A 134,278-nucleotide genomic window follows, 5' to 3' on the forward strand; every position below is an offset into this window, starting at 1 on the left:
AAAAATAAATAAAATATCTTCCTATATTTATTTTCTGTGCTTTACCTTATGAGATCCCCTCAGTCAGAATCTCTTCCTGTTCACTATCTTTTTTTTTATTACTTAGCCTAAATATTGCTCATCTCAAAAACAAATAGATAAACAAAACCCCAAAGCCAGAGCCTCTTATCTGTATGCCCTTTGTAACTTGCTTACACCTTTCCCTAATAATAAGGGATAGGGATTATTTTTTCACCTGCATGACCTAAGATTTTGCCAGGCACATTTAACAAATATTTGTTGAATCAATGAATGAAAGAACACTAGCTGGGGGCTGGAGTTGTGGCTCAGTGGTAGAGCACTTGCCTAGCATGTGTGAGGCCCTAGGTTGGATTCTTAGCACTGTATATAAATAAATAAGTAAAATAAAGGTCCATCAATATCTTAACACTTTTTTAAAAAAGAACACAGGCTGGGGCTGGGGCTGGGGCTCAGCAGTAGCATTCTTGCCTGGCACGTGTGAGGCACTGGGTTCGATTTTTAGCACAACAAATAAATAAATAAAGGTCTATCAACAACTAAAAAAAAAAAAAAAGAACACCAGCTGTACCATTCAATTTCTATGTTTTCTTGGATCTTAACATTCCATGATCCTTTGAAATTCCAACTCCAAAAAATAACTTACTTGGTGATGTTTGTTGATGTTATTGTTGTTGTTTTTGCTGAGCTGGGGCCTGAATCCAGGGCCTCATGCATGCTAGTCAAGTGGTTTACTGAATAGCAACACCCCCCGCCAGAACCAGTAAGTTTTTATGACCTCTGGCAAATGTTTGGTAGATGAACAAATGGCTATCAGGGAAAATTTTAGGAGAAATATCAAGAACTGAATAAATGGCTGATCACACTTTTAGTATGCTCTTTCTTCTCCTTCTTCTTTTCCCAGGGGCCTGGGATCAAATCCATCCAGGACCTTGCACATGCTATGCCAATTCTGCCACTGAGCTAAATCCCCAAGCCCAGCATGCTTTTTCTTTTTTATTTTGTACTGAGGATCAAACTCAGGGGTGCTTTAACCCTGAGTCATATCTCCAGCCCTCTTTACTTTTTGTTTTGAGAAAGTGGCTTTGCTAAATGCTGAAGCTGGCCTCGAACTTGCAATCTTGCTGCCTCAGCTTCTAGAGTCTCTGGGATTACAAGCAACCACCACCACACCTTGTAGCATGTTCTTTCTCAAAGAACAACTACCCACTTAAGTAATATTTTTTGCCAAAAATGCTTAACTTTTAAATATAAAGAAATAATTTGGGGCTGAGGTTGTGGCTAAGTGGTAGAGCACTCGCCTTGCACGTGCGAGGCCCTGGGTTTGATCCTCAGCACCACATAAAAATAAAATAAGTGTATTGTGTCCAACTACAACTAAAAAATAAATATTAAAAAAAGAAATAATTTAATTAATCCAAATTAAAGGTAGGATGTTGGGAAATTGCTCTAGAATAAAGGAAACTAAAAGAGAGGTAAGGAATAAATGCGAACCAATTTAAAAAAAAAGCTATAAAGTACATTATGAGAATATGTGGGAACATTTGACAAACGCTCACATATTAGGTAATAAAATTGCATCTGCATTGTATAATTGCGGACTGAACCCAGGGGTACTCTACCACTGGGCTCTATCCCAGATCATTTTATTATTTTATTTTGAGATAGGGCTCGCTTAATTGCCCAGGCTGGCTTTGAACTTATGCTTCTTACGTCTCAGACTACTAAGTAGCTGGGATTACAGGCACGTACCACTAGGCCCGGCTACATTATGTTTCTCAATGATGACAATTGTATCATGGTTAGGTAGATGTATTGGACTGAATGGTGGCCCTGCAAAAGACATGTTCATGTCCTAATTAATCCCCAGAACCTGTGAATGTTATTTGGAAAAGGGGAATTAATGGATGTAAGGAATTTTGAGATGAAGAGATTATCCAGGGCTATCTAGGTGGTCCCTAATTCCAATGAAAAGTATCCTTACTTGACACAGAGGCAGAAAATAGGAGGTAATGTAAATGAAGAGGCAGAGATTGGAGTGAGCAGGCTGTAAATCAAAGAATGCCAATAGCCACCAGAATCTGGAAGCAGCAAAGAAATCATTCTCCCCTAGAGCCTCAGTACCAAAAAACAAACAAACAAAACAAAAAATGTGCCATGATGTCTACTTTTAAAGGGATCATAAAATAATATATCTATATCTGTATTTACATCTATCTATCTGGAGCCAGGGATTGAACTCAGTGGTGCTTAACCACTGAGCCATGTCCACATCCTAAGCCTTCTTTAATATTTTATTTAGAGACAGGGTCTCACTGTGTTGCTTTAGGACCTCATTAAGTTGCTAAGCCTGGCTTTGAACTCTCAATCCTCCTGCCTCAGCCAACTGAGCCAATGGAATTACAGGCAGGCACCACTATGCCTAGCCAAAAATAATATTTTTAAAAGCTATATAGGATTAGGGTAATAGCTCAATGGCAGAGCATTTGCCTAGCATGCATGAGACATGAGACCCTTGAGTTCAATCCCTAGTACCACCAAAAAAAAAAAAAAAAGGAAGGAAGGGTTATAGTTTGGATATGAGATGTCCCCCAAAAGCTCTGGGGTTAACACAGAAACATTCAAAGGTGAAATGAGTAGATTATGAGAGCAGTAACCTAATCAGTTCATCCTAATTTGAATGGACTAACAGTGTAACTGTAGGCAGGTGGTGTGTGGCTGGAGGAGGTGGGTCACTGAGGGCGTGCCCTAGAAGGGTTCACCTTTCCTGCAGCCCCTTCCCTTTGCTCTCTCTGCTTCCTGGCTGCCATGAATGGAACAGTGTCCCTCCACCAGGCCCTTCTGTCATAATGTTCTGCCTCAGAGCAATAGGGTCAGCCCACCATGGACTAAATCTCTGAAACTGTGAGCTCAAAATGAACTTTCCTCCTCTAAATTGTTCTTGTCAGGTATTTTGGTCACATCGATGAAAAACTAACACAGGAAGGAGTGAACAAAGGAAATAAAGGCATATTTGTGTGTGTTTAAATTAAATATATATATATGTGTGTGTGTGTGTGTGTGTGTGTAAATGTATATGTACACACACATATATGGATGTATATATGTGTTTCTGCATGTGTATATATATATAAATAATATGCATATGCATCCATAGTAAATAAGGTAAAATGTTGATATTAACAATTGATAAATTAAGGTGAAGAGTATATGGAATGGTCATTGCACTATTTTTCTATTGTTATATAAAATTGGAATTTGTAAAAAAGAAAAGAGGAGTTCTTGAGCTTTAAAAAAAAATGACTTGTGGGGCTGGAGATATAGCTCAGTTGGTAGAGTGCTTGTCTTGCATGCACAAGACCCTGGGTTCAATCCCCAGCACCACAAAAAAAAAAAAAAATTACTTGCAGGCTGGAGTTGTGGCTCAGTGGTAGAGTGCTTGCCTAGCATATATGAGGCACTGGGTTCGATTCTCAGCACCACATATAAATAAATGAATAAAATAAAGGTTCATCAACGTCTAAAATTTTTTTAATTACTCACCATATCAAGGCTGTCTATCAATGATTAAAGACAGCATCCATATAATTTCATATGAGGACAGTTATTTCAAAAACTTTTTGGAAACCTCAAGAACGAGTCAAAACTAGCAAGATCTGCTGCCCTACACCCCCTACCCAGTCCTCCTGATGGAAGGGCTATGAAAAGTATGAAATGCTTTTGAATGGCAGAGCTGAGCAAGCTCTTTATCTTACTTACAAATAAGGGTAGCATGGGAAAGGAGAAGGGGTAAGTTTAAATAAAACTAGAAAGAACTACTTAGGAGATGTACAGGTTTTCCCCTTCATCAGACTCATTATTATTTGCATCACTGACAATTTCACATGCACATATAAGTTCCTCCACATTCTACCTTTATGGAACTAAGTACAGAGACCATATTATTAAAAATCTGGGGAGAAAACACAAATTCAAAGTAATGGTGGTTTAAAATAACATAAATATTGTATAAGCAGTTATCAGATGAAAGAAATTCAAAGCCCAGTTAAGCTCTTTGCTCTCAAAGTTGAAAATGAAATGAAAGCAATTTTTACAAGTATGTTAGTAAAATAAATACAGTGGAAATGAGGAAAACATGAACTAACAAGCTCACTTCTGTAATGATATAAAGATAAATGATATCTACAAAAGTGACATAGTCCCAAAATAAACCAACCAAAGTAAAGAATAATCTTTGAAGCTAGGAATGGGAACATGAACCTGTAGCCTGCTAGCTACTCAGGAGGTTTATGTAGGAGGATTACAAGATAGCAAGGCCCTGCTTTGGAAAAAAAGAAAAATAAAAAAAAATATATAAGAAAAATTTAAAAAAGCAATAATCTTTGCGTAAATTTAGACTTTTTCTTTTTTGGTACTAGAGACTGAACCCAGGGACGCTTAACCATTGTTAACCACTGAACCACATCCCAGCTCCTTTTTTTGAGAGAGCATCTTGCTAAGTTGTATAGGGCTTTCCCTTAGTTACTGAGGCTGGAGTCAAACTTATGATGCTCCTGCCTCAGCCTCCTGAATCGCTGGGATTACAGTCATGCACCACCATGCCCAGCTAAATTTATATTTTTTGTTAGGCAGACTGCACTCATATGCATTGCTAATTTAAAAAAGAATTAATGCCTACAGAGTTACGAAAAATGGTGTTGTGAATGGATAATTATGATTGTAATGCATTCCACTATTGCCATGTATGTAAGAAATTTTTAAAAAATAAAAAAAAATAAAAATGGGCAAAAAAAAAAAAAAAAAAAAAAAAACAAAAAACTAATGTCTGGCATGGTGGCCCACACCAGCAACTCAGGAAGCTAAGATAGGAGGATAGAAAATTGGAGGACAGTCTCAGCAACTTAGTGAGTCTATAAGCAACTTAGTGAGACCCTGTCTCAAAATAAAATAAAATAAAAAAGGACTAGGGTTGTGTCTCAGTGGTTAAGTGCCCCTGGGTTAAATCCCCGCTGCCATAAGTAAATAAATAAGATAAAATGCAGAAAGACAGTTACCTGGGGCTGGGGATGTGGCTCAAGCGGTAGCGCGCTCGCCTGGCATGCGTGCGGCCGGGGTTCGATCCTCAGCACCACATACAGGGAAGGATGTTGTGTCCGCCGAGAACTAAAAAATAAATATTAAAAAAAAATTTCTCTCTCTCTCTCTCTCTCTCTCTCTCTCTCTCTCCCTCCCTCTCTCACTCTAAAAAAAAAAAAAAAAAAAAGACAGTTACCTACTTAGTGTCTCTGTCTCTCTTTGTCTCTCTCTCTCTCTCTCTCCACCCTGGGTTTGATCCCATCACCAAAATAATAAATAAATAAACAGGAAAGAGAGAACTAGGTAGGTAACCATTTTTTTCTGCATTTTATTTTACTTATTTATTTATTTATTAGCACCTGGGATTTAACCAAGGCATGCCATATCCCCAGCCCTTTTTTAATTTTTTTTTTTTTTAATTTTGAGACAGGGTCTTGCTAAGTTGCTTAGGTCCTCATTAAATTGCTGAGGCTGGATTTAAACTTGCAATCTTCCTGTCTCAGCCTCCCAAACCACTGGCATTACAGGCATACATTACCAAGCTCGATTTATGTTTTTGAATTTCAATGATAAAAATATAATAAATTATTTTAATTTAATTTTCCACTCAAACATTCAAGTATTTATTGAACACCTGCCATATATAAATTACCATGGAGCAGGTTCTTGTGGGAGGGGTGGGTTTGAGGAAAAAATATACATATATTCTCTATGTGCACACATGTGTCTCACTTATATGTATGAACCCATTTTGGGCAGGGGGTAGTACCAGGGATTGAACTCAGGGGCACCCAACCACTGAGCTACCTCCCCAGTCCTGTTTTGTATTTTATTTAGAAACAGCATCCCACTCAGTTGCTTAGCACCTTGCTGTTGCTGAGTCTGGCTTTGAACTCACCATCCTCCTGTCTCAGCCTCACAATCTGCTGGGATTACAGGCATGTGCCACTGCACCCAGCTATGAATTCATTTATTAAGCATCTGCTATATGAATTCACACATTATAAAAGATACCCTTTGCCTGGTGCTGTGGCATAGGCCTATAATTCCAGAGACTTGGGAGGCAAAGGCAGAAGGATTGTGAGTTCAAGACCAGCCTTGGCAATTTAGAAAGACTCTGTCTCAAAATAATAGATTAGGGGCTGGGATTGTGGCTCATCAGTAGAGCGCTTGCCTAGCATGTGCAAGGCTCTGGGCTCAATCCTCAACACCACATAAAAACAAATAAATAAAATAAAGGTATAAAAAAATATAGTGTACAGCCTAGTGAGTTTGAGCATATTCATTCACAAGGTTGTACAAGCAACACCACTTTTTACCATTTTCATCATTTCCTAAGAAAACCTTGTACCCATAAGTAATCATGACCAAAATCTCCTCCCTGGTCTCTGTGACCATTAATCTACTTTCTATCTCTGGATTTTCTCAATCTGGATTTCATGTAACAAAATCACATAATATGTGACCTGTTGTGACTGATTTCTTTCACTTAAAATAGTGTTTTGAAGTTTTATCCATGTTGTAGCTGTTTCATTCATTTTTATTGCTGGATAATATTCCATTTTATAGATATATCACATTTTGTTTACATATTCATCAGTTGATGGACCCTTGAGGTGTTTCTATTTTTTTACTATAATGGTGATATAGTGATGCTATGATATTCATGTACAAGTTTTTGTGTGAATAAGGTAATCATTAATATGAATAATTAATATTCATTAATGCACTAATTTTTTTTATGGTACCAAAGATTGAACCCAGGGGCACTTAACAACTGAGCCACATCTTCAGCCTTCTTTTTTTTTTTTTTTAATTTTATTTTGAGACAGGTTTTCCTTAAATTGCTAAGGCTGGTCTAGAATTTACAATCCTCCTGCCTCAGCCTCCCTAGCCATTGGGAATACAGACGTGGACCACCTCACCTTGCTCCCAGCCTTTTTTTTTTTTTAAGTCAATTTACTTTTTATTTTATTTTCTTAGTTGTTGTTTGGATACATGCCTTTATTTTATTTATTTTTATGTGGTGCTGAGGACCGAACTCATTGCCTCCTATGTGCTAGGCAGCACTCTACCGCTGAGCCACAATCCCAGCCCCTTGCCCTTTTATTTTATATTTATTTTTTAGGTATAGTTAGACACAATACCTTATTTTATTTACTTATTTTTAGTGGTGCTGAGGATCAATCCCAGGGCACTGCACATGCTAGGCAAGTGCTCTACTGCTGAACTACAACCCCAACCCCTTCCAGTCCTTTTTTAATATTTTATTTTGAGACACGGTCTTGCTAAATTTCTGAAGCCGGCAAAATATATATATATTTGGTACCAGGGATTGAACCCAATGGTGCTTTTTCCACTGAGCCACATCTCCAGCCCTTTTTATTTTATTTAGAGACAGGGTCTTGCTGAGTTGCTTAGGGACTCACTAAGTTGTTGAAGCTGGCTTTGAACTTGTGATCCTCCTGACTCAGCCTCCAGAGCTACTGGTATTACAGGTGTGTGCCCCATGCCCCGTAATTATGTTTTTTATTGCTTTTTTATTTATTTTTATTAATTGTATATTAATGTATCAATGTAAAATCTACAAAAGTAGCTGATTGTGGTGAGCATCATGTAGTGGATTTTTGTTGGTTAGGGCTGCCTAGCATCCACCTCTGCTGCCCCATAGTAATAGTACCCATAATCCCTTGTGTGTGACCACATAAAATGCTTCCAAGGAAGCTGACTACCCCTATATCCGAGATATACCAAATTTGGCTTAAGCCTAGCCCATGCTAACTCCATGGACATCCATGAGCTCACTGATGACAGGTGATCTTAATTCAGGTAGATTGAGATATGAAAGGCCTTTGCTGGATCTTCTGGGGAAGATGTTTCCTTGATATGATGAAGTAACTTCCTAGAGAGATGTTTCTACTAGAGGTGAGGGAAAGACAGATAACTTTCCTAGAAGCAGCTAGCTGTAACCATATGGACTTCATGCAGAAATAAATTTAGAAATGTCAAATATTTTAGAAGCAGAAATGGAAAGAAACCCAGTCTTTGTTATCATCGTTGAGGACAAAGCTTAACCTGAATTTCCAGTTGATGACTAAATTCCCTTATTGTTTGAGATTAATTTTCTGTTGCTTGCAATCAACATAGTACATCTCAGTATTAGCAGAAACTAAGATTTTTATAATACTTATAAAACTTTGACCTACATGAGATACAATGGATTCTGTCCAAGGAAATGATGAAAGGTTTCATGTGGAAAGTAATATCTGAATTATAACCTTCCAATTATAAAGTTTTGACTAAATACTGTGAGCTAACCAAAACTAAGCAGATTTCTTTTATTGTAGACCTTCTGAGAGCCTTTAGCATACTAACGTGAATTCTGAATATATCCAAAAGAGGGACATAATATGCAGTGTTTACTAAATTTACTTCACCCTAAACACACAATAATATTTCAAGGAATCCAGATGGCACAGGAAACACGGGTATTTATAACGTTAATGCATGGCCAGGAAAAAAAAAAAAAGAACAAGATCATCCTGGCCAAGTTATTCGAAAGCTTTTACGAAGATGAAGGCATTTGAAACTACTACTACTACTACTACTATTATTATTATTATTATTATTATTATTTTAGATGGGATCTTGGTATGTTTCCGAGGTTGGCCTCAAACTCCTGGATTCAAGCAATCTTCCTGCCTCAGCTGCCTGAGGAGCTGAAATAAAAAACACATGCCACCATGCACAGCAAAATAATTTTTAATAGATTCTAACAAGTAGAATGGATCTAGGTAGCTTCTTTTTGTTGTGGTGGTTCAAAGTATTTATTTGAAAGAAATGTCAGAACACCATGACACAGATCTGTAATTCCAGTGACTCAGAAAAGTAGGAAGATAACAAGTTCAAGAACAGCCTCCACAAAATTTAGTGAGACCCTGTCTCAAAATACAAAATTTAAAAAGACTAGGGGATGTAGCTTGGTGGGTTCAATCCTCAGTAGCAAAAAAAAAAAAAAAAAAGAAAAAAAAATCAGGATGGCTGGGGATATAGCTCAGTTGGTAGAGTGCTTGTCTTGCATGCACAAGGCCCTGGGTTCAATCCCCAGCACCACAAGAAGAAACAGAAAAAGAAACCAAATAAACAAAATGGAGGCACATGCCTATAATCCCAGTGACTCAGGAGGCTAAGGCAGCAAGATGGCAAATTTGAGGCCAGTGTCAGCAACTTAGCAAGACTCTGACTCAAAATAAAAAGTAAAAAGAGCTGGGGATGAATATGTAGCTCAGTGGTAAAAGCAACCCTAGTTCAATCCCCCAGAACCAAAAAACAAACAAAATATTAGCAACTATATCTAGTTGCACATTTAAATCAGTTTCTTTCTTTTTCAGGGGTACTTAACCGCTTAGATATATCCCCAGCCCTTTTTTGTATTTTATTTTGAGATAAGATTGCATTGAGTCGCTTAGGGGCCTCGCTAATTTCTAAGGCTGGCTTTGAACTCACCATCCTCCTGCTACTGGATTACAGGCATGTGCCACCATGCCTGGTTCACATCAGTTTGTTGACTAAAATTCATCAGCTAAATTTTTCAGTCAAGAAGAAACCTTAGCTGGTCATTGTAGCAAACAATAATCCCAGTTACTCAGGAGGCTGAGGCAGAGGGATTGCAAGTTCAAGGCTGGCCTGGGCAATTTGGTGAGACCTTTTAAAAAAAATTTTTTTAAGAAGATTTAGTCTTTTTTTTTTTTAATATCTTTATTTTTATTTATTTATTTTTATGTGGTGCTGGGAACTGAACCCAGGGCCTCACGCATGTGAGGCAAGCTACAACCCCAGCCCGAGACCTTTTAAATATTAAATAAGAGCAATGGGGATGTAACTCAGTGATGGAGCACTTGCCCAGAAAGAAAAGAAAGATACTTGCAAGGGTAATCAATAGTGAGTTATTCTTTAAAGTTATTAGTAAGGCTCTTTTTCTGGAGCCCTAAAGCAAGCTCAACAAATAAAAGATAACTATTAGTAAAATATGCTAAAGTGAAAATGTATTGCACATTGTATTTATAGGGACACCTACAAATAGAGTCAAGAGTGATGATGATTCCTTTATATTTGATAAGGCACCTGGCAATGCATTTGTTACATATCAGCATCACTGTAAACTCTATAAATATATCCTGAAATAAACACTACATCTTTTCAACTCTGGCCATCCAATGGGAACAGCTGACAGTTGGAAAGAACCCTGCAAGTTTGTAGGTGATAAAATTAGAGAATTAAGCATTGTTACTTTATTAAGATAGAATCATTAAGTCTCTAAAACCTACTTACAATTATTTATGGTAGCTCCATTTACTCGAGAAGAAGAAATAGTTCTCTTCTATTTTTTCCAAATTAGTTCTGTGAATAAGGGTGATTAAAGCTTGAAAAGAAAAAGAGCGGGGTGCATGCCTGTAATCCCAGTGGCTTGGGAGCCTGAGGCAGGAGGATCATGAGTTCAAAGCCAGCCTCAGCAAAAGGGAGGCACTAAGCAACTCAGTGAGACCCTGTCTCTAAATAACAAACAACAGTAGGGCTGAGGATGTGGCTCAGTGGTCGAGTGCCCCTGGGGACTGTATCAACCAATCAATGAATAAATAAATATTCAGTAAGCATAATACATAAATATACAAAGATGTCTGGTTGTTGTTGTTGTTTTTGTTGTTGTTATTATTATTATTATTTTGGTACTAGGGATTGAACTCAGGGGCACTCAACCACTGAACCATATTCCCCAGCCCGGTTTTGTATTTTATTTAGAGACAGGGTCTTACTGAGTTGCTTAGCACCTCACTAAGTTGCTGAGGCTGGCTTTGAACTTGTGATCCTCCTGTCTCAGCCACCAAAGCCACTGGGATTACAGGAATGTGCCACCACTCCAACTGGTTATATTATTAATTTTTTACTTTTAATTTTATTTTTGGTACTGGGGGTTAATTCAGGGGCACTTAACCACTGAGCCACTCATGCAGCGCTTTGTTTAAAAAAAAAAAATTTTGAGACAGATCTTAAGTTGCTTAGGGCCCAGCTAAGTTGCTGAGGCTGGTTTTGAGCTTTTGATACTCCTGCCTCAGCCTCCCAAGTTGCTAGGATTACGATCATGCACCACCATGTCTGGCTATTACTATTTTTGATGGTGGGTGTTGAATCAATGGCCCTGAGCATGCTGACTGTGAGTTCTACCACTAAGCTACAACCAACTTGGTTTTTTGTTTTGTTTTGTTTTATATGATTTTGGAAATAAAACCCAGAGCCTCACATATGCTAGGCAAGTACTCTACCATAGAGCTACATGTCTAGCCCTTACCCTTATTATTTTAAAAATAAAATTATCCCAGCTACTCTCCCATCATATCATCCCCAAAGTAAAAATCTAGGAATACAATTATTTCTTCACTTTTCATCAATGGCAAAATTAGAAAGAGAAAGAATGCAAAAGTTAAGGTTCCTCTTCCCCACCCCAGTATTGGGGATTGAACCTATCTAGGGGTGCTTTAGCACTGAGCTACATCTCCAGACCTTTTATCTTTTTATTTTGAGACAGGGTCTCTCTAAGTTGCCAAGTTGTAATCCTCCTGCCTCAGCCTACCAGGTTGCTGGGATCACAAGGGTGTACCACCACACCTGGGAAGTCCCTTTTTCAGTAGTGAAATAAAAGTGAGGAAATAAAGAAAATTCAGATGACTAGTGAGAACTGAGAACTAAGAAAAAGATAAAAGTAAAGAGAGAGAGATTGACAGACATAAGTCCATATAATTGGGCTGTAGAAAATAAAAAATCCCAATAGAATGTGGGTGCTGAGATAGATCACTAAACTGAGAGAATATTGCATTCATGTCACTCCTCTGAGATATCAGCTTGGTGATGCTATGTAGGTCATTTTATCTTTCTAAGCCTCTGTTTCCTCATCTGACATACAAGGAGATTGAACAAACTTTCTCTGATATCCTATCTCTAACTTTCTATGAATCCCTAGAAGGCTCTCAAGTGGTGGAAGCTAATACAAGCTAAGATGGAAATTTGGAGGAATCTGAAGCCTAGCAAGAATCTAGCAGAGATTGTCAGTCAGATAGAGGAACAGCCAGGGTAGGAAAAGAAAACTGAGAAGTTGAAGAGTCAAGAGCAGTTGCCACGTGAACCATCTGCAAGTGCTCTCCCAACAATGCAGTGGAAGAAGAGACACCACTACCTCCTCATATAATTACTGCTATTGGAAGAACCATATGAAATTGGTTGATATTCAATTATTATGAAAATGGCTATTTCAACTTAATATTTTTAGATTATCTCATTTGGAGACAACGAGTCTTCACAGTACTGACAATTAGCAATTAACTGATTTACATGAAAAACAGTAGATTGATTTTCTTAATTTTTTTTCAAAGTTGATGGTATATAGTAAACTAGAAAAACTATTACTATTACAAGGATCCTACCATTCATAATTGTGGTTAGATTAATCTCTCTCTCTCTCTCTCTCTCTTTTTTTTTTTTTTTAGTACTGGGGATTGAGCCACATCCCCAGAACTTTTTAGTATTTTATTTAGAGAAAGGGTCTCATTGAGTTAGGGACACACTAAGTTGCTAAGGCTAGCTTTGAACTCCGGATCCTCCTGCCTCAGCCTCTGGAGCCTCTGGGATTCCAGGCATGCGCCACCACCACAGTGCCCTGCAATTCTCATATTTTTAAAATACAATTCTGAGGGCAGGAGTTGGAATTCAATGGTAGAGTGAACCCAGGGCCTCATGCCTACCCTGCATGAGGCCCTGGGTTCAATCCTGAACACTGTGGAAAACAAAAAAGAACGTTAAACCTAGAAGAGGAAAGGAATATCCCAACCATACAGTTTAAAAGCATACAGTTTAAAAGCTTGAAGCCAATCCTTGCCTAATCACAGAGGAACTGAAAGAAGTATTTAGTTACATTACTCTGGCTTTCTGGTAGAAGGAACTAGCTCTAAGGAACTAAGAAACTAAAAAAGAGAAGCAAAAATGGGTGGCTCAACTTTTGCCATCCAAATACAAACAGCAAAGGATTCTAGTTGGGTCTTGTTAAAAAAGGAAAAAAAGAATGACATCTGGAGATTTGGGGTTTGGCCCTAACTCTGACACTAACTCGTTTGACCCTGAGCAAGTCTTCACTTTTCAAAATCTGAAGTTTCACATGCTAGAAGCCCCGGGTCCAATCTCCAGCAGTGGGATTTAAAAAAAAAAAAAGAAAAGAAAAAAAAAAAAGGCAAACATTGAAGTTTCATGTCTTCAAAATGAGGGAGAGGAACAAATGATCTAAAGGAAAACAATTTCAAATTTAGAGAAAAATTTCAAGAATAGTTCAAGGAACTCCCACAAATTCTTTAACAAAATCAAAAATCATTTTTTTTCATTATTTCCTCTTTATATTTGTAGTTATAAACATATGCCAATTATTTTCTGAACCGTTTTAGATGAAGAAACATCTTTTTCTTTTTTTTTTTCAGTGCTGGAGATTGAACCCAAAGCCTTGTGCATAGGGCAAATGCTCTACCACTGAGCTATATCCCCAGCTCTAAGGGAAAGATATTGTTGGTAAGAAATACAGGAGCAAGAGAGGTCTGTGGATGTAGTTCAGTGGTAAAGAACTTGCATAGTGTGTGTTTGGTACTGGGGCATCAAAACAAAAAACTAAATAAAATAAAACTTTCTCTCATGTAATCACAGTAGGGATATGAAAATCAAGACATTTAACATTGATAAAATACCACTATCTAATTCACAGTCCATACTAAATTTGGTCAGTTGTCCTAAAAATGTCATTTAAGACTGTTTTTTTCTTTTCTTTTTTTTTTTTTTTTAAATAAAGTGAGAGTGAGAGACGGAGAATTTTTAAATATTTATTTATTTTTTTTAGTTTTCTTTGTTTGTATGTGGTGCTGAGGATCGAACTCGGGCCCACGCATGCCAGGCGAGCGTGCTACCGCTTGAGCCACATCCCCAGCCAAAGACTGTTTTTTTCTTAGTCCAAAATAAAATTCAAGATCACATATTGCATTTGGTTGTCATGACTCTTTTGTCTTCTTTAATTTGAACCAGTGCCTTAGCCTTTTCTCTTTCTTGACCTTGACATTTTTGAACAGAACAGGTCAGTTATTTTATAAAAATGTTCCTCAATTTGGGTTTATCTAATTCCTCGTGATAGATTCAGTATGTGCATTCTGGGTAGGATTACCACTGAAGCAATGCTATGTCCCCACTGCTTCTTATTTGAAGGTACATAAGGTCAGCATGTCCCAATATTGATATTAGACCCGATGACTTGGTTCAGGTGGTGTGAATGAAGTTTCTCAATTATTTCATCCTTGAAACTATGAGGCAATTTATGGAGAGACATGTTGCCATGTAAATATACCCATCAAACTTTCACCCACCAGTTTTAGTGTTAGTGTCCATGAATGAGTCTCTTCATCATTCTGTACTCACTTCTTATAAAGAAAAGCTTTCCTGTCTACATTTATATACTAATTCACTTATATATATTAGCATGGGGTCCATGCCAATATATTTATATATATATATATATATATATATATATATATATATATATATATATATAATTTTATTTTATTCCATGGTGGTTTATAATCCATTACTAATATTATTTGAGTAAAGCAGGGGTTACTTTTCTTTGTACCCTGGCAGTGTAATGAAGAGGTACAGACCTCTTCTTAGAATAATGATTTTATTAAGCACACAAAATGGTTACAGAGAATATTACATATGTTCACAAAGGAAATGATATACTAAAATAAAATAGTAAAAGTTTGTGATAAGTGTTTATTAACACATTAAAATACAATCCAGAAATGATGTGTGCAGAATATATCGATGTGTCTGCAACCAACTGCAATATGAAATTATCTGTAATGGTGACAATCATTAAGTATTAGACTGCTAATACTACTGTGGTTTGTTGCCTACATTCACAATGAAAGGAAATACTAGATGTCAATTACAAATTAGTGAAAATAAATCTGTAATTTTTTCCCCACCCATATTCATGGACCAAATGAATTTTTTTCCTGGAGGCCAGGTTAAGAGCCAATGATATGGTCTAGGGATATAGCTCAGTTGGTAGAGTGCTTGCCTCACATGCACAAGGCCCTGGGTTTAATTCCTAGCAATCATACACACAAACACACACATACACACACACACTCACACAGAGAGAACCAATGATATAGTCTTTTTATGCCTTTATCTCTCTAAAGCCCTTACTGAACAAAAAACAAGAGTCTTAATAGCACTAAGGAAAAGAAAACACACCTCTGTCCTAGAAACCTTCAAATAGCAAGATCAACCAAAAGGATCTGGTTGTGGGTCCAGCAAGACAAGGGAAATTGAGGGGCAAATGAGAGAAATGACTTATCCTAGATCCTACAAAGAATGGAGTCAGAGGCAATGGCCAGAAGCCTTTAGAAGGATTGGTGATAAAAAGGCTTAATTAATGAGCATCTACTAAAACCGAAGCTTCTGAAAATGACTGGAAATTGAAGCCTTAGGAATTTCAGTTTTGCCAGGTTTGGTGGTACATGCCTACAAACCCAGAGGCTTGGGAGACTGAGGCAGGAAGATCACAAGTTCAAAGCCAGCCTCAGCAATTTAGTGTGGCGCTTTCACAATTTTTTTTTTTTTTAAAGTAAAAAAAGGGCTGGGGATGTAGCTCAGTGGTAGTGCACCCCCTAGGTTCAATTCCCTAGTTACCTACCCCCCAAATTTCAATTTAGGGATGTAGCTCAGTGGTAGAGCTATATCTGGCCTAAGTTCAAGTCCTAGCACCACAAACAAACACAAAATTCCAGGTTGGATGCAAGATCAACCCAAAGGATCTTGGGGATATTGCTCAGTGGTTAAGCGCCCCTGGTTCAACTTCTGGTACAAAAAATAAAATTCCAAACTGAAAGAATCTCCTGTATGACTATAAGATACAGGCTGATGATAAAGGAAAGGTCTGGATTCCATTACGATAAAGCTGATGATGTATGTCACGTTTTCTATAGGTCTGCAATGTGATTTTCCTTCGAGAAATCAGATAGTGTCACTGTTCTCCCAGTTAGTGATAAACCACAGCAGTTTGACTCTAATGTCTCTGGGACATTGTTGTAGGTTATATCAATATAGTAATGCATAAGAATTCAGAAAAGTGGGCTGGGGATGTGGCTCAAGCGGTAGCGCGCTCGCCTGGCATGCTTGCGGCCCAGGTTCAATCCTCAGCACCACATACAGCAAAGATGTTGTGTCCGCCGAAAACTAAAAAATAAATATTAAAAAAAAAAAAAAAAAAGAATTCAGAAAAGTATCCCTAGATTTAATAAGAAGTCATATATTTTCTCTCTTCTTCCCTAGAGAGCAAACCAGGGCCTCCCACATGCTAGGCAGGTACTCTACCACTGAGCTGCACCCTCAGACCCCAAAGTAATACAGTTTCATATGCAATTTTTTCATTTTACTTAAGAAAAACAATGTTCTTGGGGTTCTTCCAATTTAATTTACGGATTTAAATGTTAGACATAAAATAAGATTGAGCTAAACTCCTAGTTACATTATCTTACAGTACCAACCCCAAGAGAAGTATCAGTTTGAAGACCAGGACATACCAGCCAGTTTGAAGTTGCAGTGAACTATGGAGGCAGAGGTTGGAGCCCAGTAGGAACATTGACAGGAACTTAATGAAGCTGAAGCTAAAATGGTCACATTAGAAGGGAAAATGTGAGGGGCTGGGGATATGGCTCAAGTGGTAGTGCGCTCGCCTGGCATGCGTGGGGCCCGGGTTCGATCCTCAGCACCACATACAAACAAAGACGCTGTGTCCGCCGAGAACTAAAAAATAAATATTAAAAATTCTCTCTCTCCCTCTCACTCTCTCTTTAAAAAAAAAAAAAAGAAGAAGAAGAAGGGAAAATGTGAATAATACTGTTCATACATAATGGTTTCTAAATTGGTTAAAAAAAAGTATTTAAATTTAAGTTTAAAAAGTTACATGTGGGCTGGGGATGTGGCTCAAGCAGTAGCATGCTTGCATGGCATGCGTGCGGCCCGGGTTCAATCCTCAGCACCACATACAAAAGATGATGTGTCCGCCAAAAACTAAAAAATAAATATTAAAAAAAAAATTCTCTCTCTCTTAAAAAAAAAGAATCTCAGTGTTAATGAACACATTCTTCTAAAAAAAAAAAAGTTACATGTATAATTTCTAAACTTTAAAGTAATTTGCATTGTGGGTTGCGTGGATAAGAACTTTGGATCTGAGCCAGGTGCTCACTGGTTATCCCAGCAATTCTGGAGGCTGAGGCAGGAGGATCAAAAGATCCACGACAGACCAGGTAATGTACCAATCTCATTGTAAGGTTCTGGATCTTTGAATTTAAATCAAAGGGTTCTTCCTATTTCCTACTTCAGGAAGTTTGAATTCCATTGCGAATTAGATTTTATTTCTCTATCATTTTTCTTCCTTTAAACTATTCACTATATCCAAGTACATAGGCAAAAGCTTAAACACAAATCTGTTCATCCTTCCTAAATAAAAGCAATGTTTATGACTAAACAGAACAGAATTCCGAAGGCTCTATCATTTTTCTTCAGTATTGGAGAACTGGCCATCTTTTACCCTTAAATTTCTCTTTCCTGACATTCCTAGAATCTTATCTTTCAATATTGGACTGTGTCATTACTCTCCATATTCCTATGAAATCCAGTCCCACTCTTACTTCCATGTAAACTTTTTAGCTATCCACTGTTCCCAACTCCAGATCCACATGCTTAGAACCTGTGAACTACACATAAACAACAGAGGGAAACATTCTGGAAAACTTCAGTTACTATAGTATATAACGTAAGTAATATAATAATGAAATTATCCAAAAATAACAACATATTTTTACTGATTTGAGCCTGTGGTAAAGTCTTATCTGTTAGATTGCTTAAGAATAGCCTCATCTTGTTCAACTTGACATCCCACAAAATACCTAACATAGCACTGTGCACTTAGAAAACATTCATTTACTGAATAAATGTTCAGAAGATGTTAGCATGCAACAACTCAATCTAATCAACAAAAAATTGTCTTGTAACAAATCTAGACTGATTCTTCCATCATCCTTATGCTTAAAAGACATCAGCCCAATAAATAATTAAGAAATATTTATGATAAAGAAAAAATCATGATAGAGCTGTCATCTAAAACTAACAAAATGGAACCAAAAGATTCATATTTACAATGTTTGAAATGAGACCCTCAAAACATTTAAACATTAAATGATGAATCTCTATACATAAAACGACACAAGCCTCCTGTTTGCTTGAATTCCTGATTATAGCTTTTAAGTTTGTGGTGCACAAAAGGTTTACAGAAGTGAGATTGTCTATGGCATCCATCACTACTCTTCAAGCTTCTCATGGAGTTGAGATCAAACAACTGAAGCCCAGGTTAGAACTAACATTGGGAATTGGGGGAGGGGGATCTGGATTATAATACCAATTGTATTAACGAAAAAGAAAAGTTACCCAGGTGCTGCACACCTGAAATCCCTGCAATTTGGGAGGCTGAGGCAAGAGGATCGCAAGTTCCAGGCCAGCCTCAACAATTTAGCAAGGTCCTGTCCCCGAATTAAAAATAGAAAGGGCTCGGGATGTGGCTTAGTGGTAGAGCGGCCCTGGGTTCAGTCTCCAGTATCAAAATTTAAAAAATAAGAGTACAGTAAGGGCTGGGGTTGTTGCTCGGCGGTACAGTGCTTGCCTAGAATTCATGAAACCTGAGGTTCCATCCCCGAACGGGAAAAAATAAAAGACTTTACGTTGAACAAATAACCTGCCTCGCTTCTAAAAGCCTTTGTGCCGCCTAAAATCTCTAATTGGCCCGTCGCTACAGTTGATTTGGCATCCACTGTTCCCGCGGCTTTGCTGAGGGCTGGTGTGGTACGTCCAGGGGACCGAGGACCCCGACAGGGAAGACGTGCGGCCGGCTTTCTAAGCTGCGTAAACCGTAGAAAGTCGTGACTTCATCCTTCCCGTACCCGCTACCCTGACTCGGTTTTAAGGACAACTCATGGAGTCTTTATGGGCAGCCCGTCGGGGCTCTGGACCTTAATCTCCCCATCTGTGAAATGGAACCGGCCGCCGCTGCTCGGAGGGAGCAGGCAAAGCAGGTTTCCAGCCCGCGGCCCCCCAGCGCCAACCAGCCGGCGCTGGCGGCAGCGGAGCGCACAACAGGGCAGTTTGCAGGAAGTGCTTTAGGGTTGGGAGGGGAGGTTGAGGGCGGATGCGGGAATGTGAAAGCCGAACCCGAGCAGCGGAGTTTGGACCTAGGCTCAGGAGAGGCGGGGCGAAACTGGGGTGAAGGGGTTAGTCAGTGGACGGGCAAGCCGGGCCACCTCCCCCGAAGAGGGAGCTGGGTGCAGGGGAGGCTCTGAGGTGGCGGCAGAGGAACGTGGGGGGAGGGGAGAAGCGAACACGCTCAGGAAAGGGGCGGGAAGCGCGCTCCCACCGCACGCATGCGCGCGCCCTGCTCTAGAGGCCCGCAGGCTCGGCTTGCTGACCGCGCGTCGGGCACCGACGGTGCGGACGTTAGAACAGCAGGAGCCGCAGGCCCCTTCCTGCCCCGTCGGGACCCGAGAGGCCTGCAAAGAACCTCTAGAGGTCGAGGGCGGACACCTGTTTCTGAAGTGGGAATTTAGGGAACTGGGGAAGGGAACACGTTTCTCTCCTTTGCTCTCTTCGGTCCCCTCCCCCACGAAAATCGGGGCGGGAGGTCCTGGGCGTGTCGGAGAGAGTCCGCTCCGGGTTTTCCCGCCCACTTTAACTCTGAGCGCTTCGACCGCGCGGCGCTTCACTCCACCGGACGCGCCCGAGCCCTCCGCCGGAACTCGTTCCGCCTCCCCCACACAGCCTTCTCCTGGAATGGAAAGTCGGTTCTCAGGCCTCTTTCCCTGAGCTCCCACTGGCTGGACCGCCACTCCCTATCTCTTCAGGGCTCCAACTCAGGTCGCCCCTGGCAGCTACAGTTCTCTTCTAATAAGGTCGCTTGGAGGGACTACTTGATGTCTCCGTGCGCCCGGTGGTGCGGCCGCGCTCGGAGCTCTTCCTGGAAACTCCCGCCTCGGGGAGCTAGGAGAGCCGGGCCGGGGGGAGGGGTGTGGAGGGGACGCGCACGCCCCCGTCCCAGGGGAGGGCTGCGCCCCCGCCCTTCTCCCCGCGGAGGCGAGGGAAGGCGGGGGAGGGGAGGGAGGAGCGGGGCGCGGAAACCGAGGGGGGGCGGCTTCCCGCCCCACCCCCTGCCTCCAGAACAGCGGGTTCCTGCTGCTGCCCCCTGCCGCCCGCTGCGCCCCGCGCCCCTGCCTGCTCTAGGGAGGCGCGTCGGGGGCGCCGCGGCCGCTGGGGCCGTGGGAACCGGAGCCGGGACCTACGAGGACTGACCGGTTTCCTGTTAGAAAACTTCCAGTTACTTTACAGAAGCCCGATGGGCCAACTTGGTCGCAGCCAGACGAAGTTGGCCACATTTCACACGCCTAGTGACCTCCCTTGTACTTCAAAACGACGGGGAATAATCTCGGGGGAAGCAGTCGGTCGGTGTAAGGAAAAGCAACACCACGTTGCAACGCTCTGACTCAAAGGAAATCAAACAAAATACTGATTGTGGGGAATTTTTAAAAGGACTTCCAACAGAAAGAACTCGGGGTTTTCAAGTGATAGCTCCCTCCCCCCTTGTGTACACAAAGATTTAAGTCATGAGAGTTGATTACAGCAGTGCATTTGCTTGTAAGCTTACTTGAGTTTGTGGTTTAAAAAACCTCGTGAACTTTTTTCAAAAGAGAGGCGTTTGTTTCTGAATCCAACAGGAAGAAAACCAATTCGAAAGAGCCTGAAAAAAAAAGTTCAATTAGAATAGCAGCCACATTTCAACATTTCCCAGATTTTGCAATATTAAACGGGGAGCGTTTGTGCCAAATTTTAAGACAAGAATTCTTCCTGCCAAATTACAAATTTCTCAAAATGAGGGGTGTTCAACCAAATTGCTGCCAGACCCCATAAACAGGCACTAACAGCGCTGCTATAATTACACCTTATTATCTCCCTCACAGCCTTATTTGATTCACTGCCGGATAAAATCCTCGTCCCGGGTGTCACTAGCTGGCCTGTTTCTGAGGCTGAACAATCACATACTTCCCCTGCCTCAGTTAGTCCAACGAACTGTATAAACTGCTGCCTTCCATTCCATTCTTTAGTTGAGCTCTTTCTGTAAAGCAACCCAATCAGATAGGTTATTTTCACCCCCAGCTTCCCTAGGGACTGAAAAATGAAGATGAAAACAAACTTATCAGAATTGCAAGGAAATTTTCTTCTTTGAAGAAAAAGATTTAGGCAGAGAAACCAAATTTGTTGTTTAACGGGAGCCCCTTAAGGGGATTTAGCATAGTGGGCTTGAATGCAGTTAAACCAGCTTAATCACTTTCTTTGTTCTGGCTCTTTGCATTTATTTAATGTATTTTAAGGAGATTTGGCACAAACTAAACTAATTTCTTCTATGTTAGTGTAGTCTATATGTGAACCATAATATTCGAACCAATGTGAACCAAACAAATTTCTATGGAATCCTTGACACTTTGAAGAATTCTTTGCTAAACCGTTATATGTCCAAGAATTTAAAAATGGGAATTTTGGGGCAATTGGGTAGGGAAGGACAGGAGGTCATATTTTCATAGAGATTTTAAAAACATAAAAGTTTGGCCATCTTTTGGTAAGATCTGCTAGGACCTATGTTTACTCATTTTTGTCTAAAAGGTTTCTTGTTGTTTTCTGATAGGGAGAAAAAAAAAATTCTGGATCGCATCTCCAGATAGATTCTAATTCTTCTAGTCTTTACTCTCCTTCTTAAATAACAATTCTACCAGGCCCTTCAACAGCCCCAGATGGAGGGGCATTCATTCACAAGTGACTCCTGAGCCTCCTTCTGAATGTCTGCTTCCTTATAAAGCCAAAACCTCCATCTTAATGCTTAATGAATCAAGGCTTGTAAAGATGCAAGCAGAAAACCCAAGTGCCTGGGAGAAGTAATCTCACTTCTATTCTATCTTTAAGTTTACTCACAACATGCAGGAATAACAATAATAGGTGTTCTTTACTACAAGTGAGCCAGAAACTGTTCTGTCATTTACATGAATTAACTCCTCACAACAGGCCTAAGAAGTGGGTACAATTGTTGCCACTGTGTTACAGATAAGGCAATTGGCACACAGATAATTTAGTAACTGACCTGAGATCATTCAGCCTGGAAGCAACAAAGCTAGGATTTGAACCCAGGCTGTTTCTGGATGCTTCTCATCACCCAAGCTGGCTATCGGTTTTAAATGTCTTTAGAGTAAAGAGTTACCATTAATTCACCACCTTTTGCACTCAGGATATCACCTATGTGACCAAGTCCTGGGTCGGGTTTTTTCCCCTGGAATTTCAGTAAGGTGAAATTTGTTGAGATCTGTTTAGGGAAAGCATTCCCAAATCAGATTACTTTCTTGGAAGCCAGCCTTGGACTGTCAGCATATGCGTTATAAGTACTAACCAGGACAGACACATCCAATCTCACTGGATAATAATGTTTTAGAACGTGCCTACTTTATAAAGAAGCAAGATGGTTAGCAATCAGATGAATTCTGTGATGTTGGACAAGTTAGAAACCAGGAGGGGAAAGTGAGAAGAGAGAAGACAATAGAAGCTGAGAGAAAATAAATGTAACATATATGTCCATGGAGAGATGAGTACCACACTACAAAAAATGAGGGCCAATGTTATACAAAAGAGAATCATGTGGCATGTTATGACAGAACCAGAAAAGGAGCATAAACTGAGTACTGGTACATAGCAGGGGGAGGGAGGAGGGAGTCAGGGTGGTTTTATTCTCCAGATGGAACCGGAACAAGTACAATTTTAGGCTGGATTAATAGAAATACAGCATCTGGAACAAGGAAAAAATTTGATTTTATTCTGTGTTAGAACACACAGAAGTGACATGGTCTCCTTTAGAGAAGTACAATAAAGAGGACAACCAACCAAAGAGGTGAGGGGTCTTGAAACCCTGGTTTATAAAGACTTGAATTCACAAATCATCAGAGTCATCTTAAAATACCTCATCGGCTATTGTGTGAAAAAGGATCCAGAACCTGAGTGTGGTGGCGCTTTTAAGATGTCAAATCTGAGGTTAATCTCAGCAATTTAGCAAGACCCTGTCAAAAAAAGTGGGGGAAGGGGGCTGGGTCTGGGAATGTAACCCCATGGTAAAGCACCTCTGGGTCCCAGTATCAAATTTTTTTAAAATACAAAGGAATTAGATTTGTCCTAGGAGACTCCAAGTTTCTAGAACTGATATTTAGGAATTTAAGAAATATATATTTTAGCTCAGAATATGAAGAAGTCATGTAAATATGAAATAGGCTACCTTAGAATATAGTAAGCTCCACATCATTGGTTTTATTCAAAGTGCACATTGTCACTGGCCTATATGATATTTAAGGTGACTTTCATCCTTAATTGGTTATCCTTGGACACAGCTGGGTGTGGTGGTACACACCTATAGTCCCCAGCCACTCAGTAGCCTGAGGCAAGGAGGGTCCCAAATTGGAGGCCAGTGTTCAATCCCCAGTACCAAAAAAGAAGTAGGGAAAGGATATAACCTACCTCATTAGGTTGTTGGAAAGCACTTAGCACTGTGATAACATTCTCTAAAACTCAGCTGAAAATAACCTTTCTAGGGTAGAGTGTATGTCTCAGGGTAAAGCACTTCCCTAGCATGCACAAGGCCATGGGTTCCATTTGAGCACTGACAAGACAAAACAACAAATCCCTGAAATTCGGTATTTGTAAATTTATCAGTGGGAAATTATTTAATCTGTGTATATATGTATACATATATAGCAGCTGGTTACCTGCTCACCCTGGGAAATGAGTTAAGACCGCTTTTCATGGAGAATAAGGACAACCTCATACAAAATTGTACTTGTTCCGGTTCCATCTGGAGAATAAAACCACACTGACTCCCTCCTCCCTCCCCCTGCTATGTACCAGTACTCAGTTTATGCTCCTTTTCTGGTTCTGTCATAACATGCCATATGATTCTCTTTTGTATGACATTGACCCCCATTTTTTGTAGTATGGTACTCATCTCTCCATGTACATATATGTTACATTTATTTTCTCTCAGCTTCTATTGTCTTCTCTCTTCTCACTTTCCTCTCCTGATTTCTACCTTGTCCAACATTGAGAAATTGAGAGGAAGCTATATATATATTGAATAAAAGCAAAGAAGTTTATTTGGGGCTCAAGAATTACAATTCAGAAAAAAAAGATTGAGACAGTTCTGAGTATCTCTAGATCACTTTTGACATTAGAAATATTATTTGAATGGTGACTTTGGTATCACTTGGCATCCTTAGGATCTCCCTATGTACCTAAAATTCATTTAGCAGCATCCAGGGAACTATGTTGTGATTTTTATACCACCAGATTTTTTAAAATTATTTTTCGGATTTTTAAAAAATATTTTTTAGTTGTAGTTGGACACAATACCTTTATTTATTTATTTTTACGTGGTGCTGAGGATCAAACCCAGGGCCCTGCACATGCTAGATGAGCGCTTTATCACTGAGCCACAACTCCAGCCCTGTACCAATGGGATTTTAAAAATTGAACTGTAGGGGCTTGGGTGTAGCTCATTGATAAAGCACATCTAGCATGTACAAGGCCCTGGATTTGATCTCCAGCACATGTGTGGGTGCACCCCCCCCACACACACACACATTTTAGCACCCTGCTGCAATTTAAGAGGAAGAGGGGAGGAAATAATAAAATCTGGCAGAGTGAAGGAGAACTCAAGCAATGTAGCTTTGTGTTGACAGTTGAAAAGCAATAGCAACTGAGATCAGCCTTATATTTCGCATACAAGAATCAGAAGAGATGGCTCATTTGGGGTGAAAAATGTCATAAAGCCCATTAAATCAACTAGGAAAATTGGGTACTAGGAGATGAAGATGAGCCTCCCAGTTAGCTGGTTACCTGATCACCTTGGGAAAAAATAAGACTGCTTTTTGGAGCTGGGGTTGTGGCTCAAGTGGTAGAGTGCTCGCTTAGCACCCGTGAGGTACTTGGTTCAATCCTTAGCACCACATAAAAATAAAAAAATAAAGATATTGTATCCACCTAAAACTGAAAAATAAATATTTAAAAAAAATTCTCTCTCTCTCTTTAAAAAAAAAAAGACTGCTTTTCATGGAGAATAGAGACCACCTCAGCCGCATCTTCAAGCAAATAAAAACCATGCATGACTATTAAAAGGGATGATGAAGTTGTCGCAGCCATCAGATTTATTTAAATTCGTGGTTCCTCCAACCCACAAGGGGAAATTGAGAGGAAGCAGTATAGTTCTGCATTAGACAAACCTGGGACTAGACTCCCAGCTCTCCCTCTGCTGGCTGAGTGAGTAGAGCAAGTGATTTTATCTTTCTCAGCCTCAGTTTTCTCATCCCTAAACAGGAATAACAACGTTAATTATCGTGAAGATTACTTGATATATTAAATGTAGAGTTCACTCAGCAAAGTACCTGACACATAGAGTTTTGTATGTTAACAGAATAAAGTTTTAAGGGAAAAGGGGCAAGAAAATGTGGCCATATTAATGTTTGGAATATAGATTCTATGGTGTATAGTGACATTATATAAAGGTAATGGAGAGCCATGACCACCACCACAGAACCCTCCCATCTGGGCTGGTTACTAAAGGATCTAAAGCTTATAACTTCTACAACTTATCCGAGCAAGCCAGCTGGAATGGAATTGCAAGTGTCCTTGCTCCAAATGCAAGGTAAATTATTTCTCTTCTCTCTCCCTTGGTTCTGTTTTTTTTTTTTTTCCCCCCCTTGGTTCTGTTTTTCTTTTCATGCTTTAATCATTTTGACACCAGGCTGTAGAAAAGTAATTTAAAATTAACATGTCTGACACTTGGTAGCTAGCAGAACCTGATTCTGAACCCTGCCCCCTCTCCAGGGCAGCCAAAAGTCATCTTTCATTGGCTACTGGTCTTGCAGCAGCTGATGAAGGACTCAGGAAAATACACCCAACAATTAATTTGCTAATTCAGTTTTCTGTTTAATTTGAAACCAGAAAATCCTTAATCACCCAGGAGCATAACTTTCCTTTTCTTTTTCTTTGGTACTGGGGATCGAACCCAGGGGCATTTTACCACTGAGCTACATCCCCAGCCCCAGCCCTTTTAATTTTTTTATTTTGAGACAGGGTCTTGCTAAGTTGCTGAGGCTGAACTTGAACTTGTGATCCCTCTGCCTCAGATTCCTGAGTCACTAGGATTATAGGCATACACCACTGCCCCCAGCTAGGATCTTGGCTTTCTGGCTCACGCATTGGCTGCTGAAATTTCTTGTTCAGTATTGAGCAAAGAAACAGAAGAGAAAGTGAAAACAATTACCTGGTTAAGTACATACCATACTGCCATTTTCTTTTGTTTTCAAAATGGTTTTCTAACTTGGTGTGTTCATGTATGTTTGTAATCCCAGTGTCTCAAAGGCTAAGGCAGGAGGATCACAAGTTGGAGGCCAGCCTGGGCAAGTTAGTAAGAGCCTGTATCAAAAAATAAAAAGGTCTGGGGATGTAGCTCAGTGGTGGAGCATCCCTGGGATGGCCCCTGGATGGTGGATCCTCAGTTTAGGTCCTTTATAGTTTATTTGGAAGTTACAATTGAGATATGAAATGACCAAGCATGATTTTCATCAGGGTGGTCAAAAATTGGGGACATTTTATAAATGCTACCCATTTGAAGGCAGAGTCACAGTTCACATTATAGGGTCACATTTTACTAGGAGAATTAGGAGCAGTACCTTCACAAAATACTCAATGTAAACACACTGCTTCCTGAACCAATATGTGTTCAGGACTTAGGAAACTACCTTAGGATATAGACAGACCCAGGTTGGTTTCTGATGTTGGAAGTAAGCATTGCTATAAATTGCGAAGCAGCTTTCAGCTTCCCTGGAACTTCTCTGTTGATTTTAATAGGAAGAGGCAAGGGGAATTTACATGAAATTGAAGATATTTGCATTCGAGTTGGAAGAGAAGCTAGACACAGGTGTCCTTCCACAAATCCCTCTTGCTGGGAGCCATTAGCCAAGTAGGTATGACAATTTCCTTGCCAGCGTACCCTATGTTGCAGTGACATTGAATGTAGGTGACCTTGCTCAAGGACCAAGGCGGATTAGGGCGTTCCCGGTTTAGTTTCCAGGTTTAAGGTTTAAGATTATTCCTGCTGGGAATAGGGCGTATCCTGCTGCCTGAGTTCCCCTTGAGTTCTCACGGGATTCAGACAGTATATTTTGGAGATAGAAGCCCAGTGGAACATGCCATTATGATCCTGTGTCTAAACCTTTGTTCATTTTCCTACTTAATTTCCTCCACAGGGGCTGGGGATGTGGCTCAAGCGGTAGCGCGCTCGCCTGTCATGCGTGCGGCCCGGGTTCGATCCTCAGCACCACATACAAACAAAGATGTTGTGTCCACCGAGAACTAAAAAAATAAATAAATATTTAAAAAAAAAAAAATTTCCTCCACATGTTCCTATCTTCTTTATGCAAATTTCATCTAAACCTAAAAGCCCACCAAGGTTTTTATTTCTTCCATTCAATCTTCCCCACTACTGATTTCCCCTTCTGCCTTCAAATGGGTAGCATTTATGCAGTATACCATATTGTTGACCATTTTGATGAAAATCATGCTTGGTTTATTTGTAACTTTCTGACAGGAGTAAACATCAAGGATGAACAAACAACATGAATCAGCAAAAGGACTTGTTTTGGACTTGTTTTGGACTTTGCAGTGACTAAGTGACTTTTTAGTTGTAAACATGTTTTTGGTTATAGGACGACTAGATAGTATGCCCATGTTAGATAAGTTGATGATGTAACTAGGTAGTGTGCTTATGTTAGATAAGTTAGACACAAACAAGTTTGTTGTAAACATATAGAGTATATAAGCGCGAGGGAAACTCCATGTATTTGCTCACAATCAACTCTCATCGCCTGAGAGTAAGATCGTGCAGTGTGAGCCAGTCACCTCGTGTATTGCTTTGTGTGGTGTGCGAATAAACCAGCATTTCAAAAGGCAATCGAGTTCGTGCTTGGTGTTCGCGTACGTCGCGGTCCGGGGTCCAGTGCAGATATCCGGAAGGGAACTCCTGGTAACCAGACAAGGCTGAGAAGCTGCTCGTGACACTTTCCGAATAAACTATGAAGGACCTATACTCAAGGTCCATTATATTCTTCCTTGGAATCACTTACAGGGGTTCCCCAACCTGGTCATTGATAATAATCACCAAGTGCTTGTTAAAAAAACAATTAGCAGTTTGTACGCTCCCTGAGATTCTATTCTGTTAGTTTTAAAATGGGGCCCAGTCAAGTGTGGAGACACACAACTATAATCCCTGTGACTCAGGAAGCTGAGGCAGGAGGATCACAGCTAGTTGGAAGCTAGCCTCAGCAATTTAGGTCCTAAGCAATTTAGCAAGACCCTACATCAAAATAAAAAATGAAAAGTGCTAGGGATCTAACTCAGTGGTAAAGCATTCCTGGGTTCAATCTCCAGTACCAAAAAAATTAAAATGGGGCCCAGGTTGGGTGCAGTGGCACATACTTGTAATCCCAATTTGGGAGGCTAAGGCAGGAGGATCACAAATTTTAGGCTAGTCTTAGCAGATCCTGTCTCAAAAAGAAAGGTGTGGGGGGTGCTGGGGTTGTGGCTCAGTGGTAGAACACTTGCCTAGCATGTGTGAGGCACTGGGTTTGATCCTTAGCACCACATAAAAATAAATAAATAAAGTTTTTGTGTCATCTACAAAAACTTTTTTTTTTTTTAATATAAAGGGGCTGGGGATAGAGCTCAGTGGTAAAACACTCCTGGGTTCAATCTCCAGTAACACTTAAAAAAAAAAAGGAGGAGGAGGAGCAGCAGCAGCAGCCCAGGTATCTGCATATACTCCCCAAACAGCCAGTCCTTTGTTAGAAGCTAGGGAAATCACTTCTCATGGACATGGCATAGGAGACACTTGATTTAAGTTTAAACATTTGGGCTGGGTTTGTGACTCATTTGGTAGAGTGCTTGTCTAGGGTGTGTGAGGCACTGGGTTTGATTCTCAGCACCACATATAAGTAAATAAATAAAGGTCAATCAACAACTAAAAAAAATAATTTACAGTTTAAATATTTGAGTTTAAACTATATATACATCCAAACTCGTTTATATCACAAGGGCTGGGTGTGTTGTTCAACGGTAGGACACATGCTTAACACACAAGGCCTTGGGTTCTATCCTCAGAATTTTCCCACCCCACACAAAAAAGAAGCAGCAGCTTATTTATATCACATGGTGACATCATGGATGGGCACTCCACAATCAAATCTATACCTTACAGCAAAAATTGGTAGGCGGATAATCTGGTTTACCCTCTGTGGCACCAGTTTGGTATATTTGGAAACAGAATCTCCTCTCAGCCTTCTGATCTCTTGGAAATTACAATTGCAGAGGAGATCAGGTTGATAGAATTGTAGCTAGAACAAAATGGTTTCCCATCCTCCTCCAAAAGCTGCAATCTGTAGAGTTTGTGGAGTGATATTTAGGGAGGGGACTTTGGCACATGAAAAAGCTGGTAAGATGTTGCCCTAGGCACAAAATTAAAAATGAGTCCTCCTGCCTATTACTCACCCCATGTCCTAAATCCAGCTCAAGTGTTAAATGATGAAGGATTAGGCTGTGATCCCTTCCTGGGGTACTTGTGTTTCAGAGGGAATCCTCTGGAAGTGAGAGGAGAGGATTACCTTAATGATCCCAACCTTACTTGATAGGCAGACTGCCCAAAACCCAAGATCTGGGACAGCATTTTCTTAAATGACTTTTTGGACACTGCTCTGCATCTTCCTCTACTTTCCCACTTCCAATAAGCAGTGACCAAAAGGCTACCTCTCTTCTCAAAGCTGAAAAAGTGGGACCCTTTCAGTTTAAATGAGATATGATGGTCTGCTACGATTGTTAGAAGCAGCACCTGGGTCAGAGTCCCATCACTGTTTTGCTGAAATGCCATATTCTGGATTTTCCATATTCTTACACTATTAAATTCAAAGAGAAAATTCATGAGTGTTCTTTAATTCATTCAACAAAGAGTAATTGAATGCCTACTATGTCTAAAGTACTGTCCTGGATGCCAGAGATCTATAAATGAACAAAGGAAATTCATGGAAGTTATGGGAAGATTAAAGGGACAGTAAAGGAGCAAGATATACCTTGGGTTCAATACCCAGAACTGCAAAAAAAAAAATGATTAAAATAAACAAATAATAATATACACAAAATAATTATATAGTACGTTACATGATAAGTGTGTGGAGGAAATATAAGCAGAGAATAGAAATGAAGCATTTGAAGGGAAGATTCAATTTTAAACTGACTGGACAGAAAAGGCCAGTGAGAAAGTGATTCTGGAATAAATTTCTGAAGGAGGTGAGGAAACAAGCATGCCATGTACATACTTAGGGAAAAGGAATTCTTGATTAACTCTCACATTGTAAATTAAGATCTAGAATCTGTAAATTCTAACCTAACTCTAGAATTATTGCAAAATACACGATAATTTCCCTTTGACAGTTACTCAGTCCTTGAAACTATACATCTTCTAAGCTATAGTTGGAAAATTTCACATCAAAAATAAATCTTGCAGGCTGGGGCTATAGCTCAGTGGTAGAGTACTTGCCTCACAGGTGTGAAACCCTGGGGTCAATCCTCAGCACCACATAAAAATAAATAAATATATAAATACAGAAATAAAGATATTGTGTCCATCTACAACTAAAATCAATCAATCAATCAATCAATCAATCTTGCCGGGCAAGGTGACACACGCCTGTAATCCCAGCAGCTTGGGAGGCTGAGGCAGGAGCATCATGAGTTCAAAGCCAGCCTTAGCAACAGGGAGGTGCTAAGCAACTCAATGAGACCCTGTCTCTAAATAAAGTGTAAAAAGGGCTGGAAATGTGGCTCAGTGGTTAAGTGCCCCTGAGTTCAATCTCAGGTACAAAAAAAAAAAAAAAAAGAATAAATAAATAAATTCTGAGGGCTGGGAATGTAGCTCAGTGGTGGAGCACTTGCCAAGCATACAGAAGGCTGTGGTACTACAAAATAAATAAATAAACAAATAAGCCCTGACTGGGTGTGGCAGCACACAGCTGTAATTTCAGCTAAGGAAAAATGATCCCCAAAAAACAAGTTTAGGCAATTTAGAGAGACCCTGTCTCAAAATAAGACATTAAAAGTACTGGGGATGTAGCTCAGTGATAGAGCGCCCCTGGGTTCAATCTCTAGTACCAAAATAAATAAACAAATAAATAATGATAAATAAATTAATATTGGGCAGCAGGATAGCACAGTGGTAAAGTGCTTGCTTAGCAAGTGTGAGGCTCTGGATTCAACTCTCAGCACTGGGGAAAAAAATTTAAAAAGTAAATTTTATTTTATTTTCCTAAAAGCTCAGTAGTACTGCCATACTTACATAGAGGTATAGAAGTCTACCCAAAAACAAACCTTCCAAATTCATTGCAATTTTCAATGAAAGATTCTCATTTATGCTAATTAATTGCTTTAAAAACAGTCACAGGAATAATTAGGCATTGAATTTTAAATGAGCTATTTGTTTTTAAGAAATTAAAAAGTTGCTCTCATTTGGTTCTCAGCACAACATTGTGAAATATGCTAGACTGATATTTATGCTCAGTTTACACATGAGGATGCTAAATCTCAGAGAGATTAAGTATCTTGCCTAAGGTCACACAGCTAAAAAGTAGTTGAGCCAAACTTTAAAACTCAGGTTTTTTGACTCCAAATCCTCCTTTTCTTCTTTGAATCATAGTTGCCTTTTCAGTTCCCAAATTAGGAAAACAGCTACACCACAGTATTTACTTACAGAAAGCAACCTCTAGATGCCCTGTGAAACCACATCTACCATATAAAAAAAGAGAAATATCAACAGTGTATTGGGAAAGCTGGTTGTGAAGTTGAACTTAAAACCAAAAGTACAGACAGCTGGCACCAGTTCCTAGGCATAGGTCTTAAAGTCTGGAAGTCTAAATCACAGCAGAAATATTATCCCTTTTCTGCACTGGGCTCTGGTACAAGGAATGCTTTCCACCTGGGGAAGAGTAGATGCTGAGAAGCAGTACAATGTTCCATTAAGTGCTAAAATTTATCAATACCCTAATTCAAGCAAAAGGAGATATAAAGAAGTGGTTATGTTTCTTGAATTTGATTCCCCCCTACACTCTTATTCCCCACATTCTGTAAAAATCTACTGTCTGGCTCTCCCACTTCTGTTTCTCCCTTTTCCCTGACCTCTTTCCCAAACTCTTACTATACGTGCTCCAGATGAACCTTTAATGACTCCAAAGTATAGTTCATTTCAAGAAAATAAGTTTCACTCCTGGGCAGAAGAATTCCAAATGATTTAGTAGCTACTCTGCCCTCTAGGAGGGGGAAATATTTCCCCTCAGTCCTAAGAGAAGGTCTGTATATAGTAGCTTTCTTCCAAAGAGGTGGAAGGGGACAAGAGGGGGAAGAAATGTCATAATGGAGGAAACTGACACACAAACATTACTTGAGTTAAATGAGTAAATATCAGCAAATATCAGCAGTCAGAAATCACGATGATAGTATGCACCCTTGATATCATGAGATAAAAATGGCACTTTAGGGCTGGGGATGTGGCTCAAGTGGTAGCACGCTTGCCTAGTATGCATGAGGCACTGGGTTCGATTCTCAGCACCACATAAAGATATTGTGTCCACCTAAAACTAAAAAGTAAATATTTTTAAAAAAATGGCACTTTACTTCTGTGGTTGTCCTCCCACTACCCATAAACCCAGTCTTATCAGGAGAAAACATAAGTCAAATTCAGATAGAACATCCTACATAACAAAATCAGTACTCCTCAGAAGTATCAAGGTCATCAAAACCAAGGAAAGTCTGAGAAAATGCCACAGCCAGGAGGATCCTGAAAAGATATGACTAGGAAATGTGTTGATAGAATCCTGGATGAGATCTGAAAATAGATGATATGAAATAACTTTTGGTTTTTTTCTGTGTTGCTAGAGATCCTACCCAGGGCCTTACTCTTGTTAGGCAAGCACTCTACCCTGAGCTAGTCATGAGATCCTAAACGAGAACAAAGGACATTAGATAAATACTAAATAAGTCAAAGAAACCAAAAATTTTAACTAATAACAATATACCATTTAGGTATGGTTGCTCACACCTGTAATTCAATGACTGAGGAGGCTGAGGCAGGAGGATCCCAAGTTCAAAGCCAGCCTCAGCAATTTAGCTAGGCCCTAAGCTACTCAGAGAGATCCTGTCTCTCAAAATCAAAAATAAAAAGGGCCATGGATGTAGCTCAGTGTTTAAGTGCCCTTGGGTTTTGATCCCTGGTACCAATAAATAAATAAATAAATAGGGTTGAACATGTAGCTGGTAAAGTGTCCCTGGGTCAATACCCATTACAAATAACAAGAACAATAATATATCAATACTGGTTCACTAATTATGTCAAATGTATCATACTAATGTAAGATGTTAACAATAGGAGAAACTGAATGTGGGGTGTATGGGAACTCTCAGTACCACTAGTCTAAAAAATAAAGTCTATTTCTAAAAAAGAAAAAAAGAAAAGCTGGGTATAGTGGTGCCTGCCTGTAATTCCAGTAATTTTTTTTTAATATTTTATTTTGAGACAGGGTTTCACTAGGTTACTTACAAGCTTGCTAAAATTCTGAGGCTGTCTTTGAACCTGTAATCCTCCTCTCTCAGCAAGACGCTGGAATTACAGGTGCGAGCCCTCATGCCCAGCTTAATTTCAGCAACTTGGAAGGCTGAGGCAAAAGGATTCCAAATTTGAGACCAACCTCAGCAACCTATCAAAGCCCTCGCCAGTAACTAAGTAAGATGCGGTCTCAAAATTAAAAAATGGGCTGGGCATGTAGCTCAGTGATAAAAAGTCTTGGAGTTCAATTCCTAGCAAAAAAAGAAAAAGAAAAAAAGAGAGATTCAGTCTAGCATTTAAGACCTTCCTTATCTAATACACCTTATTAAAACTGACATAAGATGAAATAGAAATCTGAATTTCCCTACATCTATTACAGAAATTGAATTTGTCATAAAACAAACAAAAAACTTACTAAAAAGAAAGCTCTAGGCCCACATAGTTTTTTGTTTGTTTGTTTGTTTTCCTGTGGTGCTGGGGATTGAACCCAGGGCCTTGTATATACAAGGGAAGCACTCTACCAACTGAGCCATATCCCAGCCCAAGGTCTATATAGTTTCACTGGTCAATTCTATAAAACATTTAAGGAATCCAGTAAGACCAATTTCACACAAATCCTTTAAGAAAATACAGGAAGAGGAGATATTTCCAATTCATTAGACCTTATATAGTCAGCCTAGTCTTTGCTACCCTACTGCAACCACCAAAAAACTATTTGTGTCTAAAAAGTAATGTTAACCAGTTATCTGGCCATCCCTTAGCTCAGTCAAATTGACCATGGTATTGTGTATCTGTAGGCAGGAGATTTAAGTTCTTGGACTTTACTTTCCACATCTAGGACAGGACTATTGCTGAGAATAAATGAAGCACATCTTGTAAAGTTATTAGAATAGTGGCTGAAAAAAGACTTGATAAATTGTAAAAAATAAAATGAAGGGAGGTGGGAAAAAAAAAAAAAAACCAACTATGTGTGTTTCCTTGTTATCCTCATATGACATGCTGCATACCTTCTTGGAATGCCCTTCCCTTTTCTTTTTTTTTCCATCTTTTTTTTTTTTATTAGTTGTTGATCGAACTCAGGGCCTCACACATGCTAGGCAAGTGCTCTACCACTGAGCCACAGCACAACCCCCATTTTTTTCTACAGTTTTTAATTTGTGCATTATAGTTGTACAAAATGATGGGATTTGTTGTTACACATACATGCACACAATATAACGATATAATTTGACAGGTATCACTCACCAGCACATCCCTCCTCCCTCTCTGTCACCCCTTGGTCCCTTTCCTCTGATGATCTCCCTTGGATTTCCATGATATCTGCCCCGACCTTTCTATCCCTCTTTCCTCTCTAGCTTCCGCCTAAGAGAGAAAACATACGATCCTTGACCTTCTGAGTTTGACTTATTTTTGCTAAACATGAGTGTCTCTAGTTCCATCCATTTTCCTGCAAATTATATCAGCTCATTTTTTCTTTATGACTGAATACCAAATTTCTTTATCCATTCATCCATTGGTGGACACCTAGGCTGGTTCCATAGTTTAGCTATTGTGAATTGTGCTGCTATAAACATGGGTATGCATGTGTCACTGTAGTATGATGACTTTAATTCTTTAGGATAAATTCCAGGAGAGTGGTATGACTGGGTTCTATGGTGGTCCATGAGTAGTCTTTTGAGGAACCTCCATACTGGTTTCCATAGTGGTTGTACTAACTTACAATGCCACCAACTGTGTAAAAGTGTTCCTTTTTCTCCATACCCTTTCATTCCATTTCTTTTGCCTGTACAAGTCCTTTTGATGGATAATAACGGTGATTCCTTTCTCTTTCTTTCTTGTACTGGAAATTGAACCTAGGGCCTAGCACATGCTAGGCCAAGTGCTCTACCTCTGAGCTACACCCCCAGTTCAAGAACAGGGATTCTTAGATGACTGAGACTTAGGCCCTAGTCTTTTAACACCTGCCTTTAAAAACAAGTGCAACCTTGATAAGTGAGCACAAAAAAACAGAACAAATCAGTGTTAGTACTGTACACAGACATTAAGCCCAGTATCGTGTACACAAAAGAAGAGTCAAGGGCTGTTCAGATTCAACACAGATAAGTGTTTCCACTCAGCAGTGAAATATAATATAGAACTGTGTAAAATATAGAAGAAGTGAAATTAGTACATATTTGTAATCCCAGTAACTGAGGCTGGTCTTAAGCTTGCTATCCTCCTGCCTCAACAACTTAGTGAGACCCTGTCTCAAATTAAAACTAAACAACACTGGGAATGTGGCTCAGTGGTAGAGTATCCCTGGGTTCAATCCCAGAGTCTACTCTGAGAAGTAATATTTCTTGCAGGATAAGACCCTAGCCTTTGGGGTGAGGACCATTCCAGGCAGAGAGAAGAGTGTGTGGTGGCTCTGAAATCGGACTGTTATCAAGTTCTATTAACTGCCAGACAGAAGGTTAATGTGGCTGGTAGGTTGGAAGCGTAGGTGAAGCCAAGTTCATACAGGGACTTCTTGGACTTTGAACAAGTTTATACTTTATTCTAAATACAGTGGGAAGCCATGACAGAATGATAAATTAATGATGAGAAAATTGAGAAGACCCTAGAGCCATAATATTTCAAAAGGCATTATTTGCTCACAGCTTCAACTGAAATTTATTGAATATATCTATGCCAGCTATTCTTCTAAGCCTTTTTACATCCCATTCAATTCTTCCCCACAGTATTAGGGGTTGAACCCAGGCTTCACACATGCTATGTAAGTGTTCTACCACTGAGCTGCAGTCCCAGCCCTTTTTACTTATTTATGTATTTTTTGAGACAGGATTTTGCTATGTTGTTGGGGCTGGCCTCAAACTTGTGATCCTCCTGCCTTAGCCGGCCTAATAGCTGGAATTAGAGGTGTACACCACTGCACCCAGCTAGAATAATCCTTTTAAAACACAAGTCATAGTCTGGGGATGTAACTCACTGATAGAGCACTGCCTAGCATATCTGAGGCCCTTGGTGTAATCCCCAGCACCACACATACAACAACAACAACAACAACAAAATCAATTAAAAAAAAAAAAAACCCTATACATCAAAGGAAAGATTAATGCAGAGTAATGAATGAAGGAGTAACGAAGAAAAAAATCAGTATCAGAGACTCAAATTAGGAAAAAAAAAATAAGTTATATAATAAAACAATAAAACAAGTCATATCATAAAACCCTCTGCTTCTCAGATTAAACACCAAAAACCCGTATGGTGATTTCTAAGGCCTTACAAAGCCTGCCCCTCCACTCCCACTCCCCTGTCTCCCTCAACTCTCCTCTGGCTCATTCTATGAGTCTCCACTGGCCTTCCACAAGGAAACTCCTGCCTCAGAACCTCCCGTTAGCTGTCCCCTCTCCTGGAACGCTCCTCCGGCTTCCATTGTTTGACTTGCTCCTTCTCTTTTCTGTCTCCACTGAAAATCCCCTTACCAGCAAGTCCTTTCTGACCACCTTTCATAAACTACAAACTCTGCCCAAACCATAGTCTTCATTTCCTTTAACACTGTTTCATGAGTCGCCATAGCCTTTATTAGCACTGAATACACTATGTTTCCTTACTTATTTTTCTGCTTCCCATTAGAGTATAAGTCCCATGAGAACAAGAACTTTATCTTCTGTTCTTAGAGCACTGTGTTCGGCTCCTACACCACAGCCTGGCAATAGCAGTTGCTCAGTGAATAGCAGGTGACTAAAGATGGGACTTACTTATTCAATGACCCAATGAACAGAAGGACAATGTCATTCCAATGAGGATGGAGAAATCACTTTGCAAACTAGGAAGTGGTGTAATAAATACTTTGTCTATTTCTTCCAGTTGGTTCTTTGGTTTCTAAGCATTAAGATCTTTTTTTTTTTTTTTAACTCGGGATTGAACTCAGGAACACTCGATCACTGAGCCACATCCCAGCCCTATTTTGTATTTTATTTAGAGACAGGGTCTCACTGAGTTGCTTAGCGCCTTGCTGTTGCTGAGGCTGGCTTTGACTCCTGATCCTCCTGCCTCAGGCCCCTGAGCTACTGGGATTACAGGCATGCGCTGCCACACCCAGCTTAAGATCCACTTCTGAAAAGCCTTAACTAGGGGCTGGGATTGTGGCTGCCTACCTCAGCCTCCCAAGCCGCTGGGATTACAGGCGTGCATCACCGCGCCTGGCTACCCTTGCAGACTTTTTTTTTCAACCTTTGGTTTTTTAGAGTTTTGATTCTGGGAAATGGGAAAGATGGTTGCTATCCTGTCTGAGGCTGGGATTCTATACAGGGAAAGTGATTCAACTAAATCAAGCAGTAGTAAATTCTTATTAGACATGAATGGATTAAACTGATGGATAGTGGGAGGAGAGGGGAAGGCCAGGGAGCAGGTGCCCTGAATAGTAGAGAAAGGGGAGACGTAGAACAGACATTCAACTGATGATGGAGAAGCTCCTGAGTCTAGATTTGGTGCCACCAGAAAGGTAAGCTTCCCCATAGCTGAGAGAATCCCATGGTGTCTTTCTAGGAATGAGGCAACAGGCTCCAAATGGTTGGCCATTTGAGCTGTCCTCAGTGGCCAAGTCCAAGAGACTCACTCTTGGTAAAGTCCTCATTCTAGGTTTTTTTCCCAGATAAACTCATGAGATAATGTCTGAAAAAAAAAGAAGTTACTTTTTATACTCTATTTCTCAATAAAAGGCATTCTTAAAAGCTGAGTTAGGAAGGTGAAGGAAAGGATATTTCTGGATCTTCAAATGCCAGGTAGAGGGGACATTCCTGCCGAGGAGGCAGGACCCTTGACAACTCTGGAATTTCCTCCAAGAATGTGGGGGACATTTTTCCTCTCAGCCCCCTCTAGATCAGAGCTTTGTCTTCCCAGTTCAGACAACTGTTCTCTGTATCCATGGGAATTGCTCCCATAATTAGCAGTGTCTCCTGCCTGGAACACTGACAAGTGAACCTTCAAATCTGGCAACCAGTCCTGGGAAGGCGAGCTGATTAAATCTTTCCTGTTGAGAGGCACCTTTTTGATTTGAATGCGACACCTACGTCCCCCACCTCAGGACTGACCCAAGGAAAGTAGTTTCACCCAAGTTTCCATACCTGAAGATTCTAATATTTTAAAGACACATTTAATGATCCACACCTGTAATCCCAGATATCCCAGAGGCTGAGAGAGGAGGATCACAAGTTTGAGGCCAGCCTGGGCAACTTAGTGAGACCATGTCTCAAAATAATAAAATAAAAAAATAAAAAAAAAGAAGAAGGGCTGGGCTTCTTGCTCAGTGGTAGCACACTTGCCTAGCCTGTGGGGGCCCTGAGTTCAAACCTCAGCATGGCAAAAAAGAACAAGAGAGACACATTTCATCTTTAAAGGAGTCACTGGTTCCCTAAGTCAAGTAACTTAGGAGAAAGCAACGGCCCTTTTCCACTCTCCTGGCCCCATCTCCACTAAGCACCATACTGTATTTGGTGTGATGAAAACTCCGGCTGCACCAGTGCCATCAGATTCCAGGGATCTTGAAGAATAAAAGGGATCTGAACACCACTAAGTCAACCACATAAATGTCAAGTACATGTGGAAGAGTGAAATCAGGCAACTATTTCTTTAGGAATCTTAGTAAGACCGGCTGGAACCACGGAGCCCACAGCAAATACTCTCGGTGTTATTCTGTTCCAGGAAAGCTTTCTACAGCGGGTGTGTTCTTATCTGGATGCAGCTAGGATTATGTAGCACCAGTCAAACATGTTATGGGGAGACCATCTCAGTGTTCTCCCTACTAAACTTAAAGTCTTTTAAGTTTATCCAGACTTATTTTGGTTTGTGCAATAAAAAAGAGAGGTTGGAGAACTATGTCTAACAAAAATAAAGCCATTGTGTGTTCAAAGTTTCCCACAGAAGCTGCTTTTAAAGCAGTTTGCTGCGCCACAGCCCCGTCACCTCAGCAATCCTTGCATTCAGGCAGGTTGGCTGTGAACAAAGCAGATTTGCTTCACATGCAGCAGCAGCCGTAAACCTCCACTCTCAGGACAAAAGTCTTCCTTAGCAATGTTTTCTACATGGCTCTGGTTAAGGGCCATTCACTTACCTCCAACTTCTTTTTCCTGGGAAACAAAGGAACCTTTGGGCTGAAGTGACACGGGAGAGTTAGAATCAGATTTGTTATCGACATTGCAGCCTTCAATTTCAGCAAGAGGCTCAATCTGTCTATTCCGACTACAGGAAGGCAGCCTTTATAACCCCTGGAGCACTTGGCCAATTATGCACCTGCAAATATACCATACAAGACATTTCAGGCTCCTAAGCACTTTGAAAACCGATACTTAAACAGTCTCAAGGGATCCTATCACCCACCTCGGATAATAGCTGCTTTGGAATCTGTTATTGGCATGAAAAAGAAAGAGTCCTCTGAAGTCATTCTAAAGCCATTTTTATTGTGCATTTTCAAACAAAGAACCTCACCAAAAGAACTTCTGTTACAAAATCAGGGGAGAAAGTCAAACTCATCTCATCTAAGAGTCAATTACCCCTGCAATTTTAGGAAGGGATGGGAAAGAGTGCTGGGGGGAAGGTAGGGGGAGGGGTGGATTGGCTTTTAAAATCCCCTGGGTGAGAGGGGTGTTTCCACCGACTCTAAACGCTAACAATTACAACAGAAGGGCCTCTGTGACTTTCTGGCTATAAACTTTTTATGATTATTAACTGGAGAAATCTAGAATATGTGGGGTTTTAACAATTGGCTCTCAACCTCCATTTGCTTCCTTCTGAGGGCGCTTGGTTTGGCACGGGGTGTGGTAACCTGAGGCTCAGGATCTCTGTTGGCTACCCTAATATTCCTTGCTGAAAAGCTACCTTCTTACATATCTGACTTCCAATAAAAAGGCAGATGCCCTGCGCGCTGTTTATCTTAGGGAAGAAATACATGTGGGAAAAGAAGCAATTTCCTTCTCTTTGCAATTAAATTGTCAGGACCACCTGTTGTGGGATTAGCCTGCCATCTGCTGTTCAAAAGAGAAATAGCAGAGGAAAGGGACCGAAGGAGGCATGCTGCCGGAAAGCTCTCCTTCCCAGATGCCTATTAGTTAAAGAACTATTTTAATATAGTTAAAATATTTTCTTCCCCTCGCTTTTTATTCTGTGGGGCTACAGATTGAGTTCAGGGGTTCAAGTATTCTAGGAAAGTGCTCTACTGCTGAGATGCACCCCTAGCTTAACACCTTCCCCTTTTTAAAGGATCTTGCTCTGTATTTTTATTAAAGTGGGGCACAGCAAAATAGTAATAGCAACAGTGCTAATTGAAGGGTCCGGCAAATGTGGGTATAACTTGTTTTAATTGGTAATATTGTATCAAGAGCTCTAGAATAATTTCCCCCTTTGACCTACTTATTCTACTCCCAGAAATTAAGAAGAGGCCATGTGTGCAAAAATGTTTATCACAATGTTTTTTATATTGTTTTTTGGTGCCGGGGATAGAACCCAGGATGCTTTGCCACTGAGCTACATCTCCAGCTGTGTTTCATTTTGAGACAAGGTCTTCCGGAGTTGCATAGGGCCTCACTGAATTGCTGAGGCTGGCCTCAAACTTGCTATCCTTCCTGCCTCAGCCTCCCCAATGCAGGGATCAGAGGTGTGTGCCACTGTGTCCAGTTACTATGATCATTTGATTATGTCATAATGAAAAAATAAACTAAAAGAGGAAGCAATGAGAATGTCTACTGATTTGCAAATGGTTAAAAGTATTCAGTTTGTGAAATGTTGTGAAACTATTAAAAATAATTACACTAAAATTTGTGATTAATGATAAAGCATTTATATTATAATAAAAAATGAAAATTAAAGTAGTGTAGACTATAAATGGGGGAAAAAAGCTACATTGAAATATTTCTAGCAGTTCTTTGTTTGTAAGGCCATGAGAAACTAAACACTTTTTCCTATTTTTTATGTTTTCCAAAGTGTCCTTTTCGCTGGGTACAGTATTGCATGTCTGTAATCCCAGCATCTTAGGAGGCTGAGGCAGGAGGATTTCGAGTTCAAAGCCAGCCTCAGCAACGGCAAGGTGCTAAGCAAGTCAGGGAGACCCCGTCTCTAAATAAAATACAAAATAGGGCTGGGGATGTGGCTCAGTGGTCATGTGCTCCTGAGCTCAATCCCCAATACCTCCCAAAATAAAAATAAATAAAGATAAATATAAAAATATTGGGCTGGGGATATAGCTCAGTTGGTAGAGTGCTTGTCTCACATGCACAAGGCCCTGGGTTCAATCCCCAGCACCACACACACACACACAAAAAAAAAAAAAAAAAAAAAGTAAAAAATATATTAATTCCTGGTATCCCCCCCAAAAATAAACAGTAACAAAACAAAAAGAAAGTGTCTTTTTTTTTTCCTTTTTTGGTGCTAGGGATCTTTTCTTGGATGCCCTGGGACTTGCACATGCTATAAACAAGATCCCTGATCCCTCCAAATTGTCTTCAGTGAGCATAGATTCACCTGTATAGGGAGGATTTATTTTCCCTAAAAGGTACCAAGGTTCTAATTCTGTACTTTGCTGAGAAACACCAAACAAATCCTCTGGGACCACAGGCTCCTCTCTTTAGCTCTCTGCCAGCTCAGTGAAGTTCCACCTTTCAATTGATCTGATCTCTCAGTGGTTCCAAGATCAACTCCATTAATCCATGTGAAAATACTTTGAAGAGTATGAAAACAAACAAACAAATATGAAAGCACTCCCTGAACTCAATAATTCAAGACATAACACAAAACATCTGCTTCATTTACAATAATTATTTTTTCAATGCTAGGGATGGAACCCAGGGGTGCACTACCACTGAACTACATCCTCAGCCCTTTTTATTTTCTATTTTGAGATAGGGTCTCACTAAATTGCTGAGGCTGGCCTCCAGTTTGTTCTCCTCCTGCCTCAGCCTTCTGAGTTGCTGAGATTACACATCTGCTGCACTGTGTGTGGCTATGTTTTTCTTTCTCTATCTCTTTTTTTCTTCCAGTGTTGGGGCTTGAACTCAGGGCCCCTCCCATGTTCAGTGCACTGTACCACTGAGGTATACCCCCAATCCTCCCTGGACCTCTTGATTATCTACCACCCAAATTGTCTCTGAGTTCATCTGTCTGGTCTTGCTCCCTCCAGGGCATTGCCAGTCAGTAATCATTCTGTGATGCAAGCTTGGTCAAGCCTTCCCCAGCTCAGAATCCTTCCATGGCTCCCACTGCCTTATAAGATTAAGTTCAAGAGCCTAGTCCTGCCATCCAATGCCTCTGTATGGGATTTTAATCCCTTGATGCGTCAGACTATTTCAAACTCCTTTGTTTTGTGTTTTGTTTTGCTTGCTGTCCTAGGGATTGAGCCTAGGGGTGCTCTACCACGGAGTGGCATCCCCAGCCCTTTTTAATTTTGAGACAGAGTCTTGCTAAGTTGCCCAGGCTGGGCTCCAACCCGTGCTCCTCCTGCCTCAGCCTCCTGAGTAACTGAGATTACAGGAGTGCGTCCCTGCTCCCGTCTTTATCTCACACCCCACCCCCTTTGTTTCACTTGTACTGTTCCCTCTGCCAGGAATGCTTTTCTTGGCAACAACTGCCTGACAAACCCCTACCCATCTTTTGGGACTCAGCTTAGATGCCAGCTCCTCTTGTTACTTCCCCCCTCTGCCTCTTGGTAGAACGGGTCACATCCTCCTTTGTGCCACTTTTCCCAGAGGAGAAAAACTGCCAACACTGTAGCAGATCCTGTTGCCCCAGATCCTCTCAGATCTCTTACCAGTCCCTCCTGCCTCCTCCTGGGCTGTGGCTTGCTTTTGCTTCTAAAAATCAGCTCCCAGAGACTCTTCTGAGGAAGAGAGTCCTCAAGTTACTGAAATGGCTTTGATCCTTCCTTTTCCTAGTGTCTGTCAAATGGCTGATTAGATGCGGGAGTTTGAAAGCTCAGCAGCATATTTGCTTCTGGATAGAATTTACACTCCTGAGTTCCCTGAGGGATTAAGTTCCTCTATGGATTAAACTACCTTCTCTGGGTCTTTGCCTGAAACTGCATCTTCCCTTGTTTGCTCCCCCTTCCCGGTCCTGCTTCCCCTGGTCTCTTACTGGCTTCTCTTTGGAGAATGTGCTTAATAATAAATCTCACCTGGGACTCCGCCACGTTTGCTTCTGAGATCCCCAGGTATCCGGCTGGCATGCCTTTACTCCTTATTGTATGCCAGAAGCGAGGTGCTTTACAAAAGCTAGCTTTCTTACATCTCACAAACTCTGTGAAAAAAGTACATAATTTAATGTTTGTACACCTGAATGTTTTAATTAATTAGTTAATCAATTAATTAATTTTTGGTACCAGAAACTGAACCCAGGGTTGCTTAACCACTGAGCCACATCTCCAGCCCTCTTTATTTTTTTTATTTTGATACAGGGTTTTGCTAAATAGTTCAGAGCCTCGCTAAGTTGCTGAGACTGTTTTTGAACTCGCAATCCTCCCACCTGAATGAATTTAGACTCAGGAATCTGGGTAATTTATCTTGGGTCACCAGGCATGGAGACTTATGCCTGTCATCCCAGTGACTGGGCGGACAGGAGGACTGCAAGCTCTAAGCCAGCCTCAGCAAATCACTGAGACCTTGTGATAGAGCACCCCTGGGTTTAATCCCTGGTACCAAAACCAGAAATAAACAAAAAACTCCTCCTGGGTCACACAGCTATTATAAGGATTAACAGTTTAAACCTACTCTTTTTTATTCTAAGATGTGTCTTTTTTTTTTTTTTCATGGACACAATATTTTATTTTGTTTATTTATTTTTATGTGGTGCTGAGGATGGAACCCAGTGCCTCACTTATGCGAGACAAGCGCTCTGCCACCAAGCCACAACCCCAGCCCTAAGGTGTGTCTTTTTCATACATTCTCAATACCTCTTGAATGCTAAATTCAATGTCTTTCTCTTTGTGAACACTGCAAGAGAGGCAGACTAAGGTAAAATCATTTGGGGGAACTCTGATTTTTGGTGTTTATCTACTTATCTGGTGGATTCATTTGCCACTTTCTACAACTTTTAGATTGAGTGGCAAAAGCAGGTAAGAGATAAAAATGTCATTAGCCCCTCTCTCTTTTCTCCTACTAAGAGGTTCCCTTAGATTAACCATAAATCACTCTACAACTGTGTGATCTTTGGCAAGTTTCCTCACCTCTAGACCTCAGTTTTCTTACCTTTAAAATGGGGAAATAAAAACATAAATAAATAAATAAAAATAATAAAGTGGGGAAATAATACCTATCACGTAGGATAGGTTAGTGAAAATCACTTAGAATCGTGCCTGACTCAACCTGTGCACTAATAAAGGCTGACTATTATTATTATTTTATTGCTATTGCTACTTATAAATTGGTTTATGCTCCAAAAGGCTAAGTCCTTTTGTTCACATGTTCACCGTAGTGTGCAACCACAAAGACTCAGAACAATCAGACGCTGGCATTGAGCCACTCTTACAAGACCTGGATGTGACATGCCGAGAGGGGCTGGTTGCTTCAGTATCAATATTGTTATTAGATCAGAAATGTTATTGAATTGTCCTCACAAGCCACAAGATTCAATTCCCTTTCTCTCTTGTAGTGACTTCTAGAAATACCATTATCATTTTTGCAAGGATATTTACAGAAACAACTGAGAAACCATACTCAGCCCCTTCCAATGCAGGAGGTCTGGGTTGTAGCTCAGTGGTAGAGCATTTGCCAAGCACACGGAACTGGGTTTGATCCTCAGCACCACATAAAAATAAATAAAGGTATAATCAGGATTCAGACTATAATACAGCTGGTAAGTGCTGTGTTGTCGTTTCCCCTGCTCAAAATAAAGTTGTTTCTTACCTGTACCTGTCTGCTATACCCTTATAGAGCCAAGGATGCTTGGTCTCATACACGTTCATAAAATTAAATGTTGACCTGACTGGTGATTCTTGAATTAAGGTTTTTTTCCTTTGCAGCGTGGTGACATGGACCAGAAAGAGAGAGATGTTATCATGAGGGAATTCCAATCGGGGTCAAGCTGAGTTCTGATCACTACTGACTTGTTGGCTTGTGGGATTAATGTCCAACAAGTGTCTTTGCTTATAAACTATGATCTACCCACCAATCGTGAAAACTATATTCACAGGAGTCGCTGGCAGCAGTTGGTGATGAGATGGTGCTCAGAAATGGCGTTGATGTAACTTAGGAGACAGAATCATAAGCAAAACAGCACACTGTTTGAATAAAGAGCCAAATTGGCAGAGGGGGTCGATTTAGGAGGAAAGGTGTGGCTACAAACTTTGTTACTGAAGAAGACAAGAGGATTCTTTGTGACACGGAGTCTTTCTCCAATAGTATAGTGGCTGACCTTATTTAATTCCTGGGATGAGATATATTTGAATTCAGTGCTGCTGTTGCTGAATAGGCCATTACAACGTGCACTGTGCTTCTTTGGGAATATTTGAATCTTGTCTCAAAAATGCTCATAACGGATCAGAAATATAGATTTTGATAGCAAAGTGACATTAGTTGTGAGCTCTTGTGAGGAAAGTCACTGGCTTTATCCCCTTTAAGGTTAGACTGTTGGGGTGGGCATAAGAGATGAGGTCTGTAAAATATTTCTAGATTTCTAGAAATTTATTTCCTAGTTCTGTAGAAATGGTTGTATAGATGTTTGCTATCATTTAATCATATACTTGTGGACTAAAACATATAAGTCCTGTATAAAATCAGCCAATTATGTTAAACTAGCATATCTGCCTTTATTGTGTTTATCATTAGCCTGAATAGAAAGGCTTTAAAACAAATTTTTTAAGAAAGCATTTGAATGTATTTTGTTTGGTATTGTATTTATTCAATAAAGTATTTAATTAGTAAATAAATAAAGGTATTGCATTCATATACAGCTAAAAATATTAAAACAACAACAAATGTAGGACTGGGCACAATAGTGCACGCCTGTAATCCCAGCAACTCTGGAGGCTGAAACAAAATAATCACAAATTTGAGATGAGCTTCAGCAAGTTAACAAGAACCTGTCTCAAAGTAAAAAAAAAAAAAAAAAAAAAATAGAAGGGACTAGTCATGTACTTCAGTGGTAAAAAAAAAAAATGGCAAAAGAGTGAACTATGGTGGCACAGGTCTGTATTCCCAGCAACATGGGAGGCTGAGACAGGAAGATTGCAAATTTGAGGCCAGTCTGAACAATTTATACCACCCTGTCTCAGAGTAAAAATAACAAAAAGGGCTGGGGGTGTAGTTCAGTGGTAGAATGTCCCTGGGTCCAATCCCCAGTACCACCAGAAAAAGAAGAAATGTGTACAGATTCTTCTCCAAAGATATACGAACAATCGATCAGGATATGAAAGGATGCTCAACTTTATTTGTCATCAGGGAATGCAAATTAAAAACCACAACGAGATATCTGCACACATCCACCAGGCTAGCTATGGTTTAGATAGACTGTAACACCAAATGTTGGTGAGGATGTGCAGCAGCTGGCACTTTCATATGTCTCTGATTGACAAGTGGCTTTCTTCTAAGTACCAATTCAACTTCTTCCTCTACTCGGCTCTGCCTACTCCAACATGATTTTTTTGTTTTGTTTTGTTTTGTTTTTGGTACCTGAGATTGGACCCAGGGGCACTCAACCACTGAGCGACATCCCCAACCCTATTTTGTATTTTATTTAGAGACAGGGTCTCCCTGAGTCGCTTAGCGCCTCACCATTGCTGAGGCTGACTTTGAACTCATGATCCTACTGCTTCAGCCTCCCGAGCCCAGCCACTGGGATTACCGCCATGGGCCACCATGCCTGGTCACTGTGACTTTTAAAGGGATCACATTTGTCAAAGGAGGAAGGGAGAAAGCATTGGAAATTCTGCTTGGGAGGATTTTGTGGACAAATTATAACTGCTCACACCCTGTTGGCTATGGCTCACCCACATGGCCACATCTGTCAACAAAGGAACATGGAAGTCCAGGTGAGTGCCCAGGAAGGAGAGGAAACTGACTCAGAGGGTACACAATCAGAAGGGCTCACAGCGCTTAATAGTGAAATAATTACCATTGTCTGAACATCTGCTTTGTGCTCCAAATGATGCTAGGCACTTTACTTTATTAACTCAACAAATCCTCCACACCACCCCTTCAAAGCAGGCATGGATAGAGAAAAAGAGTGAGGTTCAGAAAAGTTGGTTAGTCTGCTCAAAGTCACATAGCTAGAGGGTGGTAGAGCCAAGGTTTAGAAATCTGGATCTGAATGATTCCAGAGCCCCATCCAGTTATGAGGTTGGGATTCCTTTCTACCTGTGTTCCTTATTTGTATTTATATTTAACCTTGCCTCTAAAACCACTTAAGAAATTATTATTCTATGTGTCCTCCCAGGACTTATTGCTTTGCACATAGTTGGTGATGAGGTGTTTTTTTTGTTTTGTTTTGTTTTTGTTAAATAATACATGTGCAAAGTGCTTTAAAGGTTTACAGATTCCTTTCATATCTTTAAAACAATCTGGGGCCTAGACATGGTGGTGCACGCCTGTAATCCCAGGCTGAGGCAGGAGGATCACAAGTTCAAGGCCAGACTTAGCAATTTAGTGAGGCCACAAACAATTTAGCTAGACCCTATTTCAAAATAAAAAAATATAAAGTGCTGGGGATGTGGCTCAGTGGTTGAACACCCCTGGGTTCAATCCCAGGTACCAAAAAACAAACAAAACCCAATCTGGAGCTGGGAATCCAGCTCAGTGGTAGAGGGCTTGCCTACCACACATAAGGCCTTGGGTTCCATCTCCAACCACAAAACAAACAAACGCCACCACAGGCCAGGCCTGGTGGCCATAACACCAGTGCCTTGTGAGTTTGAGGCAGGAGAATGGCAAATCTGAGGCCAGCCTGGACACCTCAACAAGACCCTGTCACAAAATTAAATACAAAAATAGCTGTGGATGGGGACTGGGTTGTGGCTCAGTGGTCGAGTGCTTGCCTCACACATGTGAGGCCTTGGGTTCGATCCTCAGCACCACATTTAAATAAAGTAAAGGTATTTTGTCCATCTACAAAAAACAACATATTTTTAAAAAGGGGAGGGGCTGTGGATGTAGTTCAGGGATAAAATGCTCCTGGATTCAATCCCCCGTATCAAAAGAAGAAGAAGAAGAAAAGAAAACACCAAAAGAATATGGGGAAATAATGTGATTATCCTCATCTTGTTAAAAAACTTAATGCTAAAGAACAAACAAAACTAACGCTCACAGCTCTTTAGTGGTTTGCCTCAGATCATACTCTAAAAATAAGATGTAGGGCTGTTGGTGGAGTGATCGCCTAGCATGTGTGAGGCACTGATTTCGATCCTCAGTACCACATAAATACAAATAAATAAAGGTATTGTGTCTATTTATAGCCAAAAACATTTTTTTAAACCTTTATTTATTTTTTTAGTTTTCAGCAGACACAACATCTTTGTTTGTATGTGGTGCTGAGGATCGAACCCGGGCCACACACATGCCAGGCAAGAACACTACTGCTTGAGCCACATCCCCAGCCCCCCAAAAACATATTTTTAAAAATAAAAATAAGATGTAAGCATGAATTTTCATGCCAGGTGCAATGCTGGTATCAGCTCTTCCATTTTCTAACAGAGCGAACTTGAGTAGATAATTTAACCTCTTAAGGAAAATGAGTACAATCAAAACTTTCACACCCCTGATACTGGCAAAACATTTATTATGGTGCTTGGCACCCAATAAACTATTGATTTAAGGCTTTAAATTCTTTGACCTTCATTTGATTTATATTGTCTGCTATTCCATTTTCCCATATATGAATGGAAATAATAATTTCTAGTTAGTTGGCTTGTTCTTTGGCACTATTGACGGAACAAAGGGTACTCTACCATTGTACAACATCCCCAGTCCCTTGCAGACAGGGGTCTTCCTAAGTTGCCTTGGCCTGGTTTTGAACTTGTGATCCTTTTGCCTCAGTTTCCCAAGTAACTGGGATAACAGTTGTGCGTCACCATGTCTGGCTGATTAATTCTTTTTTAAGCCCCTCCGCAGCCTTCTGAAGATGGTTTGCAGATGAGGCATAATGAGGCTTCGAGAGGTCAGATGACTTGCCCGGAACACATAGCCGTGACGGCTGACATTGGCGTCTGACCTTGTTGTGCCTCCTCACCCAACCCCCTACTCCCTCCTGAGCTGAGACTCTCACCCCGTCAGATGCTCCGTGAAGCCCATGCCAAGGGCCTAGAACTGTAAAGCTCCGTGATGGCAAGAGGAGTGACGTGGCCCCAGGCCAGCCCTCCTGAGATTCTACAAATGAATGGGTGACTCAGGCCCGCCCCAGCTTCAGTCCTGGTGCCCAGGTCAGGCATGTGTCATCCACCCTCCATTTCTCAATCAGCCCACAGCCCTGGAGGGACGAGAAACAGAAGAAATTACCTAAAAAAAGAAGTCTCAGACTGAATCACAAGTATGAGCTATAACTCAGAGAGAGGTTCGGGGGGCAGGAGGGGGAAAGAGACAGGCTTTATGAGAAGCTCCCTCTTCTCCTTGGAGGAGGATGCCGGTTAAGCTGGGTCTCTCCAGGCTGTGACAGCTGGGAGGATGGAGTCTGTGCTGAGGGAGGTGGGTGCAGCCAGGGGTGAAGTATGTACTAGGTCCCAAGCGATGAGCTTCTCATGCTCACGTCGTTTCACCTGCACCAAGAAGTAGGCACTACTCCTAAGTCCCACTTTAAAGGTGGGGAAATTGAGGCAGAGGGGTTAAATGGCTTGCCCAGGTCTGCAGGCAAGTGCCCAAAGCTGCACTGTAGGCCAGGATACTCAGACTTCAAGAAAAAAAGGTGGGGCTGGGGATGTGGCTCAAGCGGTAGCGCGTTCGCCTGGCATGCGTGCGGCCCGGGTTCGATCCTCAGCACCACATACAAACAAAGATGTTGTGTCCGCCAAGAACTAAAAAATAAATATTAAAAAAAAAAAAAAAAGGTACAACTGACCCCACATCTGCTCTCAGCCACCGCTCTGGGGTCTTCCCACTTCCTGCTGCTGTTGGCTTGTCACCCAGGCTCTCCATCAGGGCCTGCAGTAGCTCTGTGGGACACTTAGGAAATGTCAGAGCAGCGAGGGATGGCAGGTCCCACTGACTCCGAGCCCACTACCCTCCGTGGCCACCTGCTGCTGCCTTCGCAGATGAGCTGGGTGGGGGCAGAGGCAGGAGAACATGGGGTGAGGGGCGCCTCTGCAGATGTCCCGGGGTGATGGACCACAGGTTCTTACACTCACCTCTTGGGGTTTCTCTGCTTGGACAGGCTCATTGCCACCTCTTTTGCCTGCCACTAGAGGCTACCGTCTCTGGGGGTGGGACACACAGAGATTTCCCTCTTGCTAATGAGTCATTTCTCCCTTGAGTGCCCAGGAGTTACTGGGAACCCCCACACCCCCCAACAGACGGAAGCTGCTCAGACCTCATTCAAAGTGAGGAACTTTCCAACCATGCGGGGGCTGCCTTGTGATGTGGTGGAGTCTCCGTTGCTGGCAGGATTCAAACAGAAACTGGATAACCATTTATGGAGGATTTCTGTAGTGGGCGGAGGTTGGGTCTGGGCCTTTAAGGCCCTTCTGAATGTGAGATTTTTATGAGTCACTGTGAGATGAAATTTATCCTGTGCAGCAGGGTTGGATAGTGGGACATGTATGAGTTCGGAGCCAGATAGACCTGGGCTCAGCCACTTCCTTGGGGACTGTGGCTCGTTCGTCCCTCAGCTTCAGTTTCCTTGTTGTAAAATGGAAATGATAATACCTACCTCATGAGATTGCTTTGAATATTAGGGATGACATCTGTGCTCTGCCCAGCGTAAACAGGAATTTAACCCATTGTGCCTATGACAGCCATTAAACAAGTCACAGTCTGGTACGTTATTCGCTGGTCTTAAATTACAGGCTGAGTGAGAGAATTAAATCCATGTGTCAACCCTATTGCTAAATGTTTGCTTATATAACCTACATAGGAAACCAGCCTTTTTTCTGAGGGTACCTGTCTCCAAAATCATCCTGCAAAACATGAAGACAAGAGAGTAAAATGCAAGAAACACCCAGGGATGCTGCTGTCTGTGTGGACGATTGGGAATCCGAGTCGCTGGCCCACAGGGAATTATGTCAGCCCCTCAAACGCCCCCCTGTGGGAAGAGGAATCCCCTCCAAGCCCTTGACATGCCATTAGTTCCCTGATGTGCAGTCCAGCTGATGGGGAACTCTACTTTTTGAGACTGTAGGAAACTCCCCAAATCTCCCAGCTTGTTTTCCATTGTTAGCAGCTTCAGATTCTCCAAGTAGTCGGGATGACAGGCGTGTACCACTGAACTATATCCAAATATTTTGAGACAGGGTCTCCTTAAGTTGCTCAGGTTGGCCTCAAACTTGAGATCCTCCTGCCTCAGGATCCAGAGTCTCTGGTTATAGGTGTGTGCCACCACACCCAACTGGAATTAGAACTTTTTTTTTGTAATGAGGATTGAACCCAGGGGTGCTTAACCACTGAGCTACATTCCCAGCCCTTTTAAAAATATTTTATTTAGAGACAGAGCCTCACTAAGTTGCTGAGGCTGACTTTGAACTCAGGATCCTCCTGCCTCAGCCTCCCAAGTTGCTAGGATTACAGGCTTGTACCACTGCACCTGGCTGGGACTTTCTTCTTATTATTTTTGTTCTGGGGATTGAACCCAGGGGCACTTTATCGCAGAACCACATCCCAGCCTTTTTTATGTTTTGAGACAGGATCTTGCTAAGTGGCTTAGTGCCTTGCTAAGTTTCTGAGGCTGGCTTCAAACTTGAGATCCACCTGCCTCAGCCTCTGGAGCCATTGGGATTCTGTAATTGAGACCAGACCCCCAATTGTATAGGAAATTTATGACCACATGGTTGGCTGAGGGTAGGGTGGTAAACAGACAGCTCTGTGGAACACACAAGTAGGTCTTGGGCAGTCTCACAAGCAGAGAGGTGGGGCTGCACCCCTGAACGGTGACTCTCAGATCTCAGACCTCCAATGTGAGTTCTCTTCTGCCATGTTGCTCTGTCCCTGGGCAAGTTAATCTCCAAGCCTCAAATTTCTTCCTGCGTGTGAAATAGGATTGACCGTATCTTGTTCACATGAGGGTGTCATGAAATACAGCACTTGGCGCTCCACAAGGTGAGCACCGGCTTAGTAGGTGGGTATTTTGTGGGCAGGAGCTGAGAGATTGTTATTTGGGCATTAAAGGGAATAGTGACTCTGAACTTGGGGACATCTGGTGCTGTAGTTTGAGTGCCCCCCTTTCATATGCTAATGATATTTGGAGGTGGGCACTTTGAAAGGTAACTAGGATGAGATGAGGTCATGAGGGCAGGAAACCAAGATGACATTAGTGGCTTTATAAGAAGTGGAAGAAAGGCCCAACCTAATGCTCTTGCCCAGTCTTGCTGCGTGATGCCCTCTGCCATGTGATACAGCAAGCAGCCCTCACCAGGTGCTAGGGCCAGGCTCTTGGACTTTCTAAGCCTCTAGAACCATGAGCTAAAAATGTGTGTGTGTGTGTGTGTATCCCATGCCCAGTGCTAGGGACGGAAGCCAGGGCCTCATACCTACTAAGCAAGGGCTCTACCACTGAACTACACTCCCAGTCCCTAAATTCTTTTAATAGCTTGCATTTCTCCCTGCCTCCACGTCCCAACCTCATCTTGTGCAAACTCCTGGCTCTGAGGTCACAGCTACATCAGCTCCTCTTGAGACACTGAGCATACCCTGCCTGTTTCCCTCTTGGGGCCTCTGTCCTAACTCTGCCTCCTGCTCTTCATTCAGATCTCAGTTTCTGGGTCACTTTCCCAGAGTGGCCTTCCCTGACCCAGTCTCATCCAATTTAACTCTCCACATGTCTTCTGAGTGGCTGACCTAGGTTTGCAAACTGTCCCCGTCCCCTACTTAGATCTAAGACTTATTCTCTCCTGGCTCACCAGCATCTGCAGCAGGGCCATAACAGGTGCTCAGAAAATATTTATTGCATGAGGAAATATCATTCCCCTCTCTGAGCTCATTTGCCCATCTATAAAATACAGATAATAGCATAGTAACATCTACTTCATAGGTTTGGTAAGATTAAATGGGATATGGGGGCTGGGGTTGTAGCTCCATGGTAGAGCACTTGCCTAGCACACATCTTCAGCACCACATAAAAATAAAATTAAAAAAATAAAGGTATTAAAAAAAAAAGAGTAAATGGAATGTGCATGTAAGGCCCAAGCACAGAATCTGACACCCGTCACTGGTGGTAAATATTTTTACACTTATGATCATCCTGCCTCAGCCTCGGAGATGCTGGGATTATAGGTGTGGACCATCGTACCAGGCCCTGGCCCATTTCTTGTCCCTGCCAAAGCCCTTGACAACCCATAGCAGAGAGAGGGCAAATTCAGAGATGAGAAGTGGAGAAGAGCGTGCTTCGATTTGATTGTAAGTTTATTAGAAAGGCCATGGACAGATGAACCCTGAGTTATCAGCTGAGGAAGAAATGAAAAAAGCCCCTTCCCCTGTGGCCTGCACCCCTGGCCTCCGTGACCTCTGTCCAGTAGCAGACTCAACAGAAATCTGCCGAAAAGTGCTCTCCACGTCCTCTCCCTGGGGCGGCCCAACCTGAACGCAGGGGCCCATGGGTGGGCTGATGCGGATGCTGGTGCCTGGAGCCTGGAGCCAGCAGCTCTAGCCGAAAGTGGTTCTATACCCCTGGCAGAAGAGGCTGGAGGAGGAGCTGGCTGGGGAGAGAGGGAGTTCTGCTTAACAGTCGGTGGCTCTGCAAGGCGATGCCAGGCTGCCGTGGGGGATCTGCCAATGGCTCCAGATAACCGATTGTGGGGCCCCCAGGGTAGGACCCCGAAGCTGCTCCAGGAGTCTCAGCCTCAGAGAGCCCCAGCATGACGCAGTGCCCCTTCTGGGGTTGACTGGCTATTTCTGCTCCCAGAAAGGCAAATGGATCTTGTAAAACTCCACGGGGGTTGACGCCATTATTTTCCTTAAAAAAGGTCAGAGTTTGTACAGTGAACTGATTTCCACCAGCAGAGCCTAAGCCGGAAGAGTCTGTCCTGGGGAAGGAGAAGGCACTTCTCACACCCTCACCAGGGGTGATCTGGGCTGGCTGCTTCCCGGACCCCTCGAGGCTCCAACTTGCTCTGGCCCCGTGACTCAGGCTGCTCCCTCTGGGAAGGATGCTGCCTCCATCAAGCTAGCACCGCCCTGCGGCCTGGGCGCCAGGCCCCTCACAGAGTGGTGGATGGCAGCTTCCTCACCCGCCGCTGGGCCAGGATAGATGACTCGATCGGCTTTAGCTGGGGGGTGGGCTTGGAGCTGTTGAGCGCAGAGTACGTGGCTGCCATGGCTCCCTGGGAGAGGAGGTAAGTCAGATGGCCAGTGAGGAGGTGAGCAGGGGAGGGACACTGCCCCAGGTCAGGCCAGCCCCTCCCAGAGCCCCACAGCCCACCCAGCCCACTATTTCCAGCCTTGGTGGTCCTTCATGGTCATTGCTCCTGCCTCCTCCATCAGAATGGAGGCTTCAGAGGTTGGTAGTTGTGTCCGCCAGAAGACTAGAGCCCCTGAAAACAGGACTGTCTCATTTCCTCTGTCCCACCTCCTGGTCCTGGGCACAGACATGGGATCTCCTGGTTCCACTACCCCAAGTCCTTGCACATGACACCCTGGCCTGGGTAACCTGCCACCCTGCGGCTGCCAGCGGCTGGGTTGGCATACCTTCACAAGCTGCAGATCCTGGTGGGACAGCTGGCTCTGGGGAAGCTTATCTTTCTGGGTGATCCATGGGTGCTGCAGGACCTGCTTGGCTGTGAGACGCTGGTGGGGGTCCACATGCAGCATCTTGGACACCAGGTCCTAGCGGCACAGGGGCAAGGGGGAGGTGTGAGGGGCAGCAGGGGAGAAATCATCTGTGTCCCGCAGATGGGGAAGGGGAAGACAATTGCACTGACCATCTCCCACCTGAACCCTTGCCCCTGCCCTGCGATCCTTTCTCCACAAGCCACAGCTTCCCCAGGCGCAGCCAGGGCGTTCCCCTCTGGGGGCCTCTGCTCTCCGTGCACTTCCAGGAGCCCGCTTGCCTTCCATGGTGGAAAGGGGCAAGAGCCTAAGGGCTGAGGCCGGGCAGACTCCGGTGAGAACCTGGCTCTTCCTCTCATCAGCTGAGGGCCCTGGGCAAGTCACTTCAACTCCCCGAGCCTCAATGTCCCCTCTGAGAAATGGGGGCAACAACACTGCCACACAGGCTGGTGGAAGTGGTGCTGCTTATGAAGGGCTCAACTCTGTTCGCACAGAGGCTCCCAGTGATAGGAACTGTCACCAACACTGAAAACTCTTCCCTCTTTGGGAAGGTCCTCTCCATGGGCAGTTGCTGTGCTTCTGCTCTGTGTCTGGACCCCCGGGGAGGCCTGCAGCCCTACAGCTCCCCTCCACTGAGCTTCCAGAAGAGAGGGGCTGGGATTGTGCAGTCCTCTGTCCCCCACACGGGAAAGGACCATGAATGATCAGTCACCAAGTTACCCAAAAAAAGGGCCAGTCTGCCTACGAAAAGCCCTGGGATGGACCCTGCCCCTCCTCCAAGAGCTTAAAGACTCACCTTGGCTGTCTCCGAAACCGTGTTCCAGTTTCCCCCACTGAGGGTAAACTTCCCACTGCCGATCCGGGTCAGGATCTCCTCTGGGGTGTCACTGGGTCCGTTGGCAAATGGAGTGTATCTGGAGAAAAGCCCACACAGCTGGGTACAGCCTCTGCCCTGGAGACGGGAGGCTGCCCCTCCTGCTCAGACTGCATGCTTCAAGGTGCAGCTCCCGTAGGCAGGGCCTGTCCCCAGGCAGAGCTGATCTCCCCTGAGACAAGCACCAGCCCAGGCTGATCCCAGGACAGGAGTGGGGAGGGCCCGGCCGGGGCACTCACCCCGCCAGCATGGTGTACAGCAGAATGCCCAGGCTCCAGATGTCACAGCCTTCATCGTAGCCCTGGCGCTTCAGCACCTGGCAGGAAGGCAGGGGAGGGTGGTCAGTCCGAGGGGCAGTAGGAAGTGGCCACACACTCCCCAAAAGATAGGACAAGAGTCCCCGCTGTGGCTAGATCTGCCCTCGGTCCCTGAGTCAAGGCTATAGACACTGTAGGCCTGGACAGCGTGGGCCTCTAAGTGCGGCACAAAGCCTCCTGCTGTCCCCACTCACCTCGGGCGCCACGAAGTTGGCTGTGTAGCAAGGCGTCATGAGGAGCCCATTCTCAGCCCGCAGCTGCTTGGCGAAGCCAAAGTCACAGATGCGCAGGCACTCGGGGTTCCCAGACTCGTCCACGTACAGGATGTTGCTGGGCTTGAGGTCTCTGTGCACAACCTAGGGGCAGAGGGCTGGGGTCAGCCTCCATATGGGGAGGCTGCTAGGGAAAAATCTAGAATCCAGGAAGAAGGAAAAGGGCTACCACACAGGAGCCCTTCTCCTGGTGCTACTACTGCCTGCTTGAAATCTCAATGGAGCACCATCTAAGGTGGCAGGAATTCAACCTGCCCAACACTGAACTCCGTAGTTCTCCTCTCAAATCTGCTCCTCACATAGTCACATCCTTCCTGTTGTGTGGGTCCTTTTTCTTTTTCCTCTTACATTCCTTAATAAACCCACAGGTCAACTCTGTTGACTCTGCCATTAGAATATTTCCAGAGCCCAGTCATTTCTCAGCTCCTCGACTGGCGGGGCTCTGGTTCCCCACCATCATCCCCTACCCCTTGGATTAGGGCAGCCACCTCCTAACTGGTCTCCCTGCTTCTGCCTTTCCCCCTACAATGCGTCTCACCATAGACGCCGCAGCGATGCTGTTAAACGTACGTCAGATCCTGTCATCCCAGCTCAAAACCCTCCACGCCTTTCCCTTTTAAGTCCTCGCTAGGTGTGGTGGCATGCTATAGTCCTGACTGCTTGGAGGATCCCTTGAGCCCAGGAGTTCAAGGCCAACCTGGGGAGTTGTTTTGAAAGGAAAAATGACTAGCTAGGCCCAGTAGTGCAGGCCTGTAATCCCAGAGACTTGGGAGGCTCAGGCAAAAGGATTGCAAGTTCAAGGTCAGCCTGGGCAACTTAATGAGACCCTGTCTCATAAAATAAAAAGGGCTGGGGTTGCAGCTCAGTGGTAGAGCACCCCTAGGGTCAACCCTCAGTAACACACACACAGGTATGTCGCAATTAAAAAAAAAAAAAGAAAAACTCCTTATAATGGCCCACATGGCCCCCCTGATCTCTCCCCTCCCCTCCCCCATGTCTCTTGCACTCTTTGCGGGCTCCCCCTTGCTGTATCTGCTTCAGCCACATCAGTCTCTCTGCTCTTCTTCAACAGGCCAAGCACACACCTGCCTCAGGACCTTTGTACCTGCAGTTGCCTCTTTCTAGAACACTCTTCCCTCATCCATCTACCTGGCTAATTCTCTTTTTCCCTTCAGGTCTCTGTTCTTATCAGTAAGGTTTCCCCTGAACATCCCCACAGAACAGCCCCCGGCCACCCAATATTCCTGAGTCTTCTTACTCTGCTCTGCTTTTGTCACACAGTAGCATTTAACACCATGGGACATAATATTTCATTTATTTTCTGAGTCTGCTCACTGGAATGTAAGCTCCATGAGCATTTAGCTCACTACTGATCCCAGCACTCACACTAGCTCCTGGTACAGGGCAGGTACTCCATGCGTCTCTGTTGAAGGAATGACTGGATAGCACTTACCCTGAGGCCATAAGCAAATGACTTTCCCCTGGATCCCGTGTGCTCCTCTGTAACCCAAGGGGGCCCGAACACCCCATTCTGCATGCTCCTCCTCCTCTGCATGGTTGTATTCATAGCCAAACCTCTACCACTTAATTATAATTCTCAGATCTCTAGCCCTGGCCCAGAACTTTCCTGAGTCCAGGCTCATAGATCCAGTTTCCTACCAGAAGGCAACTGCTGGATGTTCCACAGTCTCAAACTCAACCTATTCCAAATGCTAGACATCATGTTCTCACCCTCCTGTTCCTCTTCCCATGAGCTAATGGACTCCCTGGGGAATGTCAGAAACCTTCAATGGGCCTGGTGTGGTGGCGAACGCCTGTAATCCCAGTGACTCAGGAGGCTGAGGCAGGAGGAAGGCAAGTTCAAAGCCAGCCTCAGCAATTTAGAGAGGCCCCAAGCAAGTTAGCAAGACCCTATCTCAAAATTTAAAAATAAATAAATAAAAGAGCTGGGGATCTGGCTCCATGGTTAAGTGCCTCTGGGTTCAATTCCCAATACCAAAAAACAAAACCATTCAATGGCTCCCTAGTACCAGCAAGATACTGCCCTGGGAGGCTCAGCCTGCCTTGGCCTCATCACACATCGCATTCTCTCAGGCACTCTGAGCTCAGGCCACGCGGGCTCCGTTCACAGGAGTCCTAACCATGCCTGCCTGTGGAATGTCTAGTCACCTTGCAGTACCCAGCCAGGGACCAGCACAGAGCAAGTGCTAAGTGAGCTCTGTGCAATGAATGAAGGAATCACACCTCTGAAACATGCAGTCACCTTGCAGGTGACATTAGTTGAGTCCTGCAGACTGGTTGGCTTCATTGTTCCAATTGAACCCCAAGCACTCTGGCAGGTGCCCATGGGAAGTGCAGACTGGAGAACAGATGTGGCCCAGCACAGCCCGCCTCCAGAGGAAAAGGGCCAGACAGATGGCTGGCCCCGGTGATACACTGTGAGTTGCATCCAAGCACTGGAGGAGGCCCTTGGACTTTCTCCTTCCAACATGGTCACTTGACACCACAGTGCAGGCCCCCAGAGAATGCAGGCTGTCTTCCCCAGAGTGCCCAGCCATGCTTGAGAGGCCAGGGATGCTGGGGACACCTGTACAGGTGATATTCCTGGTTTAAGAGGGTTCCTCATCATGATGTCACTGGGGCTATCCACCACTCCATTTTACAGAGGAGGGAACTGAGGCTCTGGGATGAGAATGGCCTTGCTTGTATAGTAAGAGGCAGAGGCAAGACCCAGGTCTGACTGTAATTCCACGGTCTATTGAGCGCAGCACAGATAACACTTTTGGGAAACAGGAACATGGATGTTTGTGATCTTATCCTGCCCCAACAACACAGAGAAATGACAAACTCCACCAGGTCTCATCATGGCGGTAAGAGAAGAACAGGGAGGCAGGGAGACAGCTTGAAAAAGCCCTGCAGGTGGTTCTGCGACCCGACCCTCAGGTGGGGAGTAGGGAGATGATGCGGTCTCCCATCTCACGGTACAGGAAGTCACAGCAGGCTGGGTGACTGTGAGGGAGGCCAGGCTGAGTAGGAACCATAGCAGTCTAAAGGGACAACTGCTCTTGGTGCCAGTCGATAGTCACCGTAGAGCCTGGTTTTTTAAAAGCAGCCAAATCACTACACCTTACCAAACCAACCCCAAACAAAAGTCATCCCATATCGTGCTGGCCAAACAAAATATTTTTATAGGTTAAATGCAACCAGAGGTCAACGGGCCATGACCTCTGGCAGTCACAGGAAGGAGTTGGGCAGGCTGGAGTGTGAGTCTTGGATTTGCCCTCCATAGCTGTGTGGTCCACCTCTCTAGCCCTCACTTTTCTCAACTGTAAAATGGGGATGATAATAGTAATCAAATCCCTGGGTAAGGGCTAGAGATGTGGCTCAGTAGTAGAGCATCTGTCTAGCATGCATGAGGCCCTGGGTTTGATCCTTAGCACGGAAAACAAAACAAAACAAAATCAGAAGACATGCTGTCCAGAGCATCCAATCTTGTGCATGAGTTCAGAGCCCAGACTTCAGATTAGCTGTAAGGCTTCAGGCAAGTTACTTAAACCTCAATCCTCTCACTTGTAAAATAAAGATCACGATGACACATTCTTCATCAGTTCCTTTTTTGTAACAATTAAGTGAGTTTAATATGCAAAGTGCTCAGAACCCTGCCTGGCCTACAGAACGTGGCAAGTGGTGTGAACTGCCAAGAGCAGCCCCAGGGACACTCCACTGCTGAGCTACCTTCCCAGCCCTTTTAAAGTTTAATTTTGGGATAGGGTCTTACTAAGTTGCCAAGGCTAGCCTCAAACTTGGAATCCTCCTGCCCCAGCCTCCTGAGTCACAAAGATCACAGGTGTGTGCCACTGTGCCCGACAGCCCCAGCACCTTTATCACCATCAGCATCCCCAGCAGATGTGCATTCAGGCACCCGTGACAAATTGTTCTGTGTGAATCATCTGGTTAAAGACAGAGCCAGGGGGCTGAGGTTGTGGCTCAGTGGCAGAGTACCTGCCTTGCATTGTAAGGCACTGGGTTCAATCCTCAGCACCACCTAAAAATAAGTAAACAAAATAAAGATATTATGTCCATCTATAACTAAAAAAAAAAAAAAAAAAAGACAGAGCCAAAGCCTGGTGTTGGCTCTATTGAATCTGCATCTCAAAGGCTGTTCCTGGCATAATGGGGACCTTATGGAAACAGACAAGATGGAGTCTGGGGAGTTTTCTCTCTCTCTCTCTCTCTCTCTCTCTCTCTCTCTCTCTCTCTCTCTCGTACTGGGGATTGAGCCTTGGGGTGCTTAACCACTGAGCCACAACCCCAGCAATTTTTATTTTTTATTGTGAGGCAGAGTCTCTCTAAGTTGCTTTAGGGGCTCTCTGAATTGCTGAAGCTGGCTTTGAACTTGCCATCCTCCTGCCTCAGCCTCATGAGCTCCTAGGATTACAGGCGTGTGCCACCGTGCCTAGTAGTCTGAACTTTAATAGGCTTTACACATTAAACAAAGAATGGCTATAAAATAACACGAAAGGAGCAGACAACCCAATTTTAAAACATGGACAGAAGATGGGATCAGCCATTTCAGGAAAGAGGGCATTTAAATGGCAATATGCATGTGAAGAAGCGTCAACTTCACCAGCCATCAGGGAAATGTCAATTAGAGCCATAATGAGATACCATCCACACTTATCAGAATGACGACTTAAAAGATGGAAAACATTGCTGGGCACAGTAGCACACACCTGCAATCCCAGCAACTCCGGAGGCTGAGGCAGGAGAATTGCAAGTTCAAGGTCAGCCTGGGCAACTTAGCAAAACCCTGTCTCAAAAACAAAAAGAAGGACTGGGGATGTGGCTTACTGGTCAAGCACCCCTGAGTTCAATCTCCAGTGACCCCCCCCACACACACATAGGGATCCCAGAGGATCTGGAGCCCCAGTCACCTTTTCCCATCCCTCAGTTTCTGTTGGATTCCCATCTTATAGACCACAGCTACTCCAGATGCCAAATCAACCCAGAGAATGCCCTCCAAATATTTCAATAAGAACAGCTGCCCAGGGGCTGGGGCTGTAGCTCAGTGGCAGAGCACTTGCCTAGCATGGGTGAGACACTGGTTTCGATGCTCAGCACCACATAAAAATAAACAAATAAAATAAAGAACAGCTGCCCATTTCCTCATCAGTTGTCTCTGATATTTGGAGAGGGCCAGACACATTGCAGTTTCCTAAAGTCAACTCCTAGCTTTGGGAAAAATACAATTTCCTTCAAGTGGTTCCTCATACTTGGAACCTGCCTTGTGGAAGGGACTCCCTTTGGAGGCATCTCCTGCTCTAGAAAACTCTTCCTTGCTCTGAGCTTCGGGCAACCCACTGGTAACTCACTGCCGTGGCTTTGTCTCCTAAACCCTCTTGGAGGTAACTTTAACTAGTACTCACTTGACAACAAAACAGGAAAAGGAAACACACTCACTCTTTGATCTCACATGTTTGATCATTAGTCTGTTTGCATTGGCCATTTCAGAAACCAAAGCCACTTCAAACAGGACCATTAAAAGCACATGTGGTAACCAAACTGAAGCTTTGAGTATGAGGTAAAGTTCCTTTTTATAAAAGAGTTCCTGCTAATCAATCACACTTAGTCAGACAGCACCATTTTTGTACACCCTAGTGAAATAATTGATTCAAAAACCCTGAAAGGAGGAAGCCATTACGTGAGGCTCTCTACAACGAGGAGATAGGCCTGTTATCACCTGGCGTGAATAATGGGGGGCAACACAAGGTCATGTGCTCAAAGCACTTGCACCTCATGGAGTGGCCTCCTGCTGATTTTGTTTTGTTTTGTTTTGCCCTATCCTGTTATTATTGTTTTGTAGCAGAATGGCCAATGTATTATTAGGTAACTGCAGATATTTAGTTGTGCACAAGAGAAGTTAGTGTACAAGTGCCAATGGGACATATGACTCTTTTGTTTTGAATAAACACTTGAACACAACTCAGGTCCTATGGCATCTGGACTCCAGGTCTGAATGGAGGAACAGCCTTCCCTGTGCACCTGCAATGATATCACGATTCCCACCCCCCCACCCCTGCCAGTAATCAATGTATGGAAATAGGTGCCAATGATCGAACATGGTCACAATAGGTCCCTTTTCTAGACTTTTCCTTAGTCTTCTACAGACATGATCTGGCCAAGATAAACACAGTTGGAATTCCTTGAAGGTCAATGATTCATAATAGTTAAGTATTCTACATGATTCTCTGGGATCCCAGATCCCGGCTTTCTGAACTTCTCCCATCCCACCAAAATTTGAAGCTACATCTAAATAAGACTCTGGAGCAAGCTGGGTATGGTGGCGCACGGCTGTAATTCCAGAAACTCAGGAGACCGAGGCATGAAGATCCCAAGTTTGAGGCCAACCTGGGGAACTTAGCAAGACTCTGTCTCAAAATAAAATTCAAAAGGGCTGGGGGTGTGGCTCAGTGGTAGAGCACTGGACCAGCATGTGTGACACAGTCCTGGGTTCAATCTCCAGCAATTAAAAAAAAAAAAAGGCTTTAGAGGAACTTGCAGTTTACAGGAAATATGAGCAATAGAGAAATAACATAAATGATGCCACCAGGAAGTAAAAGACTTATTCAGAATGTGGGACATTCTACAGAACAACTGATCTCTTCAGCAAGTAAGTGGCTTACAAAAGGGAGTTTTTACTATGCAGGTGACGTGGGTATACACATTTAACAAAACTCATCAAATTGTTCACAGAACATCTACCTCATGCAGATTTTACTTCAGTTTAAAAAGAAGACTTGCACGCACAAGGCCCTGGGTTCAATCCCCAGCATCACAAAAAAAAAAAAAAAATCCCTGTGCTTTAATTTTGGGATGGGGTTGTGGCTCAGTGGTGGAATGCTCGCCTAGCATGCATGAAGCACTGGGTTCGATCTTCAGCACCACATAAATGTAAAATAAGATACTATGTCCACCTAAAATTAAAAAATAAATATTAAAAAAAGAAGAAGACTTGGATAGAACAACTAAATGAAATAAATGTGTGGACTTTGCAGGGATTATGATTTCAATAATATCCAATCATGAAAAGAGATCAGGATTTCAATTATAATACCCAATCATGAAAAGACATTTTTGAAAGGACAGGAGGGAAAATGTTTTTGTGAATTTATGTGAAAACAACTCACTGCTAATTTTGTTAGTTGGTTGAAAAATAATGTCCACTGTTTTTAAAATTATAGATATATGGGCTGGGGTTGTGGCTCAGTGGTAGAGCACTTGCCTAACTGAGTTTGATCCTCAGAACCACATAAAAATAAATAAATTAAATAAAGGTATAAAAAATTACAGATATATGACTAAGATGATGTGAAGTCTAAAACATGCTTTAAAAGACTTTACTTATAGGGCTGGAGGTTTAACTCAGTGATACAGTATCCCTGGGTTCAATGTTCCAGTATCAAGCAAAAGCAAGACTTTTATAAGCCTTTGCAGGTCAATGTCAAAATGCCTGTAACTTCCTTTCAAATGCATTTTCCAAAATACATATATTAAGGGAAGCTGAGTTAGGAGGATTGCAAGTTCAAAGCCAGCTTTAGCAACTTAGTGAGACCCTGTCTCACTAAGGGAGAGCCGGGGCTGTAGCTCAGTGGTAGAGCGCTTGCTTAGCAGATGTGAGGCCCTGGGTTTGATCCTTAGCACCACATAAAAATAAATAAATTAAATAAAGGCATTGTGTCCACCTACAACTTAAAAAAAAAAAAATTAAAGAAAAAGGTGGGCTGAGGACGTGGCTCAGTGGTTAAGCGCCCTTGGATTTAACCCCAGGTACAAAAAAATAAATAAAAATAAATTAAAGGTTGTGGCTCAGTGGTAGAGCGCTTGCTCAGTGGTAGAGGCACTGGGTTCGACCCTCAGCACCATATAAAAAGAAAAAACAAAAACCTAAACAAATAAAGGCATTTTGTCCATTTACAACTATAAAAAAATTTTTAAAAAGATACACTAAATCTAGAGGAAAATGAATTTCATTATATTATTCTTTAACCTTTTCTATAAATTTGATCTTTCTTCTCAAAAAAGTTGAGGAAAATACTTCAGCAGCAACAAAAAAGAAACAAAGGAGGGCTGGGGAGGTGGCTCAGTGGTAGAAATTTGCCTAAAATGAACAAGGCCCTGCACTGAAAAAGAGAAAGGGAGGGAGGGAGAGATGAAAAGAAAGAAGTGGCAAATGTTAAGTACTGGGGCTAGTTGCCCAGGCTGGTCTTGAACCCCTGGACTCCAGCAATCCCCCAGCCTCAGCCTCCCTAGTGCTAGGAGGTGTGCTCCACTGGGCTGGTTTTGACAAATCTTGAGTTTGGGTGTTGAGCACTCGGGTGGTTACATTATTCTTCTTAGTCCTGCGTGTGTGTTGGGGTCCTGCCTCCCCGCTTACATGTGGCATTTACTGCTAGCCAGCCCTGAGAGTGGGAAGCCGCACTCTCAAGAAAAGTACTTTGCTTCATCCCACAACCACCCCACGATAAGGCAGCTACCACAAGTCTGCAGAAGACCGAAGGCTCAGAGAGGCCAGATGGCTTTCCCAACTACATGCGCAAGTAAGATGAGAAGCCATGACCACAGCACAGTCAATTGGATTTCAGAGGTTACATTCTTTTTTTTCCCTGCTTGGTGCCAGGGATTGAACCCAGGGGCACTTTACCTCTGGGCTACATCCCTAGCCCTTTATATAGACATTTTTTTGAGACTAAGTCACTGAGACTGGCCTCTAACTTGCAATCCTCCTGCCTCAGTCTCCCGAGTCACTTGGATTCCAGGTGTGCACCATCTCACTCAGAGCCTACATTCCTAATCTCACAGACTGATTATAAGTACCCCAAAACATCACCCCATCCAAAGAGAAACTCGGTTAACTCACAGTCATACAGAACTTCTCTACCTTCCGCTCTGCGCCTTGGCCCAGAGCCACGTAGTGTTTACTTGCTTTGTGCAGCAATAAAGGCCACGTTCTGCTCTCTGGCCCTACACCTCTTCCGCCCACTGCTTCCAGCAGCATTTCCTCCTGCATCCATTTCCTGTCTTAGCAACTGGTCCGCAGCCAAATTCACCCCTTGGAAGGCTTTGCACCTCCCTACAGGGACCCTGCTGCTTCCCAACTCAAAGCCCACTCTTCCCCGTGGCTTCCACCCCCACTCCTCAGCCTGACATCCTGGCTCCACTCTTCTCTGGCTGTGGGGTCTTGGGCAAATGACCTCACACTTGTCACCTTACCTGTAAAGTCAGGCCAATAACTACAACTAACTCAGGGGTGTGAATTGAGGTAATATAGGGAAACCTCACCCTACGTTAAGCCTTGGCATAGCAACTGGCACTGAACAAACTGTTCCTTTCTGCAGTTCGGCTTCTGTCTCCCCTAACATCCATCCACTCACCTACACACCTGTCCCTCGCGTCCCCTCTGTCTGGCTGGCTGGGTGGAGACTGGCACTCCTGGGCCAGACCATGGTTCTTCCACTGGGTGGATGGCATGACCTTAGGCACTCTCTGCCCCTCCCCAAGTCCACACTCACCCCCTGTGAGTGCAGATACTCCACAGTCTTGCAGATGGTGTGCAGGACGAAGCTGGCCTCCCGCTCTGAGAAGAACTTCTGCCTCAGTATCTTGTCCAGCAGCTCCCCACCCCGCATCAGCTCGGTCACCAGGTACACGTGTTTGCCATCATCATACACCTGCGGAAGACCTTGCCATCAGGCCCCTGTCCCCAGTGCCAGGCCTGGGGGCTCAGTCACCAGCGCCCAGCAGGGAAGCACGACACGAGCCTCCTGCAGTGTTCTGCCCTGGCTGGACCCTCACCCATCCGGACCCTGTCCTCCTGGACGAGGTGGTGCCGGCCCTGGTCCCTGATGAGCAGGGAAGCTCTCAAGAGAATGTCCGAGTCTCAAAGAGAGGACACTTGGGACCCAGAGTGCCCCTGCCCCTCTATGTGCACTGGGAGGAGGGTGAGAAACCAAGGCATGACCTCCCACAGACAAATCCTAGCGTCAAGGATGCCAGGCCCCGGCCCAGCCTCGAGGACCTCCACTCACGTCTTTCAGGGTAATGATGTTGGGGTGCTGCCCGTACCGCAGGAGAATCTCAATCTCTTCTGAGGGGTCCCGCTTGCTCTTATCGATGACCTGAAGAAAGTGGGAACAAATGGCATGTCAGGGGGATAGACTCCAAGATATCTCCCTGCCCTGGGGGCTCTCCTTCAACCATCCAGAGCTTCAGGCACTAACCTTCCCCGCCAAAGGACCACACCTACATTGGCCTCACCCCCAGCCCAGCAGCCTTGGCCAGGATGTGGTCAGGAGGCCCACCTTGACAGCATACTCCATGTTGGTGGCCTTGTGAACGCAGCGCTTACACACGGAGTAGGAGCCCACACCAATCGTCTCCTTTACCACATAGCCATCACTGAAAACCAGGTTCTTCCCATGGAGTTGCTGCAAGAGACCAAGAGACGAGGCTAATCCCTGGCTCCACAGTGCCAGGGGTCACCCCAGTACCAAGGCCTTCCTGCATGGAGATGGAGTAGGGGAAGAGCCAGGAGCCTGGGGCAGTGCTGGCTGTGTGACCTTGGAAGGATCTGCCCCTCCTTGGGCCTCAGTTTTCTACTCTATACAGTGGACACACTCACTGCCTCCTTGCTTGCCCACGGTGGTCTACAGTCAGAGGGTGGTGGAAGGGTGGGCAAGAGAGTCAGAACACATACTGAGAGGTGCATGGTTCTGAGAAGCCTGGGCAAGCCCAAGGGGGTGCAGAAGTGCTGAGCTGGATTCCAGCTCTGCCACTTTCTGCAGCTTTGGGTAGGAAGCCTCCTGTTTCAGGGTGTCACAGCCCTCGGCGTGGGGTGTCTCAGGTTCTGAGACACTAACAATAGTAAATGCTCACACAGTGTCCCCCGTGTGCTGTGTGCCGGGCACTATTCCAAGCACAAACATCAGGTGGCCATGTGTCACCTGTTGTTCTCATATCCAGTCTGGTTTAATATTTGTCTTGGACAAAGATGTCCCAGTTTGGATAATAAATTACAGTCATCTTAACTTTACTTATATTAGCTCAGGTAACCCTCACAGCAACTCTATCATTACCTCCATTTACAGATGGGAAACTGAGGTCTGGGAAGACAAGTGTCCCAGCCAAAGTCCCTTTACCTTGGAGGCTCTGGACCCAGGCAATGAGATCTGGAGTTGGCATTTCCTTTTTTTTTTTTTTTGGTACTGGGGATTGAACTGGGTGCTCTACAACTGAGCTATATCCCTGGCCCTTTTATTTTTTTTAATATTTATTTATTTATTTATAATTATATTTTTTAGCTGTAAATGGATATTTTTATTTATTTATTTATTTATATGCAATGCTGAAGATCGAATCCAAGGCTTCACACATGTGAGGCAAGTGCCACAACTCCAGCCCCACATTTATTTATTTTTTTAGTTGTAGTTGGACACAATACCTTTATTTATTTTTACGTGGTGCTGACGATCGAACCCAGAGCCTTACAGATGCAAGGCGAACATTTTACTGCTGAGCCACAACATCAGCCCCTTATTTATTTTTATGTAGTGCTGAGGATTGAACCCATTGCCTCACATGTGCTAGGCAAGCGCTCTACCACTGATCCACAACCCCAGTTCTGCCCTTTTAATTTTGAGAGAGTCTTGCTAAATTGTCAGGCTGACCTCAAACTTGTGATCCTCCTGCCTCTTCCTACCCAGTAGCTGGGATTACAGGTGTATGCCACCGTGCCCCCACCCAGAGTCTACATTCTTTTTTTGGAGAGGGTACTGGGATTGAACTCAGGGGCACTCGACCACTGAGCCACATCCCCGACCCTATTTTGTATTTTATTTAGAGACAGGGTCTCACTGAGTTGCTTAGCACCTCACCATTGCTGAGGCTGGCTTGAACTTGAGATCCTCCTGCCTCAGCCTCCTGAGCCACTGGGATTACAGGCGTGCACCACGGCTCCTGGCCAGAGTCTACATTCTTGTCTCTCAAGTCTAAAACTCCCATGAAGCAGCGTAACATACAAACAAGGGATAAATGTGGACAGGCAAGTTCCCTGCTACCCAATCAACTAGGGCTTCAACAACCACTTCCCAACTCTACCCTGGGCATCCCCTGGCATTTGCCCTGACCCTGGTCTGTGCTAGGAAATTTATATATTCATGTTTCCATCCAATGATGAGAGCCACTGTGTGAGGCAGCTTTATCAGCCCTGCTTTATAAATGGGGAAGAAGATCAAGGCGCTTGCAGGCCTCTGGCTCACCCAGGGGCACTGGGACTTGACCCAGGGTTGTGCAGCTCCACAGCTGTGCCCTTAGCTGTTCTGCCCTGTGTCTTCTGGGTGGAAAAGAACAACTGAGCAGCAGTCCCCAGCCTCCCTCACCTGTACCACCGAGTGCAGGGGGGCCTGTGTGGCCCGAGGTTTGCCATCGTCCTCCATGAGGCCAGTGGCCACGAAGCTGAAGCCACGGAACAGCTGATGGGCACCAGCACTCGGGGGGATGCCTGGGGAATCTGTAGGGGTGGAAGGAGGATATGAGCCTAAGGGGGTACCCATGACCCTGGAGCAGCCCAGCACAGGGAGACCATGGAGGTCCTGCCGGTCGCAGTAGCTAGCCATGGTGGGCCTTAGGGGCCCACCCACTCCAGGCCTCAGCCCATCTGTTCACAGGTGTGTAGAGCAGCCAGTCCCATCGCATGGGGGACCTAAGACTCTCTCATTCAGCTTCCAGCCCACGCCAAGCCCAGGCCAAGGATCCTGAGTGCTTCCTCCCTGGCCTCCTGGCCTCAAGTCCGCCCCTTTGGGTCCATCTTCTGGACGGCAGCCAGAGGGAGGGCTCCAACACAAGCTTGCCTGCACCCTTCACATGTCCCTGCTGCCCCCAACTCCTCAGTGTGGCAGCTGAGACCCTGGTGGTCTTGGCCTCCTGTCTCCCTTTTCTGCTGACTGCCATGCTGGGTCTCCAGACCCTTAAAAGGGTCTCTGTGCCTCTGTGCGTGCCAGTCCCTCTGACCAGATGCTCCTTGTCAGGGGGCATCCGCCCTCTAAGGCTCAGCTCCCACGGCCTCCCTCTAAAAAGCCTGACTGTCGCTGCTCCTCCGGCCCCTTCTCCTATGAACCTCCCTTCTAAAAATGGCCTGAGCTCCATGAGGCAGGCGGGGTGGGTCTTGTTCACCACCATTCCCCACAGCTGGCACATGGCAGGCACCTGGTATGGATTTGTCAGACAAGTGAATAAAGATGAGGTGGATCACCCAAAGACGTGCTGAACTCCCTGTCACCAGCAGTGTGCAGGCTAGAGTAGAAAAGCACCCCCTTTGCTCAAACATCTCAGAACTCACACCCTCCCCTCTGTCCACTGCTGAAATCTGGCCAAGAATTTACCAGGCCCCCTCCCAAAGTCTCCCCTCTGGCTTCCTGCAGCGACTCTTGGGAATGAGTAGGGCTGGGGCTGAGCCCATGTTCCTGATGAGTACACTGAGGTCCAGCAATCAGGACAGCCAAAGCTGATGCCCACGCTTGGCCCTGGCCTGTGGGCGCTGTCACCTCTGCTCTGCCAGACTGTCTCCACCACGGCTTTGCTGGGTCAGATTCCTTATCTCTGACGTGCACAGGCCTGATGTGTTGAGTCCTCCCAGTGGGCGGGAAGGCACCTGGGGCAGGGGTCCTGCTTTTTCTATTGTGCCTTGGCCACCCACACAACTCGCTCTCTCACCCAAACACAAAGAGGCCCACAGAGCCCCAGAGTGGGAGAGACAGGTGGCGTGAGACAGGGACAGAGTCACAGTCCCACAGAGGCAGACACTCATGGCCTGTCTACCCACATGGCCAGGCCTCCCAGAGATCCTAACCACCCCCGTGCCCCAGGGCGCCCCATTCCCTGCTTCCCTCCTATACCAGCCCCAGGCTGACAAACCAGACAAGGGACGCACCCTTGGGTGTGCGGGATGTGAACTCAGTGTCAAAGTAGAAGGTGTCGTCAGGTTGCGCCACGGCTGGCTTGAAGGGTGGCTTGATCTCACGACGGTATAGCTTCTGCAAGGTGGGGTGGGTGCTCTGGTCACCACGGTGCCCCCACGTTGGCCCAGCAGACAGTGGCATAACGGCTTGCCCTGGGGAGGCCAGCCCTCACCCCAGGAGCGTGCCTTCACCCTTTCCTCCATTCCTGAGGCCCTCATTGGCAGAGCCCCCCACCCCTCACCCTGACACACTCACATTCCAGTCGATGGTGGAGTAGAAGACATGCCGCTTGATTTCCTCTGCCCCATCCGGGCCGGAGCCTGAAAGAGCCCACATAAAGGGTCTACCCCTGGATGGCGCAAACCCAGACAGCCCCTGCCTGCCAAGCAGCTGCATAGGGCTATGGGACCAGCTGCTGGAGAGGAGGAGGCGCTCACCCTGCCAGATGCACCCAGCCACTGCCCCAAGGCCTGAGGCCCATTCAGCATCTCGAACTTTCTGGAGCCTCTGATGATCAAGCTCCAGAGTACTTATTGAAGAGGAAGGTCCATAGAGATTAGGCAACTCTTCCCAGACCACCCAGTCAGGACAGAAGCTGGATTTATCCTGAGATCTCCTGAGGGCCCTTGACCCCTCCTGACACAGGTTCTATCTCTGTTCTTCTTAACCTCTTGTCACTTTCAACCATGAGACAGGCTGTCGTTTCATTCAATCCCAGGGACCTGATCTGGACTGGATCTCACAAACTGGGTCATGTTCCAGGTGATCTCAGGAGTGAGGAACCCTAAATACACTGAACACTCACTCCCCACCAGGCACAGACGTTTTTCATCCACAGGGCCCTGCTAGCTGGCCTGGGACCACCATCCCCACTAAGACAAGGAATCTGGGGCTCAGAGAGGTGAAGCACCTGTCCGGGTCACATAACTCATAAATGGCACTCATTCACTCAACAAATATTTATGGAGGCCCCACTGTGTGTCAGCAGCGGGGACAGATGCAGCTGGGATGAGGACTGAGTGTCTTGCTCCTGAACTCACGTGCCTTCTCTTGGGCCAGCAGCCTTGGCGGAGAATCTGTGTGGGGGCCCTGTCCTTGTCCTCAGAGGGAGTGGGGATGACTCAGTTCCTGCCTCCCCCTACACACAGGTCACCCCCTCCAACACCACACATGGAGCCAGAAGGCAGGGTGGCCAGGGGCATTGTCTGCCCACACAAAGGACAAGGGGCCCCTTTCAGCCCCAGATGTGTCCCTGTGGCCTAGGCTGCAGCTGCACCCTGCTCCCTACCACCCCATGCCCTCCCCTGAGCTGGGGTTGCTTACCGAGCCGGTTGGCAGGATTCCGCTTGAATAGGGCCCGTAGCAGGCTCTGGGCTTCTGTGCTCAGAAACTGGGGCATGCCTAGCTTTGCCCTGAAACAGCCCCCAGGTCTCATCAGGGCTGAGCCTCGCCCCAGAAGCCACAGCTCCCCTCCCCCTATCTGTCCGGGTCTCATTCCCAACTTAGTCTAGACAAGCCAACCACTAACTCACCTGCCAAAGACTTCAAGGATCCCCCCCACGGGCACAGAAAGGGGGCTGTGGAAAGTGTAATGTTTAACCCAGGAGAGTCCCATACATGAGGGCCTCAGAGGTAGGGACAGGGTAATCCTCTGGCCCCCCAAATGGGGTGGAACTTGGGGAGCCCTTCCAGTACCAGGGCAGGGCTGGAGCTTACTTCAAAATCAGGGTCATGGTTTCCTTCCGGTCCTTTCCCTGGAAGGGCAGGGAGCCCGTCAGCATCTCAAACTGCAGAGGACAAGGGTCCATTTAGGCTCCACCCATCTCATACACCAGCTGGCCTCCTCCTGCCCAGACCACCATACTCTAGCCTAGGATACTTTTTTTGCTGCGCTGGGGACCGAACCCAGAGCCTTGCATATGCCAGACAAGCCCTCTACCACTGAGCTATATCTCCAGCCCTTTTTATTTATGTATCTAAAATTTTGAGGCCAGTTCTCACTCAGTTTCCCAGGCTGGCCTTTAACTTGTGAGTCTCTTGCCTCAGCCAGGAGTAGCTGGGATTACAGGTGTGAACTGCACCTGGCTCCGTCCCAGGATTCTTGCTGGTCTGATGGACCTCTGAGCCCAGCTGCAGCAAAGACTGCCCCTTCCCTTTCCCCTCTGCCAACCCAGACCACTGGGAACCACAATGCTAGGGGCCTGAGACCGAGAGACCCAGGGCCAGGTCAGGGGTGCCCCATGGGGGGTCCAGCCTGGTATCCATCCACCCAAGAAAGGAAACCGTGGCAGCATGTCAGATGAGGCCAGCTTGGCTGTGAGAGGACAGGGGAGAACCTTGGAGATGACCAAGCCCCTCACTGTATAGGGGGAAACTGAACCCATCCTGGACTGGATCTTTTTTTTTGTACTGGGGATTGAACTCAAGGGCACTCAACTACTGAGCTGTACCCCCTGCCTTATTTTGTATTTTTTTATTTTAGAGACAGGGTCTCAGTGAGTTGCTAAGTGCCTCACCATTGCAGAGGCTGGCTTTGAACTCGTGATCCTCCTGAGCCACTGAGATTATAGGTGTGTGCCACCACACATGGCTCTAGGCTGGATCTTTTACCTCTGCCTAGGTACTCACCATCAACACTCCGTAAGACCACCAATCTGCACTGTGAGTGTGGCCCTGGCGGTTGACGACCTCGGGGGCCATGTACTCTACCGTCCCACAGAAGGAGTAGGCCTTCTTCTCGTGGTCAATAGCCTCCTTGCTCAGGCCGAAGTCTGCAGCAAGGAGGGCACAGGACAACCCTTTAGGACCTCTGCCTTCCTCCTGCCACACTCTGCACACTCAACTCCCCTGCCCAGAAGCATGAGGGCATCGCCCCGTCACACTCATGAGAAAGCGAAGGCCCAGAGGTTAGGTGACCTCTCTAATCCCATGATTTCATCTTGAGGTGTTCCTAGTTTGGGGCCTGGGGTTTGAACCCTTCCAAATAATTGGCACTCCCTCCCTGGCCCTCAGCTGGGACCTATCAGGAATTCTTTCTACCCAAGTCCAGAGGCCTGAGAGGGCCAGTGCCCACCACTCACCAGTGAGTTTGATGTGGCCCTCCTCATCCAGAAGAATGCTGCAATAGAGACATGGGAGTCAGGGTCTACCAGAGGCCGGAACTGTGTGGGTTCTGGTGACACCACAAGGCAGTGGGTCTTTGGCTTGCCCAGAGGAGATGCCTCGCCCAGATCTATCTGATGAATGAGTGTTGGACTGGGTTGTGGCAGCGCCAGGCAGGTGTGCTGCTGACCTCCTCCATCAATCCCTGCAAGAACTGTGTGCAGCAGGTTCTATTACGGTCCCATTTTGCTAATGGGGAAACTAAGGCTCAGGAAAGTTAAGTGACTCCCCACAGTCACAGAGCTGGTAGGTGATGGAGATAGGATTTGAATTCAGGTGTGCCTAGCTGTTTTTGAGATGGACTCTCACTATGTTGTCTAGGCTGGCCTCAAACTCCTGGGCTCAAGTGAACCTCCTTCCTGCCTACCAAGTGGCGGGGACTATAGTTGTGTGCCACCATGCCCAGCTTGAGGTGTGCCTAATGCTAAAGCCAGATCCCATTCTACACCACAACTTGCCTCTGGATCCCAAGTTATCGTTGGAAGGTACTGTATTTAGGTATTAAGGGAAATTCTAAAAATGGCCCCAATAAGGAATGCTCTTAATTACACTGGATTAACAAAAAAGTGGGGTGGGGGTGTGTGTACCTGCCTTGGTCACAGCAGCACTGGTGATTAGACAGCCCCTAACATGAGCCTGCTGCTGTCCCTTCCCCCTTCAGATAGCCCCAGAGACGGGGAAGTTCCTGGGAGAACCACACCCACCCCGTTGGTGTGGCCCTGTTCTAGAAGAGGCCTGGAGACTGTTTCTGAAGGGCAGGGCAGGGGGGGACTTCACTCACTTCTCAGGCTTGAGGTCTCTGTAAATGATGCCCAGGCTGTGCAGGTGGTCCAGGCCCAGAGCCAGCTCGGCCAGGTAAAACTTCACGTCCTCCTCTGTGAACATGACCTGCAACAGGCAGGCAGGAGCTGCAGCTGGAACCGCTTCTTCCTCAGGAATGGGGATGCTGAGTGGTCAGCAGCTTCCTGGTCCCAAGGGTCCACCCTGGGGACATAACCCAGCACCACAGACCTTTCTCTCTCTAAAGGGGTTTGAAGTATGAAATGACTAATATACAAGTCACTCATTGTAGCATTGTTTGGAATCAGCAAAAGGCTGGAAACAGCCCACATGTCCAGGAGCCTGGAACAAACTGCCTGTCCCCTGCATAATGGAGCCTGTGCAGCCACCACCTAGAACAGGAGTTTCTCTGTGATCCGATAGGGAGCAATTGCGGAGGTAGACTGTCTTGAAAAAGGACAGGTACAGAACTGTGTACTCAGAATGGCGCTTTTTACATAAGAAGGTGGGAGGTGAGGGTTCAGATCGTGTATCTGGCTTGTTTGTAAAAGGAACATGGGAAGGTTAAACAGGAAACCAACAGAAGTGTTCATCTATGGAGGGGTGAAAGGGACTAGGTTAGGAGGAGGACTTCTCAATGAATAGTTTTCTTTTGAATCATGTATTACCTACTCAAACATTAAAATTATATTTTAAAAATGAAGTTTAGCTAGGCATGTGGCACACGCCTGTAATCCCAGCCACTTGGGAGGCTAAAGCAGGAGGGATCACACGTTGGAAGCCAGCCTCAGCAACTTAGCGAGGCCCTGTCTCAAAATAAAAAGCAGGGATGTAGCTCAGGTGGGTTCAATCTCAAGTACAAAAAATAAAATAAAATTTGAATAAAAAATAAATTAATTAACTAAAATTAAAAGTTCGGTTTTCTTTAAAGGCTGAATTGCATTAATGGTCCCAATTTTTTATTTGGCTCAGATTATTTTGTATCCAAATCCCCTTGGATAACATGTGGGACAAGAATGCTAACGTTTCTAGCTTTCTGGGTGGAACTGAGCTTCTCCCATGCTCATGGCCTTGGCCAGTGCAGCCCTGAAAGAATGGAGTTGGAGAGGTGAGAGGTACACTCACCCTCCAAAACAGGGTGGCATCAAATCCAGGGCCTATTCATCCCCAGCCCATCTTGGGAGAAACTCTCAGCAGCTTTGCCAAGTATGACCTCTATGCCAGGACAGGTGACATCTCCTGCTAGGGGCTGCTGGGTAGGCCTGCGAAGTTCCAGGCCCAGGGCCACGTTGGATGTGTTTTTCACAAGACCCTGAGACGGGAGGCCTGGTCATGCCCCCGGATCTATCCTGGGGCTGTCAGTGGGACATCAGCTCACCTCTTTTTTTTTTTTTTTTTTTAATTTTTTATTGTGGGTTGTTCAAAACATTAAGCTCACCTCTTTTGAGAGCCGTGTGAAGAGGTCCCCACCACGCAGGAAGTCCAGAATGAGATAGAGCTTGCCCTCGGTCTGGAAGGCTGGGAAGAGGGGAAAGGCCATGGTGGTCAGCTGGGCCTTGTGACCTGCCCCTTGGGCCCTGGCTCCCGTGGTCTGCCAGGAGGGAGGTGGGACAAGGTACAGGAAAATGCAGCAGACCATAGGCATGGACCAGTGCTGGGTAGGAGATCAGGCAGGGTGTGCGGTCTCACCATAGTGCAGTTTCACCACAAATGGGTGGTTTACATCAGCCAGGATGTCTCTCTCCATCTTGGTCCGAACACGGTCACGCACTGGCCAGAGGAGAAAGGAGTCACTAAGAGTCTACACACCGAGCCACTCTCTCGGTTCCAACTAAGGGCTCTTTTCCACTTGTTCCTCCAGGCCTGAGCTCCCACGGTCCCTCACCTAGGGCTCTGGGGACACTCGATCTTGATTTCCTTCTTCCTTCCCAGGCTGCTCTGCTCCTCGGCTGGCTCTCTGCCCCCGTTCCTCATGGCAATGCCCAGGGCTAGGCCGTGGTACCCCACCAGTTCTCTGGCCTATCTCCCACCATGCTCCGTTGAGGGCCACAGAGCAACTGGTGTCCCTGTCTGTCCTATTTTTTGAGGTCTCCAGACTTTGCCTCTGTACCTCCCCGCAACACTCCTTTACCAGGCCCCTCTCCATCTGCCATCAAAATTCCCAAATTCTAGTCTGGGGTGTTGAGATTTGGTAACCTAGGGAGCTAGCTAGAGGGGTAGATTTTCTGGGTCTAAAATCCTGAAAAATCCTGATTGATTGCTCTGAGTGGGGCTTCTCCACATTTTTTTCCTTTTTCTTTCTTTCTTTATTTTATTTTATTTTTTTTTTTTTGGTCCTAGAAGTCACATCTCCAGATCTTTTTATTTATTTTTTACATTTTTGAGATAGGGTGTCCTTAAGTTGCTGAGGGCCTTGTTAAATTTGCTGAGGCTGGCCTTGAACCTGACTTGAACCTGAGTTGCTGGGATTAAGACGCGTACCACTGCCCCTAGCCACATGCTTTTCTTTTCCTTTGTTTTCAGGACCAGGGATTGTATCAAGGAGCACTTAACCACTGAACCATCTCCCTAACCCTTTTTAAAATATTTTGAGACTGGTCCTTGCTTAGTTGCTGAGGCTGGCTTTGAACTTGTGATCCTCTTGCCTCAGCCTCCTGAGCTGCTGGGATTATGGGCATAAGCCACGCACAGGCCTTTATTCTGCTTCAACTCTTTTAGTGCCCTCACTTTGACACAGCAGGGTCCGTGCCTCTGAGGTTAACTATTGCAGCCACAGTTTCCCAAACACACCTTATATTTCCAAACCACCTCAGGTAAACGGTCCCTCCTTCTTGGAGTGCCCATCCTCAGTCACCGGGGTCTGGAAAACTCCTAACTCATCCCGCCAGGCACATCTCACATAGCTACTACTTAGGTGTCCCCCCAGCCCTCAACCTGCCCCCCTTTCAGGCTCCAGCTTTGACCATCGCCACACACAGGTCACAGCCCTGTACTGCGGGAGCATGAGGAGTCTCCCCCAAAACTGCCTTCACCCCACAGGCAGCCCTTCATGAGCCACACGGCCGATAACAACCTTAAGCTGTCACTCCTATTCTCCCCACCACACCCCCAGCCAGGGCTAGGCTTGGACTCCACCCTGCAGTCGCCACACTGGCTGCCACACCAGTTAGTGACAGCCGCCCCGCATCCTCTTCCAGCTGTCCTCAAACCACTTGAAACCTTGGAATTCTAGACTTTGGCTTGGGGCTCCCTTCCACACCTTTCTGCCACCTACCTCCATGGCTTCCTTGATTCACCCTCTTATGGGCCCAGTTGTCCCCGGTCTCCCCACCTCTTCTCTTAGGCCCTTCTCCACCCTGAGCTGAGAGCCAGAGACTCTTCCAACATCACGAAGCACCTCTGCTACCCAAGCACCTGTGCCTGAGCAACTTGATACTGATGAATTCTGGGGGATATGCCCCTCACCCTGCCACAAGCAGGCTGCATTCAACCAAATACCACTCTAGACATGAGCCTTCAGCCAGCCACCTTCACTTGGCTTGGGAGGGGGGCCTGAGGGCAGGGGCGGCTGAGAGTAGGCCTGTTTCTCCACCTTCGTGCTGGGTGCTCCTGAAGATGGAGCTGCCTCCCTCATCCCACCCAAGCCCCATGAGACCCTCTTACCTTTCAATGTTGCCTTCTTTAGCACCTTCATGGCATACAGGTGCCCACTGTCTGGCCGGGTGACCTTGCGCACTAGGAAGACCTGAGAGGGCAGAGGAGGAAAAGCCAGGGAGAAGCTGGAAGGGGGCTGAAGCCACCAGCTCTGTCCTATGCTGTCCTCTTGCTTCTCTGGGTCCCACACTGACCTTTTCCTGGGTACCCAGGTGACCTTTCACACTTGCCCTCAGAGCCTCTGGACCCCAAGGTGACCCTGACCCCCACCTCTGACGTAACCAATGCTGCCCTCCCAGACATGGGCTCATGACTCACTTTGCCAAAAGATCCCTGGCCCAGAACCTTGAGGAGCTCAAAATGGGATGGGTCGGCCTTCTCGGAGCCAGCCTTAACGTGGTGTGTGATGGAGATCTCCTTGAGGATGCCCTCATCCTGATGGAGGGAGAGAGTGGGTAGACCAGCAGTAGCACAGGGTATATCCCCAGCCAAGTCATTTCCCCCAGAATTCATCAAATCCAATAGGCCACCCCTGGTCAGGGAGCCTCAGGATCATCAATATAACAGGGTTTAAGGCTGGGCAGGTCAAACCACCAGGTGGTGCAAGCCCAGGAGAGTCACTGCTCCTATCACTCCTGATGTTCTGGCCTGCTTAGGCTCAAAAAGGTGCCCAGGCCCAGCCAGGCTGGCCAGGCCAGGCCCAGCCAGGCCAGACCAAGCCAACCCGACTCAGGCTGAGGCGAAGGACCTGCCCCAGTCCGCCCTGTGGGGCTCCCCTCCCCCTGCTGTTTTGGTTTTGCCACAATAGGAAGTGGGGTTTGTTCTCATAATGGGGAGGCAGAGCTGGGCCTCTGTTCCTGAGATGAGGGGATCCTCTGGCTGAATGGACAGGGCTAAGACACACGGAGACCCAGAGTCATCCAGATATCCCCCTCAACCCAGTAAATGCCTGTGTGGGGCAGGTGGGAGTTAGGCCAGAGAATCTATGCCTTACTTACCCGAACATCCCCCCGACAAACCTCTAGGAACCCCTCATCAGGTCCTACTGTTCTATCAGCTGGTCTTGCCCTGAAGCTCCAAAAAGCCTCAACAATTCCCCAATAAGCAAGTCTAGGCAGGGCTGGTCCCCCAGAAGGGACGGACCTGGGCCAGAGGAGCCCAAAGCAGCTTAAGCCAAACCAGCTGCCTGGGCACCTGTTCCAAGGGCCACAACCAGGCCAGGACTAGATATCCGGACACACTTACCAAGTCCCGCTGGGGACCAGAGCCAGGGCCATGGGCAGGCAGAGAGGTCTGGCCGATCCTGGGCCGCTGCTTCCTGGGCAGCCAAGGGAGCAGGGCCCAGAGCCGCAATCGGGGCGGCTTGGGATCCTGCTCCATCCGCCCAGCAGGGCCACAGCACCATGGCAGGGACAAGCAGCCTCCGGGGCTGCTGCAGAGGTGGTCGGCCCCAAGGCGGATGTGCAGGATGAGGGCGCAGGGGCTGAGCCGGCCCAGGGCAGCCAATCATTCAGGGCCTGTGGTTTCCCAGCCCAGGGCCTCCACCCTCCCCATGTTCCCTCTCTTCCCCTCTCCCCAGTGCCTGAGGGCTGCCCTCTGGCCCTCCTTGATATTCCCTGAATGCCCACAAAGGGAAAGCCCCATGCCAACACAGCTGCTGAAGCAAAAGGTACCCAACAGGCACAGTCAGACACCTAACGTGTACAGGCAGATAAAGAGACACCCAACAGGTGGAGACAGATAAAGACTGGCATCCAACAGGCAGGGGCAGGAAGGCGCACAGGCTCAGCAGGCAGGGATGTGTTGAGGACACACACCCAACAGGCAGAGACAGGAGGGAGTCATGTACCTATCAGGCAGAGGCAAGAGGAACTCATATCTAACAGAGGTGGAGAGACTAGCATCCAACATGCAGAGGCAAAAGGGGACACAGACCCAAAAGACAGAAGGGAACACAAACCCAATAGGCACCCAACATGTGGCATGTACCCAACTGAAGAGGTACTTATCACACAGAGAACAGAGACAGGAACTCACACACACAGACAGGTTGCACAGCAGAGAAGCATCCATCACGAGGCCCACACAGACTGACAGATACCCAGGGCAGACTCAGGCAGGCACAAGGCAGGATCCCCAAAAGATTAAGGGCAGAGCTGTGGGTTCTTGATGGTGTGCCTGGGGGTGGGGAAAGGGATGAGAGGATACAACCTACAGGGCCCAGCACTCAGGAGAGCAGCCCAGCATCTGTGTCAGACAATCTCTGAGGTATTCCATTTCCCTAGGTTTTTTTTTTAGTTGTTGATGGACCTTTATTTTATTTATTCATATGTGGTGCCTCACACATGCTAGGCAAGCGCTCTGCCATCAAGTCCACAAACCAGTCCACCCTAGTTTTTTTCCTCATATTCCAGGGCCTGAGAGAGACCCATGACTAAGGTAGTGGCCAAGAGGGCCATCTCCTGAGTAGAATCTGATAGCTTTGACTCCCATCCAAAGATCCCAAATACCCCTTTTTCAGGAATATGAAGTTCAGGCCCAGAGGAGAGTAACTCCCAGGTTCAGAGCAAAGCAGTGGCAGAGCCAGCATGGACCCAACCCTCCTCTGGCTCCTGCCTGGCCTGGGGTCCACAGCCCCCAGTACCAGCAAAGGGCGGGCAGGTAAGTCGGTCAGAGCTGCTCCCTGCCCACTCTCACCTTCAGACCTAGGGCCAGTCTGAGACTTCCCGCTCCAGGTCTTGACCCTCAGACTCAACCCTATCTTTGGCAGACTGTACCTGATGGACAAAGGAGTTGGTGTAACAACCCCTCCACCCCCCACCTCCACAAAAAGAAGCCGCATGCTAATCAGGCCCCTGAGCATAACCTTCTGCTGGGACAGGCAGAAAGCCTAGCTCAGGGAGGGGCTGAGATGGGCCAAGACCACACAGCAATCCCTGGCCACCCACCCTGAGACCTGCGCCTCTACCTTGCCAGGCTGTCTCCGACAGAGAACACTCCCTGGGGACAGAGGCAGCCACCCGGAAACCCCAAGGGACAGAGCCATCCCCAAACTTACTCCTTGCTCAAAGACATGGTGACAGATACTACTGGAGGCAGGCCACCCTTCTGCTCACCTTCCTGGGACAGGAGACCAGGTCTCTCTCAACCCTGGGGAAATCTGCTGGGGTCTGCATGGTGGGGCTCCAGCAGTGGCCAGAGGGCCCCGCTACTCCTCTTACTTCTGCTTTTTTTTTAGTGTTCTTGGCCCAGAAGGCAGGGTCCCTGGCCCCCCTCCTTCTCACTTCCCCCTTGGTAAGGAGGAGGGACAGCAGTTAGGTCAGGAGCCTCTGCTGAGGAGAGGATACTGCAGACCCCAAGCTTATAACCCAGGGACAGCCCAAGGGTATGTCCCTCCCTGTCTCCTCTGACCCTAATGAGGGCGACAGGGTCACAGACAGAAGTCACAAGGCAATGAGGTGGTGACACAGTGGGCTCCCAGTACCCACAAACATGCACCTGGAGGCCCCCAAGAGCACGTTGGACAGCAGTTGGAAAGGCTGGAGCCCGACTGCCCAGCAGACAGTGTAGGCACTGGCTTGCCCCAGCTGTGGCCACCCAGAACAGCAGCCCACAGAACAGATGCCACCATGCCTGGCCCTGCCCCATCAGGTGCCCTGAAGACGCCTGCCAGTCCTAGGCCCTGGGATGGGCAAGAAGACTCCAGCCAGGACCTCACAGAGGGCTACGAGGAGGAGTGGGCCTCCGAGGCTGGAGGTGGAGTGGGCCCAGCCCCTTCCCATGTGGCTTCACCTCATCCTCACACCAGTACACCCACAGGAACTGACAGATACACTCAGTGATGATCGGAAACCCTCTCCACAGCCATCCCCTGCAGAGAAACACGCTCCCCCGCCCTCGGGCGGACTTCCCCTTCCCCAGGCTCGCTGGGCCTCTGATAACAAACAGTCTGCGGTGATGGCCTACAGGCTTGTGAAAGATCTTCCCTTAGAGGCCCTGTTGCTTCCTCAGGCAGGGCAGCCTGGACACCCAGAGTCCCCTGGTCTAATGCCAGTGCCAATTCAGGGCCCCCAACTCCCTTCAACCCTCAGAAGCAGGGAAAGCACTTCTGTGGCTATGGGGTACCAGAAGGGGCAAGAGGAAGGAAACAGTCTCGGCACTGCCTCTGCTGAAGGGTGTGGGGGGCCTAAGGCCGCTGGTGGCGGAGGAAGGGCCAGCCACCAGCCCATACCCCTGGGTTTCTGCCTTGTCTCCGCTGTACACACTTCCTCTTTATTTACTTCCTCCCACAGGGCAGCTGGGAGAGAAGGGGAGAGCGCACAGGCAGATCCCCAGTCCGTAAGGTCTTCATGCTTGGCCTCCCTCTACTATGGTCAAGCCCACCTGATAATCCCCGCCCTAACAGACACCAGCAGTTCTTCCTCCGCTGGCAGGGATCTGCAGGGCCTCCCAGGTGCTCCCCTTTCTAGTGGGGCAGATGTCTCCAGCTCTGTCTAACAGCATGCCTCTGGACAGGTGAGAGGGCCCCCAGTTCCCAGGCACCGGACTTGGGGTCAATGATAATGAGAACTGAGACTCCTGTCCCTGAGCATTCAGGTCCCCTGCCCATTCTATCTTTCAACTTTTGCTGATGTGAATTCCACCAAACGTATGCTTGGCACTGGGGTTAAGAGCCCATGTCTCAGTTCCAAAGGGAGATATCATCATCCCCATTTTAGAGATGAGAAAACTAGACTAGGAGAGAAAGTGACTTGCTCAAGGTCACATGGCTAGCAAGGCCAAGAAGTAAGAGTGAAACCAAAGCCTGACTGCTTCCAAAGCCTGCGCTCTTAACCTCTCACCACAGCCCCTCTTGTAAGGCCAAACTGCCTACCCAACTGTGGAGGTCCCTGATAGTTCCTGGCCCCTGCTCTGTTCAGGCAGGAACCAGACACTAGAAGGCAGCAGATGCTAAGGCAACCCAGGCCTTGACCTCTGGCAGCTCAGAAAAGAAATAAGATAACAAAACACAATTACCCTGCCCCAGAGCTGCAGTCAAGGTGCTGTGGACGCCCAGAGCCAAGGGCGGGGTCTGGGTAGATCTTCTAGAGACAGGACAGTGTAGTTGGGTACAGAGAAAGATTGTTGACCAGGCAGAAAGCAGGGTGTGGAGGGGAGACAGCCCTGGTAGAGAAGGAACTGGCTCCTCACTAGCTAGGTGCTCCCAGGCAAATCTCTTTCTTTCCCTGTCTGAACCTCGGTTTCCTCCTCTGTAAAATGAAGTTTCAAATTACACATTCCATGCTCAGAAGGTTATTTCTAGAAGGTTGTTTGTAGAAGCAAAATGAGCCGTGGAGACAAAGAGACATTTTAAACAGAAGTTCTCCCTGGTTTAGTTGATCTGACTGCCGCAGAATCTCCGCTGGGCAAGAAGAAGGGGCAGAATCCAGGCACTGGTCCCAGTGCTGAGCGGGTGGGCTGACCTGCTGTGGCTGGTCCAAGGGAAGTTCCTCCCAACACCTGAGGGTGCCCAAGGCTCCCCAAAGTCCACAGTCACATCCTGCCTAAGCTCTGGCCAGGGGCGCATGAGGGATCCGGAGGGATCAGGGTTTCATAAACAGGAAGAGAGGAGGGGAGGGGGGAGACATTCAGTTCTCAAAATAGCAGGGCAGGCACTTCAAAGGGGTCCAGCTCCGGAGATGACCAGAGGAGAGGGCCTGGGGTGCCCAGTCCATGCCCAGGAAGAGAGGGAAGGAGAGTGGGAACCCTGTGTGCCTGAAGATACCAGGTGCACCCAGGTGCTGAAGAGATCCAGGGAGTACATGCTCTGCACCAGCTGTTTACACCCTCACTGCTAAAACCCAAATTCCCCTCTGCCTGAAATAAACAAAATAAGCAAGCATTAGACACCAATATTATTCTAGAAACATTGTTGGATACTTTTTTTTTTTAATATTTATTTTTTAGTTATCGGCGGACACAACATCTTTGTTTGTATGTGGTGCTGAGGATCGAACCCGGGCCGCACGCATGCCAGGCAAGTGCGCTACCCCTTGAGCCACATCCCCATCCCAGTTGGATACCTTAATTTATACATATCACATTTCCTCTTCCAGGTGGCCCTGAGAGGTAAGCTCCACATTGCTTCTATTGGAAAAGATCCAAGCCTTGCAGGAGCAAGTTACTTTGTCCCAGGTCACAAGGCAAATGGAGACATGGGGGCAGGAATCTGAACTCAGAATCTCTGACTTCCAAGTCCCCTCCCCTGCTTCTTCTCCATTTGGAAGGCCCTGCTGCTCAGATCCTGCCGTCCAAAGCCTGGCCAAATGCTATCTCTGCAGGGAAGTGGCCAGGTGCCCAAGAGTCCACCCAATTCTTCTTCCTCTGCCACACATAGCAGTGACCATCTGTCTGGTACACTCTCAGCCCTAAGCTCAGAGGCCACCAACTGGGGCTACGATGTGCTCATCACATCTTGCCACCAAGAGAAAAATGGGCACCTGGAAGGTGGTATATGTCTCTAGTGGACATGGAATGGAGGTTGTGTATGCCCACAACCGTGTTCCTGCTGCACCCTAGCACCCACCACACAGTTCTCCTGTTTCCACCCTCTCTCCAAGACCAGGAGCTCCCTGAGGCTGGGGGATGTTGACTTCACTTTGGGGTCTCCCAGTGTCATAACAAGGTACACTAAATTTCTGATGAAGGATAAACTGGCCCATTGCCAGTTCCTTCTACTGCAGTGATGAGGGACTGATCACAGGTTGAGCGCCCCCTGGTGTAGTAAGCCTGGAAGTGGGCAGTGGGATACTGGTGGCTGGAACAAGAGATGGATATGTAGACACCCAGGGATGGTGGCATTGGGGTCAGATACCCGGTGCTCCTCCTCTTTAGCAGAAATCACAGGATGGGGAGATGGGGAGCCAGTAGAGGTTACCTGCCTGGGAAACCTCCTCCTTCCTCTCAATCAGCCTCTCTGACTTTTGTACTAGGGATTTAACCCAGGGGTGCTCTACCATTGAGCTACACCTCCAGCCATTTTCACTTTTTAATTCTAAGACAGGGTCTCACTCAGTTACCCAGGTTTGCCTTGAACTTGTGATTTTCCTGCCTCAGCCTCCTAAGTTGCTGGGATTCCAAGTATGCACCACCAAGCCTACCCTTCCAATTCTTGGGGTGAGAAGCTGCATTCACCACAAGCTCCTCAAAGACTGCAAAATCCCCTGCAACCAAGAAACTCAGCCCCAAGGTCTGAACTTCTGGCTCTCCACCAGGACCTACAGCCCTTTTATTTTATTTTAGGTAATTAGGAGTAGCTACTCTGTGGGAGAGGCATCTCCAGACCAAGGGGTGGGGGCTGGAGTGGTGGCTCAGTGGCAGATCACTTGTCAAGCACATGTGAGGCGCTGGGTTCGATCCTCAGTACCACATAAAAATAAGTAAATAAAATATGTCCATCTACAGTAAAAAAAAAAAATTGATTTTAAAATGATAAACCAAGGAGCCCAGACCATACTGCTCACTGGCCTCTCTGCTGGCTGTTGTCACAGTAACCAACAGTGGAGGGGGTGGGAACCTCCTTCTCTCATCCTGCCCCACCCCACCAGCTCAAATACCTTATCTTAGGAAGCTGAGTCAAGGTAAACACCAGACCAACCCCAACTCCATCTCAAAGGTCAAGCCTATAGTAGATGGGCAGACCCAGGCCAGGAAGGTGGGGCTTCTCACAGGAAGTGGGGCTGAGCAACACTCAAGGCATTCACACCAAGGGTGCTGATGCCCCCTGGGGGGGACCAGGTAGTCACCACCCCATTTGTCCTCCACATCACTCCTGTGAGAAAGGTACTATTTTTCCCAACTTACGGACTCCCACACTGAGACTCAAGAGAGGAGCTTCTGGGCAAATGGTGGGGGATACACTGAGTCTAGAATCCAGGTTTGCCCATGTTCTGCCCCAGCCCAGGGGGCTTCCAAAATCACTCCGCAGCTGCCTCCCTTGACCCAGAGCTACCTATGAGTTGGGTATGGTCCTTCCCACTACAGAGATAGCCAAGGCCCAAAGGGAACAAGGGACCTACCCAAGGTTACACAACAGGAACCAGCCTCTGGCAGTTCTGGCAATACAAGAACCAGGAGCAGGGTCTAAGGAGCTCTGGAAGGAGCCGGGAAGCAGAGACAGCAGGGGAGAGGAAATGGGCCTCAGCCAGGTGGGAGCCAGAGGAGCCACTCCCCCAGGCCCCGGAGATCAGCACAGTGTCTGAGCCTCTCCCATCACTGTGTAGGCTCTCTCCTTAGAGTGACCCAAATTCCCTAAGTAAATAAATCCAGGAAGTGCCCTGGCCGGGGTGACAGGTAGCCAGAGTCCCAGGCTGGATCCTGCTCCTAACCTTTCTGGGCTGTGACCCCCTCATGTCACAGGGAGGTTGGAACAAGTGAGTTCTATGCCCAGGGCTGCTTGAGGATTAGGAGGGATGAGAGAAGGAAGGCTGAACTGGGCAGAGGGGCGAGACAGGGCCCTCCTCTCAGGTGGAGCAAGGGCAGGCCTCTCTCCCCAGAGCCACACAAACAGAACTCCCACAGTCCCTAGCCCAGGCCACAGGCCCTGGTCCTCACCTTGGACAGCTGAAGTCCAGCTTCTTCCCCTGAGGCCTGTCCATTCTGGAAAAAAGAAGGGAGACGGGGAGGCATTGTGAGAACTCACCTGAGTGGAGGAAGAGGCGCCTCATCCTTGGTGGTCCCAAGAATCAGGGAGGCCATGGAGTGGAGTAGGAGTTCTGGGTGGGTCCCCTCGACCTGTGCTTCCGCAGTGAGGACACAGGAACCAAGTCCTCTGTCAACAGTCCCTCACGACCCTGGCAGAACAATCTCAGGGGCTGCATGCCTTCCCCTGCTCTCCACCTAACAAACACCTCATCTTCCAAGACTCAGCTCCCAGGGAGAAGGAAGAGGCCTATGTGGCCCGGGCTCTGCCAAGAGAGACTGCAACCAGCGGCAAGAGGTCTCAGTTTCCCAATCTGTAGTGTGGGGTTGGTTACCCAGATCTCCAGAGTTGCCGCCAGGGTGGAAAGAGACAAAGTCTGGGCAAGTGTCCAGCCCAGAGGTGGCGACTGGGACCCCTCCCTCCTCATCAGGCAGAGTGATGGCTGCCTCCCCCATCCCCCTGCATTCCTTCACTGTACCACTTGTCACACTGAAGGGACTGTTTACTCCAGGGCCTGCCCTTCCTAATAAACGGGGAGTCCAGAGAGGGCAGAGAGGAGATCTTGGTGACAACAGCTGCTCCTCCGAGCTCCTGCCACATGCCAGGCTGGGCTCAGTGCCTCACACCTGTGGCTCCATTTAATCCTCACCACAGCTCCAGGAGGTAGGTCCTGGCCCCACTAGCAGAAGAGGAAATTGAGGCTCAAATGGGGGTTAATGATGGCACCTAAGGTCACACCACTGAAAAGCAAGGATTCCAAATCTTGTCCAAAATCCAAGAGGTACTCAAAGAAGTCTGTTGCAGAGACTCCCCTCGCTCCCAAGGCAGCTATCGGTGGGAAACCTGAAGTTCACCCTGGGCAGCGCTGGCTTTTCTAGATTTCACCCTCACACGGGGCACACTGGGGTGTACCAAACCAGGCCATCTGTTTACTGTGTGAGGTGAGCTGGGGAACACTACCTTCCTGGGCCTGAAGGAACTGTCCTCAGCCCTCCTGGCATGGCGAGTGCTATGAGGCAGGCGGTAGGATCCCAGTAGCTAGGAAGACTTGGCCTAGGGCAGGGCAGGACTTTGGAGCCTGGAGCTGGGTCCACAGGGCAGCTGTGGCCTTGCTTGACAGCAGCAGTCACAGCTGTGCTTTGCCCATTACATAACCTCCCTGCCCTGGAGCAGTACCCCTTGCAGCTCCTAGGACATCCTTCCTCCCCTGAGCTCCTTTAATGCCTCTAAATCCTCCCCAGGGCCAAGTGTTCTGGTCCCTACACATATACCCCATCACCTCCCAGCAGCCTAGGGAGAAGGGACAGGTTGATCAGAACCCAGGGCATAGAGTGGGGCAGGCTTGCATTTGTAGGCTGGGTTCCAACTCACCCAGCATTCTAGACTCTTCTTTTTGTTTGTTTGTTTCCGCACCCTCCCTGAGTTGCCCTGTCCCTCCCCAGGTCTGCCTTTCCAGTCTTGACACAGGAATCATCCCACAGATGATCACAACTGCTTACCCACCAGCCCCCTGCCTGGCCCGCTCCACTCTGAACCTTTATCATCCCCAAAATCAAGTGTGACCTTTTCACTTAACACAGTCACCCAATAGTTACTGAGACTCTTCAATGGACCAGGCCTCAAATATTTCTGTGACAGAAAATAAAGACTTTGTTGCCTGGAGAATAAAAATTCATGCTTCTTCGCGTGAAATTCAAAGTCATCATCTCCAACTGTCCATACAATGATTAAAAATGTGGGTTCTGCCAGGAGCAGTGGCCCACACCTGTAACCCCAGCTGCTCAGGAGGCTGAGGCAGGAGGATCACAAGTTCAAAGCCAGCCTCAACAAAAGTGAAGTGCTGAGCAACTCAGTGAGACCCTGTCTCTAAATAAAATACAAAGAAGGGCTGGGGAAGTGGCTCATTGGTTGAGTGGCCCTGAGTTCAATCCCCAGTACAAAAAAAAAAAAAAAATGTGTGATCCCAGCGGCTCAGAGGCAGGAGGATCAGCCTCGGCAATTTAGTGAAGTCCTAAGTAACTCAGTGAGACCCTGTCTCTAAATGAAAAATATGCAAAAAAGGTCTGTCATAACGAATAGACAAAATAAAGGCATTCTGTCCATCTACAATTATAAAAAAAAAAAGAATATGGGTTCTACCCACAGAATGGGAGAAAATCTTTGCTAGGTATTCTTCTAACTGAATATATGCATGTATGTGTGTGTGTGTGTGTGTGTGTGTGTATATATATATATATATATATATATATATATATATATATATATAATATATCAAAAAACTTAACACCAAAAACCAAATAACCCAATTAATAAATGGACAAATGAATTAAACAGACACTTCTCAAAAGAAGAAATATAAATGGTCAACAAATATATATAAAAAATTGCATTTCCTTAATTGCTAACAGCATTAGCAATTAAGAAAATGCAAATCAAAACTAAAATGAGATTTCATCTCACACCAGCCAGAAAGGCAGCCATCAAGATTACAAATAATAAATGCTGGAGAGGATGTGGAGAAAAGAAACATTCAACACTGTTGGTGGGATTAAAATTAGTACAACCACTATGGAAATCAATATGTAGGTTCCTCAAAAGACTAGGCAGGGAACCACCATAGGACCCAGCCATACCACTCCTTGGTATTTATCCTAAAGAATTAAAGTCACCATGCTGCAGTGATACATGCAGCACAACTCACAATAGCAAACTATGGAATCAGCCTAGGTGTCCACCAATGGATGCATGGATAAAGAAATGTGGTATATATATACACATAGAGTTTTACTCAGCATAAAGAAAAAGAAAATCATGTCATTTGCAGAAAAACGGATAGAACTAGAGACCATCATGTTCAGCAAAATAAGTCAAACGCAGAAGGTCATGGATCCTGTTTTCTCTTATGAGGAAGCTTAGAGAGGGAAAAAGGGATAAAAAGGTGTGGGGTGGATCTCATGAAATCCAAGAGATCAGCAGAGGAAAGGGACAAAGAGGTGGGAGGAAGGGAGGGAGGGGGGAATTATATTGTTATTTGTGCACATGTATATGTAACAACAAATCCCATCATCATGTACAACCATAATGTACCAATAAAAAAGTGGAAAAAATAAAAATTTCCACCAAAAAAAAAAAGAATGCAGGTTCTAGCTGGGCATGGTGGTGCACACCTGTAATCCCAGACACTTGGAAAGCTGAGGCAGGAGGATCGCAAATTCAAGGTCAACCTGAGCAATTTAGTGAGACTCTGTCTCAAAATAAAAAGAAAATTAAAAGGGCTGGGGATGGAGTTCAGTGGTTGAACACTTGCCTAGCATGCCAGGCGTGGTGACACAGGCCTTTAATCCCAGCAACTTGGAAGACTGAGGCTGGAGGATCACAAGTTAGAGACCAGCCTCAGCAAATTTAGTGAGGCTCTGTGTCAAAATAAAAAATAAATAAAAATATCTGGGGATATAGTTCAGTGGCAAAGCATCCACAGGTTCAATCTGCAGTAAAAACAACAGAAAAAGGGGGTGGGGGGGCGGCTAGGGCCGTGGCTCAGTGGTAGAGCACTTGCCTAGCACATGTGAGGCACTGGGTTCGAGCCTCAGCACCACATGAAAATAAATAAATAAAATAAAGATATTGTGGGGGCTGGGGATATAGCTCGGTTGGTAGAGTGCTTGCCTCACATGCACAAGGCCCTGGGTTCAATCCCCACTTCACACACACACAAAAAAAAGGTGTGTGGGGGAGTGGTTCTAGAACCCGACCTTGTGGATTCAAATCCTGGTTCTACCATCTGCTAGAGCCTAAGAAGGTAAGATGGTCACTGCATTTCTTAGGGCTTGTTTCCTCATCTGTGAAATACAGATAAAAGTAACGTATTTCATCAGGTGGATGCTAGAAATAAATGAAATAATGCCTATAAATATATACACTAGCACGTAATTGGTCTACAAACAAGCAATTGTTATTATTGGGTCCTAATTTTTAGCAAAACTGTGTTTTACACCCCCAAGCATTTGTATAGTGGCTCACTCTATAAAGAAAACCCTTTCTGCCTTCTCACTTTGGCAAACTCCTGGGCTTCTTCCAGGACTGATTTTTTTTTTTTTTTTAATGGTACAGGGAATTGAAAGGAGTGCTGTACCATTGAGCTACATCCCCATCCCTATTTATTTGTTACTGAGGCTGCCTCAGCCTCCTGAGTCACTGGGAATACAGATGTGTGCACCACCACCCAGCTTCAGGACTAAATTCTGGTGCCACCTCCTCTGACCACACAGTCTCAAGTTCTTCCCTCGCTCCTCTATGCACTGAGCACACTGCAGGTTAACTCACAAAGTGATCATGGCCTCTCCATCGTCAGCTCCTTCGTACCTAGCCAGGGTCCAGCATGTAGTTTGTCAAATGAAAAGTCAACTCAGCAACAAGAGCAAATAGGCCAGAGCAGGTTGCATTACTCCCATTTTTCAGATCAAATTTAGAGTTAAGGGACTTACCTGAGGTCCCTCAGCTACAAGGCAGCAGCCATGGGACCATAACCCAAAGTCATGTAGCTGCAAGGTGAGATTCCTGACAACAAGGGATGGGAAAAGGATGTAGGTATAACAGAATTTGTAGATTTCTTAAGCATTTGGCCTGGATGATTCAGGGGACCCTCCTCCAGGCCATCTGGCTTGGTCTCTGGCCTGGCTGCCATCTTCATGGGACTCCAAGCCTCAAAGAGCTGATACACAGGTCTCTAGAGGGGAGATGGCAGCTCTAGAGAAAGGACTGAGTGGTACTGAGAGGACCGCAGGAGAGCCTGGGTCCTAGAAGGCCAGGGCCACCTGTCCTTCTGGCCTGATTGCCACTTGGGATGGTGGGAAGAACACAACTGTGCAGCCATCAAGACTTGGCCACTCATTTTGGAACTACCAGCCACTTACTCTGACCTTGGGTCTGTTACATCACTTTTCAGATCCTCTGTTCCTCCTCTGTACCATGAGGGCAGGTCTGTTGTATTGACAGCTGCCCTCTATTACTTCGAATGGTAACAGTACTTGTCACCTAAGTGCTGAATGAATAAGTGAATGGGGACAATGATGTTGACCCTGAGTGTAGGACACTGTCTAAAAAAGCCTAGTACAGGGAAGGCCATTGGGCCTCTTAGAGGCTGGAAATTCACTCTCCTCCCTTTTCTTCAGAGAGCACTCATGAGGACAGCTGCCCAGGACCCCCAGACCACTGCACCCCCTCAACCCTTTCAAGAGATCAGAGATGGCTTCCAACAGACATTCCTCCTTCCCACCCAAGCAGCTCTGTCTAGGGGAGAGGGACTCAGGGCAATGTCAAGAGAAGCCGGGCAACAGATGGAGAAAGACAGCAGCACGTGCCCCAGAGTCAGGAAGCAGCCCCAGGAGCTGGGTTCTGAGCCCAGCACTGGCAGCCCTCTGAATGGCCGGAGGCTGGGGGCCAGGTGCCAGGGCACTGCCAGCCCTCAGCAAAGGCTGGACAAGGGCCCTGCGGAGGAGGACAGTCTGCCAACATCCGGAGGCACTCTTGGAATACTGTCCACCTGGGTTGGTTTGAACCCAGCCCATCCCCATCCTTGACTCCCCCAACTTGGCGAAAGACAGCAGGAAATCTGGGTTCCAATTCTGGCCCTGACATTAATTCATGTGCCAGTTCTGCTGTCCAAGTCCCGTTGTCCCATCTGAAAATGGGGTGAATTCCCCAACTTAAGAAATTATTGTGAGAATTAAAATAAGGTGACACAGGTAAAGCAGGGTGGGTGGCAGATAGTAAAGCTTTGTAGGTAGCAGAACCAGGCCTGGGGACAAGGCTACTACTTTCAGGAGGGCCAGGGAAAGCCCAGGAGGACTCCTCAACTACACTTTCAATGAGTTTTCTCCGCCTGGGCCGGACCCTCGGCCAGGCCCTGCCTCCCAGTACCTCATTTTCGGTAGTATCACAGGGAGGGTGGGACAGTCCAGATCCCAGGCCTCTGCCAAATGGCCCCACCAGCCCCTCACCTGCCTCTTTCCTGGCCAGGAGCCACCAGCAATGGCGCCTGTACCTGCAGGTCAGGCCACTGTATCGCTTACATGTCACCTGGGCTAAGAGAACAGCGAAGCCCTGTTCTCCAGTCAGAACAGAGGAACCGGCACCCTGGCTGCCCCGTGGCTCCTGTTACTCAAACAATAACACCCAGTCGCCTGGCACCCCCATGAACCGGGGGAGGGAGACAGGCGGCAGTGCGCAGAGCTCTGTCTGCACCCTCTCAGGCCCAGAGAACAGAGCTTGAACCCAGCTCTTGCCACTGCAGAAACAGAGGTCCAGACAAGCTGAGGACTGACTGAGGGTCACACAGCATTTCCAGGGTGACACTCTTGGAGAAAGCATCCCCCCCATTCTCAGGAATTCACCAGTCTTCTCTCACAGAATTCAGGTAGAGTAGTACTCAAACTTAGAGGAGTTTCTGGATTATACTGGGCCCCCTGGTGAAGCTAGTCCTTGCCTCAGGATTTTCCAAAGAGAAGCAGGAAGTGATTTCCTGGACCAAGAATCCCGGGTTGTACCTTCCCTGCTAGGAGAACCCAAGGGAAGTTGCAGGGTGAAGTTCTTCCCTAGCCCTTCCCGCTCAGCTCTACATTCTCTCCAGGCCCAGGTTGCAGGGGCCTGCCTGGGCAAAGGAACCTGCCTTTGAGCACCCCCCAAGGCCCTTGTGCCACAGTCCTACTGTGCGTGTGGTAGGGAGAAGAGGGGCCGCAGAGGGCAGTGTTCCTCACCTTGGAGGGTGAGTCAGCGAGAGAACCTCTGAGCAGCCTTGTAGGGCCTGTAAAAACCCCATGGCAGGGATCCCAGAGCAATTTACTCCAAATTGCGCCTTCAGGTTGGTTACCTAATCCTGCCTCGCCCACCCTCCAATAGCCTGTGTTGGCCATCCCTTTAAAGGGGCAGCACACTCTGGGTGCTGGGGACTTGGGGTCCTTACCCTGATCTTCATCTGTGGTTCTGAGAGGCAGGACACACTGTGGCTGCCCCAGGTGGGAGAATAGAGGAGGGGACAGATGCAAGCACCAGGGGCTCAAATCAGGATCCTGGGTCAATTGAGGTATCCAATCCTCTTTGCATACCCCCAATGGCTCCCCTAAACTTGGAGTATCACCTGCCTCCTGCCTAGCATGAGGGAAAGTTTTCAGCTTGATGGTTCCAGGCTTGACCTTGATCCTGGGGTCACAAAGTAAAGGAAAAACTGGCCTTCTGAATGCTTAGGACCTGGCCCTAAGCACCCTTACCCCTCCCTCAGAGGACAGGAACTGCCACTAGTAGAGACTGGGTGGCAGAAGCCTCACTCCCCAAGGGCTCAACCCTTCCACAGGGAAGGAGGCAGACACAAGGTCTTCCCCCTCCAGGAATAATCTTCAAAGGTCTAAGGGCCTTCCCCTCCCTTCTCCACATTCTGGGGTGAGTGACACAGGTGTCCTCTGGCTGTGGCCTCAGGGCACAAGGAAACAGGAATCCCAGTCCCAGAGGGGTACTGTCATCCCACATTCCACAACTGCCGGGGGTCCAGAGGGACAACCCTTCTAGAATCAGCAGCAGAGAAACAAGGGGAGCTCTTGTGAGAGGGCACAGGGATAAGTGGGGGTCCCATGATCCTTGTCTCTATTAGAATCAAAGACATCTGACCCAAGCCCTGCCCATTTGCACTAATGGAGAGAGCGCGACAGCTCCCAAAAGATGCCGGGTCCTAGGAGTGTGGGGTGAAGGGGACCAGATCTCAGTGCCCCAAGGGATCAGCTCTCCTGGCTAAGGAAGGGAGCTACTCAGCGTTCGGCAGAACTGTCCTCTGCACACGCACACCCGGGGCACACGGGGGTGGAGCCCGATAGTGGGCAAGAGATCGGAGGGCACTCGCGCCCTCGCGGGCGTCCGCCGGGCTGCAGCGGCGCCGCGAGCCGCCCCGCCCCTGTGCGGATCCGGGCTCGCCGGCCGCCGGCGCCCGTCCCCCGCCCCGCTCACTCACCTCCGGGTCCAGCGGCACCAGCTCCATGAGCGGCCAGGGCTCCTTGAGCTGGGCGAGCGGCATTGCGCCGCCGCCGGGCCGCCCGCGCTCCTCCGGCGACCCCGGCTGCGCTTCCTCCGGGCCCCGGGTTCCCTAGCTCAGCGCCCCGAGCCCCGCGCGCCCCCGAGCCCCTCGCTCTGGCTGGGCCGTCCGCCGCTGCCGCGGCACTCGCACTTCGGCTCCCTCCGTCACCCGGCGCCGCCGCGCCCATTGGCTACCTGCGTGGGGGCGGGGCTGATGAAGCCCCGCCCTAGCCCCCGCGGCGCGGCATTCCCGGAGCGGACCCCCGCCCCCGCCCCTCGGAGCCGGGCCCCGCCTCCACCTCGAGCCCCTGGCCCTCACTCGGCTCCGCCCACGAGAGGCCCTGCTGGTTCTTCCCTCCCCTGGCTTGTCCCCTGCGCAGACCCCTCTGGTGCCACCGCTCTCCTGCACTCAGCTCGTTGGGAATCCCAACCCAGATGTTCCTTCCTCCAACAAGGAGGAAGCCCATGTCCCCACCCACCTACATTCACAGGGTGTCCTGAGTCTGATCCAGGCGGAGACTTGAAAGGAGCCTGGACCCTGCCCTTCTTAGGCCCACACCCCACCAAGCCCTCTACAGTCCCCATCCCCTCTACAAGTTCCTGCCCAACACGGAAGCCCGCACTGGGATCTCCAGGTGAGCTCCGTGCCCCAGCCTCAGGTAGGCTCTTCCTCTTCTGTCAAGACTCAGAGCACCCTCCGGGTGATTTCTTAATGTGCATTTTTTGCAAAGTGTTGTGCCCTGTCACTTGAGGGAGCTCCTTTCAACCCAGGTCTGACATCTCTTCAGCTGCAGACCCTGCTCAGGCTGGTCTGAGCCTCCTGCTCTGGGAGGAAAGCAGGGTCCAGGGTCCAGCCTTCCAGGATCAGTCGGTGCTTGCTGGGACTTGGAGTATACGACCAGGAATCGCCCTGGAGAGATTCAGCCTCCACATAAAAAGGTCTTGGGGTCCAGGTGTGACCTGACTTATTCACATGTGAGGGAGCAGAAGAATGGGTTTGCGGGTTTCACAGGCATAGACTTTTGGTCAGTTGTGTGCAAAGCTGCTCCAAGGCAGGGGGGAGGGAAGGGAATGTTTATCAACAGCCTCCTGTGGGCCTAGGGTATAGCTCAGTGGTGGAGAGCTTGCCTAGCAGTGCCCTAGGGCTCCTTCCAGCACCAAAACAACAAAAAGGCGAGGTTCCACCAACAGGTGATATCCTGTTTTTTTTTTTTTTTTTTTTTTTTGCTCTGGTTCTAGGCATGGGAAGCAAGTTCTACCATTGAGCTTCACTCCACGTGTGATTTCCTTGAATCCTCACCACCATCTAGTTTTTTGGGTGTTTGTTGTTGTTGTTTTGTACTGGGATTGAACTCAGAGGCTCTTAAAACCCTGAGGTATACACCCAACCCTTTTTATTTTTATTTTGAGATAGGGTCTCACCAAGTTGGAGAGGCTGGCCTCAAACTTAAACTTGCAATCCTCCTGCCTCAGACTCCTGAGTCACTGGGATTATAGGCATATGCCACCTACCTGGCCTACCACCATATGGTTTGCAAATCATGAAACTAAGCCAGAGGCTCAGAAGGATGAAGCCACTTACCAGCAGGTCAAGAGCACACTAGGGATTAAAAAAATCAAAGTGGAGGCTGGGGATATAGCTCAGTTGGTAGAGTGCTTGCCTTGCATGTACAAGGCCTGGGTTTAATCCCCAGCACCACCCTCCCCCCCCCCCAAAAAAAAAAGAAAAATCAAAGTGGTGCTAGGGCTGTAGCTCAGTGGTTGAGTGCTGCCCGGCATGCATGAGGTCCTGGGTTCAATCTCCAGCACCACTAAAAAATATAAATGAATGAAAATAAAAATAAATTTTAAAAAATCAAAGTGGATAATGATTTCTCCCCAATCCATATGCTCTTATTCCTTGTCCCCAGGATAGGACCCCCCCCACCCCCACCCCTGCACTGTTGAACGGACCTAATGTGAATTTTGAGTGGAAAGGACTTTAGAACCCAATGAATCCAGATTTGAACCCTGGCTCTGCCCCCTCAAGATTGGGAAAGTCGTATGAAGATGTGAATTTGGTGTCAACATACCTTATATATAATCAGAGATATGATAAATAATAGTGTATTAAGAATTGTAATACAAAAATTAATTAATTAATTAATTAAAATTTTAAAAAAAGATTGGGAAACTCATTTTGTGTCTGTGAACTCAGTTTTCTCCTGTGTGAAATAGGAATTAATGATCCCAGTGTCTCAGGTATACAGTAAGAACTAAATTCCTTTTAATTCAACAAATTATTTATGGCTATTAATTACACATCAAGTCCTCCTCTTATAAACCAGGCCTTCTTCTAGATGCTGAGGATATAGCAATGAATAAAACAAGGTCCTTAGCCAGGTGTGGTGTCCCATGCCTGTAATACCAACAAGTTGAGAGGCTGAGGCAGGAGGATCACAAGTTCAAGTCCAGCCTTAGTAACTTACCAAGACTCAAAATAACAAATTAAAAAAAAAAACAAAAAAAAAAAAAACTGGGATGTGGCTCAGTGGTTAAGTGCCCCTGGACCAAATAAATGAACAAATTAATAAATACATGGTCCTTGCTCACATGGAGTTTGCCTTCATTCTAATTACAGCCATATAGCCAACTCTAACATAGCACTGACTGTGTATCAGGCACTGTTCTAAGCTCTTTTCCTGTATAATACAATCCTTGTAACAACATTAGGAAGCTGGTGTACAGATGAGGACAATGAGGACAGAGAAGGTAAGCCTTTCATTCTCGGGGTCCTGCCAAGGTCACACAGCTAGAAAAGGCAAGAGCTAAAAGACTACCAGAGTCTGGCTCCATCTGCCAGTTAGGAAAAGTGAGGTCTAAACTGAAGGCATCCTGGACCTGTACATGACCATCAGTTACAGACAGCACTTCAGTTGCCTGGTGACAGTTTGTGGTGCTCTGACCCCTGCTGCTCAGGCCTCCAATTGTACTACTTGGACATACTTTGACTACATAATTATCGGTTGTTTTTGTGAATACCCAAATTTAATTGGATATCCTGGTTGGGGGCTTGTTTGTTTTTCACAGTACTAGGGATGAACCCAGGGCCTTAACACATTCTAACAAGCACTCTACCACTGAGCTACACCCCCAGCTCTTTTTATTTTGAGACAGAGTTTTGCTGAGTTGCTCCTGTTGGCCTCAAACTTTTAATCCTGCCTCAGCTTCCCAAGGAGCTGGGATACAGGAGTGCACCATCACACCCAGCTGGTCCTGTGTTTTGTTTAGTCTGGTAATCCTACTCAGGGCTTCAAGGAGATTGCACACACGTGCCAAATGTCCATCTTGCAGCCAGCCTTATTTAAGTGATACTTACAGAGGAGGAGACATGGAGACCCAGAGAATGAGGGCAGCGGGCTGGTGAGGGAGGCCAGCTGAATGGGCAGCAGTACAGGAGGCTTTGGGGAAAGCTGGAGTGGACCTGCCTTCACTCCTAGGGCCCTGACCCTCTTCCTTCCCCCTCTCATAGAAATCTCCCTGTCAAACACTTCATCTCACTTAGGGACTGAGTAGTTGATTGTGCTTTCAACTTTATGAATTTCACATTTCACCTCCTAAGTCCCCTCTCTCCAAGGATGTTGGAGAGAAAGTGGGTCATAGAGGAGCCCATATACTAGAGGGCTATATCTGAGGCACCTGGGCAAGTCAGCAGAAAGCTACAAAGAGAAAGTCATAGCCTTCAAAGTGCTGCCACTGCTTTAGCTCGGCTCGGCTGAGATCACACGACCCAGATCTCTAGGCTTCAGCCACACTGACTTTCCTTTTATTCTCCAGCCACAGGCCCTTTGCACATGATACTCCTCTCCTCCACAGTTACTTCCTACAGGATATCTTCCCTCACCCCCCTGTTACACAGACCCAAAGCAATAAATACTTCTCCACGATGCTTCTGGTAGTTGTGCTTTTACATGCTTTTATGTGATTCCTTGATTAACATCTGGCTTTTCTATTAGACTGAGCTCTGAGAGGGTAGTACTTCCTGGCTCCTCATTGTCTTGCCAGCACATAGGTGCTCAAAGAGAATAAGATAGAATTGGGGATAAGGGTGTAGCTCAGTGGGTGAATGCATGCTTAGCATGGACAAGGCCCTGGTTTCCATCCCCAGCAAAACACACACACACACACACACACAGAGAGAGAGAGAGAGAGAGAGAGAGAGAGAGAGAGAGACAGAGAGCGCTAAGCTAAGTGATATGTCCAGCATCACCCAGCTGAGAAACAGTGAAGCTGTTTGACCCAGGCGCTCTAACCCCATGTTCTGGGGTGCTCCACTCTGAGTGCTGGATATTAATAATAGGGATAGTACTGGGGGTTAGAACAGGCTGTTCTGGGTGGTTACTTGAAGTGTTTGTTAAATGGTGACTCATGAGTATGAAAGGACTTGCTGGACAGTGAGTGTATTATCTATACCTGTTGAAGAGGTGAGGAGCAGGGAGCAGGGGCAGAGGGCCAAGTCTGGGTCCCTGTGCTGCAGCCTGGGCATATATGCAGTAGAGTTCAAGAGCACAGGGTCTGAATGGGCTCCACCCCAGGCATCCAGTCTGTCATTACTATTCTTTCTTGGCCTCTCAGTAGAAGAGGGTCTTGGGACCCTACATGTCTCCTAGCAGCAGGTGGGACATGGTAAGGTGAATAATCACAGTGGTAGTTACCTTTAAAAAGTGATTATACTATGGCCGGGCATGGTAGTGCATACCTGTAATCCCAGCAGCTCAGGAGGGAGGCTGGCTGAGGCAGAAGGATCATGAGTTCAAAGCTAGCCTCAGCAACTTGGCGCCAGGCCCTAAGCAACTTAGCGAGACCCTGTCTCTAAATAAAAAGTAAAAAGGGCTGGGGATGTGATTCAGTGGTGGTTAAGCATCCCTGGGTTCAATCCCTAGTGCAAAAAAAGAAAAAAGATTACAATATGCCAGAACCGGGCTGAGTATTTAAATACTCATTTAAGTGATAATCATCAGTACCATGAGGGCTGAGAGAACTGTGTGGCCTGCCTGAAGCTGAGTATCATGGGCAAGAGCTCATCAAATCACCTCAACAAGGCCATGAGACAGAAATTACTGTTACCACTTTTCAGATGAAAAAACTGAGGCTCAGAGAGGAAGGGGATTGCCTGTGGTCGGATCAGACAGCAGGTAAGTATTGCAGTGAGAACCCAGTTCTCAGACCTCGAAGTCAGTGTTCTTACCACTTTACCACACTAATTCCAGAAGGGGATCAGAGGTACTCAGTGTTCACAGTGGGACACAGTGACAGGGTGACGGCTAGGTCTGAGGGATGGGGCAACCCTCCTGCAGCTTCCCTATCACACTACTAATAAAACCCGAAGCCTTTGCCATGGCTGCAAAGCCCCCCAGGACTGGCCCCTGCTCCCTCTGCACATCCTCTCCCACCTCAACCTTGTCCTCTCTGTCCTGCCACCAGGCGCACTTGCTGCTCACTGCACATGTCCCATAAGCCCCCAACCCAGGCTTTGCTCCTGCAGTGCCCCCCACCTGGAACATTCTTTCTCCAGCTCTCAGAGTTCACCCCCTCACTTCATTCATACCTCTGCTCCAATGTCACCTCTTCAGGAAGAACATTCTTGACTATCTCTACAGAAGCTCTCCATGGACACCATCTCCCGGGGTGTTTTTTTCCTACCCATGGCCTGCCTGTCATCCAGCAACCATCTCACATATTCACCTGTTGGATTCCCTACAGGATTTACAAAGCTGCACAAAGCAGGACCTGTCTACTTGGTTTACTGCTGTCTGCCTGGAGCACCTGACACATCGCAGCAGGTCAAGATCTCCTTGTGGGACCGGGGTTATAGCTCAGTGGTGGAGCGTTTGCCTTGGGTATATGAGGTACTGGGTTCCATCCTTAGCACCACATAAAAATAAACAAAATAAAGGTATTGTGTCCATCTACAATTGAAAATATTTTTAAAAAGAGAAAAGATTTCCTTGTGGATGGAACTGCACAAATCTGAGCTCTAATCCCTGCTCTGCCACCTCTTAGCTCTGAGCCTCAGTTTCTGCATCTGTTAACTAGGGGTGGTTATGAGTATTACGTGAGATCAGGCAATAAAATAGCTGTGCTGTGCCTGTCACATGATACATGCTCACTGTGAATGGTAGGTAGCAATCAAAGGCTCTTCCTTCCCTCCATATTTTTCCCCCTGCAAATGAGGGAAAGAACAGGAACCTGAGGTCGGGTTCACTGGGCAAATTCTCCGTTGATGTGGGATGAAGAGAAGAGGCTGTGGCTTGGAGAAACTCTCATGACCGTGATCACAGAGCTGGTAAAGAATGAGGTCAAAGAAAGGATGAGAGAGGAAGAGGAGGAACAGAAACCTGTACGCAGAATGTCCCAGGGCTGCAGTGGGTGGAGGAGAGTAGGTGGTAGAATTGGCCAGTGGGCTTCTGCAGGGGGAAGTGTCATTGACATTGACCTGGAGATGGGTGAGGCAGAATTTTGCTGCTGCCAGTTAGAGAGGAGAGGAGGTGACAGGAGAGAGAACCCCATAGCAAGAAGAGATGGAATTAGAATTGGAGTTAGAAGGGGTAGAAAATATAGCAGGTGGTCATCAACAAGTACTGGGCACTAGTCACATGCTGGGCACTGTCCTAGGCACCAAGGATATACCCAAGGAGCAGACAAGAGGGTTTCTGCTCTCCAGGGTAGAGGCAGGCAGAACCCAGTCCACAGGCCAAAGCTGGCCTACTGCTTTTATATGCTTGCAAAACAAGAATGCTTTTACAATTTTCAAATAATTTCAAAAATCAAAAGAAGAATATTTCATGACATGTGAAAATTGTATAGAATTGAATTTCAGGATCCATAAATAAAGTTTTATTGGAACACAGCCACGCTCCGTTTACGTATGGTCTATGCTTCTTTCTCACCACAACAGCAGAGTTGAGTAGCTGCAACACAGACCATATGGCCTGCAAAGCCTAAAATATTTACTAGTTGGCTCTTTAGAAAAGAAAGTTTGTTGGCCCCTGCTCTAGGAACTTATGTTCTCAGTGGGGGAGACAGACAGTCCAACAAGCAGGTAAACTCATTTCTGGATACCTCTGAGAGCCCACCGACCTGGGCATTTCCTCATATCCTGCTCCTCCCAACCTTCCCCTAGCATGAGGCTTCCTTACACTGCAGGGCAGCCCAGGTCATTGTGATTAGCCTTCTACCTCTAGGTCAAGAGAATCTAGGCTTTTCTTTTCTTTTCTTTTTTTGAACTGGGGATTGAACCCAAGGTGCTTAACCACTGAGCCACATCCCCAGGTCCCCCCTTTTTTTTTTTTTTTTTTGAGACAGGGTCTCACTAAGTTGCTTAGGGCCTCACTAAGTTTCTGAGGCTGGATTACAGGCGTGCACCACTGCCCTCTGGGGATCTAGGCTTTTCTAAGAAGGAAAAAATTACACTCGGGGACTTGCAAGGTCCAGTACCCACAAAATCCCCTTCTTCCAGATCCTGGATCCTGGAGCAACTTCTGCATGATTTGGGGTGAACATCATCCCATTTGTCAGCAAGGTCTGCCAGGGGCAGGGCACCTGGGCTGTGCTACTTTACAGAATGTACTTCACAGGTCTGCCTCCTGGAGCCCTTGCAGGGGTAATGCATGGGTAGGGTATATGAGTCTCATTTCCAGGTGAGGAAACAGATCTGACCTGACTTACCCACGTCCCATAGCTGAAATAGCTTATGGAGCCAAAAATGGAAAGCAGTAGAATGTTAGTTTTGGAAGGGGCCTTTGGGATTGTCTTAGCCCGAGCTCAGAAACTGCTGGCCTGAGGCAGAGGTGAATCAGGTAAGGGTGGTGGTGAGTCTGCCATGTGCAAGAAATAAGGTATGCATTGTCTGTAGAGAATTTTAAAACATCAATGAAACTGGGTAGGTCTGCTTTTTATTATCACCATGCCCTGGCAGTTCTAAACAATGTTGGTGATTTGGTGATAAAATTGTCCTTCCCAAAGAGATTTTTTTTTTTTTGGGGGGGGGTACCAGGGATTGAATCCAGGAGCATTTAAACCACCAAAACACATCCCCAGCCCTTTTTATTTTTTATTTTGAGACACTATCTCACTAAATTGCTTAGGTCCCTGCTAAGTTGCTGAGACTGGGTTTGAACATGTGGTCCTCCTGCCTCAGCCTCCCAAATTGCTGAGATTATAGGTATGTGCCATCATGCCCAGCCCAAAGACACCTTTCTTTCAATCACAGTTCTAAATAACTGCTATGATTACAGGGAACATTAAGAAATATATATATATTTCAAATTAATACACATTTATCATCTTATCTTTAATATATAATACATTCCAGTGGAGGCTAATTTGGAATTTGGAGAACTCTCATTGTTTTGTGGCTGACTGGTCCCCAGTGCACATGGACTCAGCTACAAACTTTTCTTTTTGTTCTTGTTTTGGGTACTGGGAATTGAACCTAGGGGCACTTAAGCACTGGGCCACATCCCCAGCCCTTTTTATCTTTTATTTTGCGACAGAATCTTGCTAAATTGCTTAGGACCTCAAATTGCTGAGGCCAGCTTTGAACTCACAATCCTTAGTCTCCTGAGCTTTTGACAGTTGCTAATGGGTGGGGATCATTCAAGCTCACTTCAGGAGCAGTTCATGTCCCCGTAGACCCACATTTAAACAGAAGTTCTGAAATCAGCAATAACACAGAGAAGAAGCTGGGATGGTGGCGCACCCCTATAATCCTAGCAACTTGGAAGGCTGAGGCTGAGGGATCAAAAATTCAAGGCCAGTCTCAGTAGCTTAGCATGACCTGGTCTCAAAATAAAAAATAAAAGGTTCTGGGGATGTAGCTTAGAGGTAGAGTGCACCTAGGTTCTAGGAAAGAGTTTTTTTTTTTTATTGTTGTTGTTGTTGTTTTAATTTTTATACAGAGTTTGGGATATAGCTCTGCAGTAGTGTGTGTTTAATGTGTGTGGTCTGAGTTTGATCTCAGCACTGACATCTACATCCCCATTTTTTTTTTTTTACTGTGTTTACTTACTGGCTGTTATTTTACTTATTTCATGATTATTATTGAAGATAATTTTCTAATGGGGGATAAAATATGATCCACGTGTGTCAAATACACTAGGTATGAAATTGGTGTGAAGACAAAAATAGGACCCACAGACACCAACATCACCTTCTCCACAACAGTCATCATTACTCTTTCACTGAGTACCCATGAGGTGCCAGGCACTGTTCTAAGGTTTAACATGGAGTATCATCTCATTTTAAATTTTACATCAAGACAAGTTTCAACAGGGCAGAGTTACGGTGAGGTGAGTGAGGCCAAGTTATACAATGTCAGGTCAGATTCTGTCTTTATTTAAAACGTAGGGCCGGGCACAGTGGCACACACTTGTAGTCCCAGCGGCTCAGGAGGCTGAGACAGGAGGATCATGAGTTCAAAGCCAGCCTCAGCAAAAAGCAAGACACTAAGCAACTCAGTGAGACCCTGTCTCTAAATAAAATATAAAAGAGGGCTGGGGATGTGACTCAGTGGTCAAGTGCCCCTAAGTAAAATCCTCAGCAAATTAACGAGGCCCAAGCAACTTAGTAAGACCCTGTCTCAAAATAAAAACATGGGGGGCTAGGGATATAGCTCAGTTGGTAGAGTGCTTGCCTTTCATGCACAAGGCCCTCAGTTCAATTACAGTAGATGGGGTAGAGAGAGAAGATGGGAGGGGAGGGGAGGGGGGATAGTAGAGGACAGGAAAGGTAGCAGAATACAACAGTTACTAATATGGCATTATGTAAAAATGTGGATGTGTAACCGATGTGATTCTGCAATCTGTATTTGGGGTAAAAATGGGAGTTCATAACCCACTTGAATCTAATTTTTTGTATGAAATATGATATGTCAAGAGCTTTGTAATGTTTTGAACAACCAATAAAAAAATTATTCACAACAACAACAACAAAAAAGGCCCTCAGTTCAATCCCTAGCTCCCCCCCCCCCAAGAAAAGATGGAAAATAAAAAAATAAAAAGGACTGGATGTGACTCAGTGGTAAAGCACAGCTGGGTTTAATCCTCAAAACCAAAAAAAAAAAAAAAAAATTAAAAGAAAGAAAAAAAAGGTTGATATTTTGTTCATCATACATTTTTGGTCATTATTTTTGGTTTTTAAAAAAATATAATTTTAACGAGCTGGGCATGGTGGTGAATGCCTATAATCCCTAGCAGTTCTGGAGACTGAAGCAGGAGGATTGCAAATTTGAGACCAGCCTCAGCAATTTAACAAGACCCTGTCCCAAAATAAAAGACAAGGGGGAGGGCAGGGCTGAGGTTGTGGCTCAATGGTAGAGTGCTTGCCTAGCATGTGTGAGGCACTGTGTTCGATTCTCAGAACCACTTATAAATTAATAAATAAATAAAGGTCCAACCACAATTAAAAAAAAAACAAAAAAAACAACCGGGGCTATACCTCAGTGGTAAAGAGCCCCTGGGTTCAATCCCCAGTACTACAAATATACATACATACATAAAATTTATTTAAATGGGATAAAAAGCCCACTTGAAAGCTGGGGTATAGGTAGAGTGCTTGTCTAGCCTTTATAAGGCCTTGGTTTGATCCGCACCTCCTAAAAAGAACAAGTATGGGCATCTGGGCCACTATTTCTACTTGGTAGCTACCATGAGGAGCAGAGTGGCATCTCCTTTAGATGATTCCCAGTCTGCACCCTGTCCTACTGTGTTAACTCCTCACCCCTTTCATTATTTAAGGGACTTTCCTGCTCTTGTGGACATCTGAATTTGGACCTTTAATTTGTTCACTTCACAAATGGAGGAATCCAAGCCCCAGAGAGGAAGAGGCTTGACAAATCACACAGCAGCTTTGTGACAAAACTGGGCTCCAAGCCAGAACTTGCACAGCCCCCTCTGTGACAGGAGACAACTGAGTGACCTTGAATGTGATGGGAGCTCAGAAAGGGAGTTTCCCAGCCCAGATCTAAGCGAACTCCTATTTCCTGAGCACCTCCGGAAGGCTGACACGGTGGTGGCATATCTATGGCCCCCATTCATGTGGTCCTGCTAACAATCCTGGCCAGTCAGCACTGACCACCTGTACATTACAGGGACTGTGATGCAAGGAGGTATGTGACTTTCCCAGGATCTCACAGCAAGGCTGTGCCAGGTCTGTCTGTCTTTCACTAGCTCATGACAGACCGGAGAGACCTAGCTCCTCTTCCCTTCCTGGGGCAGCCCCTATCACTCCTGCCAGGATCTTCTTGGGCTGAGGCTGGAGTCATCCCTGGCTAAATTTCCTCTTTTTCTCTGAGACAGGGCAACCTGACAGCCAAGCAGAGATTGCAAAAAATAGCTACCATATGCCAGACAAGTACGAGACACTTTTCACAACACATCTATCCCCTTCTTTGTGCTTATTTTTATTCTCTAAAATTTCACAGTTAATATATTTTTACTTCCTATATAAGAAATTACTTGATGTAGGCCTGGACATGATTCTATAGGTCTAGAGAAATCAGGGATAGTAATCACATCTTGCAGTTGAGGAAACAGGCTCAGGATTGCCCAGGTCTCACAGTAAAAAGTGATAGAGACAGGACAGGGTTCTGTCTAACTCCAAGGCCTGTGCTCCATCCCACATCTCTGCCTTTTTTTTTTTTTTTAAATACTTTTACTTTCTACAAAGAAATGAATTATAAGGTCCCCTCCCCCACGAACTGGGGCTTGAACCCAGGGTCTATACATGTTAGGCAAGTACTCTACCACTGAGCTACATCCCCATCCACAAAGCCATACCTCCACAAAGAAACAAAGAGGCAAATTATAAAAACACATGGGAACTTGGTGTAGTGGCGCACGCAGCTTTGGAGGCTGGGCTGGAGGATCAGAAGTTCAAAGCCAGCCTCAGCAACAGCAAGGCACTAAGCAACTCAGTGAGATCCTATCTCTCAATAAAACACAAAATAAGGCTGGGGATGTGGCTCAGTGGTTGAGTACCTTGAATTCAATCCCCAGTACTTCCTCACCTCAAAAACAAACAAACAAACACACAGGAAGGGTTGGGGATGTGTCTCAGTGACAGAGTCATGAATAAGGCCCTGAATTTGATCTCTTGCACTATAAATAAGTAAACAAACAAGTAAATAAATATTAAAAGCACATAAGAAAACAAAACAAAAAACACATAAGAGGAATCAAGCATTTATTCTGATTGCCTCATATAAACTGTATTTCAGGAGAATAAAATACTGAGGAAAAGTTCTTTTTTATGGAAGAATTCCAGTTAATGAATGCAAAGAGAATGATAAATTTAGACAAACCATCATTTTGCAATACCTCATAAAATAATGGTTCATTAGTGGATGCTAAAACCAGCAGGTGAAAGGGTAATGAGAAATTTTCTAATGAGGAGAACACTAAAGCTGGGTGTGGTGGTGATGGCTGCATTCCTGCTACTTGAGAAGCTAAGGCAGGAGGATTCCAAGTTGGAGGATAGCCTCAGCAATTGAGACTCTCAAAAAGGGCTGGGGGACTGGGGTTGTAGCTCAGTGGTAGAGCGCTTGCCTAGCACGTGTGAGGCACTGGGTTCTTCAGCACCACATAAGATTAAATAAATAAAATAAAGGTATTGTATCCATCTCCAACTGGAAAAAAGGGGCAGGGCTTTAGCTCATTGGTAGAGAGCCTCTGGGATTCATCCCCAGTACAACAACAAGAAAAATAAGGATTGGGGATTTAGGTCAGTGGTAAAGGACCCTGACCTAAATCCCAGAATTTCAATTCCAGAACTTCCAAAAAGAGAGAGCATTAAAGCACTAAACCCACTGATAAACCAGTAAAAATGATTTAGCTAGACATTGTGTGCTTCCAAATATTATGTAATAATAAGTACACAGAACCATCACCAGTAAGGTAGTTTTGCCAAAAATATTAAACCTAAATCTAATCAAGTCTCTAGATCTAACTTTCAGTTTACTGGAAACATAAGGGACAGAAGAACAAGTCAACTATACCACCTGGAAGCAACCAGCTAAATCTTCTAGAACATGGACATCTTAACAGAAAAAATGATCTGGATGGGGCTGGGGGATGTAGATCAGTGGTCAAACACTTGCTTTTATCAGCAGCACAAGGCACTGGGTTCAATCCCCAGCCCTGGAAAAAAAAAAAAAAAGATCTGGAGTCTTCTATAAATAAATAGGATGAAAAAAGATAAAGAGATTAAAAATTACTAGATACGTTAACCGAATGGAATGTATGGACCTTATTTGAATTTTAATGAAGGAACTAGCTATTAAAGAAATTTGAGGGCTGGGGTTGTGGCTCAGTGGTAGAGTGCTCACCTAGCACATGCAAGACCCTGGGTTCGATCCTCGGCACCACATAAAAATAAATAAATTAAATAAAGGTATTGTGTGTCCAACTACAATTAAAAAATAAATAATAGGGGCTGGGGATGTGGCTCAAGCAGTAGCACGCTCGCCTGGCATGCGTGCGGCCCGGGTTCGATCCTCAGCACCACATACAAACAAAGATGTTGTGTCCGCCGATAACTAAAAAATAAAATATTAAAAATTCTCTCTGTCTCTCTCCCCCTCCCTCCCTCCCTCCCTCCCTCTTTAAAAATAAATAAATAAATAATTTAAAAAACCCCTTAAGACAAAAGAAATTTAAACATGGACTAGGTATTAAGCAATATTAGGAAATTTTTTATTATTTTGTTAAGGTGTGAAAATAGCATTAGGGTTTATGTTTGAAAAGGCCCTGTTAGAGACAAACACTGAAACAATTCAGGTGAAATGATGTGGATTTGCTTTATAATACTGCAGAGAGAGGAAAAAGGAAGGAGATGAAACAAGATTGGCAAAATGTTGATAATTATCAAAGGTGAACAGCGATGTGTTACATTCTACTTTTATTTTCTATAATAAAAAGATTTTTAAGGCTAAAAGTAAATAAATAAGAAAAATGGAAGAGAGAAAATACAGATCAAGATACAGAAAAATTCTGAGCTTGTTAGCCTCCAAAGCAAAGAGGGAAATAGGAGTCATCCCAGCGGAGAGATTATAAAATCAAGGCATAGGAAGGGATGCAGGTCAGTGGTAGCACTTATCTAGCATGTGTGAGGCCCTAGGTTCAATCCCCAGCTCTGCAAAAAAAAAAAAAAGAAAGAAAGAAAGAAAAAGAGAGATTTATAAAATCAACAAACCAGCACAGTTTATTATGATCAAAAACTTTCTAATCAAAACCATCACTTAACATGGCCTACTATTATACCAGTAGGGAGGTTGGACATCTATTCTGATTTGGCTATTATGACTGGAAAAAACCCACTGGGGGTGGGGCAGGGATGGAGGAAGTAAGGAACAGCAGGGGAAAGTGGGTCATTCTAAGAGGAGGGTGTTAAAAAATGACCAGGGGCAGAGAGACTGTTCTATTTTCATAAAAGGAAAAACAGACAAAATTTATATTAACCTTAATAAAGCTCATCTTTTCCTCCCTCCTTGAAACCCATCTAACTCAAAAAAGCACTGATAGGAAGCAAAAACTTTTACTACTCCAGCACTGCAAAATAGTAAAGAAAAAAAAAAAAAAGCCTTTAGTAAAGGTTGTTGCAGGGGCTGGGCAAGGTGGTGCACGCCTGTAATCTCAGCAGCTGGAGAGGCTGAGACAGGAGGATCAAGAGTTCAAAGCCAGCCCCAGCAAAATCAAGGCACCAAGCAACTCAGTGAGACCCTGTCCCTAAATAAAAAACAAAATAGGGCTGGGGAAGTGGCTCAGTGGTCCAGTGCCCCTGAGTTCAATCCCCAGTACCGGAAAAGAAAAAAAAAAAAAAAAAGATTGCTGCAAGGGCTTACAAAGGGACACCTCACAAGATGTTTTTTCAAAATCCTCCAAAGTCTTCCAAGCTTTCAGAGTATCTCCCCAAGCTCCTCTGCTCTCTGTTCTCCAAATTCCTGACCAGCCCCGCCAGCTCACTTCTCCCCCTGCTTTTCCTGAGTGGGACCGCAGGCAACTCCTCCAGCTGCTATCAGGCTTTCACTTAGGTCTGTCCCTTTCCCTCTGCCCTCCTAAAATTCCTTAGAACTAAATCTGGAGGAGGAAAAACCATGAATATTTATATGTAAATATTTTTGTCCTGTTGTATAGGAAAAAAGATTGGAAGGAAACCTACTGGAATGTTAACAGTAAGTGGCCAGGAGAGCCTTGGAACCAGATAAAGTTGGGCCCAATTCCTGGCTGTGCCACTGTTTCTAGCTGTGTGACCTTGGGCAAGCCTCGCTGGAGAGCTGTTTCTTCAAACCTCAGACTTCCATTCCTTGAATTGCTTTGTGTGATATCTGGCTTATAGTAAGCACTCCATGGTGTGCAACTGACAAGATAAAGGAGTTATCTCCAACTGGTAGGGATGTGGTGAACTTTTGTCTTTAACAATTTTTATTTTTTTTGCCTCTATCAATATTTAAGAAAAAAAATTTACAATGAACACATATTTGTAATTTAAAACAAAAACAGCATAAAGATTATTACAAACATGGGTATAAACTAAGTGCTTATCAGTGGGGGAATAAATAAAATTATGGGTATCCATATTCTGGAATATTAACTTTTTTTTCTTTGATAATCCAGGGGCCCTTAATTACTGAACCACATCCCCAGACCTTTTTTACTTTTTGAGACAGGGTCTTGCTAAATTGCTGAGGCTGGCTTTAAACTTGTGATCCTCATGCCTCAGCCTCCAAATCCCAGAGATTACAGGATTGTGCCACTACATCCAGCAGGAATATTATTAATTCTTTAAAAACTAATGAGGTAGCCAGGTGCACACCTGTAACCCCAGAAACTCACAAGGACTGCAAGTTCCAGGCCAGCCTCAGCAATTCAGTGAGACCCTCAGCAGGGTAGGGAGAGCCTGTCTCAAAATAAAAAAAAATATAAAGGTCTGGGGATGGAGTTCACTGGTAAAGCCCCACTGGGTTCAATCCTCAGTACAAAAAAAAAAAAGTATATTTATTATAATTATTGTAATGACACAAATACCTACAGTATACATTAAATGAAAATAGCAATTTGCAAAACTATACATGCATATCTAAGTATATAAATAAAAACACACAGCTCAACTCTGGCTATGTCAGCAATGAAGAGGGGCTTTTTGTTTGTTTTATTTTTCCAGGACTATTACATCCCCAGCCCTTTTTATTTTTATTTTGCGACAGGATCTCGCTAAATTGCTTAGGGCCTCACTAAATTGCTGAGGCTGTCCTGGAATTTGTAATCCTCCTGCTTTAACCTCCAGAGTCCTGGGATTACCACCACACGCAGCTCATTTTTAAAATCTATATTTTGTAAGGTTTAATTTTTAAAAATAAGACATTTAAATTATTATCTTTTTTTTTTTTTTCTTTGAGAGAAAGGAGGTAGGGGCAATTTCCTGGTGTATCCAAGCCTGAGGGCAAAAGAGACGATGGCAGAAAGAACTGGACTCTAAGGCAAAAAGCAGCGACACATGCCTCTAATCCCAGCTACTTGAGAGGCTGAGGATATTAAGTTGGAGGCCAGCTTGGGCAATTTAGGGAGACCCTGTCTCAAAATAAAAAGAGCTGGGGATGAAGCTCAGTGGTATAGCTCCCTCTGGGTTCAGTCCTAGTACCGCCAAAAAAAAAAAAAAAAAGAAAAAAAAAGGAGGGGGGTGCAAGGGGCTGTAGATCAGGGGCAGAATGTTCTGGGTTCTATTCCCAATACTGCAAAAATCAAATAAATAATCAAGTTTTAAGAAAAGGATTCCAAGGATCCTGCACTTCAGTACTCTCTCTGCATTTTGCACTCTCTTGACTACTGGACTGCAAGTGAGGTGTTAAGAGTCACAGGCCCCCCCATCCCCACCTGAGCCCTCTTTTGCAAAGACTACAAGAGGAAGGAGCTGAAGTTGTTCCTCAACCCTCCCTGTAGGAGGTCACAAAGAGGACAGGAGGAATCCAAGGCTCTGGGGGCCTGGATATCTATCTATCTATATGCGGCTTGTGGCCCCAGCGGTTTCTCTTCAACCCTCCCAGCACGGTGTGGAGGGAGGAGCCGCCAAATCCTCAGTCACTTGGGGGACAAGCCTGGGCAGTTCCTGGAATGTAGAGGAAACGAGTGCGATGACACACTGGGGGCCCGAACAGCCCGTCTCTATAAAAACCAAGGCCTCAGATCTAGCCCCCAGATTGAGACCCAGGATTTCCTGGCAGGTTCTGAGAACCCAGTCCGGAAAAGAGGCGGGGTTCCTGCATCTTCCTCCCCTTCCCCCCAAGGGCTCGTCTCGCACTTGGGCCCCAAATCCCGGCAGAACCCCGGGCCGGGCCTGTCCAGCCAGCACCCAGGTCTAGGCAGCCACGCGTTCCCTCACACCACTCGCGGGCGCCCGCCCCGCCCACCGCCTGCCGCGACTCCCGCGCCCCGTTTCCGCATAGTTCCGACTCCCGTCACCCCGCGCGGCTCACCGCCCTCCGGGCCTGCAGGAATCCTAGCCGCCGGCCCCGCCCTCCGAGGCCCCGCCCCACCTTGGCCCCGCCCCGGCACGTGCGTGCGCGTGCTCCGTGCTCCTTTTGGGGTCGACCTGGCAACCCCTGGGCTCCACGTCCCTGGTCCCAGGGGTTGAGGAGGGGTGTCGTGTCTAAGGAAGCTCGGGGACCAGGCAGGCCGAGGGAACTGAAGCAGAGGCTTCTGTCCTCACCCGAGGTGTAGATGCCCCAAGGTCGGGAAAGCTAGGGCCGCAGAACGCGAGCCCATCCCACCTCCTTCCTCCCAGGCTGGCGATGGCGGGAGCCAAACGCGATGCCGGCCTGAAAGCTGCGGTTCTGGGTCCAAACCGAGTCCCAGCAGGCCCGAGCCGGGTTGGAAGGCTGGCCTGATGCCCGCCGGGTGCGCGGCGCAGGACTCAGGGAGGGCGAGGTGGCCCCAGGAGAGGCCGTCATGGGTGGAGGGCAAGTCAAGAGAGAATAGAACGATACGACGTCAGGTCGACGATACAGGGCCCCGCGGGAGGTTAGAAGGTAGGCCTTAGGAACGTCCAGTCTTGGGCCCGATGGCTACGGTGACCTGCCCCAAAAGGGGCCGGGGAGCGGGAACCCAATCTGCGGGCTTTGCCTCCCCAGAACCTCCCAGGTAGGGCGCAGGACGTGGCTCTGCGTCGCCGCCTCGTGGCCCGATGGGGCAGCGCATGCTTCCGGAGACTTTTCCCAGTTGGACGCGACCGCTGCACGCGCCCCCTCTGGGGGATCGGCTTGGGAGGCCACGCCTTCTTCCGAAGGCGGTCCAATAGAAGGGTTTGGGTTGCCATGGCGACGTTCTCACGCACTGTGCCGGGTTTTGGCTGCTGTGAATCCTGCTCAGGACCGCTAGAGAATTGGGTTGTGGACACTCAGCATCCGATTTCATCCTCACTGAATAACCTTCTTGAATGGGGATGACCTATCCCCAAAGTAGAAAGGCCTCCAATAACCAATGAGCTTTTCTAAACGACTACCGTGTATAAGGCATCATTGCCTGAAGGAGACAAAGATGAATAATTAAAAAGAGAAAGCCTTATATCACGAAAATAACGGTGAACTTTATGGTTAATAAATGGGCTGATTGTGCCGAGTGTGGTGATGAAGCACACCTGTAATCCCAGTCACTTGGGAGGCTGACTCAGGAAGATCATAAATTCAAGACTAACCTGGGCAGTTCAGCAAGACCCTGTCTCAAAAAGGGCTGAGGATGTAGCTCAGTGCTGAGGTCCTTGGGCAGGGGCGGGGAATTATATGCTAAGCACAGTGCATTTGTATACATGATGACATTGCATTCCCATAAACTTTTAGAGTGGGTACTATTATTCCCATCTAACATAAGGAAATTGAGATTCAGAGAGGGTAAGTAATTTGTCCAAAGTCACACAGCAGCTAGCTACGGGATGAATTTCAAAGCCCTTGCTTTTAACTACTAGACCTGTATCCTGAAGAGATATTCGACAGGGACTCCCCATCCCCAGTGGTGGGGATAAAACCCTATGACCTTGCACATGCTAAGGAAGCACACTATCACTGACCTACAACCCCAGCTCAACTGGGACTTTTTTTTTTTTTTAAGAATTTTTAATGTTTATTTTTTAGTTTTCAGTGGACACAGCATTTTTGTTTTTGTATGTGGTGCTGAGGATCGAACCTGGGCCGCACGCATGCCAGGCGAGTGCACTACCACTTGAGCCACATCCCCAGCCCCGACTTTTTTTTTAATTTTAATTTTTTTTTTTTAGTTGTAGGTGGACACAATAACTTTATTTTATTTATGTGGTGCTGAGAATCGAATCCAGTGCCTCACACATGTGAGACGAGCACTTTACCACTGAGCCAACAGCCATAGCCCCTCAACTGGGACTTTTTAAGAATGTGTATATAGTGTGGGAAGGGTATTCCAGCAGGGGAGTTTACACACACACACACACACACACACACACACGAAGATGTGGGGAGCTGGGAGTGTAGGTCATTGGTAGAGCACTTGTTTGGCATGTGAGAAGTCCTGAGTTATCTCCAGAACTACAACAAAAAAGGAACTTTTAGGATCCTTGGTGAGTTTGGCTTGAGCAGGAGTTTCTGGATTTCAGCCAACCAAGTTATTAATCTCATGAAGCCATAATGGCCGCAAAATCATGGGTTTAATATGTAACTTTTATCTTTTCAAATACCAATAGAGATTAGTATGTAACTATTAAAAACCATCTGATCACATATCACTAAAATCGTCCCTAAGACTCCTAGGTCCTCGTGCTCTGTTCTGGAAAACACTACCATAGTTGTTTCTGGAGGTCCCTGGAGAGATAAGATGAGGTCACTGATTTCCTATGGCCCAAGTGAGGGTGCTTGCTGGGGTTCATGATTCTGAGTCCATACCTACCAGTATATCTGATCCTAACCTTCTTTAGTGGCTCCCCATTTTCTTCCAGATAAAGAGTAAATACTTTGGGCTGGGATTGGGGCTCAGTGGTTGCCTCACATGTATGACGCACTGGGTCAATCCTCAGCACCACATAAAAATAAATAAATAAAGGTATTGTGTCCATCTACAACTAAAAAAATAAAGAGTAAATACCTTTACATGGCCCATAAGGCCCCTTGGAATCAGCCTACCATGGCCTCATCAAATTGGTGAACAGAGTGAGAAGGAGAATCAGGAATCACTTCCTAGAGGAAGTGACATTTGATCTGAAGTCTGGCTGATTTGGGGGAGGCAACTAGTTGATGGAGAGGAAGAGCATTCTGGGTGAGCAAGGGGAACTCAGGCAGCAGGATACTGGTGTGAGTTTGGGAATAAAGAGTTGCTGTTTGAATCTACAAGCTGTGTGGTGGCTCGTGATTGTGTGCCCAGCCAGACTGCGGCATTTGTGCCCAGCCAGACTGCGGCATTTGGCGGCCCGTGCGGGGAACTTCTGAAGCTTGGAGGTAAGTGAAATTGCTTGTCCCTGAGGAAGAGCAAAAGAATGGGTGACCATTTCAAAAAAAAACAGTGCGTTCTTGTTTTGATTTATCTTGTTTTTGTTTCAAGCTGCCTATCCCTAGAAATTTCTCAGGCAAACTGGAAAAAATGGTTGACTAAAGGTTTGAAGTTTGTCGGCCCTGAGGAAGAGAAAATTGATACAACGATTTTTTATTCCGTTTTTGTTTCATTCAGTTTCGGTTTTGTTTTGTGTTATCTTATTGGGTTGTGTTATCTTTATAGTAGATTAGAAATTAGTAAAAAACAAACCGAAAAGATGTTAAGTAAATTGTTAGAGGTTCAGACCATGGAGAAAGACATTTTAGATCAAGCAAAAGAGAAGGTCTCTCGAGCTAGTCAGACAGAGGAAGAAAATTTAAAGGAAAAGGGGTTGTTAGGAAAAAGGCCACAACAGGAGGCTGTTACTAACTCCGTTTTATCACAAGAGGGCGTAATTCAACCAACAGCCCCACCGATGGAGACAGCTGAGTGGCCCTCAAACCCCGTAGTTGATAAATGGGATCCTGAGACAGGACCTCAAAGATTAGCATGCCCTGTACTTGAACAGGCAGGAGGGCAGTGAATTCACCGTGCTTTAGATTTTAAAACAGTGAAGCAGTTAAAGGAGGCTGTAACAACCTATGGTCCCCAAGCTCCCTTCACGGTAAGCATGGTCAAATCCATTACCAACTTGGACATGACGCCAGCAGACTGGACTAGCATGTGTAAATCTGTGCTAAATGGAGGACAATATTTGTTATGGAAGGTTGCCAATGAGAAATTTTGCACGGAGACAGCTAGGCGAAATGCAGCAGCTGGTTACCCTCAAAGAAATCTAGATATGTTGTTAGGAAAAGGACCTTATGAGGGTCAACGGCAACAAATTGAATATGATCCTGCTATATATGCCCAAATTGCTGCAGACGCAGTTAGGGCATGGAAGACTTTATAAGGACATGGAGATTTACAAGGTCAGCTATCTAAGGTAATACAGAGAGCTAATGAACATTACGCTGACTTTGTAGATAGGCTAATTCAAACGGCTGCCAAAATTTTGGGGGATACAGAACAAGCAATGCCATTAATAAAACAACTGGCTTATGACCAAGCAAATCGTTGCTGTAGAGAGGTTATTAGACCATGGAGACATGAAGATTTAAACACATATATTAAATTATGTAGAGATATTAATGAACAAGGGCAAGTCTTGGCAGCTGCAGTACAACAGGCTTTAGATGCCAGGCCAAAAACATGCTATGATTGTGAACAAACAGGACATTTTAAAAGGAATTGCCCCATAGGAGGAGGGTTTAACAAAAGTAGGTATCAAAGGAATAGAATACCAGGTATTTGCCCACGATGCCATAGAGGGAGACATTGGGTTAATGAATGCCGTTCTCAAACCACCATAGAGGGTACTCCCTTATCAAAAAACGGACAAAGACCAGGTATTTATCCACGATATCATGGAGAAAGGCATCAGGCTCCATTGCCAAAAAACGGACAGGGGGGCCCAATGCTCCGGGGCCCACAACCACAAATATACGGGGCAGTGGAGGAACCCAGCAACACCATCAGGGTAGTGCCCAGGACACATTGTCCATTAAATCCCTCATCAGACAAACCCGAGGGAGTGCAGGGTTGGACATCTGCGCCTCTGCCAGAGCAGTATTAACTCCAGAGATGGGAGTTCAAATCATTCCCACAGGAGTAAAAGGACCTCTTCCCCAAGGAACAGTAGGCTTATTATTGGGACGTAGTTCATCTACATTAAAAGGACTTATGATAAGTCCTGGGGTAATTGATCCCGATTATGTAGGTGAAATAAAAATTATAGCTAGTTCTCCAAGAGGTATATCAGTAATTTCACCTGGAGATAGAATAGCACAGTTGTTAATAATACCCAGCCTACATAATAAATTTCCTAGTCATAGTGTAGAAAGAGGTTCCAGGGGATTAGGCTCCACAGGTGTAGATTGGGCTATGTTGTCTTTAAATTTAGATTCTCGCCCAATGCTAAAACTAAATATTCAAGGTCATGAGTTTAATGGGCTACTGGACACAGGAGCTGACCTTAGCATCATATCTCGTCAAGAATGGCCAAAACATTGGCCATTACAACAAGCCACTCAAACACTTCGAGGCCTAGGAGTGGCGACTAATCCCCATAGAAGTTCTATGATATTAGATTGGAAGGATCCTGAAGGATGTGAAGGAACTATACAGCCATATGTATTGGATCATCTTCCTATAAATTTATGGGGACAAGATGTCCTAGATCAATTAGGTTTGACGTTAACAAATAACATCAATCCTAATGCGCCCACTACTAGGGCTAGACAAGGCTTTAGGAAAGAAAAAAGATTAGGAAAACAAGGGCAAGGTATAACAGCACCAATACAAATAGATCAAGGAACAGACAGACATGGGTTGGATTTTCAGAAAGGGCCACTGAGACAATCAAAATTACTTGGAAATCAGAAAGACCAGTGTGGGTTCCTCAGTGGCCCCTGACTAAAGAAAAGATACAAGTAGCCCATGATCTGGTCAAACAACAATTAGCGGAAGGACATATACAACCTTCCATAAGTCCCCATAATACTCCCATTTTTGTCATCAAAAAGAAATCTGGTAAATGGAGATTATTGCAAGATTTAAGAGCCATTAATAATGAGATGGTTAGTATGGGACCTGCTCAATCAGGGATTCCTCAATTGTCTGCTTTGCCAAAAACCTGGCATGTTTTAGCTATAGATATTAAAGATTGTTTTTTTTTCAATTCCAATTCATCCCGAGGATAGTCCACGTTTTGCATTTACTATCCCTGCATTAAATCATGAAGGTCCTGATCAGAGATATGAATGGAAAGTACTCCCTCAAGGGATGGCTAACAGTCCAACTATGTGTCAAATTTATGTTAACAAAGCAATCCAGCCACTTAGAAATCAAAATCCTGAACTACAAATATTTCACTATATGGATGATGTATTATTGGCACATAAAGATAAAAACATATTGCTGGAATGTTATGCCACACTTACAAACTTATTAAAAAATTATAATCTAGAGATAGCAATAGATAAAGTACAATTAAATTTTCCAATTAATTATTTAGGAGTTCTATTATCCTCAACCATGGTCCGTCCACCAAAAATTCAAATATGAGTAGATCAACTCAAATCACTTAACGACTTTCAAAAGTTATTGGGAGACATAAATTGGATAAGGCCTTATCTAGGTATACCAACAGGAGAGTTGGGACCTTTATTTGATATTCTAAAAGGTCCATCAGATCCAAATTCACCCCGCATGTTAACTCCTAAAGCAAGAAAGGCATTAAAAATTATTGAAACATATATGGAAAACATACATTTGGATAGAACTGATATAAGTTTGCCTTTATTATTTATTGTACTACCAACAAAAAATATTCCTACAGGAGTATTTTGGCAAGAAGGTCCATTATTGTGGATACATTTATCTTATTCCCCTAACACTATTCTTACTAGGTATCCTGAGGCTGTAGGACAATTAATACTCAAAGGAATAAAAGCAGCAAAAGGAGTGTTTGGAATTTCTCCCAATAAAATTATTACTCTATATACTATGGATCAAATTGATGAGTTAGCTAATGAGTTAAATACTTGGGCAATAATCATGTGTAAATCTAATGTTTCATTTGATAATCATTTACCATCTAATCCTTTGTTGTCTTTTTGGTCTAAGCATCCTGTAGTTTTTCCTAAAATGACAAGAAAAACACCTATCATGAATGCTCCAAATATATTCACTGATGGGTCTAATAATGGTACAGCAGCAGTAGTTACCCCAGATCAAACTTTTACATTTTTAGTACCCAAACAATCAGCTCAAAAGGTAGAGCTTAATGCAGTTTTACAAGCTTTTTTGATGTTTAAAGATTCTGTATTTAATTTATTTTCTGATAGTCAGTATGTAGTTAATGCTATAGTATCTCTTGAAGATGCTGGTAGGATTTCCCCTTCTTCTACTGTTTTCTCTTTGTTTTCCACTATACAAAGTCTAATCTGGGACAGAAAAGATCCATTCTTTATAGGACATATTAGGGCACATACAGGATTGCCTGGAGCCCTTAGTTTAGGCAATGATTTAGCAGATAAAACTACACATGACATACATATTTTCTCTACATTTGAAGAAGCTACAAATTTTCATAAAAGGTTTCATGTTAATGCTAATACTTTACAAAAGCGTTTTAAAATAACTAAGGAACAAGCCAGACATATAATAAAACAATGTCAAAATTGTGTGACTTTTTAACCACAAGTTAATCTTGGAGTCAATCCTAGAGGACTGATACCTAACCATATTTGGCAGATGGACGTCACACACTTGCCAGAATTTGGAAAATTAAAATATTTACATGTTACAGTCGATACTTCTTCCAGATTTTTGATGGGCTCCCTTCATGCCGGAGAAAAAACTAAAGATGTTATAGCTCATTGCTTACAAAATTTTGCCACTGTGGGCGTTCCTAAACAGTTAAAAACCGATAATGGTCCTGGATATATCTCTACCTCTTTTAAACAATTTTGCTCATCATTTGGTATTACTCATATAACAGGAATCCCATACAATCCACAGGGACAAGGCATAGTTGAAAGAGCTCATCAAACTATTAAAACGTACTTATTAAAGCAAAAAGAGGGAATTGGAAGGGGGTATATATCCCCCAAAGATAAACTTAAAATAACGCTTTTTACTCTAAACTTTTTAAATTTGGATTCATCAGGACTTAGTGCTGCGGAAAGGCATATGTATCCAAAGAATGTACATAAGCCTAAAGTACTTCGGAAAGATATTCTAACAGGACAATGGAAAGGTCCTGACCCAGTGATTGTCTGGAGTCGGGGGTCTGTTTGTGTTTTTCCACAGGGAGAACAGCAGCCGATTTGGATTCCAGAGAGATTAACTAAAACAATTTCTACAGATCGAAAAGAAGATGATTTGACTCAAATCCATAACAGCTGATATCCAGAACTCCAGCCTGGCCATTCTTACATCTGTGATAGTGATTAACCAGGGTGCTTTTTTCAATATCTATTTTATTATTGCATTTTCCCACATCATAAAGTTCTATTTTATTTTTTGAGCTCATACAAACCTAGGTTAATGTTTTTCTGATCAGTTTTATTTTTTAACTGTGAAGTTTTTAAACATTGCAATGGAGATTTCACCTAGGTAAAGCTACAAGGCCTTTACTATTTTCTTATGTGTTGTACGTTTGTGTGCACATTTGTGTTTTGTGTTGTATGTCTGTATGTGCGTATGTCCATATTTCTTATATGAGGAGCGCTCATGAAAAAATGGATCCGATTTATTATTATTTTTTTATTCACGTGATTTAAATGGTTTAATTTAAATTAGGTAAACAGCTGTTAAGGATTGTTTTTAAAGGTGGTTAACAGATCTGTTTGTTTACTAATTAGGTAAACAGCTGTTAAGGATTGTTTTTAAAGTAGGTTAACAGGGCTGGGGATGTGGCTCAAGCAGTAGCACGCTCGCCTGGCATGCGTGCGGCCCGGGTTCGATCCTCAGCACCACATACAAACAAAGATGTTGTGTCCGCCGAAAAACTAAAAAAAAATAGAATAAATTAAAAAAAAAATAAAGTAGGTTAACAGATCTGTTTGTTTACTTTCACCTTTCCTTTTCATTATATTTAATAATTCTTTTCAGGATAATGTCTCTTTAGCGTCATTGCCAGAATTCCTATCTTCATCCCAGTGCTGGTGAAGACAAAGATAAAACCAAACTGCAGCTTCTATGATAGCTATCACAGTAAACTGTATAAACTGATACATCAATGAATTTAACTCAACAAGTAATGCTCAATCAAGGAGTCAACTTACTTTGGGAGGAAACGGATTTTGGGAGGAAATGGACATATTGATAGATTCCTCCGCTTTGAACTGCTTGCAGAACTTGCCTGGACTATGTAATTATCGTTTGGTGCAGCGAATTGTGGTAATGCTGGCATATCTTTGCTGATGGTGTCACCAGTGATGCAATTTTTATTTCCTTGCCAGCGCACCCCATGTTAATTGTGGTAGTGCTGACATATCTTTGCTGATGGTGTCACCAGTGATGCAATTTTTCCCAAGGAGCCGTCAATTGGCTTGGTGTCATGGCATTTCTGTATCCTCCTCCCTTCTGCTAGTGATGGTCTAAAATTTGGGGGCCAATGGCTATATGCTGGACCGGTAGTCAGTGACGGGTATGATCCAATTGCAGTGGTATCAACCTAAGACAGGAGGCTGACGCCTAAAGGTCAGTTTTCCGATGACGGGTAAGAACCATATGTTGAATTGGACAACCTACCAGGCATGGTCCTTAAGCCACATTAACCTCACTCCCCCACTGGCACCAAGGCCAAATTTGGGGGCCAACAGAGGTGAGGCAAAGAACCTCACCCCCCCACTGGTGCATAGACCTATCCACAAGTATGGCTGTATGCTGGACCAGTAGTCAGTGACGGGTATGATCCAATTGCAGTGGTATCAACCTAAGACAGGAGGCTGACGCCTAAAGGTCAGTTTTTCCCATGACGGGTAAGAACCATATGCTGAATTGGACAACCTACCAGGCACGGTCCTTAAGCCACATTGCTTGTTGTTTAATTAATCAGAAGGGGGGAGATGCTGGGAGCCATTAGCCAAGTAGGTATGACAATTTCCTTGCCAGCGTACCCCATGTTGCTTAGTGGAAGGACTCGTGGAAATAGGACATTTTGCAGTGACATTGCATGTAGGTGACCTTGCTCAAGGACCAGGGCGGATTAGGGTGTTCCCGGTTTAGGATAATCGGGTTTAGGGCTTTCCAGGTTTAAGATTATTCCTGCTGGGAATAGGGCGTATCCTGCTGCCTGAGTTCCCCTTGAGTTCTCACGGGATTCAGACAGTATTTTTTGGGAGACAGAAGCCCAGTGGGAGGGGATTTGGGCAGAGAACGTGGATTTCCCCAGAACGTGATTGTAGACGGCTGGTGTGAGTTCGGGAATAAAGAGTTGCTGTTTGAATCTACAAGCTGTGTGGTGGCTCATGATTGTGTGCCCAGCCAGACTGCGGCATTTGTGCCCAGCCAGACTGCGGCAGGTGAGAGGAACAGCAGCGAAGTTTCTGAGGCAGGAAGGGACTTTCTAATGTTAGCACCTGACACAAGTATGAGGAGGAGTGGAGTTTGTTCAGGCCAGACCCTACGACACTCCATGGTCATCACAGGACCATGATATGCACTGTGGGATGTGACTTTGGGCTTAAGTAGGTCAGGTGACTATTATTCAAGTACTTGAATAACATACTTTGTTGAGGGCCGCAACCAAGTCAAGATGGCGCCTGGCAGTTTGCCAGGAGGAGTGGTTTGTGAGGCAATGCCACCAAGCCATTAAGATGATGAGGATTCCTTATTGGCTGACTACTGTATCTGGATGATGCTAATTGAGTCAAGCTGTGTGTAATCAGTTGGGTATATATACCTATGCTGCTACCTTGGGTGCCCTCTACCTTGAGTTCCTGCTCAGTTTCCCCGTAATAAAGCAGTTCCTGCTTCAACCTTCAAGTTGCTTGTCACCTCCCGGTTATTTGACCCAGCTGGACTATGGCAAATGGTGGCCCATAAGGGGAACTCCGGGACTCTCGGGGTTAAGTGACAAGGTAAGCTGCCCATCCCTAGAAATAGATAGGATGGGAGGAAAGCTGCCTGTCCCTAGAAATAGATAGGACGGGAGGAAAGCTACTCACCCCTGCGGCAGCAGATAGGGCAAGAGGACAAATGGCCATTTCAAGAAAATGGAGAAGATTGATACAGTGTGTTTTTGTTTTGTTTTATCTTGGTGTGTTGTGTGGTCTTTTTTATGGAAATATGGGATCAGAAGTTAGTAAAAATCAAACTGAAAGGGTGTTAAGTAAATTGCTAAAGGAAGGAGGCACCCCAGTAAAACCAAGAACAGTTAGGGCATGTGTTGATAAAAGCCCAGGAACTCTAGTCAGAAAGACGAAGAAAGTTCAGAGGAGGAAGGACTATCAGGGAAGGAGTTACATCAGGAGGCTGCTACTAATCTCTTTTCGTCTTGGCACAGCGAGGCGGCTGCCACGTGCGCGAGCCGGTCGCAGGCGCAGCAGGGACTTTCCAGCCATGGTGGCCCTTCCCGTGCCCCCCCCCCCATGGGGCTGCCCGGGGAGCAGGACACTGCAGCCGGTGGCGGAGGACACGCCCGGCGCCCCTGAAGTTTGGCCATTTCCAATGCCAATAACTAATGAGTCGTCAGTTTTTCCCTATTTGCTGCAGGTGCTGCCACGGGACTCCTCGCTATTCCTGTGGATAAATGCAGGGTTAGCAATATCTCAAATCCATAACAGCTGAACTCCAGTTTCCAATCATGGTGACAGCATTCACCTTCAGATGCTTTGGTGTTTCACAGCTTTCACCACAGCTGCATCAGCTTACAGTTATCATCATTAAAGGCCCTGACCCAGTGATTGTCTGGAGCCAGGGGTCTGTTTGTGTGTTTCCACAGGGAGAACAGCAGCCGATTTGGATTCCAGAGAGACTAACTAAAGCAATTTCTACAGACCAAAAAGAAGATGATTTGGCTTAAATCCATAACAGCTGATATCCAGAACTCCAGTTTAGCTATCCTTACATTTTCGACAATGGTTCTCCCACACCTGGAGGTTAATGAATAATGAGCACCATTAAGGCCTATTTCAAATGTAAAAAACCTTGAGGCTTACTTGTGGGAATACCTTCAAACCCATATGCAAGTTACAGGAAGAAGGAATTACAGCTACCATCATCACAGCTGTTGCTGTTTCTGCTGCTGCTACTGCAGCTTCTGCAATAGCTATCACACAAACTGTACAAACTGTTGCATCAATATTTACTTCAAGAAGAAATAGACATATTAATGGATTCCTCTGCTTTAAGCTGCTTGCGGAACTTACCTGGACTGTGTATCACTTATATGTATTATGAACTGATACAACAAATTGTAATAGTACCAGGGTATCTTTGCTGATGGTGTCATCTGTGGTACAGTTTTTCCAGGGGTTTCTCACTTGGAGCCATCAATTGGCTTGGTATCGTGGCATTTTGTATCCTCCTCTTTCTGCTTGTGGCAGGTTGTTCATGGTGTTTATGTAAAAACCACTATGGTCGTTATCCACAAGTATGGCTATGTTGGGCCAGTAGTCAGAGACAGGTAAGATCCAATTACAATGGTACCAACGTAAGCCAGGAGGCTGACGATTTGAGGTCAGGCCATCCAATGACGGGTAAGGACATATGTAGTATTGGACAACCTAAAACAGGCACAGTACCTAAACCACATACTTGTTGTTTAATTAAACAAAAGGGGGGAGATGTTGAGGGCCACAACCAAGTCAAGATGGCACCTGGCAGTTTGCCAGGAGGAGTGGTTTGTGAGGCAACGCCACCGAGCCATTAAGATGGTGGGGATTCCTTATTGGCTGACTACTGTATCTGGATGATGCTAATTGAGTCAAGCTGTGTGTAATCAGTTGGGTATATATGCCACTGTTCCATAATAAAGCAGTTCCTGCTTCAACCTTCAAGTTGCTTGTCGCCTCCCGGTTATTTGGCCCAGCCGGACTGCGGCAATACTTAATGAGTTCTTGCTACCTGTACAGTGTGGGAAAATTTAAAATAACAAGTCTTATAGACCCCACCATTGGGAAACTTGTAATGTTTTTAAAAGAAGTTGTGCAGGCACATAGTTTAAAGAGACTACAAGGTTTTTCTGGGCTGTGGGGTGGGGCATGGGGTGGGTGGGTACTAGAAACTAGAGATTGAACTCAGGGGCACTCAACCACTGAGCCACATCCCCAGCCCTATTTTGTATTTTATTTAGAGACAGCGTCTCACTGAGTTGCTTAGCGCCTCACTTTTGCTGAGGCTGGCTTTGAACTCCGCCTCCCAAGCCACAGGCCTTTGTGCCACCACACCCAGCTGTTTGGGGTTTTTTTGTACCAGGGGTTGAACCCAGGGGCACTTAACCCCCTGAGCCATGTCCTCAGCCCTTTTCATTTTTTGAGATCAAGTCCTACAAAGTTGCTAGGGCCTCACTTAGTTGCTGAGGCTGGCCTTGAACTTGTGATCCTCCTGCCTCAGCTTCCCAAATTTCTGGGATTACAGGTGTGCCCCAATGTGCCTGGCAAGGCTACTTTCCTATAAAGGCAGAAGGCAGTTCCACATTTCCACTTCCTGGAGGCACCCATTGTCAACTCTTAGCTGGTGTATTTTATATTTATCTCCATATCTCTAAATAAATGTGCTTGTTTTGCTGCTTTTGGCATTTCAGTTTTAGACACTATTCCTTGATTTTCTGCTGTGGAAGATAGCTTTAACTCTCTTTCCCCACCTCTCGCCTGACTACACATGCAATCCTTATCTCCCCAGACTGCCAGAATAAGTTTTGGCAAGTTCAATATTTGTTGTTTATGTTATTATATGGAAGCTTTTCCTGTCCTGTAGAACTTTCAGTTTTCCCAAGAGTTCATAATTGTCCTTGTCACTTGCTTAGTTTTTGTGTATTCCACTCTCTACTGCTTATCTAAATTCCTTCTCAAGGTGTTCAGGCAAATCAGGTATCTCAGGTGGGTTTCTTTGGAAGCAGAAATGTTTTTAAGAATCAACACCTGTGAAAGGAAACGGGCAGAAGCGGGAGTGGGCAGAAGTGGAGCTGCAGTGCAGGTCTGGCAAAGCCCGCAGCCTTGTCGAGCTCCCTGCCACCAGCATCCCAAGCAGAGCTGAAATGGCCAGGACTTTCTGCCTTGTTGGCTCAGACACTAGATGTGGGCTGCCTGTGGAAGGACATGATCTTGGACAAGGTGGCTCTCTGCATCTGAGGCCAGCCCCAAAGGCACTGACAGCTGGAGACTGTCTGCTGTCCAAACTCCCTGCAGCTGAGCAGGGAAGGGGGTCTTGGGAGGTGTATCTCCATGACTACTGTATCACATCATCTATCAATTTCACCTTGAACACTTTTCTTGGAACCCTCAGTTCTGCGGCAGTCTGGAGAGCTTGCCCTTTATACCCAGTGAACAGCTATCAAATTAGGAAAGGAAATATATAGATTTTGTAGAGTCTAAAGTTTATACAATTTCGGAGGCCTTTAAAAAATACAAAGTGAAGTAATTTATTTAGCTCAATAAAAGAAAGCAATAGGGCTGGTGGAGAACTTGTCTAGCATGTGTGAGGCCCTGGGTTCCATCCTTGGTACTGGGGGAAAACATAACAGAAAATTAACAGACTTTCAAAAGTCTTAGAGGAAATCAGGACCCTTTCTTTAGAGATCTCATTAGGTAATCCTAACAGAAATGCTCCTTATTGCACTGGGTGCAATGGTGCAGGGCTGTAATCCCAGCTGCTCGGGAGGCTGAGGCAGGAGGATTGCAAGTTTAAAACCAGCCTCAGCAAAAGCCAGGCACTAAGCAACTCAGTGAGACGCTGTCTCTAAATAAAACACAAAATAAGGCTGGGGATGTGGCTCAGTGGTCCAGCGGTCTAGCGCCCTGGAGTTCAATCCCTGGTACCCCCTACCCAACACACACACACAAAAAAAAAAAAAAAAGAAAGAAAGAAATACTCCTTTATTGCAACATGGCTTCTGCTCACCCGCCATCCCTCATGCCTCTCAGTGCTCACAGAGAGCTCACAAGCACAGGCACCCGAGGCAGAGGCTCTGAAGCCTCTGGTGAGTTTACCTCTGATCCTGGGATCTCCTTCATCCAGGGATTTCCTTTCACCTCTCTTCTGCTGGATGTTCTTGGAGTCTTGCTTTTTTTTTCTTTTCCTAGATTTATTCCATCCTTTCAGAGGAGTACCAACACAAAGAGTGTCTTGGAAGACAGGGTTTGGGAAGTGACTTTTTTTTTTTTAAGTACTGGGGATTGATACTAGGGTTGCTTAACCACTGAACCACATCCTCAGCCCAGTTAAAAAATTTTTTGAGATAGTCTTGCTATATTGCTTGGGAAGCAGGGGGTATCCACATCATCACCCAGTTCTCAGCTGTACCTGTCTCCCTCGTCCAAGAGATGCCTTTTAGTCCTCTGTAGAGAATGAACCTCCTCTCTTCTGGGATCAGATCAGCAGGCCAACCTTAAGCAGCTTTCAACCACTCTCCCTTATTTTATAACTCTACATCTCCATTTAAGGAGGTACTGAGCCTCTTGGGGAGTCTGTAACTTAGATTGGGTTTTCTTCTCATTCCAATTTAGGGTATGATTTCTTTCTTCTTCTTCCTTCTTCCCTCCTCCTCCTCCTCCTCCTCCTCCTCCTTCTTCTTCTTCTTGTGTACTGGGACTTGAACACTGTGTGGGGGGGGTGCTTTACCATTGAGCTACATCTCCAATCCTTTTTACTTTTTGAGACAAAGTCTCACTAAATTGCTTAGGGCCTTGTTTAGTTGCTGAGATTGGCTTCGAATTTACAATCCTTGAGGTTGGCCTCGAATTTACAATCCTCCTGTCTCAGTCTCCCGAGCTTCTGGGATTACAGGACCACCATGCTATGCTGGGCACCCTTTTTCTTTTTTGGTGGGGGGGGGTTACTGGGGATTGAAATCAGGGGCACTTTACCACTAAGCCACCTCCCCAACCCTATTTTGTATTTTATTTAGAGACAGGGTCTCACTGAATTGTTTATTGCCTCACCATTGCAGAGGCTGGCTTTGAACTAATGATCCTCCTGTCTCTGCCTCCTGAGCTGCTGGGATTACAGATGTGTGCCAACGTGCTGGCTTATTTTTTATTTTGAGACAGGGTCTTACTAAATTGCTGAGGCTGGCCTTGAACTTATGATTCTCCTGTCTCAGCCTCCAGAGTTAGAGGGATTATAGGCATGTGCTACCATACTTGGCAAGGGTACACTTTTCCTCAGTTTGCCATGTGGTTATCACCAACCATCTGTGCCAGCTTCCAAGGGCCATGCTGTTGTCTCTCCCTCATCCTCCTGGCCTTAATGGGTTTACGCCTTAAACAAAATTGCTTTGCTGTAGTTTTAGTGAGGTTTTTGGGAAGGAGTAAAATCGTGTGTGTGTGTGTGTGTGTGTGTGTGTGTGTGTGTGTATGAGTGTGTGTGTGTGTTTTCAATCAGCCATAATTTTCAGAGCTTCCATTCTTACCTAAACCAGTAAGCAGGTTAATAATTATAGACTGAAAGAGCCACCGCAAAACAATCATCGGGCCAGGAACAATAGGCAAGACAAGTCAGATTTGAAAAACACAGATTTGTGTCTTTAAAATATGACTCTTAGCCAGGCATAGTGCTGAATGCCTGTAATCCCAGCAACTCGGGAGAATTGCAAGTTGGAGGGCAGTCTCTCTCATACACTCACACAATCAATCTAATAGCCATGTTAAAGTAAAAACAGGAGAGCCGGGCACAGTGGCACATGGCTGTAATCCCAGCAGCTCAGGAGGCTGAGGCGGGAGAATCATGAGTTCAAAGCCAGCCTCAGCAATGGTGAGGCGCTAAGCAACTCAGTGAGACCCTGTCTCTAAATAAATACAAAATAAGTCTGGGGATTTGGCTCAGTGGTTGAGTACCCCTGCCCTAAATAAGTAAGTAAGTAAATAAATAAAAAATATTGTGTCCATCTACAACTAAAAAAAAGTGGATTTTTTTTTTGTTTGTGTGTTACTGAGGATTGAACTCAGGGACACTCTACCACTGAATTATACCCCCACTTCTTTGAGACAGGGTGTCTCTCAATTGCCCACACTGACCTTGAATTTGGAATCCTCCTGCCTCAGCCTCCTGATTATCTGGGATTATAGGTGTGCATCACTGTGCTGGACTCCTCATAATTTTTGTTCTTTAGATTTGTGAAACTGAAAAGCATCTGGAGTTCAGGACCAGATTGTGTACCTCCTGGCTCACCTAGTGTGAAGGGGTGCTCACCAAGCTGGGAGCATCCATCAATCACCAGTACACACACTCCTAAATCAGCTTCTCAGCAAGATGGTCCTTGGACAAAAGCTGTCCATCTTTTTGACCGAATTTTGAAATAAAGTCTCCATCCTTGCCTCCACACCTTGTCTGTTAATTGTCCTGTTGAAGGGAGCAGCTGGCCTTGAGTCCTGTGACAATCTCTTGTGGCTCAAATCTGGAGGGATTTTGGGTTGCTTACAATTCGTGGAGATGGAGGGTTATGCTAATCTCAGCTTCAGTTATATCTCAAGAGGCAAAGGGGCCTCAGAAGATGTCTTACGTTTGTGAATATACAGAATAAAAGCTTGGGATGGGCTGCACCAAATTGGCAGTAGCTGCCTCTGGGAAGAGAGTGGGCAAGGAGAGAGGAAAGGGATTTTTACTTTTGCTTTATGTCTAGGTCTCATAAATTGTTTTTAAAACATTTTATGGGCCGGGGTATGGCTTGCTGAATGTGCTTGAGGCCCTGGGCTTGTTCACCAACACCAGAAACGAAACATTTTTACAGTGAGCAGACTTCATGTTTAGAAGGAAAAGAAAATGCCCCACCCCCCACCCTACAAGGATGCATGGCTGTTGTTGCAAAGTCAGCCATAGGATAGGAAGTGGAAGCAAGTAACAAGTTATCAACCAGCTCTCACGGCTTTTCTGTTGCTGCTGAGCTCTGGGGAAGAGTCCAGCCCCGGGATTGGCCTCTACAGGTCTGACAGGGCTATTTTGTCCCAGACCCAGAGTGGCCAAAAAGGCTGCTTCAGGCCTAGGGTCTGAGAGGTCTTGGCCCCTGTGCCTGAAGTGTCCTGCTGTGGCACAGGCCAGCTGTAGGTCATGGGTATGTCTAGGATCTATTGGGGCAGTGCTTGGAGAATGGAGCCCCTAAGGAAGTACCACAGCTGTGGGAGTCATATTAAAGCCTGTGGCATTTAAGGCACTGCCTGTTTGTGGCACAGTGGTCAGGAATTTGGCCAGATTACTGTGAGCAGGTTACTTAACCCTTCTGGGTTTCAGCATTTATTTATTTACTTATTTTTGAGTAGTGGGGATTGAACTCAAGGGCACTCAACCACTGAACCACATCCCCAGCCCTATTTTCGTATTTTATTTAGAGACAGGGTCTCACTGAGTTGCTTAGTGCCTCACTTTTGCTGAGGCTGGCTTCAAACTCTCCATCCTCCTATCTCAGCCTCCTGAGCCATTGGGATTACAGGCATGCACCACCACACCTGGCCAAGGCTTTTGAACAACTCAGAAAAACATTCTCCAGCCTGCATTTTGGTGGGAGATGAAAAGATATATATATATATATATTTTTTGTCAGCTAGTCATGCTTTAATTTCCAGTCCAGGCTCCGAGTTTCCGGTTAATTCATTCATTCAAAAAATGCTACCTTGGCCCACCTGAAGAATAGGGTCAGTTTGTGGACTGGACTCTAGAGCAACATAGGCCTGGACTCCTGGCTTGGCCATCACAACATGTGTGACCTTAGAAGGCCTCTCACCTCTCCAAGACCAGATTCTTCACCTGTGAAGTGTGCTGATTTCTACTTCCTCAAATTGGTTTGAGGATTACTGAAAAAAATCCATTGCTTTGATTAGGACTACTTTCAGCTACAAGTAACAGAATATCTGACAAAAATAAGAAAGGCATTTTATTGTGTCATGTTTAAGTATCTGAAGATTGTGCAGGGTGATGCATACCTGTAATCCCACAATTTGGAAGACTGACGCAGGAGGATCGAAAGTTTGAGGGCAATTTGCATGACAAGACCCTGTCTCAAAAAATAAAAAGGGCTGGGAACGTAGGCCAGTGTACAGCACTCCTAAATTCAATCTCCAGTACTGTATTAAAACAAACCAAAAAACTCCAAAACTTATAATACATGTAGACCTTTTTTTGGGGGGGTTGGGGACTACCAGGGAATGAACTCAGGGGCACATGCCCAGCCCTATTTTGTACTTTTATTTAAAGACAGGGTCTCACTGAGTTCCTTAGTGCCTTGCCATTGCCAAGGCTGGCTTTGAACTCATGATCCTCCTGTCTCAGCCTCCTAAGCCACAGGAGTTATAGGCATGTGCCACCACGCCCAGCTTACATGTAAATTTAATATCACAATGTGATGGAATTGAGGCCTAACAAAGCCATCGTTGCATGCTGTGTAAAAAAAGACTGTAGAGGACTGGGGATCTAGCTCAGTTGGTGGAGTGCTTGCCTCACATGCACAAGGTCCTGGGTTCAACCCCCAGCACCCCAAAATAAGACTGCAGAGGGGAAGGAGTTGAACCTGGGCACCTCTAAGAAGCCTGACAGGTAGGGCCTTGGTTTAGGAAACTGTTAGAATGTGGCTGGACCCCCTTCCAGGACTTGGCATCATGGTGCTTGCTTGGTTATCCCTGGAGGGGGCACTGTGTACATCCACTGGTTCGCTAGTGGATGCTGCCCATTTTCCCTGTCAGTGGAGTTTGACAGAGTGATGCATCTCTGGAGTTATTATGTGTCAAAGGGTTTGGAGAACATTGATTAAGGAAGCATTTTTGATTGATAACAATCACACGCACAAAAAAGACTGTGGGGTCTGTTATCTCCAGAATTATCATCCATTGAGCTACATCCCCAACCCTTTAAAAAGAAAACTTTTTTGGGTACCAGGGCTTGAATCCAAGAGCACTTAACCACTGAACTACAACCCCAGCCCTTTTCATCGAGACAAGGTCTTGCTAAATTGCTTAGGACTCAAGTTGCAGAGGCTGGCTTTGAACTTGCAGTCCTCCCACCTCAGCCTCCTGAGCCTCTGCCATTACAGGCATGTGCCACTGTGTCCTGCTACCCTTTTTATTTTTGAGGCCTGCTGCCAGGCGGGCCTTGAATTTGCAATCCTGCTTCAGCCCTCCAAGTAGCTGGGACTACAGGTATGTGCCACAAATGGCTTCTCCAAAGTTACTTTAAGTGAATACAGGGAAATATTTAGTATACCATCTTCACAAGAGAGAATATAAAATATTGCTTGTATTTTTAAAAATGAAGAGAAAATCATAAGTCATTAAGTGCAAAGAGATGGAGATAAAGAACCCAGGATAGAAATTGGACTTCTTTGAATATATATATTTTTTGTATGTGGGGGAGGATGGCTGGCAATGGAACCCAGGACCTTGCAGTATCCATGTAATCACAAGCTTTTCCACTGAGCTATACCCCCAGTAAGATGTTTTGTAGACTATACTTATTACAATGTAAATATTTTACATAATTAAATTGAAAGGACTTCTTAAAAATGTAACAGGTTAACGTATTGATCTAGCAGATCCATAAAGAATAAACTGATTGTGCACACCTATTAGTAAATACCTCCAATAACTTAATAAGCCCTAAATAAAACCTTAGAGCTGCCTTTTGTTCTTCTGATACTTTGTGTAAAACAACTAGTGTTGAGGATATATAGATTTAGGAAAAAACCCTCTGGTCTTGTGTTTTTGCAGTGCTGGGGATTGAACCCAGGGGTGCTGTATCACTTTGTTTACATACATTCTTAACCCTTTCTCTCTTTGAGGGGGTGTGGGGGAAGTACCAGAGGTTGAACTTGGGGACACTCACCACTGAGCCACACCCCCAGCCCTGTTTTGTATTTTACTTGAGACAGGGTCTCATTGAATTAGTTAGCACCTCTCTCTTTGCTCAGGCTGGCAATCCTGTTTCAGCCTCCCTAGCAGCTGGGATCATAGGAGTGCGCCACCATGCTGGGCCCAACCCTTTAATTCTGAGATAGGTCTCACCAAGCTGCTCAGGCTGGCCTCAAACTTTGCATCTTCCTGCATTAGCCTTCAACATATAAAGGATTACCGGTGTGTGTGCCACCATATCCAGCTAACTTTTGGTCTTGCAATGTCCTTCCCCGCCAAGCCCCCCACCCCCCCCAGAATTATCTGACTCAAAGTCTGGAACAGAAAACATACAAGACAGGAATAAACAGCAAGAAATTTATCAAATACCAACAAGGTTGAATTTTTTAAAAAAGATTTAGGATCTGAACTTGAAGAGCTCTTGACTGGACAAAAATATAGAATGTGAACACCAAAGTTTAATAATTGCAATGAATCCATGAAA

At 45.5% G+C, this 134,278-nt stretch overlaps 1 protein-coding gene, 1 long non-coding RNA gene and 1 other non-coding gene across 7 annotated transcripts; 2 read left to right on the top strand and 1 right to left on the bottom strand.

Annotated features, from left to right (window-relative positions):
• The first annotated feature begins 45,795 nt into the window (after nt 1–45,795).
• On the top strand, nt 45,796–45,926 carry LOC124075447 (small nucleolar RNA SNORA63). The gene has a single exon (XR_006846061.1). It is a non-coding gene; the product is annotated as a small nucleolar RNA SNORA63 (small nucleolar RNA).
• An 8,557-nt stretch (nt 45,927–54,483) lies between these two features.
• Nucleotides 54,484–95,755, bottom strand: Rps6ka1 (ribosomal protein S6 kinase A1). Of its 5 annotated transcripts, none has more exons than XM_046468835.2 (22): nt 95,611–95,755; nt 87,527–87,571; nt 79,253–79,369; nt 78,944–79,025; nt 76,970–77,050; nt 76,719–76,798; nt 75,282–75,388; nt 74,419–74,456; nt 73,967–74,109; nt 73,055–73,125; nt 72,662–72,750; nt 71,594–71,658; nt 71,311–71,413; nt 69,761–69,891; nt 67,685–67,810; nt 67,412–67,501; nt 66,896–67,054; nt 57,249–57,410; nt 56,977–57,053; nt 56,660–56,777; nt 55,783–55,920; nt 54,484–55,418 (listed from the first exon to the last, which is right to left on the bottom strand). In XM_046468835.2, exons 1-22 carry the CDS (start codon nt 95,671–95,673, stop codon nt 55,296–55,298), a joined length of 2,208 nt encoding a protein of 735 aa, XP_046324791.1. In that variant the 5' UTR covers nt 95,674–95,755; the 3' UTR covers nt 54,484–55,295. The 5 variants fall into 5 exon arrangements, with proteins under 5 accessions (XP_046324791.1, XP_046324794.1, XP_046324792.1 ...); XM_046468838.2 differs by lacking the exons at nt 87,527–87,571; nt 95,611–95,755 and adding exons at nt 81,632–81,711; nt 82,051–82,162; XM_046468836.2 differs by lacking the exons at nt 87,527–87,571; nt 95,611–95,755 and adding an exon at nt 82,051–82,175.
• A 261-nt stretch (nt 95,756–96,016) lies between these two features.
• Nucleotides 96,017–98,130, top strand: LOC124075410 (uncharacterized). Its single transcript, XR_006846030.2, has 3 exons — nt 96,017–96,331; nt 96,444–96,611; nt 96,912–98,130. It is a non-coding gene; the product is annotated as an uncharacterized LOC124075410 (long non-coding RNA).
• The last annotated feature ends 36,148 nt before the right edge of the window (nt 98,131–134,278 follow it).

This window comes from Marmota monax, unplaced genomic scaffold (genome assembly GCF_021218885.2).
Source record: "Marmota monax isolate L192 unplaced genomic scaffold, Marmota_monax_Labrador192_F-V1.1 WCK01_AAM20220418_F8-fsc00008, whole genome shotgun sequence".
NCBI lineage: Eukaryota > Metazoa > Chordata > Mammalia > Rodentia > Sciuridae > Marmota > Marmota monax.

Coding starts and splice junctions, on each gene's coding strand:
- Rps6ka1 (XM_046468834.1), bottom strand. CDS start 80,314: ATGGAGCAGGATCCCAAGCCGCCCCGATTGCGGCTCTGGGCCCTGCTC. Junction 71,414..71,593: donor ACTCCACCATCGACTGGAAT/GTGAGTGTGTCA, acceptor CCCACCTTGCAG/AAGCTATACCGTCGTGAGAT. Junction 67,055..67,411: donor ACATCATTACCCTGAAAGAC/GTGAGTGGAGGT, acceptor GGTCTTCCGCAG/GTGTATGATGATGGCAAACA.